At 46.4% G+C, this 121,896-nt stretch overlaps 1 protein-coding gene across 5 annotated transcripts; it reads left to right on the forward strand.

The window, feature by feature from the left end:
* Window positions 1-11,040: 11,040 nt before the first annotated feature.
* XRCC2 (X-ray repair cross complementing 2) lies at window positions 11,041-119,602 on the forward strand. 5 transcript variants are annotated; one of them, XR_014833483.1, is made up of 6 exons: window positions 11,041-11,204; window positions 24,918-24,999; window positions 35,365-35,796; window positions 37,038-37,154; window positions 49,283-49,361; window positions 66,643-69,216. XR_014833483.1 is itself a non-coding variant. In XM_085005080.1 (6 exons), exons 2-6 carry the CDS (start codon window positions 25,037-25,039, stop codon window positions 119,481-119,483), a joined length of 333 nt encoding a protein of 110 aa, XP_084861206.1. In that variant the 5' UTR covers window positions 11,041-11,204; window positions 24,918-25,036; the 3' UTR covers window positions 119,484-119,602. The 5 variants fall into 5 exon arrangements, 4 of the variants coding, with proteins under 4 accessions (XP_084861206.1, XP_084861207.1, XP_084861204.1 ...); XM_085005080.1 differs by lacking the exon at window positions 35,365-35,796 and adding an exon at window positions 119,427-119,602 and having other exon boundaries at window positions 24,918-25,078; window positions 66,643-66,680; XM_085005081.1 differs by lacking the exon at window positions 35,365-35,796 and adding an exon at window positions 119,427-119,602 and having other exon boundaries at window positions 66,643-66,680.
* Window positions 119,603-121,896: the final 2,294 nt, after the last annotated feature.

Consider the following 121,896-nt stretch of genomic DNA (forward strand, 5'->3'; position numbering starts at 1 on the left):
GTTTCATATAAGTGGAATCGCACAAGATGTGGTCCTTTGTGACTGGCTTCTTTCACTTAACATGTTTTCAAAGTTCAGAGAGGTGTAACGTGAATCGGTATTTCACTTTCTTTCTTTCTTTCTTTCTTTCTTTTTTTTTTTTTTTTTTTTTTTTTTGCCATTTCTAGGGCTGCTCCCACAGCACATGGAGGTTCCCAGGCTAGGGGTCGAATCGGAGCTGTAGCCACCGGCCTACACCAGAGCCACAGCAACGCGGGATCCGAGCTGCGTCTGCAACCTACACCACAGCTCACGGCAACCCCGGATCCTTAACCCACTGAGCAAGGCCAGGGGTTGAACCCGCAACTCCAAGGTTCCTAGTCGGATTCATTAACCACTGATCCACGATGGGAACTCCAGTATTTCACTTCTTCCTATGGCCAGAGAATATTCTGTTGTATGACTCTCCCCCATCTTCTGTGTTCATTCATCAGCGGATGGATATTTGGGTGGTTTCCCCTTCGTTGCTGTCATGAGAAATGCTGCTGTGAACGTGAGTACACGTGCCTGCGTGAAGCTGGGTTTTCATTTCTCATGGAGGTAGACCTAGCCGTGGAAATGCTGGGCCAGATGGTGACTCTAGGTTTGAGATTTTGAGAAACTGCCAGACTGTTTTCCACAGGGGCCGGACCATTTTACATTCTCATCAGCAATGTACAAAAATTCCAATTTCTCAAGACCCTCATCAATGCTAATTACTTTCCTTAAAAAAAAAAATTCTAGGCGCCTTGGCGGGTGTGACGAGACATCTCATGGGGGTTTTGATTTGTCACCGTCTTTTTTTCTTCTTGTGTTTCTTTTAAATTTTTTTAATTTAATTTTAATTTTTTTCTTTCTTTATTTTTTGTCTTTTGAGGGCCCCCCCTATGGCATATGGACGTTCCCAGGCTAGGAGTCGAATCCGAGCTGTAGCCACCGACCTACACCACAGCTACAGCAATGCCAGATCCTTTAATCCACTGAGCGAGGCCAGGGATCGAACCCGAGCCCTCATGGATACTAGGCAGATTTGTTTCTGCTGAGCCACGATGAGAACTCCCGATTTAATTTTTATTTTATATTGGCGTATCGTTGACGTACTGTGTTGTGTTAATTTCAGGTGTACAGCAAAGTGACTCGTTTATACATCCACACACATCCATTCTTTTACAGATTCTCTTCCCATGTAGGTTTTACAGAATACTGAGTAGACGTCCCTGTGCTCTCGAGGAGGTCCTTGTTGACTGTCTATTTTACATATAGGTGTGTGTACCTGCTAATCTCAAACTTCCAATTTATCCCCCCACCCTCAGTCGTGACCTTGTCATTGGAAAAGGAAGGTTGTCGGCTGGCCAACTCCAACTCCTCAGGCTATAGGTGCCCAGACTCCTCAAAACTCCTCAAACATTTCATCTCCTAAAGCGGTTAAATTACAATTAGGGCAATTTTATTTCTGTAGGGCTTTTTTTTTTAAATTGACGTATAGTTGATTTACAGTGTCATGCTAATTTCCGCTGTACCGCAAAGTGACTCAGTTATATAGGTATATCCCGGGAGACTGGCTGTCATTCCCTCTGCTATACAGTTGCTGATCTTTTCAACAACCCTGTCGTCTGTCAGCATGACCTAGAGAATTCGGAAGCCCCACATGCTCACCACCCTGGCTTCTCTGTTCCCCCAGACGGGGAATCTATTCTGCGTTATCATGTGAAGTCAAGCGCATGGATGGATCTAGAGATTATCATACTCGGTAAAGTGAGTCAGATAAAGACAGACATCATATGATATCACTTATATGCGGCATCTTAAAAAAATGATACAAATGAACTTAGTTACAAAACGGAGACAGACTCACAGACTTTGAAAAACTTACGGTTATCAAAGGGACAGATGGGTGCAAGGGATGAATTGGGGGTTTGGGACTGGCACATGCACACTTTTGCGTATGGAGTGGATGGTCAGTGGGGACCCGCTGCCCAGCACAGGGACCTCTGCCCAAGATTCTGTGACCTATTTGGGAAAAGGATCTGGAGAATGGGTACGTGTATATATGTGACTGATTCACTCTGCTGTACGGCAGAAATGATCACAAGCCCACTTCAGTAAATCTTTTAAAAATGGGGGGAAAGAGGTTTTATACACAAAAAAGGGGGGAAACTGAATGGCTTAGCTGGGGATTTAACCAGGAAAACAGAAGCTACTTTAAGCATGTTAAAACAGAGAGGGAACAGGGTTCCTGTTGTGGCGCAGTGGTTAACGAATCCGACTAGGAACCATGAGGTTGCGGGTTCCATCCCTGGCCTTGCTCCGTGGGTTAAGGACCCGGTGTTGTCGTGAGCTGTGGTGTGGGTCGCCGATACGGCTGTGGATCTTGCATTGCTGTGGCTGTGGCGGAGGCCTGCAGCTACAGCTCTGATTAGACCCCTAGCCTGGGAACCTCCATGTGCCGTGGGAGCAGCCCTAGAAAAGGCAAAAAAAAAAAAAAAAGACAATAAAATAAAGTAAAACAGAGAGGGAATTTAATATGGGGCACTGGTTACACAGGTGATGAAACATTTGAGAAACCAACAGGGGACAGGTGAGGCAGCCCAAGTTCATCACTGTACAAAGTGTCTGCCACCCCTCGAGGCTGGAGGGACAAGGGGATGAAGAGATGTGACCTGAGGTCATCTGGCAGAAGCTGGACATGAAACAGGGTTGTTCTGTGGGAGCTGGAGCTGTGGAGAAGACAAGCTGCTGTGGGAGGCCCTAAAAAATGACGCGGGAGTGTACCCCGCAGAATCTCCTCTCCTCCAAGAGCCCACCAGGGAGCCTGGCAATGAAACTTGCTGAGGACCGTCCGTCCTGCTCCCCCCCCCCGCCCCGCCCATGATACAGAGCAAAGCAGGGGAAGAATAAGAAATGGATGTGATGGAGTTCCCGTCCTGGCACAGTGGTTAAGGAATCCGACTAGGAACCATGAGGTTGTGGGTTCGATCCCTGCCCTTGCTCAGTGGGTTAAGGATCCGGCGTTGCCGTGAGCGGTGGTGTAGGTTGCAGACATGGCTTGGATCCCGCATTGCTGTGGCTCTGGTGAAGGCCGGTGGCTACAGCTCCAATTCGACCCCTAGCCTGGAAACCTCCATATGCCACAAGAGCGGCCCTAGAAAATGCAAAAAGCCAAAAAAAGAGAAATGGATGTGAGAATCAAAGCCAGCACACAATTATTTATGTAAATTCCAAATACATACACATTCAAAACCAAACATCTTATTTTGTAAGGAAACTGCAAACTCAAGGACACAGTAAAGCAATTACCCATACAGAGATGAGCTAGGGAGTAAGGAATGGGGACACCTGATCCCTGCCCCGGGACCGCATATGCCGAGAGGCGGCCAAAAAAGGAACAACAAACAAAAAACAGACAAATAGATGAAACAAGAGCAGGGCTTTGCAAAAGCAGATAGATAGCTGTTCACAAAACTAAAAGTACAATTTGCTAACCCTGAGGTACATAAATAAAAGGTTGAGCTGAAAATGACTTTTCTTTTCCCCCTGGGTTGCACCTGTAGCATATGGAGGTCCCCAGGCTAGAGGTAGAATCGGAGCTGCAGCTGCAGGCCTACACCACAGCCACAGCAAGGCAGGATCCAAGCCATGTCTGCAACATACACCACAGCTCACAGCAACACTGGGTCTTTAACCCATTGAGCGAGGCCAGGGATCAAACCTGCATCCTCATGGATACTTAGTCCTGTTCATTACTTTGGAGCCACAACGGGAAATGAATTTTTTTAGCGTAAGGAAATGTGAGACTCAATCAGCTGTTGTTTATTTCCCACAGAAAAAGGGAACGAACATTTAGGTTATGAATTATTAGCGCCTGAGGGGCCATGTCAATACCCACCATCTTCTTGCTTCTTAATCAGGAATCACGGTTGTGAAAGGACTTAGATCCTTTGCATCTTCTGGAAACAACTCGAAGGAGACCACAGGCTTTACGGTCAGGTAGCCCTGGATTCTGACTAGCTGGAAGGCTGTGTGCTTACTAACCCTCTCTGAGCCTCGAAGTCCTCACCTCTAAGATGAGGGTATGATAAATACCTTGGAGGGAAGGTTGGAAATTATATGCATAGATCAATAAGCAGAGTGTCTGGAACATAGTTGACTTTCAAGAAATGGAGCCATCATCTAGTCCAAATCCATCACTTGGCGAAGAAAGAAATGGGCACTACCATCTGATGGAAGTGAGAGGCATAGCCAGGATCACAAAAGCAGAGCAGAATTTATTATGGATTTGAAATATTTAAAATCCATTTTAGAAGGAGCTCCCTTGTGGCTCCATGGGTTAAGGATCCAGCATTGTCACTGCTGTGTCCCAGGTCACTGCTGTGGCTCGGGTTCAGTCCCTAGCCCAGGGAACTTCCACATGCCATGGGCATAGCCAAAAAAGAAAATAAATAAATTAGTTAAAATCAAATCAAATCTAAGTGGATTTCAGGAGTCTATACCTAGGAGTGGAATTGGATGTATGACTTTAGGATAAATTACTAGAAGTAGGATTTCTGTGTCAAAAAGTTCAGAAATGTATAGTTGGTTAGATACAGCCAAATCCCACCCCCTCCAAAAAAAGACTGTACATATTTGCATTTCTCCCAGAAATTAATGACAGTGCCTCACAGACACTTTTAAAAGAGCGGTGATGTTTCTAGAGCATCAGCACTGAGGTCATTTCAAAACCACATTGTATGAGATGCACCCCCCCCCCCACAGGTGGGCCCTTATTGGACGAAACTAGTTCAGGTGACATGTCATCTTCCCCAGGGACAGCGTTTGGACCAAGATGCTCGCTTCGTGAGGAGCAGCTATTCCGTTGAAAAGCTTTCTTTCTCAAACATCGACTTCCCTGTGTGCGAGGAAAGATCCACTTCGTAGATGAGTGAGAGGAAGGGGGGGTGACCTAGATTTGTGGCTTCGTAAACAGGCATCCTCCTTAGGCGCTGTGATGAGCTAGAGGCTACCTCCCCAGCCACACCCACATCTCCTCAGGACTCTGGTTGTGCTGTGGTCTTTCTTGGTCCCTGTTCTGCACACCTGCCCGGAGCCTCTATACTTTGAAAGAATATACCAAGAGATGGGCCTTGTGACGCAGGCCTCAGCCAACCAGCCCAGTCCTAGTCCCGGATTGTGCTGCTGTTTTAGGTGTGGACACACAGCTCCGAGAGGCCCGGGGAGAAGATGTGACTCTGACCAAACAAAGAAGAAACTCGGGACGTGTTCGCCTAATTGAGCCTCTCAGAAAACTAACCTTGAAGCCTGTCTTATGTCTGGACCTCCCTCTGCAGGACCCAGCAAATCCCATTTACTATTTAAACGAGTAAGAGTTGGGATATTGTGAACTGCAACCAAAAACACTCTAATTTATACAACGAGCAACTTCAGCATTACCTACAAGAAATATTTCATAAATGCATGATATTCCCTAGGCTTTTTATCTTTTTTTTTTTTTTTTTGTCCTTTTAGGGCCACACCTGTGGCATATGGAAGTTCCCAGGCCAGGGGTCCAATTGGAGCAATAGCTGACAGCCTACACCACAGCCACAGCAACGCCAGATCCGAGCCGCGTCTGTGACCTACCCCACAGCTCACGGCAATGCCGGATCCTTAACCTGATGATCGAGGCCAGGGATCGAACCTCACCGAAACCTCATGGTTCCTAGTTGGATTCATTTCCACTGCACCACGACGGGAACTCCTCCCTAGGCTTTTTAAAGAACTGTAGGTGAAAAAATACATGTCTTTGCATGAAGCATTTTCATTCCAGAAAATGGGTTGTCATCTTGCTATTAATGGCCATTGCTACTAGTTCCAGATTCTGACCTCTTGGAACCTAAAGGGGGCATTCATATGGCCAAGTCTAAATTTATAGTTCTCAAATCCTAGACATTAGACCCAAAACTTTATCAAGAAAGCTTAACAAGGCATAAAATATCTTTAGGTCAGAATGAAAGTCACATTCATCTATGGAGTTCCTGTTGTGGCTCAGCAGGTTACGAACCTGACATAGTGTCTGCGAGAATGTGGGTTCAATCCCTAGCCTTGATCGGTGGGTTAAGGATCTGGCATTGCCGAAAGCCACAGCATTAGTTCAGGGATGCAGCTTGGATCCAGCATTACAGTGGCTGTGGCATAGGCCGGCAGCTGCAGCTCCAATTCGATCCCTGGCTCAGGAACTTCGACATGCTGCAGGTGCGGCCCTAAAAAGACCTGTTCATCTATATTGACTGCACTTTGCCGCTGTTTTGAAAGGCAGTCTTCGTCCCTTTCTCAATTGCAATGATTCCTGCTTCTCCGAGCTTCTGCTTTGCTCACTCTAAACCTTTAATTTATCCTGTTACAGATTGTTTAGTGCCAGTTATAAGACCTAGAAAGCACCTGGCATTTTATTCTGCCTGCGAGCTAACAAGTTAGCTTACCATAATTTCATGGGTGCGGACAGACCACCCAAAAGTCCAAGTCAGAGACAAAAGCTTTTATTACTCACAGCAACAGCAGCATCCACAATATCAGCATTTCTTTGGATTGTTTACCAGAGCCCCAGGAGCCACAAGGTGATTGGGAAAGGTTGAGGTGACAGCTGCCCATGGTGTGGGTTGCATTACCGGAGAGGAAATTTCAGCTCAGGGTACCCGAAACTTTTATAATGGGCAGTAAACATGACTTGGCTCTGTTCATTCCACAAATGACTTGGAAGACTTGTAGAATTAAAAAAAAAAAAAAAAAAAGACTTCACTTTTTCTAAGATAGGAAATCCAGGACCCTGCTTCTAAACGAGTTATAAGTCAGGTCTTCACAAATATCATGTGAATTGGATTAAGATTTACAGACTTGCTTGGTTGGGGGAGCAAATAATATAATCTGGTATATTATTTGTCTATTTTTTAGAGATTCAGAGTCCTGCTTCGAGGTGTGGGAGTGGATGGATGGGAGAAGGCAGAGGAGGTGAGTATTGGCAGTGGGACTGCACCAGCTCGGCCACCTTACCTCCTGTCCCAACCCTCTCCCCCTACACAGGACAACCTGCTGTTATTCAGGCACGCCTCTTCTGGTGTCTCTTTCACCCTCTTTCCCAGTGCCTTTTCCTCCTAACCACCTACAGTATTCTCCTTGCAAAGAATGGAACACAAATAGTCTTTTCCATATCATATTTCTGCGGTGTTTTAGGACCTAGAGAAGTTTTCGCACCATTCATGGTGTGCCACCCTGGACGCCTGACGGGGAGACTCGTCTGTTCATCTGACCCTATTCACTGTCATCATGGTGCACAGGAGATGTCTACTGAGTATTTACTGTATCTTTGGTGCTCTGTTAAGTGATGATCTAAGAAAGAGAGGGAAGCGGGGAAGGAATTGATATTTGGGGCCGGGTGCTGGGCTAGACACTTTAAGTGTCACTGAGGCATCACAGCACTATGCTCACTGGGGTCCACAGGGCCAAGTAATAATTTACATCATGATCATAAGCTACAGAACCCGATTAAAAATTCTAGGTGTGGGAGTTCCTGCTGTGGCGCAGCAGGTTGAAGATCCAGCGTCGTCTCTGCGGTGGCTTGGTTTCCATCCCCAGCCTGGAACAATTGGTTGAGGATCTGACGTTGCTGCAGCTGTGGCGCGTGTTGAAGCTTCGGCTCAGATTCAGGCCCTGGGCCGGGAACGTCCATATGCCTTGGGGACGGCCAAAAAAGAAAAAAAAAAAAAAATGGAGAAAGAAAAAGAAAAAGTTTGATCTTAAAATATATATATATAAACACACACACACACAATTGGGAGTTTCCTTCATGACTTAGCTGTTAACGAACCCAACTAGGATCCATGAGGATGCAGGTTCGATCCCTGGCCTCGCTTACTGGGTTAAGGATCCGGCGTTACTGTGAGCTGTGGTGTAGGTCGCAGACGCGGCTCGGATCCTGCGTTGCTGTGGCTCTGGTGTAGGCCGGCGGCTACAGCTCCATTTAGACCTCTAGCCTGGGAACCTCCATATGCCGCAGGTGCAGCCTTAAGAAGAAAAAAGAAAAATAAATAAATAAATAAAATTTTAGATGTACCTAACATCAAAATTCATGGCAAGTTCAGAAAATTCATCCTAGAACATTGTCACTCAGAGAAGATTTCTCTACCATGAAAGAATAGCACTAACACATGTTGAATATTAAGTGTGATTATAGACAGTAAGCGCAACGGGAAAATATCCCTCGGTAGAATAATTAGTGCCATAGTCATACTTAGAGTCATACTTAGCTCCATCACCCAGGGCTCCATGTACTCGAATGGACCAAGAATCACTTTCTAAAGAAGGTTTAGCAGGAGTTCCTGTTGTGGAGCAGTGGAAATGAATCCGACTAGGAACCATGAAATTTCGGGTTCGATCCCTGGCCTTGCTCAGTGGGTTGAGGATCTGGCATTGCCATGAGCGATGGTATAGGTCAGAGATGTGGCTTGGATCTGGCGTTGCTGTGGCTGTGGTGTAGGCCAGTGGCTGTAGCTCTGATCGGACCCCTAGCCTGGGAACTTCCATATGCCATCAAGTGAGCACCCCCGCCAAAAAAAAGGTTTAGCAGAGCACAGAAGTGGGTAATATTCATTTAGGTACTTGACCTGGGTGCTTCCTTTAATTTTCACAAAAGGAATTTTTTTTTTTTTCTTTTTTAGGGCAGCACCTGTGGCATATGGAAGTTCCCAGGCTAGGGGTCAAATCAGAGCCGCAGGTGTGGTAACAGCAGATCCTTAAGCCACTGAGAGAGGCCAGGGGTTGAACCCGCATCATCTGGGACGATATGTTGTGTTCTTAACCTGCTGAGCCACAATGAGAACTCCCACAACAGGTATTTAAACTTGAATTTTGGATTTCTACTACCTTGCTTTTAACCTCAGAGAAAAAAACGTAAGACTAGAATTTCCCCAGGCTCTTGGAGCTCCCACCCCAAACTGTATCTGGCATCTTCAGCCATTCTTGACTCCTGGTCACGGCTCGCAGGGAAGACAGGCCCATCCCATCCAAAGGTGATTCTTATACCTACACCCCCCCCCCCCTTTCTTATACCTACACCTGCCCAGCTCCATCACACATCCCTTCTTAGACGGTGTCTTTAACGCTTTTAAGTCTCTACCAGCTCCTTCCTATCAGCATTTACCCATGCCCCAGGCTTTGCCTTCTAAAGATTCTTCCTCTATCTTATGTATTTTTTTTTTTTCACTTTTTGCCTTTTCTAGTGCCACTTCCTGCAGCATATGGAAGTACCCAGGCTAGGGGTCTAATCGGAGCTGTAGCCGCCAGCCAACACCAAAGCCACAGCAACGCAGGATCCGAGCCGTGTCTGCGACCTACACCACAGCTCACAGTAACGTCAGATCCTTAACCCACTGAGCAAGGCCAGGGATGGAACCCACAACCTCATGGTTCCTAGCCGGATTCGTTAACCACTGTGCCACAACGGGAACGCCTATCCTATGTATTTTTTTTTTTTTTTTTTTTAGGTATTATGTTATTTCCGTCCTTCACAGCCAAGTTTCTTTGAAGAACTGTATGCATGGTCTTTGCTTCTGACTTCTCGTGAAGGTATCTGCCCACTACAATCATTACAACAAAGTAGTATGGGCTAAAATTGTGCCTTGGTTTCCTCATCTGTACAATGGGGGTAATAGCAATACCTGCCTCGAGACTGTGTGGACTAAGTGGGTTATTATATAGAAAGCCCTCAGGAAAGGGCCTGACGCATAGCGAGCCCTGTAAGAGTTAAGTATCATTACTAACGTTACAACCATCTCTTTTTTTTTTTTTCTTTTTCGGCTGTAGCCATGACATAAGGAAGTTTCCTGGGCAGGGATGGAATCCCAGCCACCCCTTCCCCAATGCTGGGTCCTTAACCTGCTGCATCACAGTGGGAACTCCTAATCATCTCTTAATTACACAGCTGCAAGCATACAGCTAAGAAAAAGAGAACTGAGAGTGCCAATCTCAAAATGCTGCCCAACTAAATAACACTTACAGATGTTGGAAAGTGTTTTTTTGTTTGTTTGTTTTTTGTTTTGTCTTTTTAGGGCCACACCCGTGGCATATGGAGGTTCCCATGCTAGGGGTCCAATCAGAGCTGTAGCCGCCAGCCAATGCCACAGCCACGCGGGATCTGAGCCAAGTCTGCAACCTACACCACAGCTCACGGCAACGCCAGATCTTTAACTCAGTGAGCGGGGCCAAGGATGGAACCTGCGTCCTCATGGATGCCAGTCAGGTTCGTTAACTCCTGGAAAGTGGGTTTTTAACATACACATTTCAGTAAATGACTTAATAGACTATAAACTCCAATCAGGTACGTCTCTTACTCTTCTGTTTCCAGAACTTGGCACAAGGTCTGGCATATAGCAAATACTCAATATAGGACTACCTTCCTAACATTGTATCTATCTTAATGGGCAGGCATTTGATACCAAATAGTAGCAGAATTCTTCGGCCTCCAAAAAGAACTCAATAGCACTTCCTGCTGTGGTGCAACGGGATTGGGGGCGTCTCTGCAGCCACAGGACTCAGGTTCGAACCCCGACTTGGTGCAGTGAGTTAAAGGATCAGGCGTTGGCACAACTGCTACTCAAATTTGATCCCTGGGAGCTCTATATGCCACGGGGTGGCCAAAAAAAAAAAAAAAAAAAAAAAAAAAAGGCAAGAAGAACTTGATAAATCTTCTGGCTCCCTGTATTTTTAAAAGTTCATTTAAATTTCGTGTACTCTTTTTTTTTTTTTTTCCAGAATTAACCATGAACAGAGCCAGCCAGGGGCTTTCAACCCAAGAGAGAACAGAAAGGCCTGCTTGCTCCGTAAATGTTCTGGCTGGTTTTACCTAATAAAAGCAAATTGAAGTTTATGAGAGAGAAGAAAATAAAATCACCAGCTGTCTCCCCGTCTCCTAGGAGACGGGGTCTGACGTCACCCGAGGCGGGGCGGGCACCAGCCCTAGTGCGCAAGCCCGCCGCCTCCGCGGCCGCGCCGGACGCAGTGCGCATGCTCGCGCCCGGGTCAGCGGTCCGCGCCTGTGACTGGCTGCGGCGCCCGCGCGGCGCGGCGAGGACGCTGCTGGCGGGAAGGTTGAGTGGCTGGTGCGCCGAGCCTCCGGGGCGATGTGTAGTGACTTCCACAGGGCCGAGTCTGGGACGGAGGTGAGAGCCGCCGGGATAGGAGCCAGGGAGACGCGGACAGGGCGGCGGGCGGGCGAGGGAGACCGGAGGGCGCGGGAGGCCGGGGCGCTCCGGGGGGGAGGCAGGCGTGCGGGGCCCGGAAGCCGGCGCCCCGGCGCCCCGCCCCCCCAAACCCGTTGCCCCGGGTCTGCGGAGGCCTCAGTGCGAGCACAGGTGGCTGTGAGGTGCGAGCTCTCGTTAGCGTTGTGGTCCACACCTGTCCCACGTTGATCTCCGACGTGGTGAGCGGTGCGCCAGAAGCCAGGAAAAGCGGGGGGGTCGCCCGTGGAGTTTTCTAGAACAGTGGTTGAGTAGGTGGCGCCACCCTTTCCCACTATTTTGTCAGTCTTGCTTGTGGCACCCAGCCCTCGCTCTCGCAGTTTACATTAGCCGCCTAAGTACCCAGGGCCTCACAATCCGTTTGACGCCTGCAAGAATTGATTCGGGTTGAGCCGGCAAGTATCGAGCCCTCATTATGTGTCACCCGCTGGTCAAGGAACATGAGTAAGAAACGGAAGAGCCTCCGCTGTTGCAGAGCTGGAAATGCGCGTGGTAAATCGTGCTGTGCGTTCGAGGGGTGCGCATCCTAGAAGACTAACTGGGAGGAGGAGGTGTCAGCTGAAGTTTTAGGGACTTGGACGTTGGCTTGGTCAGGAGGGGGTGGCATTTGGAGCAGGAAGTTGCACGTATGTGAGTCCTGCGTTGAGCAAGAGCGTGGCTGGTGGAGGAGAACGGCAAGTAGGTTTTTGTAGTTGGACCAGAGCTCACGAGGGGAAACAGTGTTGGGAAGTAAGTCGAGAAATAGGCAAAGGTGGGTCCTGGAGGATCTTTTATACGGACAGGGAGAGGAAGCAATACTCCGCAATACTCCGAGCAAGCTTTTTCTGTAAAGGACCAGATAGGCAACCTTTAGGCTTTGCGGGCCATTTGGTCTCTGTCCGACTGCTCAGTTCTGCAGTTCTCCTGTGAAGGCAGCCAGAGATGTGTAAACAGAAGAGCATGGCTGTGGTCCAGGAAACCTTTTATCTTTTTTAAACTTTAGGATTTGGCCTGCTGGCCAGAGTTGGCCAACCCTTGCTCTTTGAGAGTCCAGACACTGCAGGGTATAAGAACTGCTCCAGTTACAACCTTACTGAAATGATCATTTGAAACCCAGGTTAAACTCGGATGCTTTCTGCAATCATAGCAAGCCTAGGATCCAAAAAATGAGAGCCCAGAACAGTCAAATCATTGAACAGAGAATTTAGCATCATATTGTTTGCTTATCACAGCTGTATGGAGATCCTAAGCAAGGTTGCCTCACTCATGTTACTTTGGAGTGTGTGTGTGGGGGGGACACACGGGGACCTGAGCTGGGCAGTGGATGTCCCTTCATTCTTTTTCCTTTTCCTTCTTTTCGAAGTTCCCAGGCCCAAGATGGGACCTGCTTCATAGCAATGACAACACTGGATCCTTTAACCGCTAGGCCACAGGGGAACTCCTCTTTTTCATTTTTGTTGACAAAACCAACTAAGTGCACTCACTGTATGGCGTTACTTAATTTGTTTGGATTCTACTTTCTTTCCTAGTCTATTTTGTGGCTTCTACTTGGAGGCATTGTGTTGAGGAAGATATCTGAAGTCACGAACTATCCCAAGAAACCAAAATAAGCTACTTTAAAATTTGAATTCATAGTAATAACCACCTTATAAAATAGCTAACCTTTCCCACCTCTTGTGAATAGTAGGGAAAAGACCTATAGGGTCTTCCAAGAAAACAAAGTTGCAAAGAATATTTTCTTTTTAAACAGATTCTAGGTGTGCCGTTTATGGCAGGCTAGATAGCAAGTGGAAACTGTATCTTAAACCCTTGATTTGAAGAAGACACGCATTGGAGTGCAATTCGCAATAGAATATTCTGTTCTTCGCTATACTTTGGCACAGTGGCAGTGGCATTTTTCCTTCTGTATTTCTCTGAGAGTGTTAGAAAAGACCGTGGTGGGATTTTGGTATCATCCAACTATCACCTGCACGTAGTTGTTAAGTAGGGGCGTACCTGACGTTTTCTCAAAAATGCTAATGTACCTTGAATTTAAAAGAAACTGACAGATAAACAATTCAAGGTGTCTAGTTTTGGTTGTCAAGCTTTTGCTCTTTTTTAACTTTATTCTAATAGTTCTGTTATATTTATTTACTTTCTTTGTTAAAGTAGTACATGTTTATGACAGAAAATTCCAGTAGTACTGAAGTGAAAAGTAGGACACTTCTTCCCCCCCCCCCCTTTTTAAGGGCCACACCCATGGTATATGAAAGTTCCCAGGCTAGGGATTGAATCGGAGCTTCAGCTGCTGACCTACACCACAGCCACATCAACTCGGGATCTAAGCCATGTCTGCCTCCTACACCATAGCTCATGGCAGTGCTGGATCCTTAGCTCACTGGGCAAGGCCAGGGATGGAACGCACATCCTCATGGATGCTAGTCGGATTCATTTCTGCTCTGCCACAATGGGAACTCCTGGAAATTTTCTAATGTCATCATTTCGGTGTAGCTGAAATGGAGAATGCTGGGCTAGAAGTTCAGAGACCTTGGTTCTAGTCTTGGCTTTGCTGGGAGCCAGCTTAGTAATTTGGGGTAAGTTAGGTGGGTTTTTTTAGTTTGATTGTTTTTTGGCCATGCCCAGGGCATGTGGAAGTTCCTGGGCCAGGGATGGAACCCATGCCACAGCAGCAACCCAAGCCACTGCAGTGCCAATGCTGGATTCTTATCCCACTGTGCCAGAAGAGAACTTCAAGTACAGTTTTTGTGGGGTTTTTTAACTTAAAAAATTTTTTATTGACGTGTAGGTCATTGCTCACAGTGCTGCTTTAGTTTCTGCTGCACACGGACAGGTTATGAAGCCTCGGCTTCTGTCTTTCTAAAACCAGGGCAGTCGGGTGTGATTTCTCCGTTCCCTTCCAGCTACGCTTCCCTCCAAGTCTTACCATCTGTTAAGTGAAGACTTTGTTCCACCTGTTGCTCAAGCTAAAAACCTTGAATTTGCCCACATTGGTTAGCGAGTTCTGGCCGTGAATATCGTGGATTTGACCCCATTTCACTGCCTTTACTCCAGCCATTCCTGTCCCTACTAACCATCACCTGCTTGGTTGTAGTAAGTTCCTGACTGGTCTTTGCTCCACCCTGTTCACACTTACTCCATGTATTTTCCCCTTCATATCCAGAGTGATCCTTTCAAAACCTGTACAGGCTCTACTCTCAGAGATTTCCAGAAACTTCTATATCTATAGTAAAATTCAGAATCCTGCTTCCTGCAAGGATGTGTGATTGGCCCTTCAGCCCAACCCATGACCTCGATCTCTTCTGCCTTTCTCAGCTCAGCTACCGCTCTCACCCTCACTCTTCTCAGACACACTGGTGGCCTACATGTTTTGAATGTGCCAGATGTGCCTTTGCACTGTCTGTTCCCTCGGCCTGGATTGCTGTTCCCTCAGACACTGACGTGGCTCACTTCCTCACTTGCATCAAGTTTCTGCTCCCGTGCCCACTTAGACAAACGTGTCTGTCCGGTGTAAGGAGGTCCTTCCTACTGGGGGTCTTGGTTCCTTTGCCCAGTTTATTCTTCCTGACGCGCCTCTGCGGTCTTGTGTTGGGTCTTGTGTTGTTTACGTGCTGTGTTCCTCCCACCCCTGCCGTTTCAGGATCCCGAGCCATTCCAGATTTTGTTCTCTTTTGGATTTACTCCTTTAAGTCTCAGGATTTAGAACAATGTTTACCCCACACTTGGTGCCCAGTAATCATTTAATGATACATTTTATGCCTTCCTCCTCTTCCCCTCTCTCTGCCTTGCTTTATGTGTCATTGAAAAAACAAGAATTCACAGAAACTCCTTTTTTTTTTTTTTTCTTCTGTTGTCTGTTACTGATTTCTAGTTTGTCTCCATTATGGTCAAACACACTCTGTATGATTTCAGTTCTTGTAAATTTATTGAGGTTTGTTTTATGACCCAGGATGTGATCTGTCTTGATGAATGTTGCACGGGCATTTGAACGAAAGGTACATTCTGCTCTTGTTGGGCAGAGCGTTCCGTGTGTGAGCTGGATCCCGTTGGTTGTGTTGTCCAGATCTTCCAGTAGGTCACCTGGTTGCTGAGAAGTGGGTTTTGAAGTTCCAGCTGTAATTGTGAATTTGTCTGTTTTTTTCCCTTTCATCTGTATGAGTCTCGCTTCATGTTTTTTTAAGACTCAGCTATGTATACATTTAGGTATGTGTGTCTTCCTCGTGGGCTGATCCTTTTATCATTCTGTAGTGTCCCTCTTTGTCTCTGGTCATTTTCTTTGCCCTGAAGTCTACTTTAAAGTAATATAGAAACTCCTGCTTTTTCAGGAGTTTCATCAAGTCTGTATTTATAAAAGTATATGTACTTGTTTTCTCTGAATTCTTCTTGTAAAGTGAAAGAAATATTTTTGCTTCTAAGAAAGGGCGGCCTCTCCACTGTGCTGTGGATGCCATCTCCTCCCCACCATGTCCATCCTCCCATCAGGGACGCCACTGCTACCATCGTCCCAATCCTAAAACCGTTCTTCTTTGTCTGCTGCATCTGCAAGCTTTTTACCGGTCATTTCCATCAGCATCCTAACATGGAACAATAATAACAAACCAGTAAAACTTCCCTGGACATCAGAACTCCATCCAGCCCCACCCTCTCACTCCTCAGCAGAGCAGTTATTTGTGCCCCGTGCCTGCACCTCCTGTCTCACTCCCTCTTCAGCCCACCATATCTGGCTCCTGTCTCCATCTTCCACTAAAGCTGCTCCTGTCGAAGTTGTCATCGACCTTTCTGCTGCTGGATGCTCATTTCTAAGTGCCCCTCCCACTAGACCCGAAGGAGCAGGACGTGTAGGTACTTGCTGCAGGTGGGCGCACTGTCAAGACCCAGGGAGGGGCTGCTCAAGGTGTGTCTAGTTCCTGCTCTCAGAAGAACCCACTGGAAAAATCCCTCCTTCCTGGGGAACAGCGGATGGCAGGCTGGGAGAATCCACCAGGAGTGTTTCTCGAGGGGCTCTCCTCACATACAAGAGGATCGGGGACGGGTGTGTGTGTATGCATGTGCACTCGTGAGTGTGTGCGCTTCTTGCAACATTAAGCTGCAGTTTTGATTCTGTGCTTTGTTGTCTCTTTCTGGGATCTTGAGTGCAGTTGATTTTTCTGTCAAAATGAAGTTTTGGAGCACAGTCTGGTAAAAATTCCTAGTGAAATCTTAAGTATACATTTAATGCAATTACTAATTTGTGGGATGTCACAAATTTAAAACTTAATCCTTATAAATTCTGCTAGAAATTTGGCTTGGGTACATAGAGTAGTTTTTGCTTGACTTTTTATATATATATTTTCCTTTTCTTCTTACAGGATGATCACTTTTTACAAAATATTAGTTAAAAAGGCAGTAACTCTTCAGGGAATATACTTAGAAACGATGGGATTTTACTATTTGGTATTTGAATAACAGTTGTCTTTTCCATACAATTTAGACAAAAGCAATATGGAGAGCCAGGCCTAGTACTCTGCCCTGAAGGGCAGTTGAATTTTCTAAGTGGCAGAGGAGCCTAACTTCGCAAGTGGAAAAGAATTAGTCCTTTAATATGAGGGACGACCATGACAAGGGCCAGAGTTTGCCTTGGTCACGTGCATGTTAACCCAGCTGCTGATTTCCCTGCCTTCCTCCTCATTCTAGTTCCTCTCTTACTTTCTCTGTGTTATAGTTACACGTCTTTGCCTGGAGTGAATTTCTCTGCATTTCTGTAGTAAAACTACTAAGAATTGTATTCAGTTTGTAGGTGAAAATCCAGGCCTGTTTGGGAGCAGGGGTGGGAATATTTGGTTTAGAATGTTGACTTCTTAGGTAGACTTTTATACTGAACCGATTTGAAACCTTGCTACTGGGGTCTGTCTGCAGACAGATTTAATCTCAAAAGGTCAGGGGAAATGAGCATTTAGCCAAAACAATGATGTACATGTTTGTCTTAATGTCATTCATTTCTGGTTAATTTGATCTTTAAGTGCTCCTTCCTGCTCCAGCGTAAGGATTTTCGTAATCAAATGATGTTTTAGAACATCTGTATTATATGTTTTCTCCTCGACAGGCACTGAAGGTATAGGATTGCCTGTGAAATAGACTTTTGTTAATGAGTAGTAAGAACTTCGATAATAGCTGTGAGAATCCTCGTGGGCTTTTGTTTGGTAGATATTTGCGTTGAGTGTCCAGATGTGAACATCGGTATATTGGAGGTTCTCTTTTACTCTCCATCCTTCATCCAAGGCTGTCCACCTGTGACCTGTTGTTACCTTCAACTGAGCAGACAGCTGCTGAGTTTCTGCCCAATGTAAAGCGTTTGGAGTTGGAGGAGCCTCGACAGATGCTTTCCTTTTAAGCTCTTCCGTCCGGTCCGGCCGAGGGAGACTGGCTGGTGACGTGTTCTCCAGGGCAGGAGTAGCTTGGTGGAGGCGGTGGCCTCGAGGAAGGTGTGGAACTTCCATTTGGTCTGGAGCCTGCGCCTTCGGGAATTCAGTGGAGAGAACGGGGAAAGGCCATTTCAGGTGGAAAGAAGTAGAGTGTTTCTCTAACAGTGAACATTTTGTATGTCCCCGAAAGAACTGTATGCTGACTCCTTCAAAAATTAAAGGTGTCTCTCGCACACGTTAGAATTGACTCTCCCTTTTTTTGCCGCCACAGGGCCGCATGTTTATTTCATTTTTTTTTTTTTTTGTCTTTTGTCTTTTTTGGTTGTTGCTGTTGTTGTTGTTGTTGTTGCTATTTCTTGGGCCGCTCCCCGCGGCATATGGAGGTTCCCAGGCTAGGGGTTGAATCGGAGCTGTAGCCACCGGCCTACACCAGAGCCACAGCAACTCGGGATCCGAGCCGCGTCTGCGACCTACACCACAGCTCACGGCAACACCGGATCATTAACCCACTGAGCAAGGGCAGGGACCGAACCCGCAACCTCATGGTTTCTAGTCGGATTCGTTAACCACTGCGCCACGACGGGAACTCCCGCATGTTTATTTCTATTTAGCACCTGCTGTCATGTACTTGTTTTCACCTTTTGACTCTCTCTGTTAAATTCTTTGGGACTAGGAATGGTGTTGGCTGTATCCATTTGTCCCCAGCATTGAATACCCCTGACTTGCCTGAAGGTTTACCAGTGAACTTCTGTGTAATTGAGAATCACCCCTTTTGCAGGCTGTATACTTGCTCCTGTACTGACGTTGCTGTTGAGAACATGTGGGGCTCCTTGTGGTGTTAGGGGGAATGATTGAGAGAGGCCGGCAGACGAGTTAGCTCTTCAGCTGAGCAGGTCCAAAAACCCGTGTCTGTGGATTTGTCAGACTCAGAGATACTGACTGTGAGGCTCTATAGCCCAGGGAAAGAATTCCAGGCGAGGGGAGCCAAGGAGACCTCAGTTAAATCCTGACTCTGGCATCCACTAGTTTTCTCATCTGAAAAAAGAATGATAACAAATAGAGTTAATGTGGCAATTAAAACAGATAATGTATATAAATTATGTACCACTGATGCTACAGCAAGTACAAATAGTAGCTATTATTACATAGCTATTGTTATGATAATAAAACTTAGCAGATACTGATTTGCAAACCAAATGCCAAATCTGTTAATTTACAATATTAGTGAAACTGCCAAGTAGACTAAAATTGTTGTGTCCGCTGTGTATTCTTTTCCAGTTAGGAAATTTGGGCTCAGAAATGTTGCTTAGAGAATCCAGAGAACTAGTTGAATTATCTTAATAGCTACTGTCACCAAGCTCTGTTTGCCTGATGCGTTAATCCTCCCTGAAAGGATTAAACTGTCTGTCAAGCAGAACTTGGGTTCCCTTTACCCTGGCTTAACTGACTCTGTCTGCAGAAACTCCAGATTGATTATATCTGCTTTCAACTCATTCCTCAGATCTGAACAACATCATTCATTTTATCTAACAGTCTTATGCTACATTTTTTAGGTGGTTTTTTTTTTTTTTTTTTTTGCTTAGGTTTAGAAGATACTTCATCCCATTAAGTGACTTCCTTAAATTATTAATATTACCCATTTATTTTTAAGGGCTCATCTATTTCCAAGATCTAGGAGGTACTTCCACTCCCTCCATTCAGTATGCCCTATTTTGGACATTGTGAAACATTGTTTTGAGGGAGTTTGTGGCGCAGCAGAAACGAATCTAGCTAGTATCCATGGGTTCAATCCCTGGCCCCGCTTAGTGAGTTGGGGATCTGTCGTTGCTGTGAGCTGTGGTGTTGGTCGAAGATGTGGCTCAGATCCCATGTTGTTATGGCTGTGGTGTAGGCTGGCATCTATAGCTCCGATTCGACCCCTAGCTTGGGAACCTCCATGTGCCTTGAGTGTGGCCCTAAGAAGACAACCCCCAACCCAAAAAAAAACCCACATTGTTTTGAAATTTCTCAGTGATAGATGGTTTTCATCCTTTGAAAATGAATTTAATTTTTTTTTTGATAGGCGAGAAATAGATTTATTAGGATGGGACACTTGTGAGAGATGCAAGTGGGTAGCAGGAAGGTTCTGCCGAATTTGACTTTTTAATAATAGTGGAAAGTCAGATGCACATTGGCAGAGTCAGCCAGTTTGGTAAGAGGAGTAATACCATCTTTGCCTGAGAGCCGTGTCAATACAATTGTAATAATTTTTGAATGCTAAGGAGGAATTCCCAAGAGGAGGATTTTGCAATATGTTGAGCAGTGGCAGTAAGAGAAAGCAATTGGAGAAACTTTTCAGTTAGTCCTTCTTCTGAAGAGGATGTTGGTGATTCGCATACACTTTGAAACAACATTTTGTGGTGTTTTCACATGTTGCATCTGATCCTGGAAAGTTTTTCTCTTCTCCTGGCTGGACTCTCAACCTTCTAACTCAGTGGTTCTTATACTTTTTGGCCTTAGGACTGCATTTCACATTTAAAATTTATTGAGAATTTCAAAGAGCTGTGGTTTTTGCTTGTTTTTTGACTGTAATAGATGTAGCGTTACATTAGTTTCAGGTGGACAGCCCAGTGATCCAGTACTGCAGAATGACCACGGAGTTCCAGGTCACACCCATCACCAAAGGAGCTTCTATGTGGGTTACATCTGTCAGTGAAACGGAGAAATTTAAAATATTTGTACTCAGGGAGTTCCCGTCATGGCTCAGTGGTTAACGGATCTGACTAGGAACCATGAGGTTTCGGGTTCGATCCCTGCCCTTGCTCAGTGGGTTAAGGATCCAGCGTTGCCGAGAGCTGTGGTGTACGTCACAGACGCGGCTCGGATCCTGCATTGCTGTGGCTCTGGCGCAGGCCAGTGGCTACAGCTCCGATTTGACCCCTAGCCTGGGAACCTCCATATACTGTGGGAGCGGCCCTAGAAAAGGCAGAAAGACCAAAAAAATAAATAAATAATAAAAATTAAAATTAAAATATTTACATTCATGTACCAGTGATGATAATAAACCCACTGAATATTATCATAAATATTTTAATGAAAAATAGCTATTTTTCTAAATAAAAATGTAGTGAGGAGTGACGTTTTGCATATTTGGAAATTTCTTTACTGTTTGGCCGAATAGAAGTTAATTGGGTTCTCATCTCTCCTCTTCCAATCTATTATTGTATTGTCTGTCTGTCTGTCTTTTTAGGGATGCACTGGAGCATGTGGAGATTCCGAGGCTAGGGGTCCAATTGGAGCTGTAGCTGCCAACCTACATCACAGCCACAGCAACCCCAAATCCAAGCTGCCTCTGCGACCTACACCATAGCTCACGGCAACACCAGATCCCTAACCCACTGAGCGAGGCCAGGGATCGAACCTGCATCCTCATGGATGCTAGTCGGATTTGTTTCTGCTGAGCCACAACGGGAACTCCAGTCTATTACTGTAAGTTGTTCTGGTTAAAGTATATAAGGAGTATCTGGTCTTGAACAGACATTTAGCTGAAAGAGTGAGGAGTGTTTTAAGAGCTTTTCAGACAATTGTGGATATTCTTCTTTGATACTTTACCAAAGCTTCAGACAATTGTGGATATTCTTCTTTGATACTTTACCAAGGCTTTTTTTCCTGAAAATTAATTGCAACATAGGGTGTGAAATCATACCAGTGACCTTTTCCTACGTGACAACCCATCGATCTCTGCAGGACTTGGAGTGACCCTTGTCCAGGAATCGCGGGTTGTCGGGGACACTGGTTCCCTGACTTGGGAAGACCTTCCAAGTCCTGACACAGCACTTTACGTAATTGTGCCCCCACATCACACTTGTTAAAATCTCCAGTGATGTCACCAGCACCTTACATATTGAGGCGCTGTCAAGCTCACAGTTGTGGATAAAAGTTTTCCAAAACTCAGTTTTTATCATTGGCAACAAATACTGTCAGTGACTTCCCTTAAAGTGACAGGCTCACTGTCTTCATTTTCAATAAAGTGTCTGCCAGATACCGAAGTGTGTATAATCATAATTTGTCTATCATTTGTTTTTTAAAATAAAAGTTTGTTGTAGGAAAAAGTACCCAGCTCAGATAATCATACATTTCCTCAAGAAGAATCCTTGTATTTTGGAGCAAAAGTGCTTTCGTTATCTGTATATGAAGTGGGGGGAAGTCCCAAGACTGCCTCGACTTTGGACACCGACGGCAGAGTTCCAGGTCCACCAGACCTCGCTCGTTCTGACACTAACTGCAAGTTGGGGGGTCCCCGAGACCACCCTCAGGTTTAGTGATTTGCCGGGAGGATTTACAGAGTACGCTTGGTTATGGTTTACAACAGCAAAAGGATGCAGCTTAAAATCAGCCCAGGGAAGAGACAGGGACAAAGTCCGGCATTCCAGATGTGGAGCTGCCAGTTGTCCTGCCCTAGTGGAGCAGGGACGGTGCTCTTTCCCCAGCAGGAGTGGGGACAGTATGCCAACCCAGGGAGCTTACCTGCACTTGGGGGTCCAGGGTCTTTGTGTGGTTCTGTCGTGTGGACGTAGTCACCCGAACAGCTGGCCTGTCTCCAGCCCGCTGATACCAAAACTGACCCAAAGCCCTCACCTTACCTCCCGTTGTTAGCCCACCTCCTGTGGCTCAGGCCCCAGCAAACAAGGACACTTGTATCAGTGGGATATTCCAAGAGCCTAGAGATTATCTCCCAGGAGCCAAGGGTAAAAGGCCAGACCTCTCTTGGGTCAAGGTTAAATTCTTTCTTACTAGCATGCTTCCCCTGTCTTCACAGGCAAAATTTTAAAAGTACTTAAAGGTCATGATTTAATAGAATCAGTATTTTTTTACTGCCTCATCAAAAACATTTTTATGTAAAATAGTTTTGCTTGTTTGGCTTTTTATTTCTGCAAGTGGTGAAGGATACCGTTAGTTGGTGTGCTAACACGGCTTAATCCCGTTGCCTCGATTGTGCTGGGTGCCAGCAGTTCAGCCCACCTTGGCTGTTGCACCCTCAGTGCAAGTGTCAGCTTAGTGAAAAAGACAAGTAATGTCTTTGTACTTATGTAAATAATTGACCAAAGGGCACCCTCAGAATCTCTGCCTCAACTCAAAGCACTCTTTCCTGTGTGGTTAGCCATCCTTAGCTTGTTTTGTAATGAAATCTCATCTCCTAGAGGACCTACTGCAGGTTCTTTGAGGGTCACTTCATTGTCTTCATTTCTATAATTTCTGTTTTACCTGCCATAGTGCTTTGTACATTAAATAGACATTCGGTAAATATTTGCCAGGAGTTCCCATTGTGGTGCAGTGGGAATGAATCCAACTAGTATCCCTGAGGATGCAGGTTTGATTCCTGGCCTTGCTCAGTGGGTTATGGATCTGGCATTGCCGTGAGCTGTGGTGTCGGTCACAGATTTGGCTCCGATCTGGTGTTGCTCTGGCTGTGGTGTAGGCCGGCAGCTAGAGCTCCAATTCAACCCCTAGCCAGGGAACCTCCATATGCCACAGGTGTGGCCCTAAAAAGCAAAACTAATAAATAAATATTAGGAGTTCCTGTCGTGGCGCAGTGGTTAACGAATCTGACTAGGAACCTTGAGGTTGCAGGTTCGATCCCTGGCCTTACTCAGTGGGTTAAGGATCCGGCGTTGCCGTGAGCTGTGGTGTCACAGACATGGCTCGGATCCCGAGTTGCTGTGGCTCTGGCGTAGGCCGGCAGCTACAGCTCCCATTCGACCCCTAGCCTGGGAACCTCCATATGCTGCGGTACAGCCCAAGAAATGGCAAAAAGACAAAAAAATAATAAGTAAATATTAGCCAAATTAATGTCTAGAACCTTTCTGTCGCTGCAGGAAATCTTTTACAAAGGGTCACTGCTTTTCTCCCCTTTCCGCTGTGCTTTTTTGTGTAGTAGAGAAGGGTTGTCCAATCTGTGCTCATTCCTTAGGCCCTCGAGAATCAACTACGATTACATTTTCCCTGTCGACATTTCAACCTTTCTTGAATTCTGCCTGCCCTGGTTCTAATTCCTTCTGTCTTGGAGCAGGCACTCCTCCAGGTTAGTGTGACAAACTCTAGTCTTTTCTCCACATCTGGCTTTGTTCTCAGATCCACCCCCTAGTAGCCGTGTGAGAGCTGTGTGAATGCTGGTGACCCAGCTCAGGCTTACCTCGTGCTCACGCTGTGCCAGGCACTCGTGCAGCACAGTGAACCTCAGCAGTCCTGTGAGGGAGGTGCTGTTTGTGTTGCTCACTTTATTGATGAGAAACCTCAGGCCTGGAGAAGTGACCTAGCAGGTCAGGTTCTGGAGTCCCAGCTGTCTCCTTGCAACTGTTCCAGATTGCTGCTGCTGCTGCTTTTTTTTTTTAACATTTAATTTTTTTCAGTCTTTTTAGGGCTGTACCCATGGCATACGGAAGTTCCCAGGCTAGGGGTTGAATCAGAGCCACAGCCACCGCAATGCCAGATCCAAGCAGAGGCTATGGCCTATGCCGCAGCTCAAGGCAGCGCCAGATCCTCAACCCCCTGAGCGAGGCCGGGGATACAGCCTGCATCCTCATGGATACTGTGAAGATTCGCTTCCGCTGAGCCGTGACGGGAACTCCAGATGGCTTCGTAAAACCCCCTCCTCCTAGCTACAAGCCAGAGGGCAAGCTCCTGACTGTGGCATCCAAGACCCACTCCTGTGATCTGACTTGTGTTCTTTGAGGACGTCATCTGCTTGGTTTGTGCCACGAGCTCTGCTGCCCACAGTGCTATTTACAACCTTTGCACCTTGGCTGATGTTGTCCCATCCGCCAGGTGTGCCGGCCTGGGCCCTGTTCACCTCCCAGATTCAGGTGGGAGCTTCTCGGGGGAGCCTGCCTTTCTCACCTTTGTCCCTCCTCCCCTCCCGTCCTCTGGGTAAGGAGCTGACAATGTAGCGGGCAGACCAATTAGAAGCTGGTAACCAGTGTGGTAAGTACAGTGAGAGGAGGGTTGTAGCAAGGCAGCGTCACACGTCGCTATTAGCAGTTTGGTCGTGTGTCTGAGACTGCTGTCCCTACATGCAACGGAACAGTACGTATTCTTCTGAATATTTGGACACACTTTTTCTCCTCAATTGTATTTCCTATTTCATATTTGCCTCCAAATCCTCACATTATGAAAAGTCTTAAGGATTTTGGGAAATTGTATAAATGTCAATTTCTAGGATTTTCTATTTTTAGATAATGAGTTTTCCTCTTTTTTTTTTTTTTTTTCTCCCTTTTGCAAGCTCCTTGCCCGACTGGAAGGTAGAAGTTCCTTGAAAGAAATAGAACCCTGTCTGTTTGCTGATGAAGATTCACCCGTGCATGGTAAACACACATTCTCAAGCCGAATAGAGGGTCATGAATGACGTTCTATAAAACATGGTCTCAAGCCAAAGAGAGGGTCGTAAGTTACATTTTGTAAAACAGGCTTTTCTCTGACACGAATTCATACACACATATATTCACACACACTTGTAGCCAGAGCCTATGTAGGTTAAACTGTGAAATTAAAAACTGAGAAAGAGGAGTTCCCATTGTGGCTCCGTGGTTAACGAATCCGACTAGGAACCATGAGGTTTTGGGTTCGATCCCTGGTCTTGCTCAGTAGGTTAAGGATCTGGCATTGCTGTGAGCTGTGGTGTAGTTTGCAGGCGCGGCTCGGATCCCATGTTGCTGTGGCTCTGGTGTAGGCTGGTGGCTATAGCTCCGATTGGACCCCTAGCCTGGGAACCTCCATGTGCCACGGGTGCAACCCTAGAAAAGGCCAAAAAAAAAAAATTTAAAAAGTTAAAAAAAAAAAATTAAGAAGTTAAAAAAAAAACTGAGAAAGAGATCCTGACAAACACACTTTTAAGCCTTCATTATTTAGGTCAGATGCGATGAAGTTGGGTAAAGATTGACTGTTCTGCAGTAAATCTTCAGAACAACCTTGTATCCCAAACAAGAGGGAAATAACGGACCCACTCGCTCTGTTAACACTTCTGCACGAGGGAAAACCTAGAAAGAAGGTCATGTGGTTCTTTTTTAATGGAACCGCCTTAAAGAGAGAAAATTCATCCGTTTAAGTGTACAGTTCACACACTTGTGCATCTGTCACCAGACTCAATTCTAGAATATTTTCTTTACCCCCAAAAGAAACCCTTACCTATTAGCAGTCACTCCCCCTCCCCTCCCCACCCAGCTCCAGGCAGCCACTCATCCAGTTGTTGCCTCTGTAGATTTGCCTTTACTGGGCCTTTCATATACTTGGAATCATATAATATGTGGTCTTTTGTGACTGACTTCTTTCACTTTGCTTTTCAAGATATCATGTTGCAGCATGCATCAGTAGTGCATTCCTTTTTAATGAAGAATATTCTATTGTATCCATTCATCAGTTGATGGACATTTAGGTTGCTTCAACTTTTTTTTTTTTTTTTTGGCTTTTTAAGGCCACACCTGCGGCATATGAAGGTTCCCAGGCTAGGGGTCTAATCAGAGCTACAGCTGCCAGCCTACACCACAGCCAGATCTGAGCTGCATCTGCAACCTACTCTACAGCTCACGGCAACACTTAACCCACTGAGCGAGGCCAGGGGTCAAACCTGCAACCTCATGGCTCCTAGTTGGATTCGTTTAAGCTGCACCACGACAGGAACTCCAGGTTGCTTCTACTTTTTGATTGTTATGAATAATGCTGCTACGATTATTTTGTGTGCAAGTTTTTCTGTGGAGATGTATGTTCAGTTTTCTTGGGTAAAACCTGCAAGAGGAACTGCTAGGTTGTATGGTAACTCTGTTTAATATCTGGTGAGATTGCCAGACTGTTTCCAAAGCAGGTGCTTTGAGAATTGCCAGATTTTCCTTGCCACCATCAGCAAAGTGTATAATGGTTCCAATTTCCCCACATCCTGCTAACATGTTACTGTGTGTCTGTTTGATTTTAGCCTTTCTAGTGATTTTGAAGTGATACTTAGTGTGGTTTTGATTTACATTTCCCTCATGGCTAATGGTGTTAAGGATCTTTACATGTGCTTTTAGGCAATTTGTGTATGTAATTTGAAGAAATTTCATATTTCTTGCCAATTTACAAAATTGGGTTGTCTTTTAATTGTTGAGTTGTAAGATACTCCAGATACAAGTCCTTATCAAATACATATACAGATATTTTACAGATACATGTACAGATATTTTACAGCTACATATACAGATATTTTACAGATACATATACAGATATTTTCTCCCATTCTTTTTTTTGGTTTTCTTAGGGTTGCACCCGAGGCATTGGGAAGTTCTCAGGCTAGCGGTCGAATCGGAGCTACAGCTGCTGGCCTACACCACAGCCACAGCAATGTGGGATCTGAGCCACGTCTGCAACCTTCACCACAGCTCACGGCAATGCCGAATCTTTAACCCACTGAGCGAGGGCAGGGGTTGAACACAAGTCCTCATGGACACTAGTCGGATTCGTTACCACTGAGCCACAACAAGAACTGTTGTCTCCCATTCTTTTCACTATCTTTGTCTTTTCACTATCTTGTTGGTCTCCACTGAAGCACAAAGTTACTACTTTTCATGAAGTCCATCAACTTATCTTTTTTTTTTGCCTCTTGGTGGCATACAGAGTTCCCAGGCCAGGAATCAGTTCCAGGTCACAGTTGAGACCTGAGCCACAGCTGTGGCAACGCTAGATCCTTAACACACTGTGCTGGGCTGGGAATCAAACCTGAGTCTTGGCTCTATAGAAACACTGCCCATCCCCTTGCACCACAGCAGGAACTCCCCACTTAACAGTTTTTTCTTGCTCATGTTTTTGGTAGCTTATCTGAGAAGCCGTTTCCTAATCCAAGGTCAAGATGATTTACAGCTTTTGGTGTTATTGTAACTAATTCTCTTTTCAGTATTTTCCTTTTTTTTTTTTTGTCTTTTGTCTTTTTAGGGCCACACCTGTGGCTTAAAGAGTTTCCCAGGCTAGGGGTCTAATTAGAGCAACAGCTGCCAGGCTAAACCAGAGCCACAGCAGTGCTGGATCCAAGTTGCATTTGCAACCTACACCACAGCTCATGGCAATGCCAGGTCCTTAACCCACTGAGCAAGGCCAGGATCAAACCTGCAATCTCATGGTTCCTAGTCAGATTTGTTAACCACTGAGCCACGACGGGGACTCCTGTTTTCAGTATTTTCTGATCAGAGAACATACTTCTGTCATTTCAGTCTATTTAAATGTATCGAGACTTGTTTTATGGCCACACGTATGGTCTATCCTGGAGAATGTTCCATGTGCACTTGAGAAGAATGTTATTCTGCTATAGTCGGGGCAAGAGTTTTATTGATGTTTCTTAGTTCCAGTTGGGTTTTAGTGTTACTCAGGCATTCTGTTTCCTTGCTGATCTTCTGTTTAGTTCTTTCCATTATTGGAAGCGGGGTATTGAAGTCTCCAACTAAGGGTGATTTGTCTGTTTCTCCCTTTGGTTCTGTTAGTTTTTGCAGGTTCCATGTATTTTTGGCTACATACACGTTTATCATCATTATTATATCTTATCGATGGATTGACTTATTTATCATTTATAGAATGCCCTTCTTTGTCACCTCACCCATTAGGATGGCTACGGTCAGGCAACCAAAATAACAGGTATTGGGGAGGTGGGGTACAGATTGTTCTTTGGTGATGGGACTGTAAGATGGTGCAACCATTATGGAAAACAGTCTGAAGGTTCCTCAAAAAATGAAAAATAGAACTACTCTCTGACCCACCCAGTTGTCCTTCTGAGTATATATCCAAAAGAATTGAGAGGAGAGTATTAAGCTAATATTTGCACACCTGTATTCATAGCAGTACTATTCACAGTAGCTCAGAGGACATGCTATGTGAAATAAGCTGGTCCCAAAAAGAAAAATTCTTTCTGATTCTTTCTTTCAAATTCTCTCTAATTATACGAGGTATCTGAAATGGTCAGATTCATAGAAACAGAAAGTAGAATGGTAGTTACTAGGCTCTTGAAAGAGGAGAGAAAGAGAGAGTTGTTTGATGGGTACAGATTTTCAGGTTTGCAAGATGGAAAGTTCTGGAGATTCACAACAGGGTGAATGACTTAACGCTCCTGAACTGTACACTTAAAATGCGTAAGATGGGAGTTCCTGTTGTGGCACGACGGGTTAAGAACCCGACGAGCATCCCTGAGGATGCAGGTTCCATCTCTGGCCTCGTTCAGTGGTGGGTTAAAGGATCTGGTGTTGCCATGAGCCATTGGAGGTCGCAGATGTGGCTCGGATCTGGCGTTGCTGTGGCTGTGGTGTAGGCTGGCAGCTGCGTTTCTTCTACCGCAGTAAAAACAAGGTGTCCTTTGTCTCTCAGAACAATTTTTGTCCTAAAGTGTATTTTGTCTGATCATAGTATGACCCCTTGAGCTCTCTTTGGGGTGCTCTTAGCATGGGATTTCTTTTTCTGACCTTCTGCTGTCCACCTGAGGCTTGAATATAAAGTGTTTCTATTACAGACAACCTGTGGTTGGATCATGATTTTTATTCTGTCAGTCTCTGCCCTTTTTTTGGACTATTTAATCGTTTATTGTTGGTTAAGAAAAGGTGTATGACTCCCATTTGGCATTCGTGTGTGTCTCTCTCTTGTTTATACCTCCTTACTGTCTTCTTCTGTGTTAAAGAGATGTTTCCAGTGTACCGTTTTAATTCCTTGTCATTAGTTTTACTTTATTTTTCCTGAGTTATTTACCTCATGATTACCCTGGGGATTAAATTAAAATCTTAATTTTATAACAGTCTAACTTGGATTAAATACCATCTTAATTTCAATATTTTATATAAGCTCTGTTACTGTGTAGCTCCATTCCACCCCCATTCCCGGCACTGTTGTAATTTACATATTTGTACTTTGTATGCCCTTAACCACACTTAACATTATTACCTAGTTAAAATCACTAACAGTACTTACTGCACTTTTTCCTTAAATCAGATGAAGAAAGAATTACAGAGGTAAAGCGCCTGTGCTCTCTTCTATTTCCCTTTGTGGTTATCTTTACCTGGGTGCTTATTTACTCATTTGGATTTAAGTCACTTTCTCCTACCGTTCTCTCATTCAGCTGCAGACTCCCTTAAGTATTTCTGTAGAGCAGATCTGTGAGCCAAAACGAAAATCTGAACTGTTAATACTAACTGACGAATTTTGATCAAACATATTAGAGGATTAAACTGTCTTTTTGTTTTATCAGAAAGAATATTATGAAGTTGAACCTTGTAAAACTGACATTAAAACTGGGTTGAGGAGTTGCTGTTGTGGTTCAGCAGTAACAAACCCAACTGGTGTCCATGAGGATGCAGGTTCGATCCCTGGCTTTGTTCAGTGGGTTAAGGATCTGGCGTTGCCCTGAGCAATGGTGTAGGTCGCAGACATGGCTTAGATCTGGCGTTGCTGTGACTGTGGGGTAGGCTGGCACAGCTGCAGCTCCGATTTGACCCCTAACCAGGGGACTTCCATATTCTGTGGGTACGGCCTCCAAAAGCAAAAAAAAAAAAAAAACACAAAAAAACCCGGGTTGAAGCACAACTTAATACACTTAAATATTACATTTATAGAAACTTTTAAAACACCATTATGTTTAGTCACAAACAAAAATGTTTACTTTAAGCTATGATACCTCTTAGAGCTGTGACTTGAGTTAGATGGGTACTCACTGGAGTAACAGCAGTTTATCAAAAACTGTTACAGGGAAGTTCAAGTTGAAGCAGCAAGAGATTTGGGGGTTCCAGGAGTCTAATGCTGCTGTAAACATATTTTTAATGCTTTGTTGGATAGTGGTTCCGCAGTACTGCATGTAAATAAACTCATTACCTCTTCAGTACTGTAACAATTGTAATCTGCAAGTTCAACTTGCTATACAATTAGTAGGTTGTTACCAAGATGATAGATATTTTTTGCTTTTCTTTCTTTTCCTTATTTTGAAGGCTCTTCAGATTCGTAAACTCACTCTGACAATCTGTTACCCAAACCCTCCGGCATTCTAGTTGTGAGAGTAACTATCAAGGCCAAACCATCCAGATTTTCCGATTTAGTTTAATTTGTCAAGTGTCATACTGTAGAGGAGTTTTTGGGGGGGTGTTTTTTTCTTTAACTGCAAGTTGTCATAGTGCCTTGGCCGAGGGTGAGACTTTCTCTGCCAGCTCGAAGACCACACGAGAGCGACACCCAGTGCTGTTAGAAGGGCCGTGTCTCCGCTCTAGAAGGTCATGTCTGCTGTGACCTTTGATCTTATGACTAGACAGCAAATGTTTATAAAATCAATGAACTGACTTCAGTTCATCATTAAACGTATTCGTAGGGGGTCTCGTTCAAGACCTTAGTGATAATATTCATGTGTAATTTCCAGGTTTGCAGATTTTACTTACCCAGTTGTTATAAATGACCTTTTTACCTGCTTTGCTATAAATCTGCAAAAGGAGAGTGTTTTTATCTACCTAATAATTCCTTGGCCAAGCTGAACTTGGCCTCAGTTTAATCTGTACTGAACCTCCATATATATGCTGCACCAGCTGTTTCTTAGTTAACGTGAGGATATTTGGGAAGCTTGTTAAGCCATGTAGGAAGGTGCTCCGAAGGCCTTACTCCCCTCAGTTAGGCACCACCTCTCTTGTCAGGAAGATACTTGGCAGAGCCATTTTCATTTTTTTCCCTGTTCTGAGAATTCCAGAAAACATCCACAGCACAGTTTGGCTCGGACCAACATCCTGTGGTTCTGTCTCCATGTGGAGCCCTCCTCTTTTTTCAGAATAGGTGACATTTCTCTTACTGAATTATCTTCATTTGACTCTCTGGCCACGTGGAGCAGTTGAATTTTTTTTACTTTTCGAATGAGCCTGAAGTGTGGCGTCCTTCCTCTGGTTCCTCGGGGATTCCCTGCGTCCTCCTCTGATTTTATGCCTGCTCGGGTGTGGAGGCGGCTGCTGCTCCCTCTGCTGCCTTTTCCGTCTGTCTTCTGAGGATCAGGTTTTGTTTTGGCCGCTCCCGCAACCTGTGGGAGTTCCTGGGCCAGGGATCAAACCAGAGCCACTTCAGTGACAGTGCTGGGTCCTTAACCCACCGAGCCACCAGGGAACTCCTGGTGTCTCCGTTTTTAAAGCAGGGCTCGTAAAATAATATTTATATTAAATGTGCTTTTGCAAATCATATGTTTACTACTGCAAGGTTAATGTCCCGGACCAGTTCAGTGACCTGTTCCCCACTTCTCCCCTGCCATTTTTTTTAACTTTTAGAACTTTTCTGCTGCATTCAATATTATTTAGTATATTTCATTTTCTCGAAGTCTTTTGTGCTCTGTGTAGTTTTGTCCACATAGTTTTCCTATTAAATTTCTGTTTTCTCTGTCTTTGTGCTGACTCCTCCAACTGTGGATACAGCCCAAGAATTGAGTTTCAGTCTTCTCTCTTAATTTTAGGGTCACCCACCTCCAAAGGGTTTTCTGTTCTGTTTCTAGGCAGCTTCTTCCTGGACCACTATACCCAGCCTCTCCGTGCTGTCGTGAGTCTTGCATCCTGGTGGCTGCGGGATGTGTTTATCTGTGATGCCCAGAGATCGTCCTCACTCTCGTTTCGAAAGCTCGGTTCTCGTTAGGACAGTTACGTGATTATGTGAAATGAAAGTCTCTGCTTTGCTGTGTGTTTGCTTTATAACAGTACTTCCAGCCAGTCTCTGGGAACGTTTAAGTCCCACCTTGGGTTTGCTCTTGCCTCCTGAGTTGGGGCCAAAGACTCGATGGAAGTGATTCATCAGCACGTCTGGGCCCAGGGGCAGCCATAGGGGCCACGCCAGCATGGACAGATGGTTCCTGTTCTCTCCTCTGTTGGTCCCTCGTCCCAGGCCTTGCTCCCCGGCCTCCTTCACACCTGCTGGCTGCTGAGCAGCCCTGCACTCCCACCCGTGGCTCCCTGCACACCTGCTCCCTTTCACAAGGCCGTGTGCCAAAGTGGACTTCTGGGCGTTTAATCTTCACCGAATAAGAACTTCCACTTTCATTCTCTCTCTCTCTATTTTTTGGTCTTTTTAGGGTCGCACTCATGGCATATGGAGGTTCCAGGCTGGGGGTTGAATCAGAGCTACAGCTACTGACCTACACCACAGCCACAGCAGCGCCAGGTCTAAGCTGAGTCTGTGACCTACTCCACAGCCACAGCAACGTTGGACTCAACCTACTGGGCGGGGCCAGGGATCGAACCCATGTCCTCATAGATACTAGTCAGGATTGTTACCAGTGAGCCACAGCAGGAACTCCCACTTTCATTCTTCAGGTTTCTTTAATAAAGTTCTTAAGAAGAAAGCATTCTGATGAAGTACATTCAGATTTGTGCTTGTGCTGGGGACAGAAGCAGTGAACAGGGAGCCTCTCAAGTGAATCGCCGAAGTGCCGTAGCGTGTTGAGTGTGAGGATGGAATGTGATCAGGTTTGCTTCTCCCGCCGCGGGTGGTGTGAGACTCCGGTGTGGTGTGACGTCTTCCCTTGTCGCGTGTCAAGCCCTGTCGAAAGGTTGACCGCTGCTCAGCAGCCTCTGCTGCCGACTCGGGCGAAGGAGAGAGCGTGGCGAGGGGTCTGCTGGTGGTCTCCCTGTGTGCTTCCCCGCAGCCCAGCGTGGCCTCTGCACCACTTCCAGATAACGCTTGCTGGGCTGGGCTTTCAGCCGTCCTTCGCGAACAGCCGTCTTGGTCCAGGGGGATGTTCCTTCGTCTAGTGCATGTGGTTGGTTCTCTTTCTATAACGTAGAGCAGTCAAAGGCTTTTACTTGGGGTGAGGGGGGGTTTCCGCTTGGCCCCTCAGGTGTAGAGTGGATGAGAGTAAGCTGAACATCCGGGCTGAACACAGCTTTAGTCACTATGTTCCCTGTTAATACGAGCAACCATGACAGTTGCTAACGTGAAAACAGCTTTATTCCTCGAGGCTGGAATCTTGGAGGGGGTGTGTGGGAGAATCTTTTTAATCAAAATTTTGAATTGCAAAATGAATGTATGATCTTAGTGGAAGTTGGCTGAGGTTTTATACGACCGTAAATACGGTATGGTAGCAAATTGCTAGATTTTTTTGTGTGTGTGTGTCTTTTGTCTTTTTGTTGTTGTTGTTGTTGTTGTTGCTATTTCTTGGGCCGCTCCCGCGGCATATGGAGGTTCCCAGGCTAGGGGTTGAATCGGAGCTGCAGCCACCGGCCTACGCCAGAGCCACAGCAACGCGGGATCCGAGCTGCGTCTGCAACCTACACCACAGCTCACGGCAACGCCGGATCATTAACCCACTGAGCAAGGGCAGGGACTGAACCCGCAACGTCATGGTTCTTAGTCGGATTCGTTAACCACTGCGCCACGACGGGAACTCCTGCTAGATTTCTTATATGTTATTTGTGAATGTTCCAACATACAGTGGTTTGTTAGTAATACCAGAAAATAAAGTAACTGGATTCTCAGACTTTGTAATTTGTTTGGGGCCTAAGAATATGCATTTTAACACAATGTTTCCAGTTATGTAGTTGAGCCATAAATTAAATGGCAAACGAACAAGACCAGGCAGGCTGCTGTGTAGAGTGGATTTTGAAAAGCTCTGGAGGTGGATTTCTCCAGGTGCCTTTATGTAACGTGCGCCATCGTCAGTGACCGAATTACTGGCACCTACTTAGAAAGAGATGTGAAGTCTTCAGAGTTGAGAGTGGTTGCCTCTGGTTTGTGATGCTAGGAAAATAAGTCACAATGCAGATGTCATTTCAACAAGAGATACTCCCACGGCAGGGAGGAACTGAGGGCAGTTGGGAAATGCGTGGAGGGGCCTTCCCCCGCGAGGTGCCATTGGCATTTAGGGCCTGAGAGCTGTGGGCTCTTACTGCCCTGAGTGTATGAAACTGCGCAATCAAGAATTGGTCCACCCCTAAGGCCAGCACTGTGGAGAGCCACCAGGTGGGCTCTGACTGACAACCGTGTGTAACAGAAGCGCGGGGGTGCACACTGTCCTCTCAGTCCTGGCCCCCCGGTTCCTGCTGCACCCTCTGTAGGGCCTGTCCTCTTCCGTGTGTACCTGTCGTCCTGGCTGTTTCATCTCCAGAGAAGGGAGTGGCAGAGCAGAAGTGGCACCTGTGTTGGGACAGGAAACTCAGAGCCCCCCAGGCCCCCACAGACATCCGCCCGGGTCTCCTTGGCTCTTGCGATGCCCGCTGACCTCTCTTGGCAGCGAAGACTGGGCAGGTTTGGAGCCGGGTACGTCGCCTTTTCCACCAGATGGGGTTTTGTATGTAAGGAAAAAGGAGAAAATGGATATTGGACAGTCAGCTGCTAGAAATGGTGTGCACCAGTGGCCAGAGCGTTTCAAAAGACCTAGGGCCGTGGCGCTTTCTTGCTCACACTGAGACATCCCCGAGTTGGTGGGAGGACGTGTGGGAGTGTGCCCAGGAGACCCCCAGGCTCATGGCAACACCCTGCCATTTCGTCTTTCACATCGTCTTGGCACCAAGTAATGGCCAGTGCCTTTCTCAGAGGTGAAATCGAATGATTTAATTTCCTTATTTGTATTTGCTTATGTGACTCCATTTTGGCAAATGGATTTAGATTTTCCTTCAGAAGAAAAAATTTTCAGTAAGTGTCTTTTTAAACATTTTTGCAGGCATTTTCATTTTGTAGCCTCCCATTACTATGCTGCTGCCTTTTGACGGACATTTTTACATTTTACACAGGTGACATTCTTGAATTTCATGGTCCAGAAGGAACAGGAAAAACAGAAATGCTTTATCATTTAACAGCACGATGTATACTTCCAAAAGCAGAAGGCGGACTGGAAGTAGAAGTCTTATTTATCGATACGGATTACCACTTTGACATGCTTCGGCTTGTTACAGTTCTTGAGCATAGACTGTCGCAGAGTTCTGAAGAAATAATGAAATACTGCCTTGGAAGACTGTTTTTGGTATACTGCAGTAGTAGCACCCAGTTGCTGCTCACGCTGTACTCTCTAGAAACTCTGTTTTGTAGTCATCCCTCTGTCTGCGTTTTGATTGTGGACAGCCTGTCAGCTTTTTATTGGATAGACCGTGTCAATGGAGGGGAAAGTGTTAACTTACAGGAGTCGACTCTGAAGAAATGTTCTCAACTCTTGGAGAAGCTCGTCAGTGAGTATCGATTGGTGCTTTTTGCAACAACGCAGAGTATAATGCAGAAAACCTCCAACGCAGCAGAAGAGCCTTCTTGTGCCTTTCGTCGCCCCGGTGATGGGGACATAGACTATAGGCCCTACCTCTGTCGAGCCTGGCAGCAGGTGGTAAAGCACAGGGTATTCTTCTCCAAACACGAGGATCCTAATACCAGCAGCCGATTTTCTTTAGTTTCACGTCACTTAAAAAGTAACAGTTTAAAAAAACTCTTCTTCATTATTGGAGAAAGTGGTGTTGAGTTTTGTTGACGTGTATCATGAAGTTGTCTGTTGTAGGATAATATGCAGGTTTAAAAAAGTCTTTAATAGGCTAAAATGATTTGATTCTAAAGTTTTCAATTCTAAGGGAATTTAATATAACTATGTCTATACAGACTGGATTTCTTAAACTAAAACAGCAAGACCTCGCACTATTCTGTTCCTAGGTCGTTGAAGATTATTCAAAGTGATGACAACAATTGTATATTAAGTTGTTTTAAAACTAAGATGCACATTTCAGTCCAAATAAAATGGAGTTTTATAACTTTGTGTCACATTTCTGGAGTTTAGTTAAGTACTTGTTTAGGAAAGTTGCAATGCATTTCTGATTTTTCATTTGTAACTCCCTTAAGAAGTTGTGAATTTGGAAAATGTTTCTGTAGAGCTGTTATTTCTGTAAAAGGGATGAAAGCAAGGAGCCTACCCCATCTGCCTTTCACACCAGAGACCATGGAAAGTCAGAGCATTTTGATGTGCGTTACACTGAATTCCGAGGTGGAGCCGCATTGTGGTTGGGTTTCTGTTTAATTTTTAGAACACAGGGAAATAAACACCCTTTCAAGGAATTCTGTAAAATTTGAAGTTTTCATCTCCCTCTTGTTAAGTGATAGACAAATGCTAAAACTGTATTAGGAGTTCCCGTCGTGGCTCAGTGGTTAGCGAATCTGACTAGGAACCGTGAGGTTGCGGGTTCGATCCCTGGCCTTGCTCAGTGAGTTAAGGATCCGGTGTTGCCGTGAGCTGTGGTGTAGGTCGCAGACACGGCTCGGATCCCACGTTGCTGTGGCACTGGCATAGGCCGGTGGCTACAGCTCCAATTCGACCCCTAGCCTGGGAACCTCCATATGCCGCGGGAGCGGCCCAAGAAATGGCAAAAAGACAAAACAAAACAAAACAACTGTATTAGAGCCGAGTATCACTAGTGTTTTCTTACCCATTTAGAACAGTGCAGAGGTGCCCTGGGATGAACTGCTTCCAGCTGAGAGCTGGACAAAGCTCCATATGCTTTGGTCCAGCAATGGCCAGAAAGGCGAGCCTCCATCTCAAGGAACATGCAAGGTAACGCATTGTGAAGGAGGAAGAAGAGTTCAGAGCTTCAGTTTTTATGTTTTAATCTAATAAAAGATTACATTATATCAACATTTGATATTCAGACTGACCCTGGCATTCGTTCGACCTCTAGATCAGACTGCCTTGTGTCACATACCTATCTGAGCTTTTCTCTGGGGAAAGTGGAAAAGATTGACAGTGGTATTGTTACAGGTATATTTATTCACATGTAACCTACTTAGTTAAAACTGCGTTGGCATCTCACCGATTCTGTATAAGAGTGTAAGGATCATCTTCGTAGTGCAGGTGTGGCAGGCCTACTGTCTGTGCCTGGCCTCTAGCTTAGCTGCAGTTCCCCAAACCCACAGAGCTCTGAAGGCGTCTTCTGGATGCCAGAACCTGCAGGGCGGGGTGGGGGCCACTCGGGGCGTCCTCAACCAGCAAGGGTCGGGATTTGTGGATCAGTACTCGCCCTTCCCCAGCGCGGGCGCTCCCTGTGGGACCTGATTCCCAGGGGCTTATAGCAGTAATTGCTTCATTAACACACTGCACGCTGTCTTCGTCCTTCCCTCTCACTCCCCCACGTGGGGCCACCTGGGCTTGTCTCTCCAATGAACAGATCCCGATCTAGGAGCTCCTTTCATGGTGGGTCAGAGGGAAGCCAGACCATTAGCAAACAGGAAAAAGTCCTCAGCCTGACAGCCCCTCTGGTCCCAGTGTTTGCCCTTGAGCCACATCCTGGTGTTCTAGTTGGCAGTCAGGTTACTGTCGTTCACACCCACTTATTCATATCCCCTCAGTAAATGTCATCTCGCTATTAATATACCTTAAAATGCTTAATTATTAATCCATAGTTCATCCTTTTTCAGTTTATGTTTTTGTGTATTTTACATGTTTCACATAAGTCCTTTATAAATAATCGTATGTTGGAAAATACTTATCTCTCTCCCTGATAAGAGTATGTGGGTCATTAAGTCAACAGTCTCAGAGTTCCCACTGTGGCTTAGCAGGCTAAGAACCCAACATGATGTCTCTGAGGACCCAGGTTGGATCCTTGGCTTCAGTCAGTGGGTTAAGGATCTGACGTTGCCACAAGCTGTGGTGTAAGTTGCAGATGTGGCTCAGATCCAGTGCGGCTGTGGTGTAGGCCTGCAGCTATAGCTCCAATTCGAACCCTAACCCGAGAAGTTCCATATGCTGTGGGTTCGGCCATAAAAAGAAAAAAAAAAAAAAAAAGACGGACAATCTCTTGCTGAACTTGAGAACAATTCTCAACTATGAAAATACAAAAATTATTACCTTCCTTATCAAGTTCTGGGTGTGTATTACATGTGTTTATGAAAAACTTAGCAACTCTTAGCAGAATTCTGGCCTTGAACGTGATAGAAGTTTCCATTTTTTCTCTGTAGAAATGAAGTGCTAATTTAATGGACTGTTACTCACAGATTTATAACTTATTCTTCGGGAACATGATTAAAAAATAATGAACTTTTATATTAACTTAAATTATCAATTATATATTAGTGTGTCAGACCAAAGACTTAGTTATCTTTAAAAGATTTGTTATCTGACATGTTGGAAGGAATTAAGAATCCTGGTTAATAAAAAATTCTTTTAAACTAGAAGTTACACCAGTGGGATTTCTTGAACATTGTATAAAATTTAATACTTCCAAAAAGAATCACTCCTAAAGAGAGAAGCTGCACATTCCAAGTCACAAGTGTCGGATAACGGGGTGCTGGATGGAACCAGAAGAACAGGAGAGGGTGAACACAGATCTCAGGATATTTATGCCATTTGTCTGTGAAAGAGGTGGGGGTGGAGGTTGTAAAAACGTATTTTTTCCAGGTGAACTTCTCAAGATCATTGTGAGAATCTAGTTTTTCACACATGTGTATGAAAGATATTTCAGAAGCTCCCTGGTGGCACAGTGTGTTAAGGATCCAGTGTTGTCATTGCTATGGCCTATGTTGCTGCTGTGGTGCAGCTTAGATCCCTGGCCCTGGAACTTCCACATACCATGGGCGTGACCCCCCCCCCCAAAAAAAAAAGAGAGAGGGGTAGATAGATGCTGTACAAAATTGGAGTGGCGCCTGTGTGTACACAGTTTCAGCATTCAGCGCTCATCTGCTGGGTTATTAACAACATTCCAAATTTTTTTGCAGACTACTTTTCTGTATGGATTATCTAAGAATGAAGTGAAATAATTATTTTCAGATCAACAGAAACTGAGAAGGTACCACAAAAATTGCCTCCCTAAAGAAACTTTGTATCTACTTTAGGCTTTCCGTTGTGGCTCAGTGGTAACGAACCTGACCAACATTCATCAGGATGTGGGTTTGATCCCTGGCCCTGCTTAGTACGTCAAGAATCCAGTGTTGTTGTGAGCTGTGGTGTAGGTAGCAGACACAGTTTGGATGTGGCTGTGGCTGTGGTGTAGGCTGGCAGCTGCAGTTCCAATTCAGCCCCTAGCCTGGGAATTTCTATATGCCGTGGGTGCAATCCTAATAAAAAATAAATGTGAACTTATACTCGAGGAATATTACCTCGAAGTCTGAAATGTAGGAATAGTAGAGAAGATAGTAAGCACTTAAGTAAATCTAGAAAATATTGGTAGTGTAAGTGTCTAATTCTAGAAGGAAAAACACCATATAAAGTAAAAATTCTAGGAGTTCCCGTCATGGCACAGCAGAAATGAATCCCACTAGGAACCGTGAGGTTTCCGGTTTGATCCTTGGCCTCGCTCAGTGGGTTAAGGATCCAGCATTGCCATGAGCTGTGGTGTAGCTCACAGACATGGCCCTGATCCTGAGTTGCTCTGGCTGTGATATAGGCCAGCAGCTGTAGCTCTGATCGGACCCCCAGCCTGGCAACCTCCATATACCTTGAGTGTGCCCCCCTCCCAAAAAAAGCAAAAAATAAAAATTCTAGGTGTTCAATTGCCTGTAAGCCTGCATAGAAGGTAGATAATTGAAATTATATCAATCTAATAGCTTGTATTCTCAGGAGAACAAGGATATGGACCATCTTGAGACTAAAGTGGGAACTTGATAATTTGAAGAGTTGCCTCTAAAAGAAACAATGTATGTTCCAATAGTATATGATGAGGCAAAAAGGAAATGAAAACAAAAAATGAGCAAATATACCAGAAAAAGTGGATAGGGCAGAAGAGCACTGTGGTAGAGACAAATCCAGTTACAAATGTGTTGCAAAACATCTTGGGTCATTAGACAATCTGCTATGTACTTTTTAAGGAAATGCATCTAAAACAAAGATACAAAAATGTTGAGAGCCTAAAGATGAAAAAGACCAGAGAAATATCGAAGGAAGCTCCTGTAGCTGTATGCGTAGACTTCAACTCTGGTAACAGTTTCTGTTTTAACAAAGGTCACTAGATAACGGTAGAAGATGAAGTCTCTATGTCCTCTGTAAGGTAACTTCTAAAATACAAAGCAAAAGTTCAGAGAACCAGGAGAAATTGACAGTCACCAATATGGATATTTTAAGATAGCTGAGAGACCAAGCAGTCTGTTGGGCTTTTTTTTTTTTTAAGTTAAAATAGAGTATCTAAACACAAGATCAGACTTAATCTAATGAAAATTTGTAGAACTCTGCGTACAAAATAAAAGCGCATATTTGGAACCCAAAAGAAAAAATTTATGGAAACTGATCACATGCTGTGTATGGGAAAACATCAAATTTCAAATAATTGGTATCATGGAGACTATTTTTCTTCATCGTAATGAAAAACGCAGAAGTCAACAACAAAAATGATAACTAGAAAGTTTCCCAATTTAGAGAAAGGTGTTGAAGTGTCTATTAAGTTGGGAGTTCCCACTGTGGTGCCTCAGTTAAGGATCCAGCATTACCTCTGTGGCAGTGGGAGTTCAATCTGGGGTCTGGCACAGTGGGTTAAGGATCTGGCATTGCCACACCTGTGGTGTAGGTTGCAGCTGTGGCTCGGTTTTGATCCCTGGCTCAGGATCTTCTGTATGCTATGGATGCAGCCAAATAATAAGTCAAATAAAAGATATTCACAGTTAGAAAATACTGGAGTTCCCACTGTGGTGCAGTGGATCCTCAGTGCATCTGCAGTGCCAGGACGCAGGCTCAATCCCCTGCCTGGCGCAGTGGATTAAAGGATCCAGTGTTACCGCAGCTTTGGCTCAGATCTGATCCATACCTGAGCAACTCTATGCCACAGGGAGGCCAAAAATGAAAAAGGAAGTCTGAACATTCAACTTGTGAGAAAAATAATAAGCTCAGGACACTGGAGAAAAACTGCATCGAAATTGATGAAATAGAAAACCCAGTAGGAACAATAAAGTCAAATGACCAAGAAAGCTCAGAAAGTTTTAGGAACAAACAAGAAGGCATAACTACAGATAGAGCGGACAGTTTAGGGTATTAACAGTTTTTATCAATAAATTTGAAAATGAGGCAACAGATCAGACATCTTACCAAAAGTCTCAAAAAGAAAAACTAAAAAAGTTTTAGTTCAGTCATTTCAAGATGAATCAGTAATTTAAACTCTCCCTACACACAGTCGTTCAAGGGGACTTGCAATACTAGCAGAGTGTGTCCCTGCCACAGTAAAAAGTCTCTCTAGGGAATGACAGTTTCATTCATGGACCTAAAGTCATTTCTAAATTTATTTCTTAAATACAATGTCCAAGATACAGTCTAAGGTAATATGACACACGAAGAGACAAGTCTCTGGGTGAGAAACTGGAGGGAAAAAATACCCCCAGACACATGTGCACACACACATCCATAATTTCGTTGACGTGGAAGTGATGGGTCAGGAGTGGGGATCACTGGAGCGAGGGCTCTCAGGTCCTTACGTTGTCCGGGAGAAGGGAAAGTGTCAGTGGTAGACGCTGATGAGATTGCATCTTAGGATGACTTCTCCATCACCCAAGAAAAGAAAAAAATATTTTTTCATGTAAAAAGAATAGGAAAAGATCCTCCTTTAAATGCAAATTAAGGAGTTCCCGTCATGGCTCAGGGGTTAACGAATCTGACTAGGAACCATGAGGTTTCGGGTTCGATCCCTGGCCTTGCTCAGTGGGTTGAGGATCTGGCGTGGCTGTGGCTCTGGCATAGGCCAGCAGCTACAGCTCCGATTGGACCCCTAGCCTGGGAACCTCCATACCCTGTGGGAGCGGCCCTAGAAAAGGCAAATAAATAAATAAATAAATGCAAATTAAGAGAAGGCTGGTATACATGTAGGAATATCAGACAAAAGATACTAAGGTAAGAAGGCCAGAAGGTATCTTTACGAAGATAATGATAAGTGAAATTGATAGAACTTTCATCAGGATAATATAATGTTTACAGATGCATAAGAGGATTAGAGGAATTGAGAGTTATTCCCATCGTGGCTCAGCGTTAAGGAACCCAACTAATATCCATGAGGCTGTGGGTTCAACCCCTGGTCATTCTCAGTGGGTTAAGGATCCTGCATTGCTGTGAGCCGTGGTGTAGGTCGCAGATGCAGCTTGGATCTGGTGTGGCTGTGGCTGTGGTGTAGGCTGGCAGCTGCAGCTCAGATTCAACCCCTAGCCTGGGAATTTCCAGATGCCACGGGTATGGCCCTAAAAAGCAAAAAAAAAAAAAAAAAAAAAAAAAAGGCTACAAAGTGTATTTGTAACCCTTGTGAACAACATGTTTAATATCCAAAACATTAAATTTATACACATGAATTTTTCTGTTCATTAATTTTTCTAACTCATACAGTTCTGTGTGAAATGGTGTACACACCCATCAATAAGGAAGAACTAATGCATAGAAAAATGGGCAAAACCTGTTTGGAGGCATTTCACAGAAGGAGAAATAGGAGAGGTCAAAAAACGTGAAGTGAGGTTCAGTCTCATTGGTAACTGGAAAACAGGTTAAGATCTTACGAAGATGTCATTTCATACACACCTGGATGACAGAAACATGGAGGCCGACAAATCAAGCACTGAAGAACGTGGGCAGCAAAGAGAAAGTCCAGTTTGGTGCTGGTGGGGCTGCCAGCCGTGTGGAGCAGCACTTGGGAAACTACCTTGGCATTATTTCTAAAATTAAACACACATGTCCCTTTAGTCTGGTATCTGTCCTTGAGAAATGCCTGCTCATATGCAGCAGAAGGAGAGATGTATAAATATGTTTATGATAGCATCGTACCCTTTAAAGACAGGAAACTCAGAAACATGTATTCACCGTGGAATAATAAACAAGTGGTAGCAGGTTCATCCTCTGAAGCCCTCAACAGCATTAAAAGTGGATGCACTACTGCAAGATGCAGAAACATCAGCTAAGTCTTAGAAACAGTAATGCTGAATGTTCTGAAACGATATTGCCTAGGAATACATTCAGTATAACACCTTTTTTTATTAGCTTTATTAAGATAGAATTCACATACCGTAAAATTCACCCATTTAAAGTACACTCTGGTGGGTTTTAGTTTATTTAGGGTTGTGCAACTAGTTAATTTTAGAAATTTTCATCACTCCCAAAAGAAACTCTGTACCTACTCTCAGTCATTCTCCCTGGCAACCACTCATCTACTTTCTGACCCTCTAGATTTGCCTGTTCTGGATATTTCCTATAAATGGAATTGCACCGTATGTGGCCTTTTGTGAGGCTTCTGTTAACTTAGGATAATGATTTCAGGATTCTTCCATGTTGCAGCAAGTGTCAGTAAGACTTCATTACTTTTTATTGCCATATAATATTCTATTACAGACGTACGTACCACTTTTTAAAAAATCCATTTATCACTTGATGGACATTTGCATTGTTTCCTGTTTGGGGCTATTCTAAATGATGTTGCTATGAACACTCCCACATTTTTATGTAGAGATTCTTTTAAAAATAAGGTCCAGGGGGGTTCCCGTCATGGCGCAACAGAAGCAAATCCCACTAGGAACCATGAGGTTGTGGGTTCAATCCCTGGCCTCACTCAGTGGGTTGAGGATCCGCTGTTGTTGTGGCTGTGGCGTAGGGTGGCAGCTATAGCTCCAATTCGACCCCTAGCCTGGGAACCTCCATATGCTGTGGGTGCAGCCTTAAAAAGCAAAATACATATAAAAATAAGGTTCAGGGAGTTCCCTGGTGGCACAGTGGGTTAAGGACCTGCTGTTGTCACTGCTGTGGCTCTGGTTACTGCTGTTGCACAGGTTCGATCCCTGCCCCAGGAACTTCTGCATGCTGTGGGTGTGGCCAAAAATTAAATAGTTTAAAAATAGGAGTTCTCTTGGCACGGCGGGTTAAAGGATCCAGGCTTGTCCCTGCTGTGGTGTGGGTTGGATCCCTGGTCTGAGGACTTCCACATGCCACAGACATGGCCCAAAAAAAGTAAATAAAGAAGAAACAATGGGCTATAAATAGTCCTTTAAAGCTAAATTAATGAAGCAATAAGGTTCAAAGACAACTAAATATTCTTGCACTGAAATTAGAATAAGAGAGGGACTGCAGAATGAGATGTAAGACTTCTGATCAGCTCATTCAGGTTCTTTTTTAATGTGCCTCAGAAACTCACTGTCATAGGTTATAGTAAGTAGGACGTACTGGCCTCCACATTTTGTGAAAGTTTAATGATTGGATGTTGGGGGAACACTAGCCTTCAAGTGTACAAGTAGGTTTTGAGTTCCTCTCATGTCTCCTGCAAATTCTTCCACTGCACTCCTGCTTTCCAAACGTGGTCATTTCTCGAGTGTGTACTGAGTCCTTGTGGGTACACCAGCCTGCTTCTGAGCTGCCTCCTTAGGGCTCCTCACCTTCTCTTTTCCTGGGTACGCAGACCTGCCCCCATCGGGCAGCTTTGCAGCTTCCAAACTTGTGTTGCCCTCTGTCTCTTTATGGGCTTTTACTTCTTCCTCCTCTCTTTGTCTTGATGGGTTTTTACCTTTTCCCCTTTTCTGTCATTGTCGTTTGCTTTCAGGAGGAATTAGAGGAAACAGGCTTGACTGCTGTCACTGCCCAGAGAGTTTATAGTTTAAGCTGAGTCAGGGTTTTTGGTTACAGCTGAAGGCATCCTGATCTGACATTTTATCAATAGTATTTCCACCTAGAAACATTCTATGATATGATGTTTAGTATTCCCTCTTACAGGTATATAATAATTTCATTGTTCTTGAATATGTGGTTTCCAATTGCCTGAATATTTTTAAAAATAGAATATAGAAATGAATTTGCTGCAACTTTCCCATGTTTTCAGATGTCTCGGGGAGGGAGGTTCCAATTTATACTCTTACTCAGTGGTGGAGCATATCATTATCTTCACCCCCATAACACAGAGTATGTAGCTTCTTACATCTTTTTTGTTTTTTTTTGTCTTTTTGCCTTTTCTAGGGCCGCTTCCACAGCATATGGAGGAGATTCCCAGGCTAGGGGTCTAATCAGAGCCGTAGCCACTGGCCTACGCCAGAGCCACAGCAACGCGGGATCCGAGCCGCGTCTGCGACCTACACCACAGCTCACGGCAACGCCGGATCCTTAACCCACTGAGCAAGGGCAGGGACCGAACCCGCAACCTCATGGTTCCTAGTCGGATTCGTTAACCACTGCGCCACGACGCGAACTCCCCTTCTTACATCTTACACTTTTTTCTAATTCTATTCTGAATCTATTTGAATATATTCATTTGAAGAAATTCAGAAAAAAATCGAGAAATACAGCAGCCATAACCCCACCATCCAGAGATTTCTAGCGTTAGTATTTGGAATGCGTCGCTCTAGACTTCCCTCCACACACGTATCCACATTGTGGGCTAGTGTTTGGCTTTTTGTTTTGCTTTGTTCTTTTTTCCCCTTACTGTACACACTGTTTTATACTTTGTGTGCTTGGCAGTGTGCTGCGGACCCCTTTCCACATCAATACATTGATCTAATCATTATCCAAGCTCGGTGTGCTCTACCCCTATTGATGAACGTTTAGTGCTGACATCTTTTCTGAATCCTTGTACATATAGCTTTGTTGTAGTCAAGTTCTTCCACTTAGATTGATGAAGAGGTACTGCTTGGTTCACAGATGTTCCCTCTTCCGAGTTCTAAGTCTCTCACTGTGTACTGTGGAGGGTTGTAGAGCCAACAGTAAAAGCGGGGTGTTGATGGTATCATTTGATTTCTGACATAATTCAGTCCCTGGACTTCTAACTTGTGTGAATGAATGCATTTGCATTTTGCCTCTTCTGGCAAGATGCATAATCTGTAATCTCAAACTCTAGCTAACCAAGGAGAGAGGTACTTAACTCTACCTGTATCCGTATTTACATAACGTAAAGTTCAGATTCGGGAGTTCCCAGATAGCTCAGTGGGTTAAGGATCCAGTGGTGTCTGCAGTGGCTTGGATTGCTGCTGAGATGCAGGTTTGATCCACGACCCAGCACTGGTGGTTTAAGGGTCCAGCATTGCTGCAGCTCTGGCAGAGCTCGCAGCTGTGGCTGGGATCCGATCCCTGGTCTGGGAACTTCCATGCGTCATGGGTGCAGCCAAAAAAAAAAAAAAAGTTGAGGTTTCAGCCATGATGGGAGCTGCAAATGCTACGATTCCTTTGAGTGCTATTCAAAACATAGATTATTCAATAATAGACTATTCAAAATTTAGGAAGTTTGTATCTGTTTTATATAGTATGTCTAAATTAAGAATATGGAGGTTAATATTTAGAGTAATCTTAGCCTGATGTATTATGTTACATTGCATATGAAGTCTTAAATTGACATGAATTAACCTATACATCTTTAAATATTTGCAAAATTATATTTTATGTGAGCCTGTAATAAATGACCGTATTACAATTCAGAAGCTGGAAAGTGTAGTGAGCGTTGCCATGGGAACCTTAATGTGATATCCCCTTGCTTTCATTTAAATTTCATTTTTAATATTGCATTAACATTTTTGCATTTAATGGATAGATACTTGAATTAATATTGAAGTGCTCTCTCTAATATAAATAAAATATAAGAAATGAAAATGTGATTTTTCTTCCAATGAACAAATGAACATATAGTCCAAGATCTTGTAGAAATAACAGCACTTGAGTTTTAAATTATTAGATTTCATTCATTTATTTTGAAGTTTCTTAAAGGATCCCTCTTAATAGATTAAGAAATATTTATGGATAGTCACATAACTCATGTCTTTAACATTTTGAATATGGTTTAAGAATTTCCTGAAGTCTATGTGGGGGCAATTTACTTTCCTGCACCTTAATTTATTCTGTGATTTTCAGCCTAGATGCCTTCTCCCTCTATAGTCCATATTAGTGTCCTAATCATTTGTAGGGTCATACACCGGATTGTACTTAAAATAAAATACTATGTTACCAAATACAGGTTTGTCTATTTAAGTTTATTACATAAAAATCTAACTTATGCCAGAGATAGAGGGTATATTTGTATTACAAAGGATTTTTTTTTTTCTTTTTAGGGCCGCACCCACGGCACATGGAAGTTCCCAGGCTGGGGGGTCTAATCGGAGCAACAGCTGCTTGCTTACGCCACAGCCACAGCAACACAGAATCCGAGTCTCATCTGCGACCCACACCACAGCTCATGGCAGCACCGGATCCTTAACCCACTGAGCGAGGCCAGGGATCAAACCTGCATCCTCATGGATCCTAGTTGGGTTGGTTAACTGCTGAGCCACAAAGGGAACTCCTACAAAGGATTCTTGACTATACTAGGTGTTCACACAGATTATATGTGAAGAGTGTAATTAAAGTTGAAATAAGTATATAAAACTTATTGACTTACAGAATCTGTGGTCAGGAGTTCCCTTGTGGCTCAGCAGGTTAAGGATCCTGCATTGTCACTGCAGCGCCTCAGATCACTGCTGTGGCTCAGGTTTGTTCCCTGGCCCAGGAACTTCCACATGCCACAGGTGTGGCCGAAAGACAGCTTTCAGCATTCGAAAGTTCCCAGACCAGGATCAAACCCACGACTAGCAGTGACAATGCCAATCCGTAACCATCAGGTCACCAGGGAACTCTGGGTATTTACAGATCTTGAATATTTTAATTATTGGATGGACAGACGGACAGATAGATGGTAGGTAGATAAGTAGAGGTGACATCAAATCCTTGCCATTTTATTGCCGGGATGAAGTAAGCCTCCTGTGCCTTCAGTACTTTGGTGTTGTCCCTCAGAAGTGATGCATTCCTCTAAATAATCAGAGACTCAGAGAGGCCACTGAAGGAATTGTGTTTTCTCCACTGACCACTCTATAAACTATCCCACCGTTAACACGAGAGAGGGGGAAATATGAAGCCCTGCTGCGTTTATGGTTCTTTGATTAAAGAAGTCCTCACAGGAGTTCCCATAGTGGCGCAGCGGAAACAATCCGACTAGGAACCGTGAGGTTGCAGGTTCGATCCCTGGCCTTGCTCTGTGGGTTAAGGATCCGGCGTTGCCGTGAGCTCTGGTGTAGGTCGCAGACGCGGCTCAGATCCCGTGTTGCTGTGGCTCTGGTGTAGGCCGGTGGCTACAGCACCTATTAGACCCCTATCCTGGGAACCTCCATATGCCTTGGGCATGTCCCTAAAAGAACAAAAGGCAGGAAAAAAAAAAAAAGTCCTCACAGACATGAGTATTTTGAATTGATCTCCCCACACCAACCCCAGCTTGCCCTTTTTCTGAGGGAGGCATGGCCTCCAAAGCTCTGGCAGCAGTCTACCATGATAAGATTTGCTATGCCGTCGTTTATAGCTATAAATGGAATAAAATTCATTGAGTAATTTAAAAGATTTGGCATCGGTGAGAAGTATGCCTTTTCTTTTTCTTTTTTCTTTTTTTTTTTTTTTTCACTTTTTTAGGGCTGTTCCTGCAGCATATGGAAGTTGCAAGGCAAGAGTAGAATCCGAGCTGCAGCTGCTGGCATACATCACAGCTACAGCAACGTGGCATCAGAACCGTGTCTGTGACCTGCACTGCAGTCCCTGGCAATGCCAGATCCTTGACCCACTGAGCGAGGCCAGGGACTGAACCCACATCCTCATGGATACTAGTCAGGCTCTAGATACTAGATACTAGATTCTAGATACTAGATACTAGTACACTGAGCCACAGTGGGAACACCGAGGTTCCTTTCTTGTGTAAAATGAGCAGATACACTTTCTCTTATAAACTGAGGGTATCTTGTCATGTTTTCCAGGCTGTGATAACTGTAGATGAGCGGTGGACGCATCCATGGCCCAACAAGAGCAAGACGGTGAAGGGCTCAAAGCCTGTGGGTAAGCAGCTCAGACCAGCCAACGTCCTGGCCTAAAGGGGGCGCAGCTGGGGGCAGGTGGCAGGGTAGGGAAATGACACCAGCAGTGGTTACAGCCATAGAGGGTGAGTGCTGGTGTGCCTCAGGGAGATAGTGGCGGTGGCCATTAAGACAACTCGGTCCTTTCTGGAGAGGACGTGAGGGCATCTTATTCCCTCATGTGATCCGGATGTCCTTAAGAGGATGCTGGTGCAGGGGCTTGACTCTGTCATACTCTGTTGTGTGCTATGTGCCAGCAAACTGCCCAGCCATACCTATTTCTCACACACACATGCACGCGTGCGCGCGCGCAGCTTAGACGTCTCCGTGGTTGTGGACCCGGTAACGGCGGCCACTGCCATCGCCTACACATCAAGGAACCCCATCCAGCAATGTGACAACGAAGACCACCTGCTGTGCCTGCCCCCAGGTGACACCACTGGAAACAGGGTCACTGAGGACCAGCAGGAGTTCCGGAAAGGAAGGGAACCATGAGATAAGCTATTTTCCCTTCCTCCGCCTGAGCGGCCTGCTCCTGGGCACAGGACTTTATATCTCTGCGCAGAAGACACCTGCGAGGCCAGGCTGAAGGGTGGGCGCCGTGGCAAGCTTGCCCGCACCCTGTGTTTGCCGTCCTGGCTCCCCGTCCCCTCAGTCATCAAATATCCCCTGTAAGCTTCGCCTCTTGTTCTTTTTCTGGGGAACGTGGGCTAAGACAGTGCTTGTACATGTTTCTCTGTATTTATGCTTAGCTCTGTAGACTAAATTCGGAGAAGTGTTAACACTCTCTAAAATAAGGCCATACAAATTTTTTTTAAAAGCAAGTTCCCTGGGAGTCTAGTGGTTAGTACCTGGTGCTTTCACTGCCATGGTTCAATCCCTGGTCTAGGAACTGAGATCCCACATCAAGCTGCCATACTCTGTGGCTAAAAAAGAAAAGAAAAAGAAAGAAAATAAGGCCCTTTTTTTCAACTTGTCAATAATTGTATATTTGGTATTCTGATTTTAAAGTAATATATGTTTATGGCATTTTACAAAATAAAGTAAAAGTTATATTAACGTTATCGGTACATAAACTCTTTAAGATTTTCTTAAACATTACAGTTAAAGAATATTATTTCTCTGGAGTTCCTGTCGTGGCTCAGCGGTTAATAAATCTGACTAGTATCCGTGAGGACACAGGTTCGATCCCTGGCCCCGCTCAGTGGGTTAAGGATCTGGTGTTGCTATGGCTCTGGCGTAGGTCATAGATGTGGCTACAGCTCTGATTCGACCCCTAGCCTGGGAACCTCCATATGCCACCTTTTTGGAGTGTGCCTTTTTACAGTGCAGCCCTACAAAACAAAACAAAACAAAAAAATTTCTCTAGTTGATTCCAGAGTTTCTCATAAGGAAAAAAAGTGTTGGCTTAGAATTAGATCCACTTTAGGTCTAGGCATAATCTGGAAACGAAGAGGAAAACAAGGATCCCTTTTTTCTTTCATTTTAAAAATCAAAACTGGGACCATATTGACTGACAGACTTTTATAACATGCTTTTCTTCTTCACTTAGTATTTTGTCATTTTTTACATCATTAAATCTTATGTGATTACAGTTTTTAATGCCACATGATATTTCATGGATCCATAATTTATCAACCATTCCTCAACTGTTGGATAGTTCTTTGCTTTTTCCTTTTTTATTTATTTTTTTTATTTATTTATTTTTTTGTCTTTTCTAGGGCCATACCCGTGGCATATGGAGGTACCCAGGCTAGGGATCTAATTGGAGCTGTAGCTGCCGGCCTACACTACAGCCACAGCAACGCGGGATCTGAGCCGTGTCTGCAACCTACACCACAGCTCACGGCAACGCCAGATCCTTAACCCACTGAGCAAGGCCAGGGATGGAACCCGCAACCTCATGGCTCCTAGTCAGATTCATTAACCACTGAGCCATGACAGGAACTCCATTATTTTTATTTATTTTTTAACTTTTTTTTTGGCCAAGCCCATGGCATGAGAAAGTTGCCAGGCCAGGGATCAAACCGACACCACAGCGGCAACCCGAGCCATTGCAGTAACAACACGGTACCCAAGGCATATGGAGGTTCCCAGGCTAGGGGTTGAATCAGAGCTACAGCTGCCGGCCTACACCACAGCCACAGCAACACAGGATCTGAGCCGCATCTGCGACCTATACCACAGCTCACGGCAATGCCGGCTCTTTAATCCACTGAGTGAGGCCAGGGATCGAACCTGCATCCTCATGGATACTAGTCTGATTTGCTCCCGCTGGGCCACAACGGGAACTCCCAAACCTTCATTTTTTTTTTCATGGTCATTCCTTTTAGAGAATCTTTCAGTCACATGAATGTGCAATTGTTCAAGGCCCCTCTCTCTGTGAGGTCTTCCCTGATGTCCTCCGTGCTAACGCCTCGTTCTTTCCACCGTGTTTCTGCATGCGCCCTAGCACTGCAGTCAGACTTTCTTGTATCCAGTGTGTTTGCAGAGATATCTCCCTATCATCAGCCTTTTGAAAGCATGAAAATTATCTTGTTCCTATTAGTACAGCTCAGGGCCCAGTAAGGTTTCCTGCGCATAATATACATTCAGCACTAGGTTCGGAATTGATTTGTTAGCTCTTTAGATAACAACACATTGACATTTAAAAATATTTTTCATGGAAGTAATTTTGAATTGTTTATTTGAATTCTCTCTTGGGCAGAGTTTATGTAAACACATTGAGGGTTTTTGATAACCGACCCTCATATAAAGATGACTTGATAGGGCCTTACTATAAGATAAGAGGTTTTACAGCCTGTGACTCAACGGCCCTAGGTGCTCATGGGTCATATGCCCCTCTCTGATGGCACCTCTCTGCTGATGCATGTGTCCAGAATTCTCCAGATTTGCAAGAATGTTAGGATTAAATAAAAAATTCGACTTAGGAGTTCCTATCCTGGCTCAGTGGAAACAATCTGACTAGTATCCATAAGGATGCAGGTTTGATCCCTGGCCTTGCTCAGTCGGTTAAAAATCCAGCGTTGCCATGAGCTGTGGTGTAGGTCACAGACGCGGCTCGGATCCTGTGTTGCTGTGGCTGGGGTGTAGGCCAGCAGCTACAGCTCCAATTTTGTCCTCTAGCCTGGAACTCTCCATAGACTGAGGGTGTGGCCCTAAAAAGACCAAAAAAAAAAAAAAAAAACAAAAACAAAAAACCAAAACCCTAGGAGTTCCCGTTGTGGCGCAGTGGTTAACGAATCTGACTAGGAACCATGAGGTTGTGGTTCGATCCCTGGCCTTGCTCAGTGGGTTAAGGATCCAGCGTTGCCATGAGCTGTGGTGTAGGTTGCAGACGCAGCTCGGATCCCACGTTGCTGTGGCTCTGGTGTAGGCCCGTGGCTACCACTCCGATTCATCCCCTAGCCTGGGAACCTCCATATGCCGAGGGAGCAGCCCAAGAAATGGCAAGAAGACAAAAAAAAAAAAAAACAAAAAACAAAAAACCTAAAATTGGATTTTAATACACTTTATATTTATATCTAGGCCGTTTCCAAGTCACTGAGGTTGTCATGTAGATGACCTCTGTGCTTGTTAATATGCACTGGAACTTTTTTCTTTGTACCCTACTTCTCTGAATCTCGTCCTTACATAAAATCGAATCACGTTTCCTTAAACTGTGCAGAACGAATACCTGCCTGAGCAGTGCTCCTTTACAACTGGTGCCATGTCAGATGCATTATAAAGATATGCAGGTACTAGTCTAGCAAGATGTTGGACCTTTGCCATTACCTTTTGAGAGCCTCTTCTGAGCAGCAGAACAATTATTCAAAACTTGAAACAGACACGAGATTCCCGGGCGTCCTTCCGAGGCACTGCCAGGCTTGCGCCTTTGACTGTCTGTTGACCAGGTTGTTTGACAGCCGTGTAGGAGCAGAGGTTGACTTGTAGAGTTTCGTCTGGTTAGAGATGCAAATAACTGCTGTCCAGTGGGAAAGATAACGCTAGAGGTTACAGCTTGTGTTCCTGTAGGACATGATCTGTTAGGCCGTAACTGAGCAAAATGCAACACAAAGCTGCAAGACAAAAATAGCTGGAGAAACTGTTAAATTATAACAACAGAACTTGTATCTTCCCTGTTTGTTACTCCATCACAGAACCTGTGCTAACAATAGAAAGGACCCCTTTCCCTCTGTAACTAGCTGCTCCCTGAGCTAAGGGGAGCGTGAGTTCTCTCTGCTCATTGCTTCTGGCCACTCTGTTGGTGGATAAACGTCCTCGAGATCTCACTGCTCCCATCTCTGCCTCCTTCTTCCCTTGCCATTTCTGACATCAACTAGTTTTATATCTAACCCAGGGAACTACTCCTATCATTCCATTTTAAATTGTCATTAATACCTAGCTCTTCCAGGAGTTCCCTGGTGGCCTAGGGGCTAAGGATTAGGTGTTGTTACTGCTGTGGCTCAGGTCACTGCTTGGTGCAGGTTGATCCCTGACCCGGGAATTTCTATGTACTGTAGGTTCAGCAAAAAAAACCCAAAAAACCTAGCCCCTCCAATTCTTATTAGAACATATCTTTATAACAGATCCCTCATTGACTAATGAGTTGAATAAAGTCATTCCTCACTTGCTTATTTATTTATTTTTCATTGCATGGCCCTAACCACAGCATATGGAAGTTCCCAGGCCAAGGAGTGAATCTGCTGGATCCTTTAACCCAGTGCACCAGGCAAGGGATCAAACCCACATTTCCACCTGAGGTGCTGCAGTCAAATTCTTAACCCATTGCACCAGAGCGGGAACTCCCCCACACATATTTTATACATGTGTGAGATCATGTTCTTAGCCTTTGGAAATTATTTGGCATAATATTAGAACCACCCATTTTTGCTTTGGACTCCAAGTAGATTAGGTTGATTCGTAAACAAAAAAAAAATGTATCACTAATAAAAACAAGTCAGCTGGTAATCAAATCCCAGCCTGCTTTTCTTCTCTTCTTTCACTATTGAGTACTTTGTCTGCTTGTAACCTAGGAAGGATGGGCTGGAGATCTTCACCCGAATCTTTCTTTTAGTACATCCATCTGCCAGCAACATTTGCCCCACGCGTGAAGAACATGGCCCTGGGGACACAGTGAACTGCAGGCAAAGGGGGGCGTTGCTCCATAATTTCATGTTATTGTTTGCAACTAGAACCCTGCCTGGCTAGAGCAGGAGGGAAAATATCCACAAGGGGGTAAAATGAAGCTAATACATTAACATTTTGCCAGAAAAACAGACAAAGCTCCAAGCAGCATTAGCTACGTTAGCATCTAAAAATGACTTTTTAAAAAAACTGGATGGTTAGCAGCATAGGAAGATTAACACGTTTGGACCTTAGAATCAGATCTGCCTCTGCTAGGAGAGCGTCCCAAGGAAATATTTCTTTTGGAAAAAGCACGGTGAGAACTGTGGCTGAGGGAGAATGCTTTACTCCAGACAGATATTGATGCTGACATTTTATTCAGCTCGGACTGAGCCTCAGGGCCCAGCTCCAGTCCCAAGTGCTCTGTGAACCTTCCCTGATCACCCAGGACCAAAACTAACTTCTGCACACTTGTCCGTATCCCTCTTTTGAGACATGTTCTGTCTTGACCTTTTTTTTTTTTTTTTTTTTTTTTTTTTTTGGCTTTTTATGGCCGCACCCACGGCATATGGAGGTTCCCAGGCTAGGGGTCGAATGGGAGCTGTAGCTGCCAGCCTACGCCAGAGCCACAGCCATGCCAGATCTGAGCCGCGTCTGCGACCTACACCACTGCTCAGGGGAACGCCAGATCCTTAACCCACTGGGCGAGGCCAGGGATCGCATCTGCGTCCTCAGGGATGCCAGTCAGGTTCCTTTCCGCTGAGCCACGATGGGATCTCCCATGACCATTATTTTTATGTGCATCTAGTTTTTCTCCCAGTCTAGTCTATAAATTCCTGGAGAACAGGTTTGGGTGCCTGTACCTGTATATGTTTCACGGTGTTGGCTACATAGTAACCACTCCATAGTCAGTAGCTGTTGGTTGGTTCATAGGTGAGCAGGCTGCTCTTGGCCAGTGTAGGTAGAAAAAGTGTGACAGCCTGATTTTTTTTTTTTAATAAATTTGTTGGAGTTCCCATGGTGGCGCAGTGGTTAACGAATCCGACTAGGAACCAGGTTGCGGGTTCGGTCCCTGCCCTTGCTCAGTGGGTTAAGGATCCGGCGTTGCCGTGAGCTGTGGTGTAGGTTGCAGACGTAGCTCGGATCCCGCGTTGCTGTGGCTCTGGCGTAGGCCGGTGGCTGCAGCTCCAATTAGACCCTTAGCCTGGGAACCTACATATGCCGTGGGAGCGGCCCAAAGAAATAGCAAAAAGACAAAAAAAAAAAAATTAAATTAATTTTTAAATACTGTGATTTCTCTGGATGATCTGGAGGTAACGCATGTGGTTTCCTATTCGGCATTTTTAAACTATCTGCCCCCATTGTGGCTGTTTTCTTTATGCTGCACTGTGCTTAAAATTGGAGTTGTATTTATTGGGCAGAGAGCATATGAAACTACTCTTGAATTTTCAATGTTGTATTTAAATTTGACTCATCTAATGAAGAGCAGGATGTGCACAGGGAGAACAAATCTAATTCCATAAAATAACATGCATTTTACGTTTGCTGGAATGAAACATTTATTAAAGCAACATGCCTTTTTTCTCATGGCAGTTAGTGAGAGGCTTAAAAAGTGCAATACATTAGAGAATTACACTCGAGCCTAACAGGATTTCTGGATTATTTCCTACTTGAAGGATGGCCTGACTCCCAGGCACAAAAATTAAGGTTTTGTAAAGAATATATATCCTCCATGATACATATCTTAGTCCCTTGCTCATAGGAATTGGTTAAATATTTCTTAACCGAGTCATTAGGGTAAGCGATGAGCTAACATAGGGACAGTTAAGAGACTACTTTCTCTATGTAATCATGTACTTTCTAAGTCCAGGTACATTTTAGGATGACTATTGGAGTTCCCGTCGTGGTGCAGTGGTTAACGAATCTGACTAGGAACCATGAGGTTGCGGGTTCAATCCCTGCCCTTGCTCAGTGGGTTGACGGTCCGGCGTTGCCGTGGGCTGTGGTGTAGGTTGCAGACGCGGCTCGGATCCTGAGTTGCTGTGGCTCTGGCATAGGCCGGTGGCTACAGCTCCGATTCAACCCCTATCCTGGGAACCTCCATATGCCTTGGGAGCGGCCCTAGAAAAGGCAAAAAAAAAAAAAAAAAGAAAAAAGATGATTCTATTGTAAGAGCACTAAATAAGGCAAGAGCATTGTGGCATACAAGGATACAACTCTTGGCGTGTCTTTCTCTAGTAATTCTCAAACGTTCATGTTTATACAGATTGCCTGGGGATTTTGTTAAAATGCAGGTTTGGATCCTCTGTGTCTGGGGTGAGGCCTGAGATTTTTATTCCTAATACGGTCCCAGGTGGTCCTGCTGGGGTCAGTCTGGGATTGCACCTTGATAATCATTGCCTTAGAGAATCTGGGACTTGAGACCCGGGGCGCGCCCCTCCCGTCTACCCTCTTCCTGAAACTCTTTATCTCTTTCTCTTCTTCATGCCCTAGCCCATAGGGCCACCGTGCCTTCCCCCTGCCCGGGATCTCTCTTATGGCATCCACACAAAATGGGACTCATCCCCCTTCCTTTTCAATAGTAAGCTATTTGTGATGGGAAAAAATGGGTCGAGATTAAGAAGTGACATATCAGATGCTCCCCTGGCATGTATTCGCTGCACCTAAGATTATTCAGACAAAAAGCTGTTGGCTCTCTCACATCATCGGCAAGGATTTACCTGTGCCCGAAGTAGAATGTAATAGCCATTAGTGGGTTGAAACAGCAGGCAGAAATTCTGTCCCGCAGTAATATGGCTTTGTTCATATGGAAAGTTGGAATCTTGGAGGATAGTAACCAGATGACTGTTTATCTGCTGATTTTCATTTGGAAAATAACTCCAGCCATACTCTAGAAACATGCCAATGCAAAACCTCCTTGATGTCCTTTAAAATTCTGGCTGCAAATATAAATTTCAAATATGTTTTAATGTGAGATAGTGAAGAAAAAAAGAATGAAAGAACAACACTCAGTAGTCTTCAGCTAAATACATACTATCTAGCACTGACACACGTTTTATTTTATTTTTTTTATGGCCCCACCCACAGCATATGGAAGTTCCCGAACCCAGGATCGAACCAGAGCAGCCGCAGCTATGCCAATGCCAGATCCTTTAACCCACTGCGCGTCTGCAGCCATCCAAGCTGCTGCAGTGGGATTCTTACTGTGTCACCTTGGAAACTCTGACACCGGTTTAATTTTAAGATTCCTTATGAGCCACTCTGGTTACGAAGACCCAGAAAGCTCTATGCGTTGTTTCCACTCTGATCCTTCTTTTGTCTTTATTAAGAAAAAAAATTAAAAGCTAAGAGCACTCCTGCACTGATGTAAAGAAACATCTGCACAAGAATTGGGAATCTGCCCTAGAAAATTCCCCTCACCTGGCCACACACTTTGGTTTCTGGAAACTACCTGGAGAAACACCGCAGTACTGAAGAGAACACTCAGAAGATAGCCGTTGGCAGAAGGAAATCTATCTGCTTTGCTGTTTCCAACAGAGAATTTGGACTGAGCCCAAAATAGGCTTGAAGTGGATTTACCACAGGTGGAGACACATCACCCAAGTTCGAGGTCTTTGACGGCTTAAACGAGGCTGGCATTGAGCATGGCTGGGCCTCCTTCATCTCCTCTCTTCATCGCACCTCCCTCTGGTAACTGCAGCCACTCACATCCTTTTCCTCCTTTTTAATCTTTTCTTGTTTTGTTGTTTTTCTTTTTGGCTGCGCCCGTGGCATGTGGAAGTTCATAGGCCGGGGATGGAACCCAAGCCGCTGCAGGACAACCCCAGATCCTTAACCCACTGCGCCACGGAGGGACACCTCCTTTCCCCCTTTCTGATCCTCACTGTCCAAGCCAGCACTTCTCCTGGTTTCACAGCGGGCTTTCCTTCTGCGCTTCCCTTCTCTCTGCTCGCTACTCTGTGCGGTTAAGGAAGATGTGTGATAAAAAGTTAGGAGGTAATTTCTGTGCAACTCACCAAGCAAGCTTCTGAAAACAGTATCCTCCTTTAACTGTTGGCAGTCTGAGATTCAGCGGTTAAATCACTTATCCAGGAACAGCCAGTGGTATGTTGAGCTAAAATCAGGTCCACATTCCTGGCGGTCTGAGCCACACCGGGAGAACTAGGCTGTCCACGCCCGGTGGGATGGGTACCAGCCCCCCGCCGGGCCTGTGTCAGCTCTCCAAAGACCCTGTTCTGGATTCCGTGACTGAGACGGTTTCCAGGAGGCGACAGGCACATTTCTGCCTGTGTCCATGCAGGGTGGACATGGAAGCCCAATTCTGTTGCCCTGGCCGCTCCCAGCCTCACCTCATCCGTGTTCCTGGAGTACAGGAGAGGCACAGTTCATGTACCCGCAGGTTTTCGAAGGATTGATCAGGTGAGCTTGGTGGACAGCAAGTTTCCCAAATCCCAGCTTTGAATTTATGGCCACTGTCTCTTCTATCTTGTCTTCTACAGTTTGAGCAAATTTTTGAAAGGTATTAATCCGATGATTTGTTCTATATGGACCTATTGATCCATCTGTTTACTTCCTATCCCTCTGTACTGAAAATAATGATCTCATACACCGAATTCTTTGTATCACATTCAGGTTTCTGCATTAATTTAGACCAGTTTTTGTTTTTTTTTAATGGCCATACCAGTGGCACATGGAAGTTCCCAGGCCAGGGGTTGAATCAGAGCTGCAGCTGAGGCCTAACGCTACAGCCACAGCAACACCAGATCAAAGCCCCATCTGCAACGTATGCCGGAGCTTGCAGCAATGCCAGATGTGTAACCCACTGAGCAAGGCCAAGGATTGAACCTGCATCCTCACAGAGATGACATCAGGTCCTTAGACCACTGTAATCAATTCTCTAATAATGTGATGTTGAACATCTTTTCATGTGCTGTTTTTTTTTCTTCCATCCCACAACCCCAGTGCATTCTCCCCACCCCACAAACTGTCTCCTTTGGAAACCATAAGTTTTTCAAAGTCTGTGAGTCAGTATCTGTTCTGCAAAGAAGTTCAGTCTGTCCTTTTTTCAGATTCTACATGTCAGTGAAAGCATTTGCTGTTGGTGTCTCATTGTATGGCTGATACACTTAGTATAATGGTTTCTAGCTTCATCCATGTCACTACAAATGCTGGTATTTTGTTCCTTTTAATGGCTGAGTAATATTCCATTGTGTATAGGCACCACATCTTCTGGATCCACTCCTCTGTCGATGGACGTTTAGGTTGTTTCCATGTCTTGGCTGTTGCAAACAGTGCTGCAGTGAACATCAGAGTACATGTGTCTTTGCGAGTCCTGGTTTTCTCTGGATAGATGCCCAGGAGTGGGATTGCTGGATCCAATGGTAATTCTATGTTTAGTTTTCTGAGGCATATCCATACTGTTTTCCACAGTGGTTACACCAATTTACAATCCCACCAACAGTGTGCTAGGGTTCCTTTTTCTCCACACCCTCTCCAGCACCTATTGTTTGGAGACTTTTGGATGCTGGCCATTCTGGCTGGTGTCAGGTGGTACCTCATCGTGGTTTTGATGTGCATTTCTCTACTCATGAGTGATGTTGAACATCTTTTCATGTGTCTTTTAGCCATCTGTATGTCTTCTTTGGAGAACTGTCGAGATCTTCTGCCCATTTTTTGATGAGGTTGTTTGTTTTTTCGGTATTAAGCTGCAGAAGGTGTTTGTAAATTTTGGAGATGAATCCCTTGTCAGTCGATTCACTTACAAAGATTTTCTCCCCTTCTGTGGGTTGTCTTTTCGTTTTGTTTAGGGTTTCCATTGCTGTGCAGGAGGTTTTAAGTTTAATTAAGTCCCATTTGTTTATGTTTGTTTTTACTGTTATCACTCTAAGAGGTGGATCTGAGAAGACGTTGCTGTCGTTTGTGTCAGAGAGTGTTTGGCCTATGCTTTCCTCTAAGAGTTTTATAGTGTCTGGTCTTCTATCGAGGTCTTTAATCCATTTGGAGTTGATTTTCGTGTATGGTGTTAGGGAGTGTTCTCATTTCATTCTTTTCCATGTGGCTGTCCAGTTTTCCCAGCACCACTTACTGAACAAGCTGTCTTTTCTCCATTGTATATTCTTGCCTCCTTTGTCATAGATTTGTTGGCTGTAGGTGCGTGGGTTTCATTCTGGGCTTTCTATCCTGTTCCACTGATCTCTGTTTCTGTCTTTGTGCCAGTACCATATGGTTTTTATGACTGTTGCTTTGTAGTATAGTCTGAAGTCCAGGAGCCTGATTCCTCCAGCTCCATGTTTCTTGTTCAGGATGTCTTTGGCTATTCTGGGTCTTTTGTGCTTCCAAACAAACTTTAAAATATTTTGTTCACGTTCTGTGAAAAATGTCCTTGGTAATTTGATAGGGATTACATTGAGTCTGTAGATTGCCTTGGGTAGTATAGTCATTTTGATAATATTGACTCTTCCAATTCCCAAGCATGGTATCTCTTTCCATCTATTTGTGTCATCTTTGATTTCTTTCATCAGTGTCTTATAGTTTTCAGAGGACAGGCCTTTTGTCTCTTTAGGTAGGTTTACTCCTAGGTATTTTATTCTTTTGGATGTGATGGTAAACGGGATTGCTTCCCGAATTTCTCTTTCTGATCTTTCATTGTTAGTGATCCACTGGGATTTAGTCCAGGAATGTGAGGATGGTTCAACATCCTCAAATCAATCCGTATGATACACCACATTAATCAAATGAAGGATAAAAAAAAAATATGATCATATTGATAAATGCAGAAAAAGCATCTCTAATTCACAATAAAAATTCTCAAAAAAGCGGGCATAGAGGGACCATAATGAAACATAATGAAGACCATATTGGCCCAGCGCTAACATCAGACGCTGATGAAAAGCATTCAGCTTTTCCTTTAAGATCAGGAAAAAGAGGGAGTCCCCACTGTGGCTCAGGGGTTAATGAAACAAACTGGACTAGGATCCATGATGCTATGGGTTCAATCCCTGGCCTCGCTCAGTGGGTTAAGGATCCGGTGCTGCTGTGAGCTGTGGTGTAGGGCAGCAGCTGAAGCCTCGATTTGCCCCCTACCCTGGGAACCTCCATATGCCACAGGTGTGGCCCTGAAAAGACAAAAAAATAAAAATAAAAGTAAAAAAAAAAGATTGTGTAATTATTCAAATATGATAGAAATGTATCATTCGTTTAAGTCCAAAAATGGGATTTTTAAAGGAAAAAAAAAGGGAAAGAAAGTAAACTGAAAAGCTTTGAGGTACTGAATAATAAGTCAATCAAAGGGGAGACTAGAGGTATTTCCTGGTGGCTCCGTGGGTTAAGGATCCAGTGTCGTCGCTGCTGTGGCTTAGGTCAGTGCCGTAGCACAGGTTCAATCCCTGGCCCCAGAACTTCCCCATGCTGTGAGCGTGCCCCCCGCCCCCCAAAAAGGGAAAATGGAATAAAACAGACTTTCAAGAATTAGTTTAGTGCTACAAATAACCCAGCAGTGGATTGCAAACCCTTAATCCAGCAACTTCCAGAGTTGCCCAGGATTGAGAAAGACCTTCCACCTGCACTTTTTACAACGTCCAGCTCTGTCACTGCTCCTTGACTTCCTGAGGCCCAGCTGCTCCTGTTTGCTAGGTTCTGGGACACGCAGACCCTTACCAGAAAATCTTCCTGGGGAGTTCCCGTCGTGGCGCAGTGGTTAACGAATCTGACTAGGAACGATGAGGTTGAGGGTTCGGTCCCTGCCCTTGCTCAGTGGGTTAATGATCCGGCGTTGCCGTGAGCTGTGGTGTAGGTTGCAGACGCGGCTCGGATCCCGCGTTGCTGTGGCTCTGGCGTAGGCCGGTGGCTACAGCTCCGATTCAACCCCTAGCCTGGGAACCTCCATATGCCGCGGGAGCGGCCCTAGAAATAGCAACAACAACAAAAGACAAAAAAAAAAAAAAAAAGAAAAAGAAAATCTTCCTAATCACGTGAGGCCTGCCCAAATATCTACAATAACACAAAGTAATGTTCTCTTCCGTCTCGGCCTGAGAAACCAGTACCTGTGTAAAAGCATTGGTGTCAACAGTTTACTTTGCCGCAGAGCAGAGAACTGGGTGCTGGTTCGATGCTTCACAGAGTTTAGCTTTGCCACCGAGCAATATTAGCTTCCAGCTCCTTCATCCTGAGACTTTCTTACTTTCCCACTATGTCAAATATTTGGAATTGACGCTGCAAATAAACAAGTGAGTTTTTAGAATTAGACATACGGAGCAGTGGATATAATTGAGAAGGCAGGACTTCACCTTTGGGCGCCATGAATTCTGACAGGGCGCCAGGATAGCTCAGGGGAGAAAGAAGAGTCTCTCAGCATAAGACGCTAGGGCACCCCGACTGCCACCCGTAAAGGAGCAAAGTTGGATCGCTCTTCGCGCCACAGACAAAAACTAACTTAAAATGAGTCGTAACCTAACTGTGAAAATCGCAACTGTAAGACTCTCAGAAGGAAACATGCCTGCAAATGCTTTCATGACCTTGGATTGGGCAGTGATTTCTTAGATATGACACCAAAACTACAAGTAACAAAAGTAAAAATCAATTGGACTTCATCAAAACTAAGGCTTTTTATGTTTCAACAAATGCCATCAAGAAAATGTAAAGACAGCCCACTAAATGGGAGAAATATCTGCAGATCATGCATCTAAGGGACTTGGGTCTAGACTGAGTAAAGAACTCCCATAACTCAAAAAAAAGTGAGCAACCCAATTTTAAGAAGGGCAAAGGATCTGAATAGACATTTCTCCGGAAAATGGCTAATAATCCCATGAAAAAGTACTCAGAGTCATTAGCCATTAGGGAAACACAAATCAAAACCACAAGGAGGGAGGAGTTCCCATCGTGGCTCAGTGGAAAGGAATCTGACTAGGAACCATGAGGTTTCGGGTTCAATCCCTGGCCTTGCTCAGTGGTTTCAGGATCTAGCACTGCCATGAGCTGTGGTGTAGGTTGAAGACGTGGCTCAGATCTAGCATTGCTGTGGCTCTTGATTCGTCCCCTAGCCTGGGAACTTCCATATGCCACGGGTATGACCCTAAAACAAAACAAAACAAAAAACCCACAAGGAGGAGTTACCAGCATGGCACAGTGGGTTAAGAATCCGACTTCAGCGGCTTGGGTCGCTGTGGAAGTGTGGTCTCAATCCCTGGCCCAGGAACTTCCATGTGCTGCGGGTGTGGCCAAAAACAAAACCAAAAAAACCCGCATTCAGTGGCACTTCATATTTCGTCAAAACGGAGGTAATCAGTGGATGGATGGGGAACTTGGGGGTCCTAGATGCAAACTATGGATAAGCAGTGAGATCCTGCTGTGTAGCCCTGGGAACGATGTCTCGTCGCATATGATGGAGCCTGATCATGGGAGAAAGAAGAATCTATGGATGCATGTGTGTACCTGGGTCACCCTGCTGTACAGTAGGAAATTGACAGAACACGGTGAACCAGCTGTAATGAAAAAAATAAAAATCGTTATAAAAAGATTAGATAAACACGAGTGTTGTGGAAGATATGGAGAAGATGGACCCCTACCAACAAGGTCCTCCTGTATCGCATAGGCAACTATACTCAGTGTTTTGTAATAACCTATAAGGGAAAAGAATCTGAAAAAATGCACGTATATATATGCACATGTATTTTTTCAGTTATATATATAGAACTGAAAGACAGTGCTGTTCACCTGAAACTAACATGACATTGTAGGAGGTCCCGTTGTGGTGCAGCAGAAACAAATCCGACTAGAAACCCATGAGGTTGAGGGTTTGATCCCTGGCTTCGCTCAGTGGGTTAAGGATCCGGCGTTGCCGTGAGCTGTGGTGTAGGTGCTTGTGTCTGTGCATATACTGAAGCCCATCGATTCGTATACTTGACACAAATGAATGATATCCTATAAAGCTGTTAAAGAAGAAAAAATATACCATGGGAGAATTTAAACAGTAGAAAGATACTAGCTAATTTTATTTTATTTATTTTTGCTTTTTAGAGCTGCACCTGCAGCATATGGAAGTTCTCAGGCTAGGGGTCGAATTGGAGCTCCAGCGGCCAGCCTACAGCCACAGCAACGCAGGATCCGAGCCTCGTCTGCAGCCTGCACCACAGCTCACGGCAATGCCGGATCCCTGACCCACTGAGCTACTACCTAATTTTAAATCAGTCTTCTGCTTTACCCAAATGTGAAAGATGAGTGTTTTGCCAGGATTTGATGGTCACTGTTGAAGTTGCCTTTCCTGGGACAGAGTCAGATCCTCTTTAGAGTCATCTGAGCACTCTCAGGACTTGTTCCCAAGTTCTCTGCTTTGTGACTTTAGCGCGATTCTTCTAATCCTTTATTTCCCATTAACTCCTGAGTCCACCACTGTGACTTAACCTCATACGGTGGGTTGATGTTTTAAGTCTAGAGTCCTGTTCACTGTGAAATGAAACCCCGGAAGATTTGGGGATTCTTAGAATGATAAAGCGTTCAAATAAGGACAGTGGAGTCAAAGCAGAATAGCAAATAGCTGGCAAGGCCTGCTCTACTAAAGAAGGTGAAGTGCCCCTGAATGGAGCAATTTAAAGGCCAACTGGATTTCAGAGTTCTCTACTTCAAACCCAGGTCGCCAGAGCTCCTGGAGTAGGAGGACTGCCTTTAAAAGTTAGGTGAAAATAGGAGTTCCCGTCGTGGTGCAGCAGAAACGAATCCAACTAGGAACCATGAGGTTGCGGGTTCGATCCCTGGCCTTGCTCAGTGGGTTAAGGATCTGGTGTTGCTGGGAGCTGGAAGCTGGAGCTCTGATTCAACCCCATAGCCTAGGAACCTCCATATGCCATGGGTGCAGCCCTAAAAAAGGACAAAAAAGACCAAAAAAAAAAAGGCTAGGTAAAAACAATGTGAATATTTAAGACCAAGACCTTTTAGGATCTGGGTTTTTATTTGAGAGTTCTTTTTTAACTGCATGGACCTTAAACATAATCAAATATATTGCGTTTGAATGATATTCTAGTTACTGAAATGGGAGTCTACTTCCTAAATCAAGCAACTTCCCTGGAGTTTGCAGGTAGCAAAGTTTCTAATATCTGATACACTTGCTAATGCCTTTGTCAGGCCTTCTAATACCAGACTTCTGGGTAGCGCAGCAATGCCTGTATTATAGGAAATACGTAATTGAAGAGAAAGTAGAGGAGAGAAATAAAAACCATCCAACTGAGATAAAGGATAAGTAGGGAATTTTTTAAAAGGAAATGAATAAAGAGACCAATTTAGGAGTTTCTCTTGTGTCTTAGCGGTTACAAAACCCGGCTAGTATCCATGAGGATTCGGGTTCAATCCCTGGCCTCGCTCAGTGGGTTAAGGATCCGGCGTTGCCAGGAGTTGTAGTGTAGGTCGCAGGTGCGGCTCAGATCCCGCGTTGCTGTGGCCGACAGCGACTACTCCCATTCAACCCCTAGCCTGGCAACTTTCATATGTCTCAGGTGTGGCGCTAAAAAAACAAAGAAAAAAAAAACAGAGAGAGGAGAGAGAGAGAGAGACCCAATTTAGGGAAAAAGTAGCAAAGTTGAAGAATAGTAAAGGATGAGCCCTGGATTGGAAGCTGGGACAATCAGATGCCAGGAGCAGCTCTGCTCTTAGTAAACTGTGTAATCCCAGGCATATCAGTTTCTTTCCCTTTTTCCAGCTTCCCTGGCCCATGTAATTACGTAAGAGATCCTTGCCTTCTTTGGGGTCGAATGACAAAGCATGAGTTCTGAGCATGGAGCAGGGAGATTTATTTTCCTTTGTAGTTTATACCACCAGTGTCCTTCCTGTATAATCTGGCTATTTTACGAAAACCTTCTACACGAAGTAGCATTTTAAAAAAGTAAATTTGGAGTTCCCGTGTGGTTCAGTGGAAACAAACCCGACTAGTATCCATGAGGACACAGGTTCAATCCCTGCCCTCGCTCAGTGGGTCAAGGATACGGCGTGGCCTTGAACTGTGAGGTAACAGCTGTAGCTCCGATTCGACCCCTAGCCTGGGAACTGACATACGCCTCGGGTACGGCCCTAAAAAGCAAAATAAAATAAGAAAGTAAACTTGACAGTCACTGATAAGTTCCATTCTCTTGGCTTCCTGAGCCCCGTCACTGAAGTGTATCTGTCACTTTCAGGTTCCTGCATGATTCCAGTTCAGCAGCTCAGAGTAACGGTAAGAACTCCCTCCTACCAAACGGTTTTCTAAACGAAGTCTTATAACCAGTGCCCTTAGAGACGTGACTATGCAGCGTAACCCTGGTCATTCCCCCTGGGCTCTTCCTGTCCCATTATCCTTAAAAATCCTCTAGGAAGTTTAAAGATTTCTTTATGATGTGGTTATGGCGTTTGAAATCATCTCAAGTCTAAATCGAACGGCAATACAGTACTACTTTGGGAAAATCCGAATCTTGGAGCATTTTAGTAGAAATGCAGTTAATTATTACTTTCGTATATACACAGTGACTTCAAGTTGCTGATGTCTGACTTTAATAAATGAATCATTTGTCATGAATCTGATTTTAAAGCAAACGAATCCTCCGAACTGTAAGGGGTTGTTCTAGGTATATCTGAGGCAGAGAACAGAACACATGGTAATCCTTTTCTGTTTTAACAGTAGTTTTTCTTTAGTGCCTTCAGACAGTTTCATTCAGTGCAAGAGGATCAAGAGTTTTGCCTCTGCACAAAGTTGCAAAATCATACCATGGTTCTGCTCTTGTCTGATTGTCATAAGCTCTTTAAAAGAGGTGTGTTATTATATTTCTGGAGAAACAGATTCACAGCTTGAATTCAGTCTAATTCAGCCTTTGTGTCCAAGACACGGAGGAACTTTTGAGTTCTTGAAAACCGGATAAGTAAGGACTTTTGTCCTACCTGTGAAGCTTCTCTAAGGTAAACTCACAAATGTACTCTCTCAAATGATGCTACCCATACTTCATTATAATATCCTTGAATTTCAAAATAAGTCAAACCTCCCTGTGGGCATGTGTGGTCCGTTTTCACAAAAGATTCAGTTAAAGGAGAACCGCGGCGGTGGGGTTGGAACCGCTTGTTTCGTCCTCACAAGCCGTCGGAACAGTCCTCCTGCCATCCCTGTTGTCTCCGTTGTCTTCGATGCGCACGGAGTGTGGGTCGGCCCTCCTGTGAGGACCGGGTCTCACCCGCTTTGTATTCCCTGGGCCTCGCATGGAGGCCGTTGAAACGGTTCCCGTGAGCACCGCCGTCCTTTCTGGTGTCCAGACTGGCACAGATCTGAAGTCAGTTTGCTCAATAGCTGCCAGTGAGTCTGAGCTGAACCTGCTTAATGCAGAAGAGGGGTTTGGAGCCACCTAAAATCTCCGCTCAACTCCCCACCCGCACGGAGCCTTTCCCCCGCTTCCCCAACAGCCCTGCCCTCTGCCACGTTCGCGGGGCACATTGCATCTCCTGAAACAGCTGTCCTAATGCCCTTCTGGGCAGAAACAGGCTTCTTTTGGGGGACAGACCCAAATCAGGGGACAAGAAGTCTCCCTTTGGGGGTCAAAAGGAAACGGTGAGGGTGTCATGGTGCTGTTTTCCAGTAACACTGGCAGGACGCGCACTGGGGGCCCAGTGGTCACTGGCAAGCCAGCCTGCCTCTCCCCGTATGAGTGTCCTCTCCAGACGGCACCCTCTCCCTGCCCTGCCTCTCCCTAATGCATTTCCATCCCTATCGATCGGGGACTTAGATGCTGGCTGGCAATTAGTCCTAATCAGGCAGCAGGAGTTTCCTAAGGGGACTGCCAGCCGGCCTAATTGCTGGCAGCTGTGGGGCCGCTCAGTGCGCAGCTGCGGGGCACAGGCTGTTAACCCCCCGGGTCCCGGGCCCGCAAAGCTGCTTGACCCAGCAGAGCTCCTCCTCGCCTGGGTCGGGGGTGCTGGGATCCAGAGCTTATCTTTATCTCGGAAATCTGTGCTGAGACGCTGAAAGATACTTGAAGATAAAGGGTGTACTGCATAACTCTGTTCTGTAGCAGGAAATCATAGAGAAACTAAAGCAGGACTTTTTTAAAAAAAGTTTTATTTTGGAAATTCTCAAAATTCAGACATGGAATAGTACAGTAAGCTCCATGCATCCATCAGATAGTTCTCTGCATGCTGTCATTCTTTTTCGTCTATCCTCCACTCCATTTTGTTTTCCTTTTAGTGCCTTTTTTTTTTTTTTTTTTTTTTGGCTGCTCAGGTTCCCAGGCCAGGGATTGAACCTGAGTCACAACAGTGACCCTGAGCCACAACAGTGACAATGCTGGATCCTTAACCCACGGAGCCGCAAGGAAATTCCCACTTGTAAGGTGCTTTAGTGTATGATTCTAATATAAAGATACTTTTGAAAATATACTGCAGAACTATTGCTACACTTAACAAAGTAGCTAGTAATTCCTCAATATCACCCAATATCTAGCATTTCAGCAATGCTTCAAAAACGCCTTTGGGAAGTTCCCCTAGTGGCACAGTGGAAACGCACCCGACTAGAATCCATGAGGATGTGGGTTTGATCCCTGGCCTCGCTCAGTGGTTTGAGGATCCAGTGTTGCTGTGCGCTGTGGTGTAGGTCGCAGAAGCGGCTTGGATCTGTTGTTGCTGTAGCTGTGTCATAGCTCCGATTCGACCCCTAGCCTGGGAACTTCCATATGCCTCAGGTGCGGCCCTAAAAAGCCGCAAAATAAAATAAAGAAAAATTAAAAGAAAAAAAACCCTCAAACAACAGCTACAACAAAATGCCTTTGCATTTGTTTGAATCAGGATCGAGTCAAGGTTCAGCCGTGTACTTTGGTTTCACATTCTAAATGGGCAGATTATATCCTCAAGGTGTTCTTTCATGTGTTCCTCTAGTTCCCACATTTTCTGTAAACCCACAGTAAAATCTAGAAGCATCGTGAGTACTAGGTTTGGGTTTTTTCAAGTGTGCTTTATAGGTGGTGCTATGAACTTTCTTTTGTACCTCAGGGGGCACAGATGTTGACTCTCCTATTTCAGTGATGTCCGCAGTGATCCGTGTGGAGTTCCCATTGTGGCTCAGTGGTTAACGAATCTGACTAGGAACCATGAGGTTGAGGGTTCGATACCTGGCCTTGCTCCATGGGTTAAGGATCCAGCGTTGCCGTGAGCTGTGGTGTAGGTCACAGATGCGGCTCAGATCCCTCGTTGCTGTGGCTGTGGTGTAGGCCAGCAGCTACAGCTCCGATTCGACCCCTAGCCTGGGAACCTCCATATGCTGCGGGAAGTGGCCTTAGAAAAGGCAAAAAGACCAACCAACCAACCAAACAGTGATCCGTGAGTTCAAATGCTGCTGTCCATCTGATGCACTACAAAGATCCCCTGTTAACTGTACCTGATAGTTTTAGCAGCCATTGGTAATCCTTGCCTGGGACCCTCATTTCCTTAGGCGTTACTCGGCGGCGGTATTCTAATACTTCCATGCCTTCGGTGTGTATTAGCCATCATTCTTAGAGAGGAGAGTATTTCCCCCTCAGGTTCGGAAAGGCAGGATCAATACTAAATTCCTTCCATTTCTTTATATTAGATTGTTTTCCTAAACCACCTCATAGTGTAACTGTGAGAAAAAAATTGGGGGTATCATTATGAACTCATGGATTGTTATCTGTTTGATGTGTTTCAATCCAATGCAGTCCTGGTTTTTTGATGCTAAAATAGCCCAGATTGGGATCTGCTGGGCACCTAGCCCCAGGAAAGCTGGCTGTCACACTGAGGGGGAGCGGGGCAGGTGTTGCAGGAGAAGAGGGCTGAGAGGGCTTCCTGTCCTCCTGGGTCAGCCCTGTGGCAAAGGGACCCTACTGTTTTCCCAGGTGCATCCGGCTGGGCCCCGGCCCCACACAGCTTCTCACAGGTGTTGCTTGGCTCGGTGTTCTTTGTAACTAAATTCTGTGATTTCTCAGCTGCAAGCCCTGTCTCCAGGGGCTGAGTCTGAGTTTTTGATAGGCTGAATCTCTGCTGCTTGCATCCAGGGTCAATTCTTGCTCCCTCCTCCTGGCCCTCCATGTGTGACAGTGTATTTAATGTAGTTTTTTAATGCGACATTAAAAGATTTTTCAGGTCTTGCTCAGCCTTTGATTCTTGTTTTTGCTTCTTTTATGTAAAACTATCCAATGTTGGAGTTCCCGTCGTGGCGTAGTAGAAATGAATCCGACTAGGAACCACGAGGTTTTGGGTTCAATCCCTGGCCTCTCTCAGTGGGTCAAGGATCTGGCATTGCTGTGAGCTGTGGTGTAGGTTGCAGATAAGGCTCAGATCTGGTATGTTACTGTGGCTGTTGTGTGGCCAGAAGCTGTAGCTCCAATTCGACCCCTAGCCTGGGAACCTCCATATGCTGAGGGTGCAGCTCTAAAAAGAAAACAACAACAACAAAAAAAAAATTATCCAATGTGAAAATATACATATATATCCCAGATCAGCTGTGCTTCTCAAACTTATTCTGTACCCTTCTGATCTGTCTCTATTAGTCTTTGAAATTGTTCTGCCCTATTCCTGGAATAAGTTTAGCGAGAAGCCCTGGTTCCTCTTAGTAAACTGAATGAAGGTTATTCCTTGCTGATGGATTGTCGTTGCTTCTCGTCTGACACACTGTGTTTAAAGAAACAAAATGAGGAGTTCCCGTCCTGGCACAGCGGAAACGAATCCGACTAGGAACCATGGGGTTGCAGGTTCAATCCCTGGTCTTGCTCAGCAGGTTAAGAATCCTGTGTTGCCATGAGCTGTGGTGTAGGTGGCAGACGCGGCTCAGATCTGGCATTGCTGTGGCTGTGGTGTAGGCCGGCAGCTGTAGCTCCAATTCGACCCCTAGCCTGGGAACCTCCATATGCCATGGGTGTGGCCCTAAAAGGACAAAAAAAGACCAAAAAAAAAAAAAAAAAAAAAAAGGAAAGAAACAAAATGAACCTGTATTAAATTCAGGTTGGTATTAGTCTCCTACATATGTAGATACACCTGTAGTCACCCTAAACGCCCTCCTGCCTGTCCCAAAGGGACACATGTCTAAAAGAGACTTGTGGTACCTCCAAAGTCTGTGACCTCCGCACTGGCCTGTCTTCATCCTCACTCTCTCCATGGGCGAATCAGAAATGGCCTCTCTGGCTTCCCTGTCCCCTCTCTTCCCTCCCAAACGAGGGAATTTTCTTCTCATTTTGGAATCCTCCGTAATGCTGAGCCCAGAGTAGAATTCTAGTAAACTTTTGTACCGAATTGTCACAGGTCCCAATCGGTGTCCCTGATTTGGTGGTGACATTCCTTTCTCTGCTCCCCCTCAATCGCTTATCCAGGGACCCTTTTTTTTTTTTTTTTTTCTCCCAATACCAAAGAAACATCATTTCACAACCAGTTGGTAGAGACAGAATAAAATAAAACTCTGTAATTGATTCTGTTCCAAAGAAGCCATGCATTAAGGAGGAAAAATCGTGCCTTGAGGAGCTGTCAGCTTCATTACAGGCTCTGCAGCAAGCCACGTGGGAGGGCAGTCCAGACTTTGCCGAAGGTGCCGGCTAATGACCAGCACCCCTCCCGAAGCACACTTGAGCCCCACACCCCCTCCGCGCCAACAGAGGCCAGATGGGGGACGTCTTTTCTCCGTTCCTTGGTAGTTCAGAAACAGTGTTCCATGAATGATGTCTCGTGTTCTCACTCATATTTAAAGATTATTTCATAGAGCCAAATAAGAGGTCATGCCAGAAGACAGAAGTGATCCCGAAATAAGCCGTCTGTATGCCCAGATAACCGCTGGACACTAACTGCGGTTGTCCTGTGTGGTTCTTAGCCGAGGAGACCTCTCAAGGAGCAGATAAAAATAGCAGCCGGTCCTCCACCGCAGAGCGGCTTGGACCCCCCAGATAGGAGTTCCAGAATTAACTCCCATTGCTATTTCTTTATTGAGTTTCTCCTCACAGGCTTCCTCCTTTGTACTATTGATTTGTCTTTTTCCTCCTTAATTAGTGCGTGGAGTCTTTCAGTGCTGTGGGTGTCTATGCTAAGGGTCAGACAGCCCATCCAAATGAGCTTAAGAAAAGAAGGAACTCATCAGCTCTCAATTGGGGATACAGGAGTGGCTCTAAACTCAGGCACAGGAAGTTCCCTTGTGGTGTAGCAGGTTAAGGATCTGGCTTGTCACTGCAGTGGCTCATGTGGCTGCTCTGGCTCGTGTTCGAACTCCGGGAGTTCCCGTTGTGGCTCAGCAGTAATGAACCTGACTAGTATCCATGAGGCTGTGGGTTCGATCCCTGGCCTTGCTCAGTGGGTTAAAGGATCTGGGCTTGCCTTTATCCTTGGTTAAAGGATCTGGAGCTGTAGTGTAGGTTGCAGATGCGGCTTGGATCTGATGTTGCTATGGCTGTGGTGTAGGCCGGCAGCTACGTCTCCAATTCAACCCCTAGCCTGGGAACTTCCATATTCCTCGGGTACGATCCTAAAAAGACAAAAATAAAAAGTAAAAAAAATACACTCAAGCACAGGTGCATCCAGGGACCAAAAAATTCTGTCAAAGCTTCTTTCCATTTATCTTTCACTTCAATTTATCTCTGTTTGCCTTGGTTTGATTCTTCTTGAGTTAGGTTTTTCTTATGTAGCCAAACCATTGATAGCAACAGGAAACTGCACATTCACATAACTGAGGCTTTCTAAACCCAAAGTGAAGGCCCATTCTCCTCTAGCTGCAAAGCTTAGAAGACTCTAGTTAACTGACTTGGTTCAAATGTCTGGGGAATGATGGGAGCAAAGAACGGGGATCCTGAACAACTCAACCTGTTACAGACATAAACTCTCCCAGCACATGTGTGACCTTCCCCAGCCTCAATTTCCCACCTATAAAAATGGAATCGTAGAAATACCTATCACTTATAATTAGAAAATTCATGCAAAGTGCTTGGCGTGATTCCCGGCATATAATAATCTGTGTATTAATGTTGGCTCTTATTGTTTTTTAATCATTATATACTTTTCCTAGATGGTCATCTTTTAATGTTCTTTATGATATCTCCTTTTGACAGAGCTTAAGTTTTTTTCTGTAGCCAAATCTAAAAATCTCTTCTTGGGAGTTCCCTGGTGGCCTAGTGGGTTAAGGATCTGGCATTGTCACTCCAGCAGCTTGGGTAGCTGCTGTGGCACAGGTTCCATTCTTGGCCTGGGAACTTCCCCATGCCGTGGCACAGCCAAAAAAAAAAAAAAAAAAAATCGACTTATAAAGACACAATTAGGAAGTTCCCGTCATGGCTTAGCGGTCAATGAACCCGACTAGTATCCATGAGGACGCGGATTCAATCCCTGGTCCTGCTCCATGGGTTAAGGATCTGGCATTGCCGTGAGCTGTGGTGTAGGTTGCAGACGTGGCTTGGATCTTGTGTTGCTTTGGCTGTGGTGTAGGGTGGCAGCTGTAGCTCCAATTTGACCCCTAGCCTGGGAACCTCCATATGCCTCGGGTACAGCCCTAAAAAGATAGATAAATAAAAATAAGTTTTAGAGAGTTCCTTTATAGGTAACATAAGTAAAATAGTCATTGTTATGCTTATTCCTAAATACTTTATTTTTTGTGTTTTTGTGGGTTTTAGTTTTGTGTTTTTGTTTTGTTTGTGCTATTAAACAGAATTTTTTCATCAAATTTTCTAATTTATTGTTATTATTGTCATGGCTGTTAAGGGTTGTGTTTTACTTATGAATGGATGGAATTTTTTTCATTAAATTTTCTAATTTATTGTCATTATTGTCATGGCTATAACAGTTGTGTTTTACTTATAAATGAATGGTTATCCTGCTGTGCACTTTGAAGGACCTTGGTCTATTCCAAGATTGCTAAGCGTTTTTCAGGACTGGTTGTTACACCATTGAAGTACTTTTGTTCCTCTCTTTTTCATGAATGATACAGTGTATTGCACTGGTAGCAGATTTCACAATTTTACATCTTCCTGCATATGAATATTTTTCTTCGTGTTGCAGTGTAATTGACATGCGGTGTTGTATTAATTTCAGGTGAACGCACAGTGACTCAGCACACACGTATATGCATTACGATAAGCTGGTTACTGTCTGTCACCATGTAAAGTTACTACGGTATTGGAGTTCTGGTTGTGGCTCAGTGGTAACAAACCTGACGAGTAACCATGAGGAGGCAGGTTCAATCCCTGGACCTGCTCTTTGGGTTAAAGGATCTGGCTTTGCTCTGAGCGGAGGCCTAGGTCGAAGACACAGCTCAGATCTGGCGTGGCTGTGTCTGTGGCATAGGCGGGTGGCTACGGCTCTTGGTTCGACCCCTGGCCTGTTTAATAGCACAAGCAAAACAAAAACACAAAACTAAAACCCACAAAAACACAAAAAATAAAGTATTTAGGAATAAGCATAACAATGAATATTTTACTTATGTTACCTATAAAGGAACTCTCTAAAACTTATTTTTATTTATCTATCTTTTTAGGGCTGTACCCGAGGCATAATAAAATTACAGAGTTCCTGTCATGGCTCAGCAGAAACGAATCTGCTTAGCATCCATGAGAAGGCAGGTTCGATCGCTGGCCTTGCTCAGTGGGTTACTGGATCTGGCATTGCCGTGAGCTGGGGTAGTCACAGCCGTGGCTCAGATCCCATGTTGCTGTGGCTGTGGTGCAGGCCGGCAGCTACAGCTCCGATTGAACCCCTAGCCTGGGAACCTCCACATGCTGTGGGTGTGGCCCTAAAAGGACAAAATAATAATAATACTACAGTTATGAGAATACTGTTGACAGTATTTGGTCTGTTTCGCCCATCCCTCCACTCTGCTCCTCTGTCATCCACTGATTTGTTCTCTCTACCTGTAAGTACAGTTCTGTTTTGTTTTGTTCATTTGTTTTGTTTTACTTTTTTAGATTCTGCATACAAGTCAAATTATATGGTGTTTACTCATCTTTTAATTGATTGCTGGACTTTGATTGCTAATATTTTATTTGGTATTTTTTTTTCTGTTTTTGCCTTTCCTAGGGCCACGCCTGTGGCATATGGAGGTTCCCAGGCTAGGGGTCGAATGGGAGCTGTAGCTGCCAGCCTACACCACAGCCACAGCAACACAGGATCTGAGCCTCGTCTGTGACGTACACCACAGCTCAGGGCAATGCTGGATCCTTAACCCGCTGAGCAAGGCTGGGGATCGAACCTGCAATCTCAGGGTTCCTAGTCGGATTCATTTCTGCTGTGCCATGACGGGAACTCCTATTTGGCATTTTTGCATCTGTGTTTATAGTTTTCGTTTTTTGTATCTTTGGCCTTTGTTTTTTTTCTTTTTTGGCCACCCTGCAGCATATGGCGTTCCTGGGCCAGGGATCAGGTCTGAGCCATAGTTGCAGCCTATTCCAGCTATAGTAACAACACAGGATTCTTTAACCTACTGTGCAGGCCATGGATCGAACCTACATCCTGGTTCTGCAGAGATGTTGCCAAGGCCATTGCACCACAGCAGGAACTCCTTTGGCCAATTTTTCGATCAAGATTATGCTAGCCTTGGAGTTCCCATTGTGGCGCAGTGGTTAACGAATCTGACGAGGAACCATGAGGTTGCGGGTTCGGTCCCTGGCCTTGCTCAGTGGGTTAAGGATCTGGCGTTGCCATGAGCTGTGGTGTAGGTTGTAGACGCGGCTCGGATCCCGCGTTGCTGTGGCTCTGGCGTAGGCTGGCAGCTACAGCTCCGATTAGACCCCTAGCCTGGGAACCTCCATATGCCGAGGGAGCAGCCCTAGAAAAGGTTAAAAAAAAAAAAAAAAAAAAGATTATGCTAGTCTTACAGAATGAATTGTTTTCTCTTTCTCTGTGTTTTTCCCCCCATTATCTAGAACAGCTGAATAACAACAACAACAACAAATTACACTGTCTATAACTCTTTGGAATATTTGATACAATTTACCTATTATTAACGTGAAACTGGCTTGGAGTAGTTTAGGGACATATATCTGTGACTACATTTTCAATTTTTTTTCTATACTTAGTAGTTTATTCATATTTTCCTAAAAACTTTGAAATAATCATGTCTGTATTTTCAAATTTATTAATACAAGGTTATAATAAATTTCTTTTCCTTATTTACTTGATCTTTTCAATTAATTAGTTTTTTTTTTTTTTTTTTTTTTTGACGATCACACCCGAGGTGTATGGAAGTTCCCAGGCTAGGGATCTAATTGGAGCTGCAGCTGCCAGCCTGCACCACAGCCACAGAAACACAGGATCTGAGCTGCGTCTGCAACCTACACCACAGCTCATGGCAATGCCGGATCCTTAACCCACTGAGCAAGGCCAGGGATCGAACCTGCGTCCTCAAGGATACTAGTGAGATTCATTTCCACTGAGCCACAACGGAAACTCCCTGATCTTTTATTTTATTTTATTTTTTAAATTTATTTTGGTCTTTTTGCCCTTTCTAGGGCCGCTTCTGTGGCATATGGAGATTCCCAGGCTAGGGGTCCAATCAGAGCCGCAGCCACTGGCCTACGCCAGAGCCACAGCAACGCGGGATCCAAGCCGTGTCTGCAACCTACACCACAGCTCATGGCAACGCCAGATCCTTAACCCACTGAGCGAGGCCAGGGATTGAACCCGCAACCCCATGGTTCCCAGTCGGATTCACTAACCACTGCGCCACAAAGGGAACTCCTGATCTTTTATTTTTTAAAAAGATTTAATGTCTCTACTTGTCATTGCCTTGTCAAATTTAGTGTTTCTAAAAGTTTTTTGCTTTATGATTTTTAAAGCTATGTTGCTCAGTTCATAAACAATCATTATTGTTGTATCTTCTTAATGAATATCTTTTATTAATATAAATATCAATTTTAGTTGCATTAATACTTTACCCGCTAATGCTTTTGCAAGTCCTGCTTTCCTTGTTTTTCCTTGTTTTTATCCAGCCCAGTATTTTCAACCCTCTGGAGGAATTTTGTTTTGGATCTACTTTTTAAAATGCAATCTAATCTTTTGTATCTTAATAGAATTTAGTCTATTTAACTTTTTTCTTAGTCTGTTTAAGTTTTTAATGGTCCTTGATGGCTGGTCTGATTTTTAATATCTTCATGTTTTCTATTTCAATGTATATCTCGTAAAAAGATTATAACTTTTTCAGTGCATTCTGAGATTTTTTTGTATTTTAATAGAATTTACTCTATTAAAATTTTTAATGATCCTTGATATGACTGGCCAAAATTTTAATATCTTCATGTTTCCTACTTACCTTGCTTTTATAGTTTTGCTCCCCACCTACCCAACCCCTCGCCACTGGCTGCATCGATCTAATTTACTTATTCTCTTGCCCGGCTTGATTTAGTAATTCTCCTTCATTTTGTTATTCTACTGGCTCCATTGGTTTAGCTTATGTTTGGTAGTGAAATGGAAAAATGCTGTGTCCCAGTAAGTACTTCACAAATTTGTTTAAGCAAAGTGATGACTGCAGGGGCAATGATATCAACAAAACTACCTATATCTTTGAAATCCACTTCGCTTCTCTGGCATCATCTAAAACAAAGTTCAAAGTTCGTAATTTTCACCTTCTCCAGCAGCCTTTCTTCTGCTGCTTCTCTCACTGCCCACTTCCTTGAACTCTGCTGCCTTGAAATGTCTTGGGATGCTTAAGCCCTTCCATCTTTGGATGCTGTTCTTTGAGCTGGATTTCTCTTCTGTCTTATCACTCAGGTCCACTACCGACGTAGTCTCTATTCACCCCAAGCATTAAATAGTTTCAAAAATTTATTCACTCAACTAACACTCAATTTATTGCACACATGAGAGGGCCGGAAGGTGTTCTAGGTGGTGTCAGTCCAACAGCGAACAAGGTGAAGGCGGAGTGGAGTAGACAGTAAGCAGATAATAAATAAATAGCTGTATAATATGATGTCAGAGGAGCCGTAAAGCAGAGAGAGGTGATAGGTGCTGATAAAGGTGCTGTTTTAGATGCGGTGGTGAGGAAAGGCATCTCTGAGGAGGGGACATTTCAGTAGAACCTTAAATGTGGTGGTGGAGAGTCTTAGGAGTGTCTGCAGAGAGAACGTTCTAAGAAGAGGCAGCAGGAGCAGAGGCCCTCGTGGCGCGGGGAGCTGGCATGCCGCAGCAACAGCGGATCCACCAGCAAAAGGGAGGGCAGCTCAGGGGTGAGTCAGGGGGCACAGAGGGTCTTGGAGGCCATGGTAAGGATTTTATGTTAACATGCTCGGAAATCCTTGGAGAGTTTTGTCCTGGGCAGGTGCATTGTCTGACTCAGGTTTCGGAGGGCTACGTCTGGCTGTGGTGTAGCAAACAGATGGCCAGGGCACAAGAGACACAAGAGCAGTTGGGAAGCAAGTTCACCAGGAAAGAGGAGAGGTTGTGGCCTGGACAGCGGGGGACAGGGGAGAAGAGCAGTGGTACAATCCAGCAGGTGTCTGTAATGTTGTGCTGATGGTTGTGATGGAAATGTGAGAGAGAAATAAACACCCATCAGAAACGAGGTCAGAAGTTCCCGTTGTGGCGCAGTGGTTAACGAATCCGACTGGGAACCATGAGGTTGCAGGTTCAATCCCTAGCCTGGCTCAGAGGGTTGAGGATCCGGCGTTGCCGTGAGCTGTGGTGTAGCTCACAGAGCAGCTCGGATCCCACATTGCTGTGGCTCTGGCGTAGGCCGGTGGCTAAAGCTCCAATTAGACCCCTAGCCTGGGAGTATCCATATGCTGCGGGAGCGGCCCTAAGAAGAGGCAAAAAGACAGAAAAAAAAAAAGTAAAAAAAAAAATGAGGTCAGAGGTTTTGATCTGAGTAAAATTATGATGGTATTTACCCAGGAAAACAAGTGGTGACAAAAAGCTGACTGGGAGTTCCCATTGTGGCTCAGCAGGTTAAGGACCAATGTTGTCTCTGTTAGGATGGGGGTTTGATCCCCGGGCTCACTTAGTGGGCTAAGGATCCAGCACTGTCGTAAGCACAGCAAGGGTCACAGATGCAGCTTGGATCTAGTGTTGCTGTGGCTGTGGCATAAGCCTCAGCTACAGCTTCAATTTGACCTGTAGCCTAGGAACTTCCGTAGGCCACAGGTATGGCCATAAAAAGAAAAGAAGAAGAAAAATCTGGCTGCATAGGTTCCTAATCATGAACATTGATTATGGTTTAAATGTGCCCAGAGAGGATGGTGAAAAGAAAAATCAAGAAAGGAAGCAGGACACTGGCAGCACCAAATGCCAGCAAGAGGTGGAGCAATAGCAACTGCAGGTACACAGAAGGGCACGGCCACTTTGAAGACAGGTTGGCTACTTTTACAAAACTAATATACTCTTACCCTGTGGTCCAGCAGCCCCACCCCGTGGCGTTTATACAAATGAATGAAAAGTTATATCCACATAAAAGCCTGCCCATGAATGTGAATAGCATTATTTACAGTTGCTAGAACTTGGAAGCAACCAAGTATCCTTCAGTGGGTGCGTAGATAAACGGTGGGACATCCATGCAAAGAAGGATTATTCAATGATGAAAATAGGGAGTTCCCATTGTGGCACAGCAGAAGCAAATCAAACTAGTATCCATGAGAGTGCAGGTTTGATTCCTGGCCTCGCTCAGTGGATCAAAGATTCCCCATTACTATGGCTGTGGCGTAGGCCGGCAGCTGCAGCTCCAATTCGACCCCTAGTCTGGGAACTTCCATATTTTTAAGGCACTTGCAGCCCTAAAAAGCAAATACATAAATAAATAAATGTAGTCAACCATGAAACGGCATGGGAGAACCTTAAAGGTATATTACTAAGTAGAGGAAACCTGTCAAAGAGCTTCATACTGTATGATTCCAACCATATGACATTCGGGAAAAAGGAAAGCTCTGCAGACCATAAAAAGATCAGTGGTTTCCAAAGATTTGGGAGGAGAGAGGGAAGAACAAAGGGGGTTTTAGAAGAATGAACTTATTCTGTATGATATTATAACGGTGGACACATGTCATTATGTGCATTTGTCAAAACCCATAGAATGTTCATCACAGAGAGTCAACCTCATGTAAACTATGGGCTTCAGTTAAAACTAAACGATGAACTTTGGTTATATATTAATAATTATCAATATTGGCTCATCAATTTTAACAAAAAAAAAAATGGAAGCAGGAAATAGTATACATCTTTGATTAGGTTCACAACTAGCAAAAGCGAGCTCACTCAGGTAAACATGGAAAAGACCAGAGAACCTGCCCCGGCCGATGCTTAGAACGTCCCGAGAGCTGACCAGGAAAAGGAGGTGCCGTTACTCCAGCCTAACTTGAGGCTTTGTCCTGTGGCCTCTTCTAAAGATCACGTTCAGATCCTTCAAATCACTGCCTAAACAAGGCCACAAATTTTTTTTTTTTTTTTTTTTTTTAGTTCTAAAAGTAACCTCTTAGGGAGTTCCCTGGTGGTCTCGTGGTTAGGATTCACTGCTTTCACTGCTGTGGCCCGGGTTCAGTCCCTGGTCGGGGAACTGAGATCCTACATCAAGCCACTGCTCACCAAGGCCAAAAATAAAAGTGAAGAATAAAATAAAAATAACTTCTTAGGACTGAGGATCTTGCACGAAGGCCAGCCCCCACGTTTGTGAGCAGCGCGTGCCGTCCTGGGCCTTGGCGTGGCTCCCGAGGCTGCGATGCCCTACTGGTTATGGAGAAAGTGATCACTCACGACAGTCAGGCCAGGCTCTTACTTGCTGTACTTTGTGGTAGTTATCACAAACAAACATCCCCAAGACATCCTGTTGAGGTCAAATCTGATAAAATTATAGATTGAGACGCTCTTGAGACTGTATCATTTTTCAAACACAATAAATTACTTACAATTCCAGAGTTTGAATAAAATGTCTTTGTTACATCACTGCATAAAAAATAAAGTGATGGGAGTTCCCATTGTGGCTCAGCAGGAACAAACCCGACTAGTATCCATGAGGACACAGGTTCGATCCCGGGCCTTGATCAGTGGGTCAGGGATCCAGCATTGCTGTGAGCTGTGGTGTAGGCCAGTGGCTACAGTTCCAATTCAACCCCCCGCCTGGGAAACTCCATATACTGTAGGTATGGCCCTAAAAAAATAAATAAATAAATAAAATAAAGTGATGACATTGATTCTTTCAGGCTTAACTTATCAAGCCATGCAAGTGGAACACACTTTGTAATTTTTATTCCCACTGTTTGAAAAACACATTCTTTTTTTTTTTTTTCCGCTTTTTAGGGCCACACCCGTGACATATGGAGGTTCCCAGGCTAGGGGTCCAATTGGAGCTGTAGCTGCTGGCCTACACCACAGCCCCAGCAATGCTGGATCCATAACCCACTGAGTAAGGCCAGGGATCGAACCTGCATCCTCATGGGTCCTAGTTGGATTCGTTTCCCCTGCGCACGATGGGACCTCCTGAACCAAATGGTTTCTAACGGCCAAGGGGTAGGTTAGGCAGTGTGCAGTAGCACAGATCACATTGGCTAAGAGTTTTTATAAATAGGAAAGACTCTGAAGTTCAATAGAAAAATGAGCCCAGTGTGTAAACCGTTCTCAGAAAGTACACAAATATGGAGTTCCCATTGCAGCTCAGTAGAAACAATCAAACAATCCATGAGGTTGGGGGTTCAATCCCTGACCTTGCTCGGTGGGTTAAGGATTCAGCATTGCCCTGAGCTGTGGTGTAGGTCGCAGACACGGCTTAGATCCTGTGTTGCTGTGGCTGTGGTGTAGGCCAGCAGCCGTAGCTCCGATTCAACCCTCGCCTGGGAACCTCCATATGCCTCGGGTGCAGCCCTAAAAAGCGGGAAAAGAAAGAGAGAGAGAGAGAGACAGACAGACAGACAGACAGAAAGAAAGGAAAAGAGAAAAAGAAAAGAACACTAATAACAAAAAATAGTTGAAAATGGTTGGCCTAAGAGTTCCTGCTATAGGAGTTTCCACTGTGGCTCAGTGGGTTAAGAGCCCGACTGGTATCTGTGAGGATGTGGGTTCACTCCCTGGCCAGCTCAGTGGGTTAAGGGTCCGGTGTAGCCACAGCTGCAGCATGGGTTGCAGAGGCTGCTCGGATTTAATCCCAGGCCCAGGAACTTCCATATGCCACTGGAACCGCCAAAAATAAATAAATAAATAAAGATCAGCGTAACTAGTAATCTAGAAACACAAGTTAAAATAACGTGGAATGTCATTTTTGGTCAGTTAAAGGCAATGAGCAATGCTGGGGAGGGTGGGATGAACTCAGGCAGGTAGTAGAAGGGAAAGTCGGGGCGCGTGTGAGCAGCGCTTTGGAAATCCATTTCTAGATCCTTCAAATCCATTCCTTTTGTGGGGGGGCGGGGGCTGCACCTGTGGCATGCAGAAATTCTCAGACATGGGGTCGAGCCTGTGCCAGAGCCGTGACGCATGCCGCAGACAGCAGTGACACTGCCAGTCCTTAACCACTAGGCCACCAGGGTACTCCAAAAGCCATATCCTTTGAGGTACGCATTCCCCTTCTAGGACTATCTCCAAAAAAAAGTTTTTCATTATAGAAAATTACATATTAAATGATTGAGTTATTATTTATAATAGCAAATATAACTCAAAATAACCTCATTATTTAAAGATAGAAAATTGGATACATAACTTATGCAGCCATTTAAAATGATGTTTTTCAGTTATTTTGCTTTCGATGGTTCCCCAGGTATCTGCCATCTGCCCGACACCTAGAGGCTGCTTCTCTAAGTGTACCATGAGCAATGTAGCCAAACTCCTATTGGGGACATTTAGGTTGTTTCCAAGTTGTTTTCCATTTTGGGCAGCACACAAGCGAGACTATATGTGCACACTCAGCTGCACACTCAAGGCCAAGGAACGTCTAGAATGATGGCAGCAAATGCAGATCCTAATCTTGGGATCTCCCGCAGAGCTGCCGAGTGTCCAAGCCCGTCCCACAGGCTTGGCAAGAGCCACGGCCCCTCGTGTGTTCCTTCCAGGCCTGGAAGGAATGCTCCGTCACTCGGGATCACACCTCCCAGGACCTCATGTTTGTATCAGAACGTTCATGCTTGCCTTCCCTGAAGGCTCCGCAAGCACACCCAGAAACTGCTTGGGGACGAGCTTCCTTGCTCCTGGGAAGAAGAAGAAACCCCTCCGAGGTGTGTGCGGGCAGCGAGGCTGCAGGAGATGAGGAGTAAACAGGCTTTTTGTCTGGGAGTGGGAGCGCGCCGAGGAGAGCCGAAGATGCGAAGGGAAGCAGGCAAACGTGGGCACCTGAGGGGGCCCGGGCAGGACCCCGCATTCATCCCCTTATACATCTGTGTGCATTTCCCTCAGAGTGTTCCTCCACCAGCCCTGCTCAAAATAACCTGAACCCAAGACCAGGGAGAGGCAGTAGGTTAACGCTGTGAGGGGTTTGTTTTGCTGTGCTTTGCTTTAACAGAAGAACCAAAGTGACAGCAGGAGCCCGGAGTTTAGGACTCTGGTTGCAAGTCAGCAAAACCAACCCAACTAGAGACAGGCTGGAAGGGGAACGTCCACACCGGTTTAGACGCAATCATGGGAGCGAAGCTTTACAGGAAGAGAACTAGCCTCCTTTTGCGTGTCTGAGTCCGCCGCGGGCAGAGGAGGGGCAGCCCCTTCTGGGAGGGGGGCTCGTGAGCCACGGGGTCAGCAGAGTCTGAGACATGCGTGTTCCCCGTGTGGCCCCAGTCCATGCCACAGGGTCCCGGTCTTTGCTGGTGGGAGTCCTAATGCTCGGGAGAGAACAGCGTGACCAGCTGCCAGGTGTTCGTGATGGGACCGGCGCAGAGGCTGCAGAGACCGGGCAGCTCCAGCTGCAGTCAGCGGAGGTCACACTCAGCGTAGTGAGAAACGTCCTGGTTCTTCGAAAATGCTGTCAGCCACAATTTAAGACTTTGAATTTGGAGTCTCTTTCTGCTTTGTCTCCAGTGTATTTAAAAGCAACCGTGCAGAGTTCCCTGGTGGTGCAGCGGGTGAAGGATCCAGCATTGTCACTGCAGTGGCTCAGGTCACTGCTGTGGCCCAGGTTCAGTCCCTGGCCTGGGAACTTCCACATGCAGAGAGTGCGCCCCCCACCCCAACATCCCCCCAAAGAAGCAGCCGTACAGCACCGCAGAGTTTGACCTTCTTGTTCCTGTACGTTGTTCCCTGGCCGCGGCCGCCGATCCCCCAGTGCCTTGCCTTCCGTGGATGTCGTTCCCATCAGCCACAGAGCAGCCACGGAATTGACAGTTTTGCCACGGATGCCATGGCTGCTGGGGCCCCAGCTGTAACACTTGATGCCTTTTCAATGTCCTTGGACCCACTCATCAGATAACAAACCTTGGCCCCCCATTTTCTCAAAAGCCTGTCTACCTCCCACCGATCCCAGTAAAGTATACCAAAAGCGAAAAATAAAACAGAATCCACCATGGCTAAGTTAAGCAGAACAGGATTTCCCACAGAAAGCAGGTGACTCACAAGGTCCCTGAGAGGTCCAGAGGAATGGGCGTGAGGCTGAGCTTCCTGGAGCAACTCTCAAAGCCATCTGCCAGCCACAGCCTCTCCGGAGCCTCAAGCGCTGGGAACCCCTCTCCACCGCAGGCGCGACTGCTTCCAACACAGAAGCCACATCCGAATCTGGACTCACTTGCGCCACCAGCATCAGCAAAGCAAGTCCCCAGCGAGAACCTATTTCATCAGCTGGTCCCTGTCAAGGCAAAGCCTAGCGTCGGGGCACCTGGAGGACACAGCCTGTCCACATTCCTGACCCGGAAAATAGGAAACTGGGTTCTGACTCTGGGAAGAGAGGCACGTTTCATAGTGTGGGAAGTTGTCACATGTAGGCAGACAGTCAAAGAACGGCACCCAGCTCCCCATATGACGAATGTGCACTACCAGGACGGACCCGGAATAGCTCTTGTCAGCTCTCTGGGCTCAGGTACACACAGGTTGTGTTGTCCTCTAGAAGGTGGGAAGTCCCTCGGGGTCCTGGCTGTAAGGTAGGCACTTGACCTCCCTACCCGAGAGGCAGACCTCATCTGTACATCAGAAATCTTAATTAGGAGTACCCGTCGTGGCGCAGTGGTTAACGAATCCAACTAGAAACCACGAGGTTTCGGGTTCGATCCCTGGCCTTGCTCAGTGGGTGAAGGATCTGGTGTTGCCGTGAGCTGTGGTGTAGGTCGCATTGCTGTGGATCCCGCGTTGCTGTGGCTCTGGCGTAGGCTGATGGCTACAGCTCCGATTAAAACCCCTAGCCTGGGAACCTCCATATGCCGTGGGTACAGCCCTAGAAAAAGGCAAAAAGACAAAAAGAAAAAAAAAAAGAAATCTTAATTAGATCAGGTCCAAAGTGCCAAGGTTCTACTATGGTACACTAACTGTAAATCCATGATATTGTCATTCTGAATGGAAGGGACATCAAGCCACTGTATTTGCACCTGTCACTGTCCCTAGAACCGTGCAGTTTGTCCAAGAGCAGGCATGGATTTTTTCTCTCTAGAAGTTTGATCAAGGATCAACAATCATTACCAGATAGGAGCCCCTGGGAAATGCTTTGTTCAAAGATGGAAGGAAATGACCCAGTTCATGTGAGCTTCCCCTTAACAGAGAATTTTGGAATGGGACTTGCGTGTTGAGGGGAGATACTGCCCACCCACCCCGACCCCCACCTCCCTGTTAATGGAGCATCACAGGTCTCATTAATGTCAGAGGAGCAACCTGGAGCATTGAGGCAGGTGTCATGGTTAGCATGACAAAAGCACGAAGATGATGTGACTTTTTCTGGGAAGCATAATAGCGGTGAGGGAGGGGAGGACAAGAACAGCCTGAGACGAGGGGAGTTAAAGAGCAGAGGCTGGATTGGGGAATAACCGGAGCCACAGACGAGCCTGAGGAGCCTTTGCCGGAAGGCACCAGGGCACTCCCCCTCCAAATACCAGCCAAAGCAATGTCCGCTAAAACTGCCCCCTGCTCTTTCCATACACCTACAGTTTACCGGTGGCATGAGTGTTAGTACTTGATGGCTCCAACTTGCACTTCTAAAAGTGCCCATTCATCTCACTAGATAAAACCTGGCAAGCGTGCTGGGACAGCGGAGAATCTCAGCCTCCTTGCAATGTCCGTGTGCCAACTCATCCGGGCTCCTGTGGTGATTGCCCTCACTGTCTCAGCTCCATAAAGGGGCTAATCATTAGCATTTGGAAGCTAAGTCACACTTCCCCGTTGGATGCCATTTGCTGATTGTTAATTAATTAATTGATTGATTAGCAGTTCTTTCTAGCACTGGTTTGTAAAGACCTCTTCAAGGCACTCTCTGTATACACCCTGGTGGGAGAATTTCCATAACCTCTCAGTACACAAGGCTACATCTTAGACGTGTGTGTGTGTGTGTGTGTGTGTGTGTGTGTGCGCGCGCGCGCATGCGTGTGTCTCTCATAGTACTCTGCACACAGAAAACCCTTGTAGAGTAAATAGATGGATACATGGATGAATAGAGACACATGAAAATATATGATATACTTCCTCTTTTTCTCCCATGTCATAAAAATTTTTTAAAAATATTTAGCTTGAAAGAGAACTTAATATCACCCAATCTAATTTCATTTTAAGACTAAGAAAACAAGAGAGTATATACAAAGGAGTTCCCTGGTAGCTCAGTGGGTTAAGGATCTGGCATAATCACTGCTGTGGCTCAGGTCACTGCTATGGCATGGGTTTCCTCTTGCCCCAAAACTTCTGCATATCGAGGGCACGACCAAAAAAAAAAAAAAAAGGCTATATACAAACCTCAGCTGTTAAGAGCACAGGCTAAAGCATCAATTCAGCCTGTTTACACTAGAGAAGGGTGCGTGGTCTACCTACTTTGAGCCCCTGCACAGGGCTGTGTAGACCATTTGCCTTGCCCAAGCTGGATATATTGACCCTCCTACAGGAGGTGACTGGAGAGTGAAGGGGAGTGAGGGGTGACTGCGGGTGTGGGAGGACGACCCTGGAGGGCTGCCCGGCTCAGGGCAGCACTGGCCATGAAGAACGGCCACACTCGCCGTGTTTTAAGAATTCTAGGAGTTCCCCTTGTGGCGCATCAGAAATGAGTCCGACTCGTATCCATGAGGATGCAGTGGCTCAATGTCCCTTCCAGTCACAATCCCTGGCCTCACTCACTCACTAAGGATCCAGTGTTGCCATGAGCTCTGGTGTAGGTCGCAGACGCGGCTTGGATCCCGAGTTGCTGTAGCTGTGGTGGTGGAGTAGGCTGGCAGCTGTAGCTCCGATTTGACCCCTAGCCTGGGAACTTCCATTTGCCAAGAGGGCAGCCCTAAAACGCACAAAAAAAAAAAGGAGAGAGAGAGAGAGAGTTCTATAACCCTTTCCATGCAATTGCACTTGTAGACATGAGAATGGTCCATCTCGGCGTTCTCCATGCACCTGCCCTGCACTTGAGAGCTGCATCTATTTTGAGACCATGTCAGAGCCTCTAGCTTTAGAATTCAGTATCATTGTAGACTCTTTAAAACCTCTGATGAAATTAATTTTAAGATGATGAGTCTTCTTCAATGAAAAAAAAAAAGTTAAATTCAAATTAGCTCCTTCAGGGGTCCTCAAAGATTAGAAAGATTTAAAATTTAAAACTATTGACCAAAATGTGGGAACGAGGCTTGGGCACGTTTGTCTTTGCTTTCCCTGAGCTAATAATCCCTTAGATTTATACTGCACTTTCAACATTTCACATCTGTTACCTTATTTGATTATCTGAAATGGGTGCAGAAAATGTCACTATTCCCTTTTAACAGATAATGAAACGGAACTCTGCAAATTGAAATAAGTTCATCATGAAATCACCAAGTCGGGGCTGGATGGTTAAAACGGGAAAGGACCTTAGAGAGTATCTATCCCAATATTTCTTTTTAGAAATGAGAAAACAAATTTCCATCTTCTCATATTAGAGTAACTTTTCTCTGCATGCCATCATCTTCGCTATTTACAGTAAATGACCTTGTGTATCATTAGTGACCAACCAACCTTATAACACTTTGATTAAACAAAGCCTATACCGTGAATTCTCATTCCTGTGTTAAAAGATCATTTTAAAGGTATAAATTATTATTCTTGTGCAAGTATAAAATGAACACATATCAAAGCTTTTATTTAACTAACAGGGAACCAGTAAGATGTTACAACTGATTCAAAGGATAATTCAAAGAACAGGAAATGATATAAAAATGATTTTATAGAATGAACATGCAAAAGAGGTCTGTCCACAGGGCAGTAATAAATTACATTCCACCAGACACAGTTAACTTACATTTCTATGGACGAGAATCATGTGCAGTATTACTGGCTTCTGCAATTTATGGAGTTGTTAACAGCCCAATGGCCAAGAAAGGCTAAGACCACCTAGAAGCCTGAGCTACGCAGGGTACACTCGGTAATCTCTGTGGCCCCTTCCGTCTTTGAAAATGCTTTCCTTCGCTCGTAAGAATACTACTAAATTTTGAGGGAATAAATTATAGTAATTCTACACAAACTCCTCCAAAGAATCGAAAAGGGACACTTCTCAGCTCATTCAGTGAAGCCAGAATTACTGTTACCAAAACCAATCAAAGACATTACAGAAGAGGAGTTCCCGTCGTAGCTCAGTGGTTAGCGAATCCGACTAGGAACCATGAGGTTGTGGGTTTGATCCCTGGCCTCGCTCAGTGGGTTAAGGATCTGGCGTTGCTGTGGCTGTGGTGTAGGCCGGTGGCTACAGCTCCGATTTGACCCCTCGCCTGGGAACCTCTATATGCCACGGGAGGGGCCCAAGAAATAGAAAAAAAAAAAAATAAGAACCGCCAGCACAGCTGATTATCAACAGCAGCCACACCCAGAGCTCGCCCTACTGGTCACTCTGCAGCTGGACCTCAGGCTCTCGGCTCTAAATGCATTGCCTTGTCTGATCCCAGCGATCTATGGAGTGGGCGTTGATGGACGCATCTCCCACTCCGCTCCATTTCCATAGGAACAAGAAACCAGAAGGATCGGGATGGCTTTGCTCACCCCTGGTTCCGGAGATGTTAAGTAGAGCAACCTGCCTGGACATACACAACTTTAGAGAGTTGCAAGCACCCAGCAGGCAAACAGGCATTTTCTCAGCCTGACCCAGTAAAGTCCAGTGAGAGGCGAACAGGTGCTGGTTAGACCTGTGGACCCACTTGCTGCTCGAAAATCTCAGTTCCTCTGCTAATCTGCTCTTCTCCAAACCAAAAGCGGTGGTAACACAGACATAATTCCGCGTCTTGCATGAATTCAGTTCACCAGTGTGTATGGAAGGCTCCTTCTTGTCAGTCCCTACACAGGCACAGAGTTACAGATAAGGACAGCTCCCAGGGCTTGCAGTGGCTGGAGAAGACACAGAAATAAGCAAAGAATTGTGATACCACAGGATGAGACATGAGCAGAGCCTGGCACGACGTCAGGAGGCTTTCTGGAGGTCCAGGAGTCCTAGAGGGGGAGGTGTCTTAGCCTTCCTACTGTCTGGGGTGGCCATGGGTTTGTTCAGTCTGTGTTCTGGCTGGGGGGCTGGAGAAGGAACAAAGCCAAGGGGTGAAGAGTGGAAACAGCATTTAGGTGCTGGAGAAGGGCTACCTAATCACGGTTTGGGCCAGAGGAGCGGCAGGAACGAGGCTGGTTAAGGCCCACTCGGGCCCTTGGAGAACCTCCTGTGTCCTGTTAAGAAGCTCTTTTTTCTGGGAGTTCCTGTTGTGGATCAGTGGTTAACGAATCCGACTAGCATCCATGAGGACTCAGGTTCGATCCCTGGCCCCATTCAGTGGGTTAAGGATCTGGCACTGCCGTGAGCTGTGGTGTAGGTCGAAGTCGTGGCTCGGATCTGTGGTTGCTGTGGCTGTGGTGTAGGCCGGCAGCTACACCTCCAATTGGACCCCTAGCCTGGGAACCTCCATACACTGCCAATGTAGCCCTAAAAAGACAAAAAAAAAAAAGAAGAAGAAGAAGAAGCAGCAGCTCTTTGTTGTTGTTGTTGCTGTTGCCTTTTAGGGCCACACCTGCAGCATATGGAGGTTCCCAGGCTAGGGGTCAAATCGAAGCTGCAGCTGCTGGCCTACACCACAGCCACAGCAACGCCAGATCTGAGCCGCGTCTGTGACCTACACCACAGCTCCCAGCAACACCGGATCCTTAACCCACTGAGCAAGGCCAGGGATCAAACCTGCATCCTCATGGATACTAGTCAGATTTGTTTCCACGGAGCCATGACAGGAACGCCCCTGTTTATCTATTTTAAACAGAGTAGTATGTATCTGTTAATCCCAAATTCCTAATTTATCCCTCCCCACCCGGCTTTCCCTTTTGGTAACCATATGTTTTCTCTGTTTCTGAGCTTATTTCTGTTTTATAAATAAGTTTATTTGTATCATTTTTTAAGTGTCCACATATAAGTGCTATCATATGGTATTTGTCTCTGGCTGACTTACTCCGCTTAGTATGATAATCTCTAGGTCCATCCATGAGGCTGCAAATGGCATTGTTTCATGCTTTTTTGTGGCTGAGTACTATTCCATTGTATATGTGTACCACGTCTTCTTTATCCATCCCTCTGTTGAAGGACACATAGATTGAAGAAGCTCTTTATCTCAAGGGCAGGGGATCTTTATCTCAAGGGCAAATTCAAACCCTTAAGAATTTGAGGCAAGGAAGAGCTCTGGACAGATTTTTACTTCAAAATGTTCACTCTGGAGTTCCCGTCGTGGAGCAGTGGTTAACGAATCCGACTAGGAACCATGAGGTTGCGGGTTCAGTCCCTGCCCTTGCTCAGTGGGTTAACGATCCGGCGTTGCCGTGAGCTGTGGTGTAGGTCGCAGACGCGGCTCGGATCATGCATTGCTGTGGCTCTGGCGTAGGCCGGTGGCTACAGCTCCGATTTGACCCCTAGCCTGGGAACCTCCATATGCCGCGGGAGCGGCCCAAGAAATAGCAAAAAAAAAAAAATGTTCACTCTGTTGGTTATGTAGAAAACTCTGTGAGGAGGCCGACTGGCCGCTGTGTGCTGGATGATGGAAGGAAAGAAAGTGGGGCTGAAGGTGGGCGGGGGATTCGTTGACAGGGGTTTAAGAACTCTTTGGATTTGGGGGCGTTTGGGGTGAGAGAGGCAGGCTCCCAGGCCGACTCCCCAGATCAAGGCGGGCACGAGGCCGTGGCTCACTGTGTCTCTGTCCCCCCCATTCCCCCTCTCCCCCGCCAGCTCTAGCTCCTCCAACAATACAAGGAAGCGTGTGGTAAACACTCAGAAATGCTTTTGAGTAGCTCAGTGGATGGAATAATTAATTGATTAATCACTGCGCTGAGTAAATTGCAGCTGAGCCCAAGCACTGTTTGCCCCGCTTTGCCAGAGTGGGTGTGGTGTGGGGAGACGCGGAGAGTCTGTTTCACATTATTGTGATTGAAATTAAACATTTATGGGGTTCTCCGTGGTTGCAAGCAGGCGAGGCGGGATTTTCCTGTCCCTGTTGTCTGGACCCAGGTAAGCTTGTTCGGGATCTGAACCCTGCAGCAGAAGTGGCTGGGAGGCGGGGCGGGGCCAAGGACGCCCTGGGGGAAGGTGGTGCCCCGCGGGCTCCGCTGTTCTTCTCTTTGGCCTCAGGTGGATCATGGAGTTTCTCTCTGACAGACTGACCCTTTGTTGGGTTTGTTTCCCGGTGAGAGAAGTGAGGCCCAGATGTTGACTAGCCCCAGGTCACAAAGCTAGTTAGGGAGGGAAGCCGAGACTCCAGGATCAGCAAAGCCTTGGTAGGCCAAGGACAAGCTTTCTGGTGTCCTGGAGCTGCTCTGAAAAAGACTGGACCCCTCCGTGCCCTTTACTCTGGGGACTGTGCAGACCCCTCCGTGCCCCAGCCGCAGGGAGGAGCGCGAGCCAGGACTCGGCCACTGGGCACAGCTGTGTCTGGGGTGGGGCGCCTCAGCAGTCCTTAGCATTCCTTTTTTATTTTTTATTTTTTTTATTTAAAAAGAATTTATTAAACTATAGTTGAGGAAGTTCCCATCGTGGCGCAGCAGAAACGAATCCGACTAGGAACCATGAGGTTTCGGCTTCAATCCCTTGCCTTGCTCCGCGAGTTAAGGATCCGGTGTTGCCGTGAGCTGTGGTGTAGGTCGCAGATGCGGCTTGGATCCTGCATTGCTGTGGCTGTGGTGTAGGCCGGTGGCTGCAGCTCTGACTCGCCTCCTAACCTGGGAGTAAAGAGTAAGTAAGGAGAACCCTGGGGAGCTGTTCCATAGCCGTGGGTCCCTAAACAGCAAAACCAAGGATGTTTGAAGCGAAGGGTGTGTGCATATTCATGAGGGGGTGGAGCCGAGACTGCGTCCTGGAACTGGGGCCGAGGTCCACGGAGTCCAAGCTTGAACTGGCTGAAGCCCTGAGGGGCAGCGGCCTCATCATCGTTCTGTCCTCCACCCGGTGGCGAGGTGGGGGGAGGGCTTAGTTTCTACAAAACCCAAAGTTTGTTATTATGTGTATCCTTTGAGGAACCCGACCCGCCCCAAGGCTGCACTGTAGCTTGGCGAGGGGTCCTCCCTGGTTTCTGCATCCCCTCCCTGAAGATCCCGCACTACTGAGGCCCATCCAGGCCTGGAGACCAGGCTTAGATCACGAAATGGCTTAGGCCACAATGGGTTCTCTTATGGCAAAAAAGCCGTTCCTGATTCTCTTTCTCCAGGGCCCCCCTGCACAGAAGCTTGATAAGAAGGACCCCTATGACGTGCCCCCCAACCCCACCCCCGACCCTGACGAAGTGCCCTTCCTTTCCTCCTCAGCGCTGGCCCAGGGGCGCCCGTCTCAGCCAGGGCACTGGTGCAGTGGTGCCCTGGGCCCTGTCCCCTGGCAGGGAAAACGTGCCGTGTTCTCTCGCCAGCACTTGAAGCTCAGGCAGAACTTAAAAATGTAAAAGGAAAAACCCTGAAATATGCCCCAGCATATTTCCTGTATGAAAACTATACTTTCATCGTTTTTCTGTAGCTTTTTAAACATTACCTTTAGTAAAGGCAGAAGTTAATCGATAGATTATTGGGAAAGGAGGGAGCTCCCTGGTGGTCTAGTGGTTGGGATTTGGCGCTTTTACCGCTGACGTCTGGCTCTTTCTGTGGGATCTTCAGTCTCTAGTCTGGGAACTGAGATCCCACGGAAAGAGAGAGAGAGAGGGAGGGAGCAAGGAAGGGAAAGAAAGAAAGAAAGAAAAGAGAGAGAGAGAGGAAGGAAGGAAGGAAAGAAAAAGAAAGAAAAAGAGGGAGTTCCTGTGTGGTGCAGCAGGTTAAGGGTCCGGCCTTGTCCCTGCAGGGGCTGGGACCCCCCATGCCCCGGGTGAGGCCAGAAAAGTGAAGGGAAGAGGATTGAGTGGCTGCGCTGCCTCCGTCCTCTTCTCCACAACCGGAGGCCCACAGCACATCCATTCCCGTGTGAGACTCGCCTGCCCCTCGTAGGTTCAGGGCAGCGCTGAACGGTTAGTCGGGAATCAGACAGAGAAAGGAGTACACACATCTGGTGGGGAAGAGGGTTTTTTTTTTTTTAAAGCCCTTCATTAAAATTTCTTTGGAAAGAGATACTGAAGTTTTTAGCAAGCAACAGATGATAAGGAGAATTTAATTATACATTAACCACCATTAGTAATTTAAGATGTGGAAAATGCCATTGATATTCTCTTGTTTTAAAATACTTTCTTCAGGGAGTCCCCACTGTGGCTCAGCAGGTTCAGAACCTGACTGGTATCCATGAGGATGTGGGTACGACCCCTGGCCTCACTCAGTGGGTTAAGGATCTGGCATTTCCATGAGCTTCGATGTAGATGGAAGATGCGGCTCAGATCCGGTGCTGCTGCTGTGGTTGTGGTGTAGGCCGGCAGCTGCAGCTCTGATTCAACCCCTGGCCTAGGTCTAGAAACTTCCATATGCTGTGAGTGTGGCCCTAAAAAGACAAGCAAAAACAAGAACACTTCCTTCAATGCTTCATTGTAATGAAGGGAAGAAATATTTGTAAGGTTTTGTAGAGGTTCATTCAGCATCATTTTCGCTCCTGAGGTCTCCTGTCCTCCAGTGGAGATTCTAGAAGCTGCAGAAGGGTATTCTGCTCAAAAGAGGGACAACTGACAGCAAAGCCCACTTCAGAGGAGGCTGGAACTTTACTGGCGCCTGTAGGCAACCGGGAGTGTTATGAGTAGGCAAGGAAGGATTAAAGCAATACTTTAGGAAAATTGAATCTGCCTCCATCTGTAGAGTGGATTAAGTGGGGAGGGGGCGGAGCTAAAGGCAGGAGGAGGGGTCTGGGGGTGCCAGCCAGGGAGGGCGAGAGGGCCCCGGGTTTTCTACTCTTAAGAGGCATGTCAGGGGAGTTCCTGTCGTGGCACAGAAGAAACGAGTCTGACTAGGAACCATGAGGTTGCAGGTTCAATCCCTGACCTTGCCCATTGGGTTAAGGATCCTGTGTTGCCATGAGCTGTAATGTAGGTCACAGATGCAGCTCGGATCCCAATGCCTTGCTGTGGCTGTGGTGTAGGTGGACAGCTACAGCGCCAATTGGACCCCTAGCCTGGAAACCTCCATATACCTCGGGTGCAGCCCTAAAAAGACAAACAAGAAAAAGAGAAAAAAAGAGACAGCATTTCAGAATGATGGTGAGAATGGCTTTGAAATGAAATAAAGTCTCCTTCAGATCCCAGAGGTCCCCTTGCTAACCATGTGACCTGGAATACATTACTTACCCTTGTGCCCAGTTTCTATTTATTAAAAACAGGCAATAAAACCTAAAACCTCTCTCACAGGCTTCTTATGACAATAAGAGAACATGTTTTAAAAACCTGAGCATCGTACTTGGAACATCCTTAAATAAATGGGCACCTTTTATTATTGCTATTGTGTTCTTGGTTATATTAGCTAAAGCCTCAGAAATGTCTCTTAATAGTGCCAGCAACAACAACAACCAGTTCCCAAAATGCACCCACTGTAACCTGCTTTTTCATGGAGCGATAGGTTACGAAACACAGTGCTGGCCTAGAAGCAGAACTAGGCGATTACCAGGTAGGCAGTGTCACAAAAGCCATTTCAAGCAGAGCACACAGTTCACAGAAGCACACACATGAGGAAGAAGTCAAGTGACTTCGTGGATGTCACAGACCCCCCCTCAGAAGGGTCCCGCACTCAGTTTAAGGCTTGGCTGTCACTGCCTTGAACTTCTTAGCGGCTTTGTTTTTGTTTTGACTTTAGCTTTGGCTGCTGCAGGCAGCAGTTTGAAGTGGGATTTCAGTTCCCAGACTAGGGATTGAACCCAGGCTGCTGCGGCACTGAAAGCACTGGATCCTAACCACTAGACCACCAGGGAACTCCCTAGTTTTTTAAACAAAGAAAAAAATTCCGCATCCAGTGGGCCACTCCTGACCTGCCCCTCCTCCTTCCTGTGGCTCCCGTATAATTCTCACCTCCTACTGTTTTGCTGGCCTCCTGTGGTTGCCACTGTGGGGAGGCTGTTTTCATTTTGCACTTGGCCTCCCAGATTATGTAGTCAGTCCCAGGAAGAAGCATGGTATTTTCAAAGAATACCCGATAGATGGCAGGCTTAGGGAGTCAGAGAATGGCTTGAGATGAGGGTAAAAGTTAAGAATAGCCACATGAAGAATATAATATTCCAGCTAAGAAATTTAAAAACTGTTCTGGGAGTTCCCGTCGTGGCTCAGTAGTTAACGAACCCGACTAGTAACCATGAGGTTGCAGGTTCGATTCCTGGCCTCACTCAGTGGGTTAAGGATCCAGCATCGACATAAGCTGTGGTGCAGGTCACAGACACAGCTTGGATCTGGCGTTGCTGTGGCTGTGGTGTAGGCTGGCAGCTGTTGCTCTGATTCAACCCCTAGCCTGGGAACCTCCATATGACGCAAGTGCGGCCCTAAAAACCAAAAAAATAAAATAAAATAAAATAATAAAAAATAAAAAGTAAACTAGCGAAGTTCCCACTGTGGCATGCATACTGAGTTAGTGATCTGGCTTGTCTCTGTTCTACCCCTGGCACAGTGCAGTGGGTTAAGGATCTGCAGCCGTGGCTTAGGTGGCAGATGTGCGTAGGATTCAGTCCCTGGTCTGGGAACTTCCTAGGCTGTGGGGGTAGTGGGTAAGAAAAAAATATTTAAAAAAAAAAAAAAGCTAATTAGTGTGACATCTTACTGTGAAAAGATTATAGAGGATGAGTTGGGGGGATTAAGAGTTGTAAACAGTGAAATCAATGAGGCTCAACCACAGGAGGCCAGGAAAACAGTAGGAGGCGTAAATTATGTGGAGGCCACAGGAAAGAGGAGGGCAGGTCAGGGGCAGAACCCTGGGCCCCAGTGGCCCACTGGATGTGGGGTTTTGTTTTTTTTCTTTTCAGGGCTGCACCTGAAGCCCGTGGAGGTTCCCAGGCTAGGGGTGGGAGTCGAAGCCACCAGCCTGCACCACAGCCACAGCAACACCAGATCTGAGCTGCATCCGAGACCTACACCACAGCTGTGGCAACGCTGGATCCTTAACCCACTGAGCGAGGCCAGGGATTGAACCTGCATCCTCATGGATACTAGCTGGGTTCTTAACCTGCTGAGCCTCAATGGGAACTCCTAGATGTGGGTTTAATGGAGAGACCAGCATGCCTGTTACAGACCTACGCAGAGGAGTGGGTTTTGGAGGAAAGTTAATTAATTCAGCTCCGGGTATCTTTGACTGTTCCAGCCCAGGGAGTCGAGGCAGTTGATGTTCAAAGCGGGGCGGGAGGTGGGCGATTTGAGACGGAGCTGGAGAGTTCCCGGGCATCTGCACTGCTGACCCCGAAGCCCTGGTTGTGGAGAACACTCGAGATCCCTGGAAATAAAAACATCAGAGACCCAGGCCCAGGACCCTGGGAGCACCCGTGAGGAGATAACTGAGCCCCCTTTTCAGAAGAGCGAGCACGGCCAACTGGTCAGGAGCGGAAATGAGAGCAGAAAAAAGGCCTGTGGGTCTCACTGTGAGACTGTCATTAGCAGGAGGGGCCTCGGGCAAAGCCAGCCCTGGAGCGGGTGGAGACAGTGAGCAGAGGCCCTCCTTCCAGACGCCAGGCGCTGCCGACAGGAAGGAGCGCTGTCCTGGGAAGGGACACGGGCCAGGGAAGGGACACGGGGCTAGGAAGGGACGCAGGCCAGGGAAGGGGCTGGGGGTGCTGGGAGAACCTAAGCCAGGTTCCTGAGGGGCCAGCAGAGTGAAAGCTGGGACCGCCAGCGGAGGAGGTCCGTGGGGGAGGCCGAAGCTCCAAGGACACCTGCAGGGCGGGGACCAGAGTGAGGGGGAGAGGTGAGCTCCTGGAACAGCATGTGGACAGCTCGTGGGCAGGAAGTGGGGCAGGAAGTGGAGCAGGATCACGGGCGGTCCAGGCATCTTCTCTACAGGAGCCGCGGGGTCCCTGCGGGACGGGGAGGAGGGACCCGGAGGCCTGGGGAAGGGTGGGCCGAGAGTGGCTAAGGACAAGTGAAAAGCTGCCGGTTAGCCGAACGTTTGGTAGAGATGGAAACTCATCCTGGGACTTCGTTCCCAGGGTCCACCTTGCGCCGCAGCAGGAACAGCACTGGATCCTTAGCCCACTGAGCCACGAGGGAACTCTGGCTTTTTTTCCTCGTTAGGAGCACTCTAGCACCTTTGGGTAGTGCCTGCCCCGAAGCAGATTCTCCTCACTTTCTCCAGACTAACCTGAGCCCACCCAACCCCAACCTGGACTTTCCGCCCCCTCTGTCAGCCACCCCGCACATGGGTCAGGTCACATCGCTTCCCTCCTTAAACCCCCCAGTGGCTTCCCCTGTACTCAGAATGAAACCCAAAGCCCTTCCTGACATCAGATCCCAAGGCCTGTGGGATCCGAGCCCTCGCCCGCCTCTCCAGGCTCCTCTCCACGTGTCCCCTCCTTAAGCTCCGGCTACAGTGGCCTTTCCGCCCCTCAGACACACCGAGCTCTTTCTGGGTCTCCACCGCGGCTGCTTCCGTCCGACCAGCCAAGTCCTCCCCCTCGGAGTAACTGATCCCTAAAATGATTCTGTCTGTATCTGTTCATTTACACTTGGTCTCCCCCAAAAGAACCCAAGTGACTCGCAGGCAGGGACTCTGCCTTGTCCGTTGTCTCGCATCATCTGGCATGTGACAGGCCACAGGGAAACCTTCATTGACTGGTGGCTGTGTAGCCCTGAGGGACAGATGGTTTGGTTGAAGCAGGAGTGTGGTTTGAAAGTCACAGTGGAGGAGTTCCCATCAGGAAGGAACCCAGCTGATATCCATGAGGGCGCGGGTCCCATCCCTGGCCTCACTCAGTGAATTAAGTTTCTGGTATGGCTGTGGCTGTGGTGGAGGCCTGCAGCCGTAGCTCCAATTGGACCCCTAGCCTGGGAACCTCCATAGGCCGCAGGTGCGGCCCGAAAAGCAAAAAGTAGCTTCGCCCCATCAGAAATCCATGGGGTGGAGGTGCGGCCTGTCTAGACTCCAGGTGCTTGTTTGTTTGCAAAGGCCCAAGTTCAGGTATCAGACCTGGACGAGGTGAAGAGATGCTGCAGCAGAGCTTTGGCTCGTGACTCTGCTTTTTCATGAAGAAGCGAGGCTTGCCCAGGGCGAGGCCTGTTGTTTAGGAGACTCTAGACCTGTTCTAGATCACTGGAGAAAGAATGTCCAGCCAACAGGTTGCATGTGCCCTCCAGGCAGGCTGGCCCCTCCCGCCTCACTGAGCACAGGGTTTGCTCAGAGGTTCTAAGGCTGGAGCTGCCCACCCCCGGCCCCTCAGGCACTTTTCCCAGAAGCCTCGGGAAGGAGCACAGCCCAGACGTGTCTCTGGAATAGTCAGGCCGGGAGCCCCCACACTGGCTGCGCACTGCTGACCCCCGGCTGTGGTGGATTCTCCTCGTGAACCTCAGTGGATGTGTGGGGGCGGTGAATCTCGCTCTGTGAAAATGCTGATATTCTGGAAAAGGCCGATATTCTGGAAAAGGCCACACGCTGACAGGACCAGTCATCGGTCCATGAATTCACTCTTGCAGCCAGCAATTTTAATAAGTTGCATCAAGCGCAATGCTGGACATTGGGGACAGATGGCCGCAAAATAAGTGGTTAGAAGCCTACCGGGTAACTGCCGATTCCTCTTGGACCCTGTGCCTCTGGTCACAGCTGTAATTCTCAAACCCCCACAGTAGTTCACGGTCAGTACCTAGGGCACAGGGTCCCTTTTGCTAATTTCTTTGGACACATTGGTTTCGTGCAACCCATTCTCTTCCAAGATTCCTTTTTCTTGGAGAATGTTCTCTGCTCGCTGAGGGAGGGCTTAGAGGTCATAAACTGCCTTAGCCTTGGCAGTTCCAAAAATGTCTTTTTTTTTTTTTGTCTTTTTAGGGCCACACCCGTGACATGCGGAAGTTCCCAGGCTAGGGGTCAAACTGGAGCTGGAGCGGCCGGCCTACACCACAGCCACAGCCATGCCAGATCCTCAACCCACTGAGCAAGGCCAGGGATCGAACCCCCATCCTCCTGAGTCCTAGTCGGGCTCGTTACTGCTGAGCCCCAATGGGAACGCCCCCAAAATGTTTTCATTTTACTTCTGTTGAGTGGGAGGTTGCGGCATCAGATTCTAAGATCAAAGACGATTTCCTCAGGACTCTGATGCTCCGTCTCCGTTATCTTCTTGCAGGTCAGGCGGCTGATAAGCTGTCTAGTTCTCATTCCTTTGTAAGTGATCTGCCTGGTTTTCTCTGATAGCTTTAGGGTTTTCTCTTCATTCTTAACTACCCCAGGTCTAGGTGGAGCTGTTTGTTTTTATTCTTCTCAAGACTCAGAGGACTGTTTGATATGGAAGCTCTGTGTTCTGGGACATTCTGAGTCTTTATTTTATTGTATTTTTTTTTTTGTCTTTTTGCCATTTCTTGGGCCGCTCCCGTGGCATATGGAGGTTCCCAGGCTAGGGGTCGAATCGGAGCTGTAGCCGCCAGCCTACGCCAGAGCCACAGCAACACCAGATCCGAGCCGCGTCTGCAACCTACACCACAGCTCATGGCAATGCCGGATCGTTAACCCACTGAGCAAGGGCAGGGACCGAACCCGCAACCTCATGGTTCCTAGTCGGATTTGTTAACCACTGCGCCACGATGGGAACTCCTGAGTATTTTTTTAATTCCTACCTCTCCATTCTCCCCTCTGGCATTCCTATTTTAGGAATGTTGGAACTTCTGCATCTTTCCTCTGTGATTCTTACCTTCCATATACTAGTGTCTGTCCTTATTTTTGCTGTCGTCAAAGAGAACCCTTGGACAAAAATCTTCTAGGTTTACGCTTCAGCCTAGTCTAATCTTTTATTTAAACTAGCTACTGCCTTTTACTTTTTTTTGACTTTTACATTTTAAAGGGGTATTTTTTCATTTCAAAGACTTCCACTTGGTCCTCTTTTTCATACGTTTTTCTTTCAAAACAGCCTAATTGGCTGTGATTTCCACCTGGCACGTACTGACCCTATGAAATGCACTCGTTCTAAAGTCCTCTTCCTTTTGTGTTCACTTTTGTCTCGTGGGGTGCAAGGTCGTGTTGTTGTTTTTTTCTCTCTTTAGTCGATGTTCCTCAAAAGTTCCGTGACTGGCAGTGGGGGTTTTATCTCTGCAGCACGCGTCTCCCCCACCCCCAGCTCGTCCGGGACGGCAGCCCTGCTGTATCCTCAGCAGCTTCCCTGTCTAGTCCTGGGCTTTCCTGCCATTACCTCAGCCAGTGCTACGACCTCCTGTCTCCTTTCCTTCTTTTCAAGGTCATCATGTGTTTTTAATCCCAAAATATTCCGGAGTTCCTGTCGTGGCGCAGTGGAAACGAATCCGACTAGGATCCATGAGGACACAGGTTCAGTCCCTGGCCTCGCTCAGTGGGTTAAGGATCTGGCATTGCCCTGAGCCATGGTGTAGGTCGCAGACGAGGCTCGGATCCCATGTTGCTGTGGCTGTGGTGTAGGCCGGTGGCTACAGCTCCGATTCGACCCCTAGTCTGGGAACCTCCATATGCCATGGGTGTGGCCCTAAAAAAAAAAAAATTTCACTTTCTCTTCAAGAGTGACTCCATCCTTATGGATTTTTACATCTTCCCCATCATTTCTGTGTATGTGACGCAGAAAGGAGAGATTTCGGCGTGTGACACGTCACAGTCTGGAAACAGAAAGTCCATCATGGAGTTTATGTTTTTTCCATCGTAGAATTTTAAGCTTGAAAAGGGGATAATCAGATATGTGTTTTAGAAAAATTATTCGGTTGGTGTTGACGGACTCAGGGTAGGCATTACAAGTCCTAAAATAGGAGGGTGTGACAATAGCTGGTCTGAATGAAGGCCATGCCTGCGTGGCTGGAGAGGAGGGGACAGAACACCACAGACGCGACAGAACCAGGAGTCTGGTTGGGAAGGCGAGGGTGAGGGGGGTGGTACCGTGTTCGCCTTCAGACACGGCCCCAAAGATCAATAGTGATGCCGTCCTCTGAGAAAAGGTTCTTTAGAGGAAGAGAAGTGACGAGCCGTGCGTTCGGTGTTTGACATGTGAGGTTAGGGTCCGAGGTGCCTGTGGACCTCGTCTGTAACTGTTAGGGTCCGAGGTGCCTGTGGACCTCGTCTGTAACTGTCTCACCGGCCATGGGAAATAAGGGTCTAGGGTCTGAGCCAGAGACAGGGGTTTGGGACTCATCCCTCAAGTCCATCCAGGTCCTCAGTGTGGAGTCCGTCCATCAGCGAGCACGGGTAGACGATGCAAGAGAGGCCGTGGGCCACACCGACGTCCGTGCATGATTCAAGGAGGAGGATGCGGACAGGCCGGCCTGAGGACCAGAGCCCCGAACGGGATGCTGAAGAATTCAAGGGGGGAGGGCCTCGAGGGCGGGAGCCACCAACAGTGGCAGGGATGCAGAGAAACCAGTCCGGTAAGGGCTGAAAAGAGGCAGGACCTTTGGCCACTGCAAGGAGCTGATGTGCCTCCCAAGAGGAACCATGGTGCTTTGCAGCAGGGGTGGGGTGGGGGGGATAAAACCAAATTTCAGTGGACTACCCAGGAAGTGGGAGGTGAACATGGAGAAGACAGGGAGGGACTTGGCAGAATTTGGCAAAGCAGAGAAAAAGTGCCGGGGCTAGAAAGCTAGAGGGAGAAGGCAGGTTCCGGGGAGGCCTTGTTAAGTGAGGACGGGACTTGAACGCGTTTCAAGGCTTATGGGAAGTTCTTGAAGATCTAAGAGAGCAAGGAATAGCATGGAGCAAGGTCCCTGAGGAGGCTGCAGGGAAGAGGCTGAGGTCTAGGAATCAGCCTTGGGAAGACAGAGAAAAATTTCCAAGGTGAGGAAAGAGTGAATGCAGATGAGGTAGCAGCGGAAGAGCTAATGAGAAATTGCCCCCAGGTGTCCACTGTCCCTCTGGGAGGGAGGGGTCTGCTCCCTCATCACGTCACATCCTGTCGCCTCCCTCCTTCTTCAAACCCCCAGCCCTTTAGAAATGCATCCTGTCCTCCTCTTAGAGGAAGTAGTCATCCCTGCCCCAGCTGAGTCCGCTCCTGCGCTCTCTTCCTTGTGGCCCTGCAGTCACTGACACCCGCCCCCCAGCAGGAGAGCCATCCTCACGCTGCAGTCCCCCTCCAGCCCCGGTCACTCCCTACCACTCCAGACGCACTTCCAGCTGCCCCTCACTGTCACCACGGAACGTCGAATACGAGGTAGCACAGCAGGCAGGGTGCTTGAGTCCCCCTCCCCGACAACCGTTGTCCCCTCGCTGTCAGGGATTCCTCACCTTCGCTCTTCCCCATAGTCACCCATCTGCAGGCCCTCTCAGTGCAGCCTTTAGGAGACTGACCTGCAATGTCTCCCTGGCCCAAGCCCCCATCTGTCCCCGAGACTGTGGTGGCGGTACACTGACGCCCCCCCCCTTTCCTCCTCCATCACTGGCCACACCGCAGCAAGTTACCTTGTCACGTAGACATCGACATTTGTCCCAACCCCTCTGACAATGTGCTTCCAGCCCCACTTGGACTGATACCTAGACTCTTGCCTGGGCTTACCAAGCTCTCCATGACCTGGCACCTGCCCACTTGCCCAGACGTCATTCTTGCTGCTCTTCTCTTCCCCACTCTGCCTAGAATGCCCTTCTCCTGAGCTTTGGAGAAGGGGGCCTTTTGTTCATGCAGAACTCAGATTAGCCAGGGCCTCCCGGAGCCCTTTCAGACCACCTGGGGCAGAAGAGGCACACACCACTCTATCCTATTACTCCTTTTTTCTTTTTTTGTCTTTTTGCCTTTTCTAGGGCCACTCCCGCGGCATATGGAGGTTCCCAGGCTAGGGGTCTAGTTGGAGCTGTAGCCACCGGCCTACGCCAGAGCCACAGCAACATGGGATCCGAGCTGCGTCTGTGACCTACACCACAGCTCACGGCAACGCCGTGCCCTTAACCCACTGAGCAAGGGCAGGGATCGAACCCGCAACCTTGTGGTTCCTAGTCGGATTCGTTAACCACTGCGCCACGATGGGAACTCCCTATTACTCCTTTTTAAAATTATCTTTCACTGAGTTCCCGTCCTGGCTCAGTGGTTAACGAACCCGACTAGCTAGCGCCCATGAGGGCCATCCCCGGCCTCACTCAGTGGGCTGAGGCTCTGGCATTGCCATGAGCTGTGGTGTAGGTCGCAGACGAGGCTCGGATCGTGCGTTGCTGTGGCTGTGGTGTATAGGCTGGCAGCTGTAGCTCCGATTCAACCCCTAGCCTGGGACCTTCCACCCACATACTTTTGTTTTGATTTGCCACAGACACATTTAATTTCTCCCTGCATGCTCTAAGTTCCTGAAGGGCCTCTGACATGTTTGAAATGTTTTCATCCAACTTCCTCTGTGATCACAAGAACAGTGCCGCCCCGACAGCTGATACTCAGTAAAAAAGGAGGTTCATTATGTCAGACTCCATTAGTAGAAGTGGTCCAAGGGGCAGGGCCCGAGGGGATTCTGTGGGATTCAAACGGGAGGTGTTCTCAAGCCAGGAGGCGTGGTGCAGGAGGAGCTTAAGGCTGCACGGGAAGAGATGATATTTAGGAGTTCCTGTCGTGGTGCAGCGGAAACAATCTGACTAGGAACCATGAGGTTGCAGGTTCGATCCCTGGCCTCACTCAGTGGGTTAAGGATCCAGCATTGCTGTGAGCTGTGGTGTAGGTTGCAGATGCAGCTCAGATCTGGCGTTGCTATGGCTGTGGTATAGGCCCCAGCTGTAGCTCCAATTTGACCCCTAGCCTGGGAACCTCCATATGCCGTGGGTGCAGCCTCCCCCAAAAGAATAAAAAAAAAAGAGAGATGATATTTAATGGGCTGCTGGAGAGCAGCCTGAACTACACTCCTGATTTAGAGGGAACATATATTTAAAACACCAGGCAAATATGTATTACACGATTATGCAGAACTTTTCTACTTTTCAGCGTTATTGTCCAAATATATGTATGTATACATAATACAAAATGTATGTAATTCATTCTCAAATCTTTCATTGATTCATTCACTAAATATTAAACATCCAAAATATGTAAGATACTCTGACAAGGGCTGAGGAGAATACGAATGAATTAAATACACGTCCTTCTTTCAAAAGGCAAAAAGGAATAGGAGGAAAAAGAATGCACACCAACGACCAGAGCACAGCGCAGGATGTGATATACCTTGGAAGTCAAGTGAGGGAGAATTCACCCTTGGTTCGGAAAGGACAGCAGGAAATACTTTATGGAGAAGGGAGTGTTTGTCTTGAGTCTTGAAGGAGCGCTAAGCTTTTTAAAAGCAGCAAAAAATAATAATAATAAAGTAGAATAAAACAGTAAACATAAACCCAGGATAAACCCTTGTGATTATAGATCTTATGCTATAGTAAAACACACCCCCAAAAAGAAAACATATACAAACATAAGTACGAGGCAAAGTCAGATGAACAGCTCTCGTTGAATATAACGGTTGATGCCATTTTGCTGAAACAAAATCACTCTTCACACAACACAAGGGTATAGCACAAATTGCCCCAGCCTGGCATGTCTCAGCCATTGCTGTGAGAAGTCATTTTTGCCTCTGCCTTTCTCTGTTTCTCTAGTCCAACTACTCAGTGTTGGATTTCTCTTGTGGTGCCGCAGGTGAAGGATCCAGTGTTGTCACTGCTGTGGCCCAGGTCCCTGCTGTGGCACGGGTTCAATCCCTGGCCCAGGAATGTCCTCATACCTGGGGTGCAGCCAAAAAAAAAAGTCATGTTTATCCTTCCTCGTCTCCCTCCTCTGTTCCGCTTATCTGCTGCAGCCCAACCAGCCACCCCGGAACCTGGCAGCTTAGTGCCCGACAGACAATGGATGTTACCTCTCCTGGTTCTGTGTGTTGCCTGCCTGGGTGGCACGCTCACACAGCAGGCAGAGCACACTTGCTGTTAGCTGGAAACCTGGCAGGGGCCGTGGGCCAGCGGGCCTGCCCGTGGTCTTCCCTTGTGGCTGAGGCTTTTACATCCCAGAGGCAGGGAGCCAAGAGAGAGCACCCAGGCAGCCTCCGTCCTCGGGCTCCTGAGATGGCCGTGCAGCTCCAGGCCTCAGTGCTCAGAACAACTGTGGTAGGAATTAGCAGAATTCCTCTGGGGTCTCACCGGCTTTGGGGAGTCCTGTGCCCTTGCTGGGGGCAATGCAAGGCTCTTGCTGGGTGGACTGAGCGGCCCGTCTATCCTGGACCAGTGTGCATTGGCTCCAAACAGTCTGACCCTGCCAGGGTGAGCCGGGCTGACACCCTTGAACCTGGCAGAGCTATGACTAGAGCCCCCCTTTACTCTCAGAGCACCCCAACTTCCTATTTACAGGATTAACCTATAAATAGGCTGAGAGTGGAGGAGTCCCAAATCCCACATTCCAAACTTGTCACTGGCTGGGGAGCTCCCATCATGGCGCAGCGGAAATGAATCCGATTAGGAACCATGAGGTTGTGGGTTCGATTCCTGGCTTTACTCATTGGGTTAAGGATCCAGTGTTGCCGTGAGCTGTGGTGTAGGTCGCAGATGCAGCTCCAGTCCCGAGTTGCTGTGGCTGTGGTGTAGGCCGGTGGCTATAGCTCAGATTTGACCCCTAGCCTGGGAACCTCCATATGCCGAGGGTGCGGCCCTAAAAAGCAAAAAAAAAAAAAAAAAAAAAAGTCAGTGGCAGAAGGATACATGGATTCTGAGTGCTTGAAAAGCAGCAGGTATCTCTCCCCTGGGTACACGCCACAGCAGGGTGACAACTCTTAGCAAAGTCGCGTATCGGGTAGGGCGGGGGCTGGTGCCAGGTGTGGGCTGTGGGAGGAGCACCTGGAAGGGACAGAGACGGACAGTCCCATGTTCTGTCTGGAGCCCTTTCCTTCCACCGTCACCTCTGTGCCATCGGTCTGTTTCCGTGGCCGGCTCTGTGTGAGCGGCTTTGAGGAGCAGGTGGGTTAGCACGAGGGGACCATCCTTGCATGTGGGGGATCGAGTTGAGGAAACAGCACCAGTGCCTCCTGAAATGCTTGTGAGAACGTCAGCTAGGAGAGTCCAGGCAGGAGGAAGTGGACAGTAAGTCTTGCAGATGAAAGCGAGGAGAGATCAGTGCGGGCTCGAGTATTTGGGAAGAGCTCGGGGAAGTCTGAGCTGGGATTGGGTTTGAACAGATGGAGAGGGAGGAGAGGGCGCAGTATTGAGGACACTGTCAAGGTACAGAGGTTGGGCTGAGCGCCCTGTTGAAATGACGGGGGGTTGGGGCGGGGGCTGGGAGCGTGTGTTGAGATGTAGTGGGAAATACGCAAGTCGATGGTGGAGGGGCTGAGGTGTCTGTGTCGGTGTTAGTACATTTACACCAGCCTGTACCCGAGGCGTCAGTAATTCAAAAGCTTCCTCCTTCCAAACCAGCCACGCTGCGGTGATGCAAGGATGGCTGGAAGGGGTGGAGGCAGGCAGGCTTCCTTCAGTCACTCGGCGACATTGATCGGGCACCTGCTGTGTGCCAGGCAGTTCCAGACTCTGTCGCCCAAGATGAGCCTGTCTCCTTGCTGAGGGAGCCAGAGAATAAACTAACAAAGAAGCAAGAGAATAGCAAGGAGCGATAGGTGCTTGGAAGAGAAATCAGACAGGCTGATGGGTGGAGTGACTGGACAATTTCCAACCAAGCAGTCACGGAGGACTTCCTGGAGGAGGTAGCAGCCATGCCTCATTCGGGCTCAGCGGCAGGGGGCGGCGGGGGGGGGAGGAGGGAACAGCCAGGGCATGTTTGCCTTTGGAAGGATCTGCTCGTCACCACCTGGGGTCTCTCTCGAGGCCCCTCTCCCCGCCTTCCCCAAGGGCTTCATCCCATCTCTACACTCGAACTTCTTCAGTTAAATCTGGTCTCATAGCTCCAGACCGATTTCACTGGTTTTCCCTGCCACCCTTTGCACCTTTCTTCTCCTACGGCCTTGAACTCTCAGGTACCTCCACTCCTTCCCACCTGCCTCTGCGTCAGCCAGCCTTGTTCCCGTCTTGGGCTCTGTTTGCTAAACGCGGAGCCCAGCACAGCGCCTGCCGTAATGAGGCAGGTACATGTACGACACAGAACTCATCAGTTCCATCCACCTTGAATGACGCTGTCAGATTTCCATTTGTCTCACTGCTCGCCACCAGTCATTACTTTATATTCCCCAGTTCCTCATCGATGTGCCAGCCTGCTCTCCCCATCTCCTGCTTTGTAACCTGGAAAGTTCCTGCTGCAGGACGTATTCCTCTTGTACCAAAGAGGAACTGGAAGTGGCTTCTTGGTTTTTCTAAGTTGGTCTTTAAGGATATATCTTACAGGAGGCTAAAACACAAAAAGCAATCCTGACCCAGAGCAATGCCAGCGGGAAGACGCACAAGGCGGTGCGTCCCTATGACATTTTGATGGTGCGTTGATAGGGTGGAGGTTCTAGGTGGAGGACCCATGAGGAGGATGAGCCCAGGGTGGAGACGGGGAATACGCAAGGGAAGCCAGACGGGGCAGAGCGGGGAGGAAGATGATGGTCAGTGAAGAGATTTATATAACCTGATGGAAAAATCCAGGAGTTCCCGTTGTTGCTCAGTGGGTTAAGGACCCAATGTTGTCTCTGTAAGGATGTGAATTTGATCCCTGGCCTCGCTCGGTGGGTTAAGGATCCAGCCTTGCTGCATACTGCAGATGGATGGAGTGCCTGGACTATTTCAGACCAAGCAGTCAAGGAGGACTTCATGGAGGAGGTGGTCACAGATGTGGCTCAAATTCCTGTGTTGCTGTGGCTGTGATATAGGCTGGCAGCTGTAGCTCTGATTCAACCGCTAGCCCAGGAACTTCCATACACTGCAGCCATAAAAAGAAAGAAAGAAAAATCCACACCTGTTGGAGACCATGGAACAGCTGATCTCTGCAGAAGGCAAATATCTGTGGACACAGAGTTCTAAAGTACAGTCTCCTTCAAAGACAAGATAAAGGACTTATGCATTAACCATGTCATTCTACGAACTGCTGCCTTATGTCCTAAGGATACCCCTAAAGATACCCCTTTTCATATCACTAAGATAACTTCGTTATTGCCTATCCCTGTTCCTGCCCACTAATCTGTCACCTTCCTCAATCTGTCACCTTCCTCATCACCCATCACCTTCCTTAATAAAAGTCATGGGGACTAAAGTCAAGGCACCTTTGTTCCCGGAACAGAGTGCCTCCTGGTCCCTCACTTAAGAGTCTTGTGTGTTCTGTTACACGGCACCGTCCCTCTTCCAGGATTCCCTGTTCCCCTGCAGCACTGGACAAGGCACAAACCCAGTCTCTTTCTACTCTACTTGATAAGGGCAAGTTCAAGAAGAAGAGCCATTCCAGTCCTCTGTCAAGAAGACCATGGTGGAGTTCCCATCATGGCACAGCGGAAATGACCCTGACTAGGAACCATGAGGTTGCGAGTTTGATCCCTGGCCTCGCTCAGAGGGTTAAGGATCCGGCGTTGCCGTGAGCTGTGGTTAGGTCGCAGATGCAGCTTGGATCTGATGTGGCTGTGGCTGTGGTGTAGGCTGGCAGCTATAGCTCCGATTGGACCCCTAGCCTGGGAATTTCCATGTGCCACAAGTGAGGCCCTAAAAAGCAAAAAAAAAAAAAGACCATGGCATCTATAGGTTGGACTTTTCTGCCTAGGGATAATCGAATAGTATTGATAGTCATTGGAGGCTTCTCTAAAGGTCATATCTGAAGTCCCCTGGTGGCCTAGCAGGTTAAGGATCTGGCGTTGTCCCTGCTGTGGCTCTGGTCACTGCTATGGCGCTGGTTCAACCCCAGATCCGGGGAGTTCTGCATGCTTGACGCTGCCAAAAAAAGAAAAGATCATAGCCATTTGAAGAATGCCATTAAATTACCATACTTGGGCTATACACATAGATATTTTAATGCCGTATCCTGTCCTCAAGGCCCCAGAGAGGAAAAGGATGCCTAGGCAAAGAGAAGGGTTTTGCGTTACAGCTTCTCCTCTTCCCGGTTTAGCGCCTTGGGGAGGAGCACAGGGGTTGGACACCCTGCAGGCCCTCCCTCCACGAAACTGGCCTTACTTTTCCAGCGGCGGAGAAAGTGCCCCTCTCCCAGCAGGGGCGTCCTGTTGCATCAAGATGTCCAGAAAACTGCCATCAGCCCTCTGTGGCTCCGCAGACACCCACCGACCCTTCACTGCGTCACTAACATCCTTACCCTCAAACAGGATCCTGGAGCCAGTCAAGCATCAGTCCGCGGTATGAACCTAAAGACAGCTAATACAACTGGAGAAGAAAACATTTCGTCACAGAGTGGAATTTGTGGAGTTCCCATTGTGGCTCAATGGGTTAAGAACCTGACTAGTATCCACAAGGATGCGGGTTCAATCCCTGGCCTCGCTCCATGGGTGAAAGGATCCGGTGTTGCCATGAGCTGTGGTGTAGGTTGTGGATGTGGCTCTGACTCGACCCCTAACCTAGGAACTTCCATATGCCGTGGGTGAGGCCCTAAAAAGACAAACAAACAAAAACAAAGTGGAATTTGTCTGGAGACCCTCGGTGCCCACCAGGGAGGAGCCTAGAAGCAGCCGCGATATGAGCCTTAATGGAAGAGTCTTCGCATCTTTGGAAATGTTGGTTGGGACAGAAACTGAACACACCCTCGTCTTCTGGAGGATTCCACACTCGGGGTGAAACTCCCATGGACACGTTTCAGGAGAACGAGAAGCGATTCCTACTCGGGAGTCCCCCACTGGCAGCTGTCCCCTCCACGAGAAAAATCCCCTCGTTCTGATGGGATTTTTGTTTTAACGGTGAGACGACGCTATAATCCTCATTTCTCAGAGATGCCTGAGGACAGTGACAACCAGGCACCATGGAAGAGAGTGGCGTCCCAGTAGACTCTTCATTTTGGAATTTTCTACCAATCCTGTCCTCTTATTTTTTATTAAAAATAACTTTTGTTTGCCCTCTTACTAGACTTTTGTGCGTTGAGGTTAGGGAAAAAAATAAATACGACACATGACACAGAACAGAGGTTGCTGCATTGGATGGAGGCTGGCTTAGAGGAACATGACGTCTCCTCCGAATTTAAGATTTATTTTCCCCTAGGAGTTCCCACTGTGGCTCAGTGGAAGCAAACCAGACTAGTATCCCTGAGAACACAAGTTCGATCCCTGGCCTCGCTCAGTGGGTTAAGGATCCAGCATTGCTGTGAGCTGTGGTGTAGGTTGCAGACGTGGCTTGGATCCCATGTTGTTGTGGCTATGGTGTAGGCGTGCTGCTGCTGTTCCAGTTTGACCCCTAGCCTGAGAACCTCCATATGCCATGGTGTGGCCCTAAAAAGGAAAAAAAAAAAAAAAAGTATTTTCCCCTAAACTCAATCTGTGCTCCGATATTCCTGTCTCTTTACTTGCCTGATCAGAAGCTGAATCTGTCTGGAGTTCCCGCTGGGGTGAAACGGGATCCACGGCATCTTGGGAGCACTGGGATGCAGGTTCAATCCCCAGCCCGGCACAGTGGGTTAAGGATCCGGCCACAGCTGTGGCTTAGGTTGAGAATTAATTCCTGGCCGGGAAACTCCTTATGTTGCAGGGCGGCCAAAAAAAGAAGCTGAATCCATCCTATCTCCTGTGCCCTTCTTCCTCCCACCAGACTCCCAGACGCCCCAGGCCCTGCTCGGGCAGTGGGGTTCCCAAGACAGGGATGGGGAGCCCGGTTTGTTTTTAGTTATTTGTATGTGGCACATTGTCCCAAGCTCTTGTCTCCATAAATCTCCCCCATTATTCCAAAGGGCTGCTCTCTTGTCATTGCTAAAACTCAAGGATTTCAGTATTTGCCTGAAAAAAAAAAAATAGCCACAAAGGACCAGCCCAGTAATTTATTTACAGACATATTCAGAAAGATTAGTTGGAGGAGTTAGAGTCTCTCTATATGCACGTGCTACATTCTGTGCAAAGGTGGGGTGAATTCCCAGACCCCAGGTTCCAACCTCCTGTGAGGATAAGCAGAGAGTAAGTGGGTCCCTCCTCCAGTCTCACTGTCATGACCTCGTCGGCATGATGGCAGCTGTAGCTGCTGCTTCTGATACTAGTTAAAACTCCTAGGAGTTCTCTTGTGGTGAAGGGGGTTAAGGATCAGATATTGTCACTGCAGCAGCTCTAACCACTGCTGCAGTTTCAGTTCCTGGCCCAGGAACTTCCCCATGCCACAGGTATGACCAAAAAAAAAAAAAAAAAAAAGGATGTCATCTTTTTGGAAAAAAGAATGGATTAGCTTAAATCAAGTTTGGGGAAGGGCTTTTAACAGAGCTGTCCCCACTGTGAAAGAAATGGGGTGATTGGATTAGAACCCACAAATCCGGCAATGGATGAGGCAGTTGAGTCCCTAACTGGAGAGGACCCTGCAGGACGGAAATGATGAAAATACGTCTCCACCCACCTCCACCAAGAGGGCCCCCTTCCTTGGCACGTGTACATTATCGAGGCCCTTCTCTAAGTTTCTTTTTCCTGTATTTTAACAAGATCATCTAACACTGAAAAGTAGTCAGGAAAGGAGGAAGCAAACAACGGTCCCCCGGAGCTGCCGAGTCCTGAGGGAGCACCACACAAATGTGAATTGTCAGCCTCTTAACCGCAAGCATCGCTGCGGCTGGGAGCCAGGGCCCCCCAGGGCAGCCCTTCATCTGGTAAACAAGAGGATACAAACCCCAAACATGTCTTGGCTAATCAGAAACACTCCCAGAAAACAACCCTCGACCAGGGGCGTCCAGGCCTGGCCTTGGTCCCCCACCTCCCCCCCGGCTGGCCTGTCTTCGTGTCACTCACACCCCCAGGTGGCCATCTTGCCAGTTGAGAATAATTAGCCTTTGACGAGCACTGGTTGCGTTTTCATCAGCTTCATTTCCAAATTCCTGTAATTTCCATTTCATCCAATTAGTGTATTTTGGCCCATTCTCTTCCAGCAGCCTGGGGACAGACACATCACCCGCCCAGAAATAACAGCCTTATTTCACATAAATCAAATGACACTGCTGTTTGGGGTGAGCTCCAGCTTCGTTTTTCCAAGGCCTTAAAAATGAACTTGAGTCCATCGCATGTCCCAGTTCTGTTCTAAAACGGAGACCAGCTGAAGAAAGAGGTGATCTTCAACCCGGTTTCTGGGAAGACTATTTTGATGGCGCCGTAACAGTCTCATCCAGTTAAGATGTCAAACAAGACGTCCGCGGAGGCTCTTCACTGCATCCCCCCTCCCCGCCCCCGTGCTTCCGTTTCAGAGGGAGGGGCCTTGGTGTTCTGACCCAAAGCGGGAGCTGCAGGACCCTGGTCCTGTGCACGCTTCTCCCAAAGTAAGGTCCCCGCAGCATATGGAGTCCCAGGCCAGGGGTCAGAGCTGAGCTGCAGTTTGGACCTCCGCGCAGCAGCGGTGGCAGCGCCAGATCCTTTAACCCACCGTGCCGGACCAGGGATCAAATCTTTGTCCTGGTGCTGCAGAGACACCTCCCATCCCCTTGCGCCACAGCGGGAGCGCCTGCATTCCATTTTAATGAGCATAAGAAGCCTCCGCTTTGTTTAATCCAATATTTCTCAAACGTACTTGACACTGGACCCTTTCGGGAAGGTAATAGCCTATTTCCAAGCGCTCCATGAACAGCTGGCAAAGGAATAAATGAACTTTCCAAAGAATACACGCTGGGAGGTACTGCTTTAAACCACAGCACTGAGTGGTAGGAGACGCTTAAATAAAAAATGCAGCAGGTATTTTGGGGGGGCAGGTGGCCTGTCGCTACCCCTCAGCTCACACTCAAGGCGGATGTGCCCTACAGGCAGCCCTGCTTTGGTCCAGGCTCACTTCCACTAGCACGTGAGCTCCTTGGGGAAGGAGCTGTCTTCCTGTCCTTACTCTTCTGTTTCTAGCAGGGAGCAGAGGGCCTGGTGGCTAGTACGTGCTCTTAATAAATAAACTAATTCATAATTCAATTAATGAATGCTGGGGATGAATAAATTAATGAATAAATATCACCCTTAGTATTAGAGGCTTTCCCAGCTAAGAGGAATGAATATCTTCATTCCTTGGGAGTTCCCGTCATGGCACAGCAGAAATGAATCCGACTGGGAACCGTAAGGTTGTGGGTTCGATCCCTGGCCTTGCTCAGTAGGTTAAGGATCCAGTGTTGCCGTGAGCTGTGGTGTAGGTCGCAGACGCGGCTTGGATCCCATGTTGCTGTGGCTGTGGTGTAGACTGGCGGCTACAGCTCCGATTGGACCCCTAGCCTGGGAACCTCCATATGCTGCGGGATTGGCCCTAGAAAAGGCAAAAAGACAAAAAAAAAAAAAGAAAAGAAATTTTTAGAGGTCTATTCCAGCCCTTACTCGAGAGTTGAGGGAACTGAGACCCCCAGAGCAGTGAGTGGTTTGTCCAAGGTCCTGCGTGGAGCCCGTCGTGAAGGGGCTGTTTCACTCTTCTCCCCAAAAGAACACGAAATGCCGTGACGCGTCTTCAGCCAGTCGGGATTGTTTTGAACATATATCGAGACCACACGGCCTGTTACCGTAAAGCGGTTTCTTCATTTAAGCAACAATGTGTGCAGGCATCGTTGTTAACCCATAATTAAAATACCAACCATCTTATAAATGCATGTATAATAGTATTAGCTCCAAGCACCGAAGTGTTCAAATGTCTGAGAGATTTTTAATTTTGGTAAAATTATTTTAACAATCAGATTATGCAAGGGTTTTTCCCTTCAGTGTTTTTTACATCTTAGGCAAACTCGCTCTCGCTCTCTCCCTCTCCCTCTCCTCTCTCTCTCTCTCTTTTTTTTTTTTTTTTTTTTTTGGCTCCCCATTAAGTTCTTTGAAAGCTCAGAAGAACTCCCCATTTATTCCCTCTGAAATTGACTTGTTCTCCAGGGAATTGTGGGGAGATTTGTTTTGCTGGAAGAAGGAGGAATGATCCTTGACAAACTTCTGGCCTTTTCCTGGTAAAAACCGAGGAGGGATAGCTGGGTTGGTCACCGGTGTCCTGGCTCGGTGTGCAGAAGGCTACAGGACCCTTCCCTAACTACACCTTCCAATTTCCTTACCTTCACGATTGCCGAATCCAAACAAAGGAGATGAGGTGATAGAACTTCAGGAGCAACAAATTGGCCTGTAGGTTTCCTCACTTATTTTCCGCAGTAACTAAATTCAACAGTAAGATTTTAATCATTTGGATTCAAGTTTTGGCCCTGTCTTCCAGTCCCCAAAATAGCAAGTGTATGAGAGAAAGATGGGACTGTAGAGAAATAGCTATGAGAATACCTTGAAGAAAGACGGTTAAGAATTTGTATTCTAGGAGTTCCCTTGTGGATCAATGGGTTAAGGATCCAGCATTGTCACTGCTGCAGCTTGGGTCGCTGCTGTGGTGTGGGTTTGATCCCTAGCCCAGGAACTTCTGCATGACAGAGTATCAGCCAAAAAAAAAAAAAAAGTTTGGGAGTTCCCATCGTGGTGCAGCAGAAACAAATCCAACTAGGAAGCATGAGGTTTCGGGTTCAATCCCTGGCCTTGCTCCGTGGGTTAAGGATCCGGTGTTGCCATGAGCTGTGGTGTAGGCCAGCGGCTACAACTCTGATTTGACCCCCAGCCTGGGAACCTCCATATGCCATGGGTGTGGCCCTCAAAAAGACAGAAGACAAAAAAAAAAAAATTGTATTCTAGCTTTGCCATTTATTGGGTGTGGAATTCTGAGGACATCAGGTCAGCTTTTTCTTCCCCAGGGCTGAACTTGTGGCATATGGAAGTTCAAGCCACGTCTGCAACCTACCCCAAAGCTTGTGGCAACACCGGATCCTTAACCGACTGAACAAGGCCAGGGATCAAACCCGCGTCCTCTTGGACACTATGTTTGGTTTTCAACCCACTGCACCACAGTGGGAACTCTGCTAGGTCAGCTTTTCATTCCTAACCTACGAGAAATAGGAACTTTATACTGTCTCACAGAAATGTGACAACTGCAAGTACAACAACGAATGTAAAGTGGTAACACAGTTTCTGGCTCCATGAATAGTGGCTGCTGTAATGCTGTTCATTCTCTCTCTCTATTCTCTCATTTTGCCAAATTGAAAAAAGCTTTCAACACCACCAACTCCTAGAAATTCCTCTGTGGCGCAGCAAGTTAAGGATCTGGCATTGCTATAGCTGTGGCACAGGTCACAATTGCAGTTCGGGTTCTGTCCCTGGCCTGGGAATGTGCTGCAGGTACCATCCAAAAAAAAGAAAATTTAGTGCAAACTACTAATCCCGGGCGTTCTCTCGTGGCTCAGCAGGTTAAAGATCCAGTGTTGTCGGGGTTCCCATAGTGGCGCAGTGGAAATAAATCTGACTAGGAACCATGATGTTGTGGGTTCGATCCCTGGCCTCACTCAGTGGGTTAAGGATCAGCATTTCCGTGAGCTGTGGTGTAGGTCACAGATGTGGCTCGGATCTGGTGTTGCTGTGGCTCTGGTGTAGGCTGGCAGCTGTATCTCTGATTCGACCCCTAGGCTGGGAACTTCCATATGCCGCGGGTGTGGCCCTAAAAAGCAAAAAACAAACAGAAATACTTTAAAAAAATTAAAAAAAAAAAAAAAGATCCAGTGTTGTCACTGCAGCAGCCAAGCAAAACAAAACAAAAATAAAAATAAAAAAACTACTGGAGTTTCTGCTATGGCACAGTGATTTAATGATCCACTGTTATCTCTTGGTGGCGAGGGTTAGATGAGCTGTGCTGTAGTTCACGGCTGCAGCCCAGGTCTGATCAATGGTCCCGGGACTTCCATATGCCACGGGTGCAGCTGAAAAAGGAAATAAAACAAAACTAGCAGCTCCATCTAGGTTGCAGTATAGACCAGGTAAGTCAATGCCCTTTTACCCGTAAAGTTGAACCCATTTGGCATATATTTCCCAACCTTGAGGACAAGCTGCAAAGGAGAACTTTTTTTTTCTTTTCTTTTCTTTTTTTTTTTTTTTTTTTTGCTTTTTAGGGCCTGTGGCATATGGAGGTTCCCAGGCAAGGGATTGAATCAAACTACAGCTGCCAGTCTACACCACAGCCACAACAATGCCAGATCCAAGCCGCATCTGTGATCTACACCACAGCTCACAGTAATGCCGGATCCTTAACTCACTGAGCAAGGCCAGGGATCGAACCCGCAACCTTGTTTCTGCGGCACCATGATGGGAACTCCAGGAGACCTTTTTGAGCGGCAACTAAAATGTAAAAGCGTGTGCAGTGTGCTTGGGTTAGTGGCAGGGCCACCGAACTTCACAGTTTTGCTGAGCGTCTGCTCATGCTACCTATGACTATTCTCCAAATGTTAAACCAATCCATTACCCATCATTAAAGCAAAAACACGAGAGATACATGGCATTGAGTTGATGCCTAGAGAGACTGCTTATCTTTCCAACTCTTTCAGTTGCTACTGATGAAACAAGACTAGAGCGCATTCATTAAGCCCACTGCTGCCAGGCACTGCGCTGTCTTTGGGAAAAGCATCCTGTCTGCCAGCTGACCCCGCCCTCACAGGGGTCCCGGGAAGAGAGGCGGTGGACGGCAAAGAAGCCACTGCGGTGTAACGGGGAAGGAGGCGCAAAAGGCAGCGCTCTGAGAATGAAAAACCGAAGCGCCAGCATGTCTTGGGCTCTTCCGGGAGACTAGTGACTCTTGAGTGTGTCTAGGTGTACGAGAAGCTCTTCCCAGTTAAGAAGGAGGAAAGTCATTATTGGAAGAGAGAGAAGAAAAACTGTCAGACTAGATTGCAGCCGTGGTGAAAACCCAGGCTGTGGGGCCAGGTGGCTTCCTCGTGACCCTGACCCGCTGTGTGATCTTGGGCAAACTGATGTCATCATGCCTCAATTTCTTCCTCTGCAAAATGGGAACAATAAAGTATCTACTTCACAGAGTGATCATGGGATAGAAAACGCCCAGAGTAGTGCCTAGCCAAGGCACACACTTACGAATGTAAGCTCTTATTACTACAAATAAGCATGCCTTGTGCTCTGAATCCAGTGCAGTTTAGTTTGAATAAACAAGTGGAAGTAACAAGTTAAATAGGTTTTTTAAAAAATCTCATTTACTGGAGTTCCTGTTGTGGCTCAGCAGTAATGAACCCAACTAATAACCATGAGGATGCAAGTTCGTTGCCCTCGCTCAGCTTAACCAAGGATTGGCAACGCCATGAGCTGTGGTGTAGATCGAAGACATGGCTCAGATCTGGAGTTGCTGTGGCTGTGGCGCAGCCTGGAAGCTGCATCTCCGATTCAACTCCTAGCCTGGGAACTTCCATGTGCCGCATGTGTGGCCCTAAAAAAGCCAAAAAAAAAAAAAAAAAAAAAACTCATTTACTTGTTTAAGTAGTTTATATGTCTTTCTTAACTGGCCAGCACACAATAACATTTAAATCCTATGTATTCATACAAAAAAAAAAAAAAAATCTGGGGACTTCCTATTGTGGCTCAGCAGAAATGAAACTGACTGGTATCCATGAGGATGCAGGTTCGATCCCTGGCATTGCTCAGTGGGTTAAGGATTTGGTGTTGCCGTGAGCTGTGGTGTAGGTCTCAGACACAGCTTGGATCCCGCGTTGCTGTGCCTGTGGTGTAGGCCGGCGGCTACAGCTCCGATTGGACCCCTAGCCTGAGAACCTCCATATGCCAGGGTTGTGGACCTAAAAAGACAAAAACAAAAACAAAAACAAAAAAAACCAAAAAACAAAAACCTGGTATCTTGTGTGGTCATGTTGCCCATCAACCTAGTCATTCTTTCAGAAGCAGTGATGTAAACGGTCGCAGGCAAAGTCTGGTCAGATTCTGGGTCTCAGTTTTTCATCTGCAAAATGAGACGGTTGTGCCATTTTATCTTGAGTGCTTTTTTCAACTCTAACTTTCTATGCTTCTCTTATTACTGGCTTATTCATGACGGTAGAAGTAAGGCAGTCCCCGGATTTATGTAATAGAGAAATTAAACATACATTCCGAGGGAAAAGACAGGGGGAATAAAAAAACAAATCTGCAACCGTAGAATACCCTTTGATTGCTAGGGTTTTATACAGATTACTCTGTAACTAACTGTTCAGCTAACTGACGCCACAAATTGGAAAAGGTGTTGGGGGATGGATTTAGTGGCGTCCTCAGTTAGTCAGCACTGTTTTTGATCACAGACTTGGACGAGGGGCCAAGGTGAGCAGCAGGAAAGCCAGGTGTGCCTCTAGGAAGGAGAGGGTGTGAGTCGGTCAAACCCAGGTAACACCTAGGAGGCCAAGGGAGAGCCAGGGCTGAAGTCAGGGTGACGCCGTGATGGCTGAAAATCCTTGGAGTCCCAGGAACAAGGTGGCAGATACAGAAGGACGAATTGCCCTGTGTAAGCAAAACACACAAATAAGAGAATAAGCTCTTGTCTGGCAGCAGCAAAGCAGGCTAAAGTGGGAAACCAAAGAGAAACGGTAGCTCCAAAGCAACACTGATTCCAACGCCTTGCTTCCCAGGCCCATCCTCCCAGAATCCTCCTGCCGGGTCAGAACCAACTGAAGGCCTCAGCCTGACTCAGGACATGATCACAGCCCACGACGCAGTGGTGTCTAGAGAGAGGACGTACATTGAAAACGGGCGGACCTTCTCACGGCCAAGGTTGTGGCATCTGGTGAGATGGTTTGGAAGGGGCAGCCCCACAGCAAAGAGGACCTAGGGGTTGAAACTTAGGTCCTACAGAAAACAGAGCAGGTCCAGGCGAATGCAAGGGGACCCAGGGGCAGGAGCCAGAAATGAGTTAGAAACCGCTTTTTTTTTTTCCTTAGGGCAGCACCCACGGCATATAGTGGTTCCCAGGCTAGGGATCTGATTGGAGGTACAGCTGCCAGCCTACACCACAGCCACAACAACGCCAGATCCAAGCTGCGTCTGTGATCTACAGCACAACTCACAGCAATGCCAGATCCTTAAGCCACTGAGCAAGGCCAGGGATCCAACCCACAACCTCATGGTTCCCAGTTGGAATTGTTTCTGCTGCACCACGACAGGAACTCTGGTTAGAAACTGTATACATGAGTTCCCATCATGGCTCAGTGGTTAGCTAATCCGACTAGGAACCATGAGGTTGCAGGTTCGATCCCTGGCCTCACTCAGTGGGTTAAGGATCTGGGTGTTGCCGTGAGCTGTGGTGTAGGTTGCAGACAGGGCTCAGATCCCACGTTGCTGTGGCTGTGGTGTAGGCTGGTGACTACAGCTGTGATTGGACCCCTAGCCTGGGAACCTCCATATGCCACGGGTGCAGCCCTAGAAAAGGCAAAAAGACAAAAAATTAAAAAAAAAAAGGAAGAAAAGAAACTATAGATGAAAGTTTCCATTGAAAAGTTGAAACCTGAGAACATTCATTTGTTTACCCATGCAATAAACATTTACCAAGCAACTTTTATGTATAGGACATAATTAATCCACTGGCAAAACAGACATATTGTTCATGTAATCACAAAACAATGAAGATTGGAGGATTCCTTCTAACATTGGAGGGTTCAGACCTGATAAAGAAATAAGGAAAAAAGGAATTATAATGCAATGTGGTAAATGTTTTAATTCAAGTTCACAAATAGGACTACAGCAATACCAGGAAGGATTACCTAACCCAAACCTGGGGAGTTAGGAAAGAAGCAACATGAAGCTGAATTCTAAAGGATGAAGAGGAGTTGGTCAGACAAAAAGCCTGCTGGAAGGAATTGGATGGATGGGGGGATGGGAGAAATGTTCCAGATGGCTGCGAACTTCCAAGGTAAGAGGCATGAACTCCAAGAGTCATAAATAGATGAGTTCCTGTTGTAGCTCAACAGTAACAAACCCAACCAGTATCCATGAACACGGGTTCGATCCCTGGCCACAGCCAGTGGGTTAAGGATCTGGCGTTGCCATGAGCTGTGGTGTAGGTCACAGATGCAGCTCAGATCCCATGTTGCTGTGAGCTGTGGTGTAGGCCTGAAGCTGTAGCTCCAATTCGATCCCTACCCTGGGAACCTCCGTATGCCTCAGGTGTAGCCCTAAAAAGCAAAATAATAATAATAATAATTCCAAATAATTCATGGATTAACAAAAAGAAAACAGAAATTGTCAATATTTCAAACTGAATGATAACAAAAATATCATATATAATTCTAGTGGGGGGAAGTCCACTAGTGGCTAGGAATTCTAGTGTCTCAGCAGGTTAAGGACCTGATGTTGTCTTTTCGAGGATGCAGGTTTGATCCCTGCCCTCATTAAGTGGGTTAAGGATCTGGCCTTGCTGTAAGCTACGACCTAGGTCACAGGTGCAGCTCAAATCCATTGTTGCTGTGACTGTGGCATAGGCCTCAGCTACAGCTCTGATTTGACCCCTGTCCCAGGAACTTCTATATGGCACAGGTGCAGCCATAAAATTTTTTTTTTTTTTTTTTTTTGTCGTTTTGCCATTTCTTGGGCCGCTCCCGCAGCATATGGAGATTCCCAGGCTAGGGGTCCAATCAGAGCTGTAGCCGCCGGCCTACACCAGAGCCACAGCAACACGGGATCCGAGCCGAGTCTGCAACCTACACCACAGCTCACGGCAACGCTGGATCCTTAACCCACTGAGCAAGGCCAAGGATCGAACCTGCAACCTCATGGGTCCTAGTTGGATTCTTTAACCACTGAGCCACAACGGAAACTCCCATAAAAAATTTTTAAAAATAAAAATACATAAATAAATCTAGTGGGATACAGCCAAAGCAGTATTTGGGAAAAGACTATAGCCTTAAATACTATATTAACAAAGAGGAAAGACAAAGTTATGAGTTAAGCATCTATTTCAAAAGTTGTAACAGGAGTATAAGAAAACACCAAATGAAGGAAGAAAATAAAATAGATAAGACTATACATTAATGAAATAGAAAATAAACGTAAATAGAAAAAAAATCAGTAAAGCCAAAAATTGGTTCTTTCAAAAGATTTGTTAAA

Source organism: Sus scrofa, chromosome 18 (genome assembly GCF_054392235.1).
Source record: "Sus scrofa isolate SSC_HxYL_T2T_F1_AM1 chromosome 18, Sscrofa_HxYL_maternal_Yorkshire_Landrace_v2.0, whole genome shotgun sequence".
NCBI lineage: Eukaryota > Metazoa > Chordata > Mammalia > Artiodactyla > Suidae > Sus > Sus scrofa.

Excerpts from the sequence above, each read along its gene's own strand:
- XRCC2 (XM_003134536.7), top strand. The coding sequence starts at position 11,166 with ATGTGTAGTGACTTCCACAGGGCCGAGTCTGGGACGGAG. Across the intron at positions 11,205-24,917 it reads GGGCCGAGTCTGGGACGGAG|CTCCTTGCCCGACTGGAAGG; the intron begins GTGAGAGCCGCC and ends CCCTTTTGCAAG. Across the intron at positions 25,000-35,364 it reads TGAAGATTCACCCGTGCATG|GTGACATTCTTGAATTTCAT; the intron begins GTAAACACACAT and ends CATTTTACACAG.